Source organism: Neoarius graeffei, chromosome 11 (assembly GCF_027579695.1).
Source record: "Neoarius graeffei isolate fNeoGra1 chromosome 11, fNeoGra1.pri, whole genome shotgun sequence".
Classification (NCBI taxonomy): Eukaryota; Metazoa; Chordata; class Actinopteri; order Siluriformes; family Ariidae; genus Neoarius; species Neoarius graeffei.
Genome location: NC_083579.1, coordinates 81,971,912 through 82,095,112, shown reverse-complemented (window position 1 = coordinate 82,095,112; position 123,201 = coordinate 81,971,912). Strand labels below are relative to the sequence as shown.

General features: G+C 43.4%; 1 protein-coding gene across 4 annotated transcripts; it reads right to left on the bottom strand.

Annotated features, from left to right (window-relative positions):
* Nucleotides 1-11,586: 11,586 nt before the first annotated feature.
* pla2g4f.1 (phospholipase A2, group IVF, tandem duplicate 1) lies at nucleotides 11,587-120,692 on the bottom strand. 4 transcript variants are annotated; one of them, XM_060934806.1, is made up of 20 exons: nucleotides 120,592-120,692; nucleotides 109,776-109,848; nucleotides 108,889-109,025; nucleotides 84,251-84,379; nucleotides 80,899-80,939; nucleotides 68,909-68,951; nucleotides 67,116-67,167; nucleotides 66,908-67,047; nucleotides 54,354-54,446; nucleotides 50,052-50,086; nucleotides 49,823-49,961; nucleotides 49,281-49,417; nucleotides 41,615-41,837; nucleotides 39,259-39,370; nucleotides 38,990-39,127; nucleotides 38,786-38,893; nucleotides 34,203-34,373; nucleotides 17,116-17,285; nucleotides 15,606-15,792; nucleotides 11,587-12,098 (listed from the first exon to the last, which is right to left on the bottom strand). In XM_060934806.1, exons 1-20 carry the CDS (start codon nucleotides 120,595-120,597, stop codon nucleotides 11,869-11,871), a joined length of 2,364 nt encoding a protein of 787 aa, XP_060790789.1. In that variant the 5' UTR covers nucleotides 120,598-120,692; the 3' UTR covers nucleotides 11,587-11,868. The 4 variants fall into 4 exon arrangements, with proteins under 4 accessions (XP_060790789.1, XP_060790790.1, XP_060790791.1 ...); XM_060934807.1 differs by lacking the exon at nucleotides 84,251-84,379; XM_060934808.1 differs by lacking the exons at nucleotides 11,587-12,098; nucleotides 15,606-15,792; nucleotides 17,116-17,285 and adding an exon at nucleotides 32,944-33,922.
* Nucleotides 120,693-123,201: the final 2,509 nt, after the last annotated feature.

Below are 123,201 nucleotides of genomic sequence, written 5' to 3'. Positions count from 1 at the left end.
TTATCCCATCTGTGAAACATGGTGGTGGTAGTATCATGGTTTGGGCCTGTTTTGCTGCATCTGGGCCAGGACGGCTTGCCATCATTGATGGAACAATGAATTCTGAATTATACTGGTGAATTCTAAAGGAAAATGTCAGGACATCTGTCCATGAACTGAATCTCAAGAGAAGGTGGGTCATGCAGCAAGACAATGACCCTAAGCACACAAGTCGTTCTACCAAAGAATGGTTAAAGAAGAGTGAAATTAATGTTTTGGAATGGCCAAGTCAAAGTCCTGACCTTAATCCAATGGAAATGTTGTGGAAGGACCTGAAGCGAGCAGTTCATGTGAGGAAACCCACCAACATCCCAGAGTTGAAGCTGTTCTGTACGGAGGAACGGGCTAAAATTCCTCCAAGCCGGTGTGCAGGACTGATCAACAGTTACCGGAAACGTTTAGTTGCAGTTATTGCTGCACAAGGGGGTCACACCAGATACTGAAAGCAAAGGTTCACATACTTTTGCCACTCACAGATATGTAATATTGGATCATTTTCCTCAATAAATAAATGACCAAGTATAATATTTTTGTCTCATTTGTTTAACTGGGTTCTCTTTATCTACTTTTCTACTAACACCCTACTAGATGTGCCAGGAGATGGCGCAGCTGCGTCCAGACGCCGTCGGGGTCGCTCTGTAGATTTTAACCTTATCTAACCTTATCTTTCTTGTTTTTACCCTTTTTAAGTTTTCACTGACCAGTTTTAAGTATGATCACATACGATCGGTGGATACTTCTAGAAATTAGAAACCAGTGCTTATCTGGCGATATGCCCTTTGATAACATGGCGTTTCCATCTGAGATACTCCGGCACAATGATGGGACTCAAGACGCAAGTAGGCCCAAGCGTCGGACCAAGAAACACAGGGGCAGACGAGCAGGCATCCGAAATCGACTGAGAAGTAAGGCAAACCGTCCACTTCTGCCCAGTATCCTGCTAGCTAATGTCCAGTCATTAGTGAACAAGCTGGACGACTTGAGAGCAAGGATCGCCTTCCAGCGGGACATCAGGGACTGCAATGTTCTGTGTTTTACTGAATCCTGGCTGTCACCTTCAATACCGGATCACTCAATCATGCCTGCCGACCACTTTTCCATCCTTCGCATGGACAGAACCGAGGAGTCCGGGAAATCCAAGGGCGGGGGAGTTTGTTTTATGAGCCGAGGAACATCACTGTTCTCTCCAATGCCTGTAATCCTAATCAGGAACACTTGTCCATCTTATGCAGACCACACTTCCTGCCCCGTGATTTCACAGCAGTTATTTTGACTGCAGTTTATATCCCCCCAAGTGCAAGCACTGACATCGCCATATCTGAGCTACAGGAGGTTATAAACAAACAACAGCATCGTCACCCTGGGGCTGCCTTCATCGTCCTCAGTGACTTTAACAAGGCTAAACTTTCCTGCGGTCTGCCAGAATTCAAGCAACACATCCACTTTCCAACGAGGGGCGATAACATCCTTGATCACTGCTATACTCCATTTTTAGACTGTTACAAAGCCCTTCCAATGCCCGCTTTTGACAAGCCCGACCACGTTGCGGTTTTCCTAGTACCAAAATATAAACATAAGATTTTGCAGGAAGCGCCAGTGACAAAAGCAGTACAACGTTGGACTGACCAATCAGAAATGTTGCTTCAAGACGCTAGAGAACACGGATTGGGAGATTTTCCGGGTATCCTCAAATGACATCAGTGAATATGCGGACGTGGTTGGGAGCTACATTCACTTCCTTATCAATGACATCATACAAACTGTCAAAATAAAAGTTTACCCAAATCAGAAACCCTGGGTAGATAAAACTGTGAGGAAAGCACTTTCAGCTCGAACTGCTTCATACAAGGCTGGCATTTTATCAGGGGACATGACAGGCTATAAACTGTGAGGGCTGCAAAGCTCCACTACAAGGACAGAGTGGAAGCTGACTTCCAGGCTGGTGATCCTGCCAGTGTGTGGAAGGGCCTTTGGGTCATGACAGATTTTAAAAACAAGCCCAGCTCCATGCATAGCTCTGACCCCTCACTTGCTGATGAGCTAAACACATTCTATGCTCACTTTGACCTTGCTAACCCCATGGTAGCTGTGACTGAAAAGTCTAGTGGTAACGGGATGCCTCCTTTCATTATCAGTGAGAGTGATGTGAGGGGAGTGTTCAGAGGCGTAAGTGGGAGGAAAGCAACAGGCCCCGATCAGATCCCTGGCAGGATTCTGAGATCCTGCGCTGATCAGCTAGCCCGTTTATGCTGAGATCTTCAACATGTCACTGGCTGAAGCCGTGGTTCCATCTTGCTTTAAACAATCAATCATTGTTCCTGTGCCTAAGAACAGCAAGCCAGCAGGCCTGAATGACTACCGCCCAGTGGCCCTTACATCAGCGGTAATGAAGTGCTTTGAGAGGCTTGTGGAAAAAACACATATGCCACACCCTGCCCAGTTCTTTCGATCCTCACCAATTTGCCTACAGAGCAAATAGAAGTAGGGACGATGCCATCTCAAGCCTACTGCACACTACATTGGCCCATCTGGATGAGGGGAGGGGAAATTATGTGAGAATGCTGTCCATAGATTACAGTTCAGCATTTAAGACCATAATCCCCCTTCGCCTGGCTGACAAGATGAGGGCGCTGGGATTTAACACCCAGTTGTGCAACTGGGTGATCAGCTTCCTCACAGATCGCCCCCAAGTGGTCAGAATGGGGGGGGTGTCACTTCAGGGAAGTTGACCCTCAACATTGGCTCGCCCCAGGGTTGTGTTTTAAGTCCACTGCTCTATAACATCTACACACACGACTGCACAACCACCAGCAGTTCTACTTCCATCATCAAATTTGCTGATGACACCGTGGTGCTGGGTCTCATCTCACAAAAAAATGAGCAGGCTTACCTGAAGGAGGTGGCTGACCTAGCACTGTGGTGCCAGTCCAATAACTTGGCCCTGAATGTCAGCAAGACAAAGGAAATGGTGGTGGATTTCAGGAAGGTGCAGAGCAGGACATATACACCACTCACCATCAGCAGGGAGCCTGTGGAGAGGGTCCCCAGCTTCAAGTACCTGGGGGTACATCTGACTGAGGACCTTTCCTGGTCACTACAAACACAACACCTCACAGCGAAATCCAGGCAGCAGCTGTACTTTCTCCGCCGACTGAGGAAGTTTAAGGTCTCCCCTTCCATCTTGACCACATTTTACTCCTCAGCGGTGGAGAGTGTCCTAACAGGCTGTATTACGGCCTGGTTTGGGAACTGTACAGAACGCGACCAGAAAGCACTGCAGAGAGTGGTGCGCTCTGCGGAACGGACGATCAGAGCCCCCCTACCGAGTCTGATGGACATATACACAAAGAGGGTGGGAGCTTGGGCCAGGAAAATCATGCGGGATGCCTCACACCCAAACTCTAACCTCTTCACCCTGCTGAATTCAGGCAGACAACTACGAAGTCTCCATGCACGAACAGAGAGACTGAGGAAGAGTTTTTATCCACAGGCAGTTAGACTGCTAAACTCAATATATTTTAAATAATCCCTTTTACTACAGTTTTTATATCAGTGTTAGAGGACTCATTTTCCTCTTTTTAACTGTGCACATTTCATTTTTATCTTGTTGTTATCCCCAGGCTATTTTAACTTACTCATTAGTATTTTAGACTTATTTTTTACGTCATGCTTCAGGAGTCATCTTTTACTTTTCTAGTGCGTTTACTTATTTACATATGTTGTTTTTATTCTTATTTTTTATTTATTTATATATATGCTGAGCTGATGACCCCTTGAACATTTCACTACATATAAAATGTATGTGACAAATAAAAGCACTTGACTTGACTTTTAGGACTTGTGTGAAAATCTGATGTTTTAGGTCATATTTATGCAGAAATATAGACAATTCTAAAGGATTCACAAACTTTCAAGCACCACTGTGCGTCAGCTGGTTTGAAGATACTTGAGTTCCTAGGAAATTACAGACTCTTGCTGCGGTCTCAAAAGTAGCCGGTCACCGGCGGCAAATCGCTGTCTGTGGCTTGTTATGCCGCCGGCTATTGTCAGCCGAGTCACAAAATTTAATATTAAATATTTCTGACGGCAAAAAAAGTTGTGAACGTAAATTACATCCACTATGTCATGTATGTCCGTTGCCGCGTCAACTTTGTTTACATCCTCGACATGAGTGCAGCCATTACTGCCCCTTGTGCCATATGTAAGCCGTACTCTGATTGGCTTAGAGTGTTCCATGACTGTGAATGGTTCATACCATCATGTGACTCAGAAATGGCGACGAAGAGAGTTGCAAGCGGCTCCATGCTGGATGCGTGGCTAAAAAGGTCGAGGGAAAGGCAAGTACATTTTGAACGCAAATTTATTCTGTCATTGTGTTGATATAGAAAAATAAATACGTCTTAGTCCACCGTTTCTCAGCCTTGCTTAAGACATTATAATCGCAGATTGTAAAGTTGACTCTGTGTTTGACAGCTGCTCGAAAAAACAAACTGCGTGCGTAACAACGCTAATCAAGCTTAAGCTAGACGACCCGCCTCAAACACCCTCTCTCTCTCTCTCATTATCTCTAGCCGCTTCATCCTTCCACAGGGTCGCAGGCAAGCTGGAGCCTATCCCAGCTGACTACGGGCGAAAGGCGGGGTTCACCCTGGACAAGTCGCCAGGTCATCACAGGGCTGACACACAGACACAGACAACCATTCACACTCACATTCACACCTACGGTCAATTTAGAGTCACCAGTTAACCTAACCTGCATGTCTTTGGACTGTGGGGGAAACCGGAGCACCCGGAGGAAACCCACGCGGACACGGGGAGAACATGCAAACTCCACACAGAAAGGCCCTCGCCGGCCCCGGGGCTCGAACCCAGGACCTTCTTGCTGTGAGGCGACAGCGCTAACCACTACACCACCATGCCGCCCCCTCAAACACCCGTCCCGGGTAAATGTTATCCCAATTTTAGATGACCTGTTCCAAACCATCCCGCCCCATGAAAAATTCGTACTTGCATCTCTCTCTCTCTCTCTCTCTCTCTCTATATATATATATATATATATATATACACACACACACACACTCATAATATTTGTTGTGCCTAACCTGCACTAAATAACTAGATTTATATAATTTCTATTCAGTAGGCCCCTACATGATTAGGTTGATGAGATTTGGATAAAAGTGATTTTCAATAGAAATGCTGAGACGGTTGATGAGTGCTGCGAGCTGCTGTTTTTTAATAACGATGAAGTCAGCTGATGAAGTACATGTAGCTGCATTTTATGTAACAGTTTATTGACTGCCAAAAAATAAACATTTTGATTATAATTGAAGCTGTTTTGTTCATCTGTATTCAAGATTTCACCATATTCTTCAATAGTATTAGAGAATCTGGAGAAACTTGTCACCTTAGCTTAGTCAAAGTGCACATCAGACTTAAAATTATTATATCATCCATATGTGGATTTCAATCGGACTACTTTTTATGTGTTTGTTTGCAAATATTTCTGAAATTTGATAAAATGACTGAGGTATGGTTTCATATTTCAAGTTTCCAAATAGTATTGATTACCCTTTATTTTCACTGTTAAAAGTTACCAGAGGCCACCATTTCTCAGTGCATTTCATAAAATTTTCCGTGCCCAAAGGGGGGCACCCCCCCCCGCACGCTTTGCGTGCATTATGTCTACTGCTGGCAGATATTTTATCATTTTGCACCCTGCTGTAAATTATTTGTACCCTGCTATTCTCCCAAACTTTGAAGCCCCTGCTCTTGGAAGGCATTGTGATTATTATAATTAGCCTCTGTTGGAAGAGTTTAAAAACCTTCAGATCTTATTCACCAGTGATAAGTCAATTTCGCTCTTTTTTTTTTATGTTTTAGATCAAATTGCCTGCAGAATGTATGAATGTCATTAGCAGAAATATTGTAAATCTTCACAATGGTCTGTGGTTGGAGACCTTTCACTAGACACCAAGAGACTCCCGAAACACACAGGGCCCAAACTAGGAGAAGTGTTTCATGATGCTGCGGCTGTTGCTTTGGCACTGTACAGACCTCTTTCTAATCTTGGCTAATAAAACGCTCTCCTAGTCAAAGCTGATTTGTTGTCTCGGCAGGATCTTCACCTGCTTACTGTCCAAAGTGTAAATATTTATGTGAAAGCTCTTGGAGGAAATTCACATCATGCCTTTTGGAACAAAGGTGATGTCATCACATTCGGCTTGGGACAAATAAGGGAACCTTTTAAGCTAATGAATCGCTAAAGAATTATATTTTGTTTAGACAAAGTTTCTGGTGTTTGGTTTGTGTTAAAGTGTCTATGCCATGTGCACAATAAACTGCGATGCATCTCAGTGTTTCTTGGTCCTGCTCCTGGAGTCATCTTGCTCATATTATTGTTTTCCCTTTATTAGTAAGCAGGACTCTATTCTACAGTAGACTCCATATATTACATGTCTTGCTTATGTAAACGCAACTCACAGCAGATGGAGCACAAACGTGCAGTTTAAATCTGAAATGAAGCACATGCTGAGAAAGTTTGGGCTGAAAAGTCAGTTATTCATTCATGCATGATGGGTTAATATAGACCAGTGTTTAGAGGAGCCCCACATCACTATCAGTCAGTCTAGTACAGACTAGGACATGGTACTGCGTGCAAAAAATACAGTTACAAGTTAAAAAAAAACAAACAGAAAATATTCAGAAACAGTTCGAAAGTTCAGAGAGCAGTTCAATGTTCATTTTCCCCACATACCAAGCTATTAAACAAAAAGTTAATATTTTTTTAAGCAGCTGCCAGTAGAATATTACATTACAGGCATTTAGCAAATGCTCTTATCCAGTGACATACAACATACTTAGAGCAGCCTGGGGAGTCCAGGGACTCAAACCTGCAACCTTTAGGTCCCAAAGCCGCTTCTCTAACCATTAGGCCATGGCATTCCCTGTATAGAATAGTATGCAAAAGACATTATAGATCAGATAGAGTATGTGCATATCATGTGGAGAATGCTAAATTGAGTAGTACAGGTTCTATCACTTTTTTTTTTAGACACAAGGCATTCCATCTATCAGCTGTGCAAGCTGATGAAGGATAATATGCCTCATGAAGCTTTGAGATTAAAGCAGTTGCTATTTAAAAGATGTTTACAGCATAACATGCATATCATTTAAAGACAAGTTTACAAAAGGATTCACAAAGCAATTAAACCTGAATGAAATACAAGGAGATAAAAGAAAAACAAAAATATGGTGTAATATTAAGGATACTACCATAAGGTTGATTATTTACTCAGAACAGCACATCCCAAATAGTTTCACTCCTCTAATACCACAACAACTTGCCAAGATTAATTTCATTATTTATTAAAGAATGATAATGTACAGTTCTGTGCAAAAGTCTTAGACACATGCTGTCGACCAAAAATGGCTTAAAAAATTGAAATGAAATGTTTCAACATTTAAAAAAATACTAAAAATCAGTGAGCCATAATAAATGAAGCAAAAAAATCAGTATTTGGTGTGAGACGACTCTTTGCTTTAAAAAAAAAAAAATCCGTCTGGTCCAGTGAGGTCAGTTTTATGTGGAAATGATCTGTAGGTTTTCCTGAGCATCTTACAGAACCAGCCACAGTTCTTCTGCACACTTTGACTGTCACACTCACTTCTTCATTTTACACCAAAACCCAGCAGCCTTCAGTATGCTTTCTTTTTCATCTGAAAAGTGCTCTCTTATGGAATATGCTGCTCAGATACAAACCTTTTTTTTTTCCCCTGTAACATTTAATTTTGTGCTAACCCCCCCTGAACATTTGGACTCTAAAATGTTTTTCTACTGACTGAATAATGTAGAAGTCCATCCATTATCCATAAGCACTTATCCTGTACAGGCGGCACGGTGGTGTAGTGGTTAGCGCTGTCGCCTCACAGCAAGAAGGTCCGGGTTCGAGCCCCGGGGCCAGTGAGGGCCTTTCTGTGCGGAGTTTGCATGTTCTCTCCGTGTCCGCGTGGGTTTCCTCCGGGTGCTCCGGTTTCCCCCACAGTCCAAAGACATGCAGGTTAGGTTAACTGGTGACTCTAAATTGAGCGTAGGTGTGAATGTGAGTGTGAATGGTTGTCTGTGTCTATGTGTCAGCCCTGTGATGACCTGGCGACTTGTCCAGGGTGAACCCCGCCTTTCGCCCGTAGTCAGCTGGGATAGGATCCAGCTCGCCTGCGACCCTGTAGAACAGGATAAAGCGGCTACAGATAATGAGATGAGACTTATCCTGTACAGGGTTGCAGGCAAGCTGGAGCCTATCCCAGCTGACTATGGGCGAAAGGCGGGGTACACCCTGGACAAGTCGCCAGGTCATCACAGGGCTGACACACAGACACAGACAACCATTCACACTCACATTCACACCTACGCTCAATTTAGAGTCACCAGTTAACCTAACCTGCATGTCTTTGGACTGTGGGGGAAACCGGAGCACCCGGAGGAAACCCACGCGGACACGGGGAGAACATGCAAACTCCGCACAGAAAGACCCCCGTCAGCCACTGGGCTCGAACCCAGAGCCCGCCCTAATAATAATAATAATAATAATAATAATTTATATAGCGCTTTTCTCAATACCCAATGTCGCTTTACAATTATAAGGTGTGGGGGGAGTCCATCAAATAAAGGTCAGGATGTCATTCCAATGGTGTAGCAGCCACAGTACCACCAAAAGGCGCACAAAAACAAGTCCCACACCACCTGCACAGCCACCGTCGGGCAACATCACCTGGAACACCACACCATGGATCCACAAAGCGAGCACAAAAGCACTGCTGCACAGATCGCTGGAAAACCCCAATGTTAAAATGAGCAATGAGCTCACTGCAGTCCATAACGAGGCGCACAGGCCTCACCCACAGCAAAACAAGGCCTGGAGGGAACTGACGCCCAAAACTGGGTCTGGAGCTACACCACAACAGGTGGACAAAACACTCAAACAAAAAAAAAAACAAGAAAAATAAAAGGGAAAATAAAAGGTTCTAATGTAGAAGTCATAAAATATAAATCGATAAAAGTTTGTATGAAAAAAAGGATGCCAAGACTTTTGCACAGTAATATATATATATATATATATATATATATATATATATATATATATATATATATATATATAAACAAACACATGTTGCAGGACTTGAACTTGAGCGCACTGAAGCCTTCTTGCAAAACAAACTTCACCACATTAACTATTACCCACATTTTAAAAAAAAAAAAAAGGTATATTGTGCACCCACCATAAAAATCTTTGTCTTTGACTATATTAAGCAACACCTTCTGACCAATCAGATTCAAGAATTAACCATGGTATACAGCAGATTTTTAAATGCAATCAAATTAAAAAAAACAAAAACAAAACAACAAAAAAAACTCAGTTACAAAATAAAGATGCAAGATTAAACAAACGTGTTAAGATTTTTACCTCCGCTAACTGTTGGAGTCTCTTTTTCTTTCTTTCCCCATGTAACTCAGAAAGTAATGAACAGATTTTGATAAAATTTGGAGGAAAGATGAACCAGTGGCCAAGGAACAGTTGATTGAATTTTAAGGCAAATCTGGATATGTATATAGATCCAGGATCCAGATATGTATACGGATTTAGGATTTTTTTGTCTGTTTCCAACGTAACTCAAAGTAGTAAATGAATTTTGATGAAATTTGGTGTTCAGCTTTAGTATTATCCTCAGTTCAACTGATTTGATTTTGATCAGGATCCAGATTTTGGAACCGGATCAATTTTTCAGATTAGTAAACATCTAGATATTCCAATTTATTATATCAACATTCACTGGATATGAACAATCGCACACTGATTGGCTTCTCTACTACTGGGATATCAGCTCATATACCATGAGTAGAGAAAACGAAAATGGCGGTGTGTTGCTGATCCAACCGAGGACAAAATAAAAACTCTACTTGAAAACAAAACCCCAAAAAATACAACCCCCCCCCCCCCCCCCCCCCACACACACACACAAAATATGGAATGAAAGTATTTGCGGGTAAGAACTTTTTTTATTTTTCAAGAATTATCGCATTTTTCACAAATTGCTCCTGTCATTTCGCTGGTTTGTTTACATTCTAAGTGGAAATGATTTTGTCAGACGTTTTGTACAAAGTTATTTATCGAATTTACAAAAAATAAAAATGCTCTGTTTCTCAAAGTCCAGTGAATGTGGATAAAATAAAACACTTATTCCACTCAATCTCATCGTACATGGCTTAGCCCATGTTTACATTAGACCGTATCAGCGGATCATCAGATTAACTTTTTTAAAACGATTTGCGTGCACACAGCAATACCAATACACGGATACGCTCAGCTCCGCAGGCATCCTGCGCTCCAAATCACTCCACCCTGAACAGCGAGTGCCCTCTGGAGGGTGCGCACTCCGGCCCTGCGCAGCTCACACAGCGCGCGAGTGAAGTGAACAAGCTGTGATTCGGGACTGAGCCGCTGTGTGTGTGATCCCAGCGCATATCACTTACCACTTGCAAGTGGAAGGATGGCAAGCCTAAAGACAATCATAACTACACAATGGGCAGTATTTGCATCAGCATTTGCAGTATTTTCATACTTTTATACTCTTTAATGAAAGGTGATACAAGGCGGAAGTCCGCACCGTTTTTCAGCAGTCGCGTCACATGACCAACGCCAGCGAATCAGGAAGGTGGATGTCACAGTGACGTTGTCCAATGAGATGCCAGCTAGAGCTCAGCACAGCGTATCCGCGTATTCTCAATGTTTACACAGCACCGGACCAGACAAGATCTGGATTGAATACGTGGCCGCTGGCGGATTCCCGTTTCCCGGCGTTTCCAGGCGGTTTAATGTAAACGGACAGTGCATCCGCGAAGAAAACGAGACAGATACGGTGTAATGCAAACGTAGCCTTAGAGACAACTCGGTGCGACGTGCCTTGTTGGCTATCAGCTCATGTACGACTCGATTTCATGGAATAACTTAAATGTGGCTTGGCAGAGGTATGCACTCGACTGAGTGCCCTTCTAGTTGGTAAGAGCTATAGGTCTTTGTAGCTATAGGACTAAAAACCCAATACAGAAACACTTTAGAATGTTTCAAGTTGATTTTGAATGAAGATGGCTGTAGGAAGAAGTGGATATAAATGAGATCTAATTCCTCACACTTTTAGGACTAATTGTATTTATATTGAACTACATTTCCAGATCATTCTTTTTATTCCACATGATGAACTAGGCGGCACGGTGGTGTAGTGGTTAGCGCTGTCACCTCACAGCAAGAAGGTCCGGGTTCGAGCCCCGGGGCCGGCGAGGGCCTTTCTGTGTGGAGTTTGCATGTTCTCCCCGTGTCCGCGTGGGTTTCCTCCGGGTGCTCCGGTTTCCCCCACAGTCCAAAGACATGCAGGTTAGGTTAACTGGTGACTCTAAATTGAGCGTAGGTGTGAATGTGAGTGTGAATGGTTGTCTGTGTCTATGTGTCAGCCCTGTGATGACCTGGCGACTTGTCCAGGGTGTACCCCGCCTTTCGCCCGTAGTCAGCTGGGATAGGCTCCAGCTTGCCTGCGACCCTGTAGAAGGATAAAGCGGCTAGAGATAATGTGTGTGTGATGATGAACTAGAAACTAAGATTTCTAGTTTCTGCTAAAAGTACTTTGTTGTAAAAAGGAACATTTTCATTATGGTTAGTCTATTACATTCGCCCTTGAATTTTATATTTAGAGGTTATAAAATTACTAAACATGTGATGATTAAAAATGTAGCTGATTAGCAAAAATAAAACATGCAATATACTGTGATATACATTTTTACTTTTTTTCATTAGGATCTTTAGTAGCGAGCCCTTTTCTGTTCAGAGCTTTCTCCAGAGCAGACATGATGCACTCCTTGTTGTTGGAGACATTATAGGAAGTGAGATCCACCAATCTCTGGAAGTCCTCGGACTTGTATGTGAGGTTTGATGTGACATATGGAGAGGATCCTGTGCTCACATCAACATCTCCAGCCTTTAGCTCCTCCTTTCCCTGTCTCTTCACTCCTGCAGGTTAAACAGACACATCAGTATCGGCTTCTGTTCTTTTCACTTGGATTAATATTTTACACTGGATTATCCAAGCTCACTTCAAATTATACTCGTATACCATAACGGTACAAATACCATTGATAAATTCATAATTTATTCATAGCAACACGCCATTTTTATCCATTTATAGTTGCATTTAATGTTGTGGAACATCCATGAGACAAGTTAGTTTGCGTTATCACTTGCGTCATAGCAGTTATTCCACAAAATCGAGTCGTACATGAGCTGAGAGCTGATGAGGCGCATAGCACCGAGTTGTCTATAATCCATGTATGATGAGATTGAGTGGAATAACTGTTTTATTCTATCCACATTCACTGGATTTCACTGGGGAACCAACTATATTCTTTTAGCTATTTCTGTTTCTTTTAACTATTTGATAAAGCCGCCATTTTATTTTTCTCTACTCAAGGTATATGAGGGGCGGCACGGTGGTGTAGTGGTTAGCGCTGTCGCCTCACAGCAAGAAGGTCCGGGTTCGAGCCCCGTGGCCGGCGAGGGCCTTTCTGTGTGGAGTTTGCATGTTCTCCCCGTGTCCGCGTGGGTTTCCTCCGGGTGCTCCGGTTTCCCCCACAGTCCAAAGACATGCAGGTTAGGTTAACTGGTGACTCTAAATTGAGCGTAGGTGTGAATGTGAGTGTGAATGGTTGTCTGTGTCTATGTGTCAGCCCTGTGATGACCTGGCGACTTGTCCAGGGTGAACCCCGCCTTTCGCCCGTAGTCAGCTGGGATAGGATCCAGCTTGCCTGCGACCCTGTAGAACAGGATAAAGCGGCTACAGATAATGAGATGAGATGAGAGAAGGTATATGAGCTGATAGTCTAGTAGTAGAGTAGCCAATCAGAGCGCACAATTGCTCATATCCAGTGAATGTGGACAGAATAAAAAAGTAGTTTTTCCTCTCTCTCTCAAAAAAAAAATCCAACAAAAACACAGTTTGTTATAAATGACCTAGAAATTGGAAATCGCGAAGTCTTTCCAATAGTGGAAAACGTTGACTGTTATAAAGCACTGACAGTGGAGACTCCTTCCAGAAATGTGTCTGTGAAGATTCTCAGTCATCCAGGTCATGGTAAACTGTGGGTGGTAAAAAAGAGCAACTGGACTTGCTTGAAAGTCCAGTTGCTCTCTTTTACCACCCACAGTTTTCCAGAAATGTGTCTTTACAGACAAATCTTTACACAAAGCTTCACCATATCAACCGTTATACGGTTTTCTTTGTTAAATAACACATTTTTGAAATGAGTTTATTATTAGGTTTAAATTAAGTGGAGCCATCTGAAGTTGAAGTAGTTTTAATATATTAATGTGTTAGATAAAGTAATGTTTATATGCTAATATATTCATACAGTGGTGCTTGAAAGTTTGTGAACCCTTTAGAATTTTCTATATTTCTGCATAAATATGACCTAAAACATCATAAGATTTTCACACAAGTCCTAAAAGTAGATAAAGAGAACCCAGTTAAACAAATGAGACAAAAATATTATACTTGGTCATTTATTTACTGAGGAAAATGATCCAATATTACATATCTGTGATTGGCAAAAGTATGTGAACCTCTAGGATTAGCAGTTAATTTGAAGGTGAAATTAGAGTCAGGTGTTTTCAATCAATGGGATGACAATCAGGTGTGAGTGGGCACCCTGTTTTATTTAAAGGACAGGGATCTATCAAAGTCTGATCTTCATAACACATGTTTGTGGAAGTGTATCATGGCATGAACAAAGGAGATTTCTGAGGACCTCAGAAAAAGCGTTGTTGATGCTCATCAGGCTGGAAAAGGTTACAAAACCATCTCTAAAGAGTTTGGACTCCACCAATCCACAGTCAGACAGATTGTGTACAAATGGAGGAAATTCAAAACCATTGTTACCCTCCCCAGGAGTGGTCGACCAACAAAGATCACTCCAAGAGCAAGGCGTGTAATAGCCGGCGAGGTCACAAAGGACCCCAGGGTAACTTCTAAGCAACTGAAGGCCTCTCTCACATTGGCTAATGTTAATGTTCATGAGTCCACCATCAGGAGAACACTGAACAACAATGGTGTGCATGGCAGGGTTGCAAGGAGAAAGTCGCTGCTCTTCAAAAAGAACATTGCTGCTCGTCTTCAGTTTGCTAAAGATCACGTGGACAAGCCAGAAGGCTATTGGAAAAATGTTTTGTGGATGGATGAGACCAAAATAGAACTTTTTGGTTTAAATGAGAAGTGTTATGTTTGGAGAAAGGAAAACCCTGCATTCCAGCATAAGAACCTTATCCCATCTGTGAAACATGGTGGTGGTAGTATCATGGTTTGGGTCTGTTTTTCTGCATCTGGGCTAGGACGGCTGGCCATCATTGATGGAACAATGAATTCTGAATTATACCAGTGAATTCTAAAGGAAAATGTCAGGACATCTGTCCATGAACTGAATCTCAAGAGAAGGTGGGTCATGCAGCAAGACAACGACCCTAAGCACACAAGTCATTCTACCAAAGAATAGTTAAAGAAGAATAAAGTTAATGTTTTGGAATGTCCAAGTCAAAGTCCTGACCTTAATCCAATGGAAATGTTGTGGAAGGACCTGAAGCGAGCAGTTCATGTGAGGAAACCCACCAACATCCCAGAGTTGAAGCTGTTCTGTACGGAGGAACGGGCTAAAATTCCTCCAAGCCGGTGTGCAGGACTGATCAACAGTTACCACAAACGTTTAGTTGCAGTTATTGCTGCACAAGGGGGTCACACCAGATACTGAAAGCAAAGGTTCACATACTTTTGCCAATCACAGATATGTAATACTGGATCACTTTCCTCAGTAAATAAATGACCTAGTATAATATTTTTGTCTCATTTGTTTAACTGGGTTCTCTTTATCTACTTTTAGGACTTGTGTGAAAATCTGATGTTGTTTTAGGTCATATTTATGCAGAAATATAGAAAATTCTAAAGGGTTCACAAACTTTCAAGCACCACTGTGTTCTGCTCTTTCCGATGGTTTGCATCAGATGCAGTTAAAAAAATAATCCGGTCAGTTCTGCACACTATTATACGATCTGCGTTCATCCTAATGCGGATACTGCAGCCGTTTATAATTGTGTCCTTTGTTATTTATATTCTATTTTATATTCATCAATTTGTCCTGCATTTGTCACTCTATTGATAGTATACATTTTATATGTGTATGGACTTGTTTGTGCCCAAGTTTCCATATTTAAAAGAACAAAATAGCTGCATTTTATACCTTTTATATTGAGAATTTCTGAATCAGAAGCTCAGAATTTTATTGGTTGTTGTTTGCTTTATTTGTTCATTTGTATAAACTGCACATCAGCTCCGACTGGGAAATGTAATTTATACACATCAATCAAAACACTGAGAACTAAAGCTCAATAAAACTTTTGGCAAAAGTAAAGCATTCCCTATTTATTTCTGTAATGATCTGCCTAAATAATGTAGGTGAGTGAATGGTGTGAGTTTACCAGGCGCTTTATACTCTTTGAATGATATGTTGACCAGCGGGAAGTGGATCACAATGGGAGCATTGGGATTCTCCTCATCCTCAAACACATACACTTCCCTTGGGGTCTCGGCCTCGTACTTGCTGGAGTCTATGTTTGGGAAAGGCAGCTGGTGCTCGGCACAGTAACGCTGAGCCTCCTTAAGGATCTGTCACGTATGAAAGTAAACACAGATATACACCAGAGACACACAACACACACAAATACACATGTTTAATTCAGTCTCAGTTGTTTTAGCTCTCGCTTAAGTGAAGGTACAAGAAGTGGAAAGTCACAGCATGTTCAGTGAAAGCTGTTTTAAAATCTAAACTAAAATAATTCATTCATTCATCTTCAGATTTAAACTGCTTTATCCTAACAGGCAACATACACACTCACTCACTCACTCACTCACACACACTCTCTCTCTCTCTCTCTCTCACCCACCCACCCACACACCAAGGAGTAATTTAGAGCCACCAGTGTTTTTGGAAGGTAGGAGGACACTGGAGAACCTCAAGGACACAAGGAGAATATGCACAGAAAGAACACAGAATCAAACCAGGGAGGCTTGAACTTTAACTTTTCAAACCACAACTTTAACTTCAACTTTTGTCCAAGTGCACTTACTGGCCACTTTATTAGGAACACCCATCCACATGCTGTTTTCTTCAGTTCTCTAATCAGCCGATCCCTCAACAGCAGCACAATGAATAAAATCATACAGATACAAATCAAGAGCTTCAGTTAATGTTCTCAATGTTCAAGCATCAGAACGGGAAACATTGTGATCTCACAGTGTGACTTTCTCTCACTGTGGTCTGGGTGTTGGTTTGATCCAGATGGACTGGTTTGAGTATTTCAGAAGCTGCTGATCTCCTGGGGTTTTCACACACAACAGTCTCTAGAGTTTACACAGAATGGAGCCAAAAGCAAAAAACATCGCGTGAGCGACAGTTCTGTGGGTGGAAACAAATGCCTTGTTGATAAGAGAGGGTCAGAGGGAAATGGACAGATTGGTTTGAGTTTTTTTGCCAGGAAGGATATAGTACCGTAACTCGTATCACTCTTTACAACCGTGGTGAGCAGAAAAGCATCTCAGCATGCAACAGCAGAACACCACCACATTGGGTTCCACTCCTGCAGCCGAGAACAGGGATCTTAGAATCAACAACAAGTTCCTATTAAAGTGGCCAGTGAGTGTATATCCAATGTAGTAATACATTTCTTGTATGTACAAGCAAACTTGGCCAATAAAATCGATTCTGATATTCTGAGAAATCAGTATAATCAGTAATGAAAAAAAAAGAAAAATTGAAGCCATCTTTAGATACAGTGCATATAAATAAATTTGCGAAAGAGAAAAGTTCTCTCATTCTCTTCTCACTTTAAACTAGTCATGCTCACAGTCATTTACAATGTTTTTCTCTGTAATTGAACAAGCACAATGTGTTAAATATGACTGAATGCACAGAATGTTTATTTTTCTCACTTTTAAAGGGTTCTCATCCCAGGAGTAGCTGAGGGACAGAATGACGTCGACGTGTCTGTTTTTCCGCAGCACAGGAGGGAAGGCTGCGTTAATATCAAATCCCGCATCTACCAAGCGAAGGGTGGGGTCCATCGGGGTCAGGCTGTTCGGAAACACATCGGGGTGTGTCTCTGTAGACAGCACACAATCGGAACAGAACTTATAAATCACTTAGTGGGGAAAAGTACATTTGTAGGCAACATACACAGATGTATTATGATGCTTTTTCAGATAGGAAATGCTTCTTGATGTACAGGTGTCTTGCAAAAGTATTCATCCCCCTTGGTGTTTGTCCTGTTTTGTTGCTTTACAAGCTGGAACTAGACTGCATTTCTGCAGAGAAAATACAAAGTGTGCTTGCTGAGCTGTAGCAGAACAGCTCTCATGCTAGCATGCTAAAAGCTAGCATGCCAACAACTAGCATGCTAACATTTAACATACTAACAGTTAGCATACTAACATGCTAAAAGCTAGCATGTTAACATGTTAATGCTAACATGCTAATAGATAACATGCTGGGCGGCACGGTGGTGTAGTGGTTAGCGCTGTCGCCTCACAGCAAGAAGGTCCTGGGTTCGAGCCCCGTGGCCAGCAAGGGCCTTTCTGTGCGGAGTTTGCATGTTCTCCCCGTGTCCGCGTGGGTTTCCTCCGGGCGCTCCGGTTTCCCCCATAGTCCAAAGACATGCAGGTTAGGTTAACTGGTGACTCTAAATTGAGCGTAGGTGTGAATGTGAGTGTGAATGGTTGTCTGTGTCTATGTGTCAGCCCTGTGATGACCTGGTGATTTGTCCAGGGTGAACCCTGCCTTTCACCCGTAGTCAGCTGGGATAGGCTCCAGCTTGCCTGTGACCCTGTAGAACAGGATAAAGCGGCTACAGATAATGAGATGAGATAACATGCTAACATGCTAATGATTAACATGTTATTTGTTAAAATTCTAACACTTTAAGGCTAATATGCTGACAGCTATCATGTTAACAGCTATCATGCTAATGGCTAGTATGTTAACTTTTAGCATGCTAACACGCTAAAGGTGACATGCTAACAGCTAACATGCTAGCAGTTAGCATGCTAACATACTCAGGCGAACTCACTAACAGCAAACATGCGAACTCTGCATGCTACCATGCTAATCCTAACATGTTAACAGCTCTCATAACATGCTAATGGTGAACATGCTAACAACTTGTGAGCTAACAGCAGGCATGATATCATAATGGGTAACATGCTAAGAGCTAGCATGGCAGCACGTGAATGCTTATATGCTAATTGCTATTGTGTGTGTGTGCAAGTATTCCTAATAAAGTGGCCATTGAGTTGAAGTTGATTTGCTGTCAAAGTCTCAGATGAGCAGATCCTTGCCAAATGCATCATCATCTCTGGGGGAAGGGAGGAACGACTCAGTCAAGCTTCCACTGATTAGCGGCAAAATGGAGAAAAACTGGACGGATGAAAGGCGAGAGAAAGGCGAGTGCGGGTCAGAACCGATATCATGTGTGTGATGGTGATTTGGCCTGAGGTGCCGTATGAAGTTTGGTGGATGTGTGGTGAAGTGTTACTGAGCAAAACTCCATTCATTTGAATGGGGCCAAAAATCAATGGAAGCCTATGGAGGTAAAAAGAGATGCGTGAAAACCAAGGAAAAGACAAGTGCAGGTCTGAGATGAGGGGATGGATCTGTGCGTGGACTTGGCCTGAGGCATCAAGTGAAGTTTCTTGAAGTTTGGTCACTTGGTTAAAAAAATGGATGGAGAGTGAAAGTTTCTCTCCTGAAACACCATTCATTTTCAATGGGGCCAAAAATCAATGCAAGCCTACGGAGGAAAAAGGGATGAGCAAAAAGAAAGGAAGAATATGAGCGCGGGTCAGAACCGATTGCATGTATGTGTCGGGGGAGTTGGCCTGAAGTATCACATGAGGTTTTGTGCATCTGCGATGGAGCGTGTCCGAGTAGGACGATTCGATTCATGAGCCCTATTCATTCTCTATGGGAAAAAAAAAGAAAAACGACAAGAACAAGAGAACGGGCGCGTTGATCCAAAAGTTGTATACTGTACAAGCACACTACACCACTTCGGGCCAGACGTCTCAGAGTTGGAATGGTGTCTCTATCTCGAACGCCCTAGGAGGAGGAGTGGATCCAAAAAACATGCTGGAATAAGGCAGAATAAGTAAACTTAAGAAGAACAATAGTCTGCTTGCCTTCGGCTGCTGTGTGCTTGAGCACGCACACTAATTAAAATGGATTTTTTGGGGGGTTAGCACCATCTGATTTACACAACATGCCTACCACTATAAAGGTGAAACCTGTTTTATTGTGACACAAACAATTAAAATAGAAAAAAAAAACAACAACCAGAAATCTGGAGTGTGTATAAGTATTCACCCCTGTTTGTATGAAACCCCTAAATAAGAGCTGGTTCAACCAATTCACTTCATAAAATCACATAATTAGTTGATTAAGAGCCACCTGTGTGAAAAGTGTCACATGATCTGTCACATGATGTCTGTATAAATCAATCAACCTGTTCTGGAAGGACCCTGACTCTGCAACACTACTAAGCAAGCAACATAAAAACCAAGGAGCTTCCAAACAGGTCAGCGACAAAGTTGTGGAGAGGTATAGATCAGGGTTGAGTCATAAAAAATATCCTCAAACTTTGAATATCCCACAGAGCTCCATTAAATCCATTATAGCAAAATGGAAAGAATATGGCACCACTACAAACCTGAGGAGTGCATTTTAGCCCTAGGCAAAGGACTCTCGTTTGTACCCACAACTGCTATGAATGAATTTGACACTATTATAGACTTTCAGAAATACTTTAGATCTTTAAGACTTAAAGAAATGTTCCAACCTGGTGGAGCTGTGGCTACTAATGTTACACTTGAGCCCAGTAAAAACAGAAATGATCTGACGAATTGTGAAATGGACCATGTTTTGTCATCCAACAGTGATAGTATATCCAAGTTTACTAAATGTAAGAAAAAAAAAAAAGTCTACATACATCCCGCCCAAGAATAGGAATGCGTGACTGGAGACATACTGTCGTTTAGTTGAGCAGGATGTGAGGTATATACTTAAGAACAAAAATGAATATAAGACATATAACAACTTATCCAAAAAGGAAAGGGAAGCCCTCTGTTAGGGTTTTGCTGGGATTCGAACCTGGTTCGTTGGTGTGATGATCCAGCAAACCCCCACTAGGCCACCAGGGGGATGACTCAAATGCAGAGGCGTGAGGCGGAAGTAGAAAAAGAATCAAAAGGTTTATTTATACTATATACACTATATACAGGGCAAAACAAAAAACAACAAAGAGTATAATCTAACACTGGGAAGACAAAGGGAAAAATAAAATATCAAAAGTTTAAGGTCCAAAAAGGAAAAGGCAAAAATGCAAAAGCTCAGAAGATCCAAAAACAGTCACTACTAAATCCAAAAGAAAGCAAAGTGCAAAACCAAGAACACAGTACAAAGGAAACTGGAGATAAACATAGCAGCACAAAGACTCCGTGACAAGAGGACTGAACTCAGGGGTATAAATACACAAACTAATTAAGGACACAGGTGAAGATAATCAGGACAAACAGGCAATTAACAAAAACACAAAACACAGGAACAGTGGCGGCCTCTAGAGGCCAAAATAAACATGACATGAAAAGGAAATAACAGCGGCCTCTAGAGGCCAAAACAGTCCTAGTCCTAACAGGACCCCCCCCCCCCCCCCCAGGAGCGTCTCCTGACGTTCCCAGGGTGATCCGGATGGGCCGAATGGAAGTCCCGACATAGTTCTTTATCAAGGACATCCCGAGCAGGAACCCAGCAGCGCTCCTCAGGACCACAGCCCTCCCAGTCCACCAGATATTGCAACCCGCCGCGGACCCGGCGGGAGTCAAGCAGGCAATGCACAGTGAACACAGTCTGCCCCTGGAAGATGCGGGGGGGTGGGGGGTTCCTAGGGGCAGGGGCATACGTAGACGTCAGTACGGGCCGCAACAGGGAAACATGGAAAGTGGGGTTGATCCTCAGAGTCCGGGGCAACTGGAGCCGGTAGGAGACAGGGTTCACCCTGCTCACCACCTTGAAGGGGCCAATGTAGCGAGGAGCAAGCTTGCGGTTCTCCACCCGCAGCGGAAGGTCCTTAGTGGACAGCCAAACCCGCTGCCCAGGGCGGAAAGTGTGCACAGGTCTTCTATGGCGGTTGGCCTGAGTCTGGTTGGTTCTGGAGGTCTGTATGAGGGTCTTCCTGACCTTACTCCAGGTCTTGCGACACCGTCTCACATATTGGTTGACCGAGGGCACCCCCGCGTCCTCCTCCTGGTCCGGGAACAGAGGTGGCTGGAACCCGAATTGGCACTGGAATGGCGACAGCTTGGTGGCCGATGACTGCAGGGTGTTGTGGGCGTACTCTGCCCATGGCAGCCAGGTGCTCCACGATGTCGGGTTATCCATAGCCAGGCCTCGCAGGGTGGTTTCCAGGTCCTGGTTGAGCCTCTCCGTCTGACCATTGGACTGTGGGTGAAACCCAGAGGAGAGGCTGGCAGTGGCTCCGATGACCTTGCAGAACCCGTGCCACACTCGGGAGGAGAACTGGGGCCCTCGGTCTGAGACGATGTCCTGTGGAAGACCAAAGACTCGGAAGACATGATTGAACATAAGTTTAGCTGTTTCAAGAGCAGAGGGGAGTTTGCACTGTGGTATGAAGCGGCAGGCCTTGGAGAATCTGTCAACTATGACCAAAATGACCGTGTTACCTTGTGACTCAGGGAGACCCGTGATGAAGTCGACTGCCACGTGGGACCAGGGACGCTGGGGAATGGTCAGAGGATGCAGGAGACCCTGGGGACGCTGTCATGGGTTCTTGGTTCTGGTGCAAACCTCACAGGACAGGACAAATGACCTTACTTCCTTCTCCATGTTAGGCCACCAGAAGCGTCTTTTCAGGAAGTCCAGGGTCCTTCGAGCTCCCGGGTGGGCGGTGAGAGGGGAAGAGTGACCCCACTGGAGAACCTTGGCCCGGGCTTGATGTGGGACGTACAAGAGGCCCGGTGGCCCCGTCCCAGGACCGGGGTCCTGGCGTTGGGCTCGTCGAACAGCCTCCTCAATACCCCAGCGGACAGGGGCCACAATCCGGGACACCGGGATAATAGGCCCAACTTCCTTCTCCCTATTAGTGGCAGAGAACAGCCTGGACAGTGCGTCAGGTTTGGTGTTCTTGGAGCCGGGGCGGTACGAGAGGGTGAAGTCAAACCGACTGAAAAACAGGGCCCACCTAGCCTGTCGAGGGTTCAGTCTCTTGGCTTGCTGGAGGTACTCCAGGTTCTTGTGGTCAGTCCAAACCAGGAATGGATGTTGCGCTCCCTCCAGCCAGTGCCTCCACTCCTCAAGGGCCAGTTTGACCGCTAGCAGTTCTCGATCCCCCACATCATACCGGGACTCCGCAGGACTCAGGCGGTGGGAGAAGTAAGCGCAGGGGTGCAGCTTTCCTTCTGAACGTTGAGAGAGCACCGCGCCGACACCACTGTCCGAGGCGTCCACCTCCACGATGAATGGTTGGGAGGTGTCCGGGAGGACCAGAATGGGTGCCGTGCAGAAGCGGTCCTTGAGGTCTTTGAACGCCTTTTCCACCTGAGGAGACCAGACATAAGATCCACCTGTCCTTTTGGTGAGGTCTGACATGGGTGCTGCCACAGAACTGAAGTTCCTGATGAACTTGCGGTAGAAGTTAGCGAAACCTAAGAACCGCTGAACTTCCTTAACGGACTTGGGAGTAGGCCAATCCCGGACGGCCAGGGTCTTGGCAGGGTCCATTTGGAGCTGGCCTGTCCGTACAATAAATCCCAGAAAGGAGACCTCGGGAACATGAAATTCGCATTTCTGGGCCTTGGCGAACAGATTGTTCTGTAGCAGCCTCTGGAGAACCTGGCGGACATGGTGGCGGTGCTCCTGCATGGTCTTGGAAAAGATAAGGATGTCGTCGAGGTAGACAAAAACGTACAGGTTAATCATGTCCCTTAAGATGTCGTTGATTAGGGCCTGAAAAACAGCTGGTGCGTTGGTGAGTCCGAAGGGCATCACCTGGTATTCGTAGTGCCCAGACGGGGTGTTAAAGGCAGTCTTCCACTCGTCTCCCTGTCGGATACGGATGAGGTGGTATGCGTTCCATAGGTCCAACTTGGTGAAGACGGTGGAGCCTTGGAGCAGGTCGAAAGCAGTGGACATCAGCGGAAGGGGATATCGGTTGTGCACAGTGATCTTGTTCAGGCCCCTGTAGTCAATGCATGGTCGGAGCCCCCCATCCTTCTTGCCGACAAAGAAGAAGCCGGCTCCAGCAGGTGAGGTGGAGGGTCAAATGAACCCAGAGACCAGAGCATCTTTGAGGTATTCCTCCATGGCCTTGCGTTCCGGCTGAGAGAGCGAAAACAGTCTGCCACGAGGAGGGGTAGTCCCAGGGAGCAAGTCGATGGCACAGTCGTAGGCCCGGTGCGGAGGAAGAACGGCGGCCCTGCTCTTGCTGAATACCTCCTTGAGATCCCAGTACTCTGTGGGAACTTGAGATAACTCTGTGAGATCAGGGGGCTCGGCAGGAGACACAGGAGAGCTAGAGAGCAGACAAGAGGCATGGCATGCAGGACCCCATTCCACAACCTGGCTTGTTACCCAGTCTATGCGAGGGTTGTGGCGAGTAAGCCAAGGAAGGCCTAGAATGACTGGGAACTCAGGTGAAGGAATCAGGTGCAGGGATATTTCTTCCTTGTGACCTTGAGACTGGAGGAAGACTGGAGAAGTAACTTGGGTGACTCTTCCATCACCTAACGCTTGGCCATCGAGGGCAGACACAGACAGTGGGACTTCAAGAGGTGCAGTAGCAATATTGATGCTTTGGGCGAAGTGAATATCCATAAAGTTCCCAGCCGCCCCTGAGTCTAACAAAGCTTGACAAGAGTGGACAGACTCACCCCAGGAGATGGAGACCGGGATGTAGATTCCTTGGCCAGGGAGTCCGGGAGAGAGGGTAGGCCCCATCACAACCCTCCCTCGGCTGGACGGGGCGGTCCTTTTCCCAAGAGTTCGGGACATGATGCTCGGAAATGACCCGGCTTGCCACAGTAGATGCAGCACTTGTCCCTCCTTCTGCGCTCCCTCTCAGATGCGGAGAGGCGAGTACGACCCACTTGCATGGGTTCTGGACAGTCACTGAAGGAGGTAGACGGTCTCCAGGTAGAGGTAGGGAGGCTGGGGGGGCTCAAGGCTTGGTGGCGTTCTCTCATCCTGTTGTCCAGACGAATAGCATGTGAGATGAGGGTTTCGAGGTCACTTGGGCATCCAATAGAGGCCAGACCGTCCTTGATGGGGTCAGACAGACCATGGTGGAAGGCTGACACCAGGGCAGTCTCGTTCCATCCACTTACTGCTGCGAGCGTTCGGAACGAGATGGCGTAATCTGCGACGCTTCCTCCTTGCAGGATGGACATGAGCTTTCGGGCTGCGTCGGTACTGATGTCCGCCTGATCGAAGACCCGAAGCATCTCTTCAGAGAACCGCTGGAAATCAAGGCACTCAGGTCCCTGTCTTTGCCAGATAGCAGTAGCCCAGGCTCACGCCTTACCAGATAATAAGGTGATCACAAAGGCAATCTTGCGGCGATCCGTAGTGTAGGTGGTAGGCTGAAGCTCAAAGGTGAGTTGACACTGGGTAAGGAACTCTCAGCACTCACTGTGCTTGCCGTCGTACCTCTGTGGTGCAGGAAGGCTGGGTTCGCGAGGTGAAGAAGGCAGCATGGCAGGAGGCACAGGAGCAGGAGCGGGAGCTGGGGCTGGATCAGGAGATGCAGGCAGAGATGTCAGCTGTGCCAGGGTTTTCCCGATTTGCTGAAGCAGTTCCTCGTGGTGAGCAAGGGCCTCACATTGGCTGGTGAGCGTCCGTCCATGAGCGTCCATGGTCGCTCCGAAGCGTGTCAAAGCTGCCATAATTCCCTGAAGGTTGGCCGGGTAGACAGTTGAAGTAGCCTCTGCTGAGTCGGTCATGACGGAGTCTTTCTGTTAGGGTTTTGCTGGGATTCGAACCTGGTTCGTTGGTGTGATGATCCAGCAAACCCCCACTAGGCCACCAGGGGGATGACTCAAATGCAGAGGCGGAAGTAGAAAAAGAATCAAAAGGTTAATTTATACTATATACACTATATACAGGGCAAAACAAAAAACAACAAAGAGTATAATCTAACACTGGGAAGACAAAGGGAAAAATAAAATATCAAAAGTTTAAGGTCCAAAAAGGAAAAGGCAAAAATGCAAAAGCTCAGAAGATCCAAAAACAGTCACTACTAAATCCAAAAGAAAGCAAAGTGCAAAACCAAGAACACAGTACAAAGGAAACTGGAGATAAACATAACAGCACAAAGACTCCGTGACAAGAGGACTGAACTCAGGGGTATAAATACACAAACTAATTAAGGACACAGGTGAAGATAATCAGGACAAACAGGCAATTAACAAAAACACAAAACACAGGAACAGTGGCGGCCTCTAGAGGCCAAAATAAACATGACATGAAAAGGAAATAACAGCGGCCTCTAGAGGCCAAAACAGTCCTAGTCCTAACACCCTCACTGCTCTACGCAATGACAGCACCCTAATTGTACGGTCAGCAGATAAGGGTGGCGCTGTTGTTATTCAGAATTTGTCTGACTATGAATCTGAAAATATATACAGTTGAATGACACCAATTTTTACATGAAATTGTCCTCCGACCCTATGAGCCAATTTAAGTTTAATGTTTATGACAGATTGAAAATATGGCTGGAATCAAGTGACATTAAAAAATTTGAATTTGATTTCATGATGAATGATTTCCCCATTATCCCTGTGATTTACACTCTACCTAAGATCCACAAATCACTTGCTATTCCCTTAGTGGGTAGGCCCATTATCAGCAGTATAGGATCTCTGACTTCTAACATTTCCACTTTTGTTGATCAATGTTTAAAACCATGTCATTGCTTTGCCATCGTACACAAGAGATTCCATAGATCTCATTAATAAACTGAAGTCTATTATACTACCTAAATCAGGACTGCCTTCTTGCCATGTTTGATGTTACTAGCCTCTATACAAACATCCCACATAGTGGGGGTTTAGACGCAGTAGCTTTTTTCCTTAATCAAATGCCATCTATGAGCAAACCCAGTACCGAATGTGTTACTGACTTGACTGAATTAGTTCTAACTTTAATTTTTTTTTCTTTTTAAGAATGAGTTCTGCGGCGGCACGGTGGTGTAGTGGTTAGCGCTGTCGCCTCACAGCAAGAAGGTCCGGGTTCGAGCCCCGGGGCCGGCGAGGGCCTTTCTGTGCGGAGTTTGCATGTTCTCCCCGTGTCCGCGTGGGTTTCCTCCGGGTGCTCCGGTTTCCCCCACAGTCCAAAGACATGCAGGTTAGGTTAACTGGTGACTCTAAATTGAGCGTAGGTGTGAATATGAGTGTGAATGGTTGTCTGTGTCTATGTGTCAGCCCTGTGATGACCTGGCGACTTGTCCAGGGTGAACCCCGCCTTTCGCCCATAGTCAGCTGGGATAGGCTCCAGCTTGCCTGCGACCCTGTAGAAGGATAAAGCGGCTAGAGATAATGAGATGAGATGAGAAGAATGAGTTCTATTTACAAACAAAGGGAACGGCGATGGGAAACACCATGGATCCCAACTATGCAAATCTCTATATGGGTCTGTTTGAAAACAAATTTGTCCTGAATCCAGTAATAAACATGTTTTATTCTAATATTCTTCTATATAAATGCTACATTGATGATATCTTTATAATCTGGACAGGGACCACTGACACTCTTGGGCAATTCCATCAGTATCTAAACCAGTGAACATTTGAACTTTACCCTTGAATTTAGTCCAGTAGAAATTAGTTTCCTAGATGTCAGGATTATCAAAACAAGATCTTATTTTACAGACTGATTTATACAGGAAACCTACGGACAGGAATATTATATTACGGGGAGACAGTTTTCACCCTACTCACCTCATTAAGAGTCTTCCTGTAAGTCAGTTTCACCGGATTAGACAAATATGTAGCTCTGATGCGAGTTATGAACATCAAGCTAAGATTTTAAGAGAGAGATTCTTGGATAGGGACTATAAACAAGAATGGATTGACTCTGTGGCGAATAGATTCAGTACTGTTACTCAGGATGAATCTTACAGCCTAACGCTAAAATAAAAAAAAAAAAAAAACGTAATCCCATCTTCTGTGTGACTAAATATTCCCCATTGGGATTTGAGTTCAAAAGGATTACACAGAAACACTGGCATATAGTGAAATCTGATCCAAGACTTATCAATGTTTTTACTGAACCACCTAGACTGGTCTACAGACGCCCACCCAGTATTAGAGACCAGGTAGTGAGAGTCCATATACCGGCTAGCAGACACACAGGAACCATCAACATCCCAGATGGGAACTACAAATGTGGGGGCTGCGCACAGTGTGGCTATACCACAGAATGTAAGACATGCACACATCCACATAGTGGTAAGCATTTAAAGATCTGTGGGGCAATTACCTGTAGCATCACTTTTGTTTATTTAATTAAATGCCCCTGTGGTCTTGGATATGTTGGTAAAACCTGCAGGGCCCTTCGTACACGCGTTAGTGAACATCGTAGTAATATAAGATGTGGGGATGAAAAAAAACCTGCGGCACTACATTTTAGAAAAGCAGGACAGTATTAGTTCTCTGCGCTATGTGGGCATTGAAAAAGTGGAACGGCCACCTAGAGGTGGTAATTATGAACGATTACTCTTACAACATGAAACTTTCCACATATACGCCCTCAATACTACAGCACCATATGGACTAAATGAAGAGTTTGACCTCAAGCCTTTATGAATTAATTCAGTCTGTACTATACTCTATGTCTGACTATCACATTTGTGCTTTTTTATATATGGAATTTTTTTTTTTTTTGAAAAATCCTTTGTTTTTTGTTTTGTAGCACTTGAATAGATTTTGGGGGGAGGGTTTTGATACGCTTTTGATACTGTTTTTACTGTTTTTTTTCTAATAAGTAAGCCAAGATGGTCAATTTGTAGTATTAATATAAGAACAATGTATTGTAAAATTTGTATATTAAAATTTATTGTATGTATGTATTTTTTACACTCAAGTTTATAAATACTACTTACTCCTTGATTGGATAATTGAGAGCAATGCCTATTTTCATGGGTATACAGTGGGGCAAAAAAGTATTTAGTCAGTTACCAATTGTGCAAGTTCTCCCACTTAAAAAGATGAGAGAGGCCTGTAATTTTCATCATAGGTACACTTCAACTATGAGAGACAGAATGGGGGGAAAGAATCCAGGAAATCGCATTGATTTTTAAAGAATTTATTTGCAAATTATGGTGGAAAATAAGTATTTGGTCAATAACAAAAGTTCATCTCAATACTTTGTTATATACCCTTTGTTGGCAATGACAGAGGTCAAACGTTTTCTGTAAGTCTTCACAAGGTTTTCACACACTGTTGCTGGTATTTTGGCCCATTCCTCCATGCAGATCTCCTCTAGAGCAGTGATGTTTTGGGGCTGTCGCTGGGCAACACAGACTTTCAACTCCCTCCAAAGATTTTCTATGGGGTTGAGATCTGGAGACTGGCTAGGCCACTCCAGGACCTTGAAATGCTTCTTACGAAGCCACTCCTTCGTTGCCCGGGCGGTGTGTTTGGGATCATTGTCATGCTGAAAGACCCAGCCACGTTTTATCTTCAATGCCCTTGCTGATGGAAGGAGGTTTTCACTCAAAATCTCACGATACATGGCCCCATTCATTCTTTCCTTTACACGGATCAGTCGTCCTGGTCCCTTTGCAGAAAAACAGCCCCAAAGCATGATTTTTCCACCCCCATGCTTCACAGTAGGTATGGTGTTCTTTGGATGCAACTCAGCATTCTTTCTCCTCCAAACACGACAAGTTGAGTTTTTACCAAAAAGTTCTATTTTGGTTTCATCCGACCATATGACATTCTCCCAATCCTCTTCTGGATCATCCAAATGCTCTCCAATTTTGTTTCTGGTGTCCTTTGGCAGCTCTTTCGTCTTGGCCATAGTGGAGTTTGGAGTGTGACTGTTTGAGGTTGTGGACAGGTGTCTTTTATACTGATAATGAGTTTAAACAGGTGCCATTAATACAGGTAACGAGTGGAGGACAGAGGAGCCTCTTAAAGAAGAAGTTACAGGTCTGTGAGAGCCAGAAATTTTGCTTGTTTGTAGGTGACCAAATACTTATTTTACTGAGGAATTTACCAATTAATTCATTAAAAATCCTACAATGTGATTTCCTGGATTCTTTCCCCCCATTCTGTCTCTCATAGTTGAAGTGTACCTATGATGAAAATTACAGGCCTCTCTCATCTTTTTAAATGGGAGAACTTGCACAATTGGTGGCTGACTAAATACTTTTTTGCCCCACTGTATATCCCCTCCCACCCTTTGTTATTGTTAACACCTGACAAAGACCTACTACGGTCAAAACGTTCTGTATCTATCAATAAAATCACTGAGAGCAGCAGCGACAGCGTGCGGGTATATTTTTTCTTTTTAATTGACGGACTTTTTACCCTGCACCTGTAAAAAGTTGGATGTGCATGCACTCTCTACTACAACCACTACAAACCTGACCAGAGAAGGCCCCATCCACCAAAACTCACAGACCGGGCAAGGAGGGCATTAATCAGAGTGTAGCAGTCATTGGGTCCAAAAACACGATAGAGAGTCTCGACTGATGCATAAGGTTTCCTTTATTTAAGTCTGCCACAACAAGATGACAAACTTTAATCCATATTGTCCTTACAGCACCATGAAAACTGTTTTAAAACAAACATTTCACGAACTTATTTCCACGCCACACCTCTCAAAATAAATACCAAGTTAAATCTCAAAATTACACACTGTTGAAATTTCTACACATAATGGTTCTATAAGTTACAAATCTTAGACAAACATCATACCTCACTGTGCTCTCCAAGGAATGAAAATATGATAGTCCTTTCTTCCATCATTAAATGTGCAAACAGGTACAATGCAATAGTCCTTTCTTCTGTCATTAAAACATGCATCGAAGACAAAGCTCAAAAGTTGTGCAAATGAAGTGCAAAATGCTGATAATAATCCCAGCAGGCCCAAGCAAAGTAGTGTTCACCTGCCAACTACCTTGAAGACTGTGCAAAACTACGGCACTACCGTCAGGACAAATTAACACTACAAGCACATAGTATTTCCAGGTAAATTCACACATACAGATCATATTAAAAGACATACAAAATTCAGAATATTTATGATCTGAAAATAAATTACAGACATATTTTGCTCATAACTCAATCCATGTTCCCCTTTCCTTTTTCAATATCAAACAGCACAAAGACAAAACCTCATTATGGTCCTTTACACTCCCATCAATCATTTCATGATAAATCATTCATGATTTATGTAGTGTTTAAGAGCTTAAAGGCCATTTAACCATTGAATTGTGCAAATAAACATAGGATTGTATTACGTGAAGGGCTAGGTATTCATGTCTGTGTAAACATGTGCATCTTATTATCTGTAGCCGCTTTATCCTGTTCTACAGGGTCATGAGCAAGCTGGAGCCTATCCCAGCTGACTACGGGCGAAAGGCGGGGTTCACCCTGGACAAGTCGCCAGGTCATCACAGGGCTGACACATAGACACAGACAACCATTCACACTCACATTCACACCTACGCTCAATTTAGAGTCACCAGTTAACCTAACCTGCATGTCTTTGGACTGTGGGGGAAACCGGAGCACCCGGAGGAAACCCACGCGGACACGGGGAGAACATGCAAACTCCGCACAGAAAGGCCCTCGCCGGCCACTGGGTTCGAACCCGGACCTTCTTGCTGTGAGGCGACAGCGCTAACCACTACACCACCGTGACGCCCCATTTCAGACATGATATGGCTAAATGTTCTGTTTATTTTTGTTTTGCCAGCAGAAATAGATCTCAAAGAAGCCACACCCACTTGGCTAGCTGGCCAGCTAGCTCACATTGATTTATACTACTGTATATTTTCTTGAAAGGTGCTTCGGGTAAAACTGACACCCCTTCTGTTTCTTCTTCACTGGGCAAGCTTTCATATTTAAAAAAAATAAATTAATTAATTAAAAAATTATATTTTACATATATATAGATATAGGCGGCATGGTGGTGTAGTGGTTAGTGCTGTCGCCTCACAGCAAGAAGGTCCGGGTTCGAGCCCCGTGGCCAGCGAGGGCCTTTCTGTGCGGAGTTTGCATGTTCTCCCCGTGTCTGCGTGGGTTTCCTCCGGGTGCTCCGGTTTCCCCCACAGTCCAAAGACATGCAGGTTAGGTTAACTGGTGACTCTAAATTGAGCGTAGGTGTGAATGTGAGTGTGAATGGTTGTCTGTGTCTATGTGTCAGCCCTGTGATGACCTGGCGACTTGTCCAGGGTGAACCCCGCCTTTCGCCCGTAGTCAGCTGGGATAGGCTCCAGCTCGCCTGCGACCCTGTAGAAGGATAAAGCGGCTACAGATAATGAGATGAGATGAGGATAATGTTTTTTTTTTTAAGTCAACATAATTAAGCCATTATTTCCAAGTCTGTCTGCCATTTCCAAACTTAAGACAAATGAAGCTCATCACATGAAATCTGTCCTAAATCAGAAAATTCAGATGAAATTCACAAAGAGATTATTTCAGAAGCGCAAACTCTGCCCCCAAAATGTAGACAAACGCAGCCGCCTTCTCCACAATGAAACAAGTTAGAATGACAATAATACGCTGAATGTCATGATGTCAAATAACTGTATAGAGCTGTAGTCAAGACCACCTAAACTGAGCCCAAGTCATGACCAAAAATGCAGTGGATTCCGAGATGAGACCAAGAGCTTCAAAAATTGGTCTCAAGACTGGTCTCGAGTGTTAAAGCACTGTGTATTTGTACAAAATGCAATAATGTAAAAGCAACAAATTGATAAGCAAAATTTGATCTTCGCTAGTCTTCTGTCTTCATTTGATAGCAGTGGAAGTGATAGAGTGAAGAAGGAAGGAAGAACTGCCCAGTGTACAGACATGGGAGGGCTAATGCTGTTAAATCGGATGCATTCCCCCTTATTGCTCCTCATCATAAATTCAATTTCCTCTGTTGAGAAACTACTTATGAGCGGATATCCATTCCAAGAAAAAAGGAGCAAATTTCTATACATTGAAACAAAACAAGAAAAGAAACAAAACAAGAAAAGAAACAAAAGAAGTAAAAGAAAGATAACCTGACAATATAATTACAAAAATGAACACAAGTAGCCTATTGGCTTAGTAAAAATGTAAATAAACTAATAATAATTAGTATAAAATATGGAGTTGATTATAGAAAGTCACACATGCTGATTGTTCAAGAAATTTGGATTATTTAACAGTTATTCCATGAAATCGAGTTGTATATGAGCTGATAGGCGGCGAGGCGCGTAGCACCAAGTTGTCTATAATTCATGTACGATGAGATTGAGTAGAATAACTTTTATTCTCTCCACATTCACTGGATTTTGAGAAAGAGCATTTTTATTTAAATTTTTTGCAAATTCAATAAATAAAAACTTTATACAAAACATCTGAAAAAATCATTTCTGCTTAGAATGTAAACAAACCAGTGAAATGACAGGAGCAATTTGTGAAAAATGCGATAATTCTTGAAAAAAAAAGAGAAGTTCAAATCGTCAAATACTTTTATTCCATACTTTGTTGCTTTTTTTTCTATTTTGGGGGTTTTTGTTTCCGAGTAGAGTTTTTATTTCATCCTCGGTTGGTTCAGCAACACACTCCACCATTTAGTTTTTCTCTACTCATGGTATATGAACTGATATCCTAGTAGTCGAGTAGCCAAATCAGAGTGCACGATTGCTCATATCCAGTGAATGTGGATAGAATATTTCTTGATGATCACCTCGAGCGACTCAGCAAAATGGCGTCCAATCGCTTCGTCACCGTAAGTGAGGAAGAATTACAGACGATGAAAGAAAATGCTGTTCCTAAAAGCACTAAAGATGCTCCAAAGTTTGGTCTAAAACTATTCAAAGGGAAGGTGGGATTGTGATTTATTTGATCGATTTCAAAACTAAATATTTAGTGTGACTCGGCATCAATATGTTTTTCCGGTTTCCGGTTGAGTACGTTGTGCGCATTCTGGCTGCCGCTTCTCACCAGAGCTTTATTTTATTTTCTCTGCTTTTTTTATTTTAATTTTTTTTTCTTTTTTCTGTGTTTGATGCTCATTTGAGTGTTTTTGTCTGCCGGTTGTGGTGTAGCTCCGGACCCAGTTTTGCACGTCAGTTCCCTCCAGACCTCGGGTCGCTGTGGGTGATGCCTGTGCTCCCAGCTATGGACTGCAGTGAGCTCGTTGCTCATTTTAACATCGTGGTTGTCCAGCGCTCTGTGCTTTAATGCTTGGCGTGATGTTCTGAGTGATGTTGCTCGGTGGCGTCGCGGCGGCTGTGCAGGTGGTTTGGGACATACCAGCGCTCTGCATGGCGGTGCTTCTGTGCTTGCTTTGTGGATCCATGGCGTGGTGTTCGAGCGATGTTGCTGGTGGCGTCACGGCGGCTGTGCTGGAGATGTGCGACTTGTTTTCGTGCACCCTTTGGTGGGACTGTGGCCGCTACACCACTGGAATGACATCCTGACCTCTATTTGGTGGACTTTTTTTTTTCCCCTGCTTATTATTGTAAAGCGACCTTGGGTTTTGAGAAAGGCACTATATAAATTGAATATATTATTACGTGCCAAGTCTGCACCGCAAAGTTATTACATTTGCGTGTTGCTTTTGAAGATTGAAATAATTTTTCATATGATTTTTTAAAAATAATTTAAATAAATCACTTGTGTATTTATTGTAAAAAAAATTATTTGCCTCAGGTTCAGTGAATATCAGTGAATAATAACCTCCACTTTGTTGCCGTTATTATTCACCGATATTCACTTCACCTTTGGCGAAAAATTGTTAAATGTTCTGACCTTTGGAGAGGTTGAAGGTCGGGCTTTTACTGTACTGGTTGTGCAGGAAGAATCCTCTCAGGAAGTTGAACACACTGCAGATCATGGGACGACCGTGCATAAAGTTGCTGAGCATCGAAGCCTGTGAACTGAGCCGCATGGTATCCAGGGTCGACCGCTTATCATCCGTCTCTACATGCCACAACACACATCACTGAGGATTAGTTACTCTTAGTTCCAAAGATTAGTTCCAAGTGATTTCATCACTTAATGCACTTAAGAACATGCATTGAATTTGCATTGCTTGATACATATGAGACAAACAGTCGTAATGTATTGAAGTATGGGGTCATATTCAACGTCTGTATAATTAACTTTATTCTATTGGCTTAAAGTGCTGATGACACGTTTGACATCTTTGGCGATTGTTTTGTTTTTGACATCTTTGGACAAAAATTAATTCCTGATGATCCATACATTAATTCACGAAGGCGCCTATTTTACAAGTTATGATAAAAAACGCGGCTATTTGGGCAAATTTGACTGGGCTGCAGCACCCAGGAGACGAATGAGGAGGAGGAGCTATATGACGTCAGCGAAAGAACCTTCCTCCTAACTTACCAGTTTGTTGTTGATGCGACAGATGTTCAGTTTATCATTATTAGTATTTTTATTATACATACATATATATATATACACACACACACACACACACACACACACACACACACACACACATACATACACACACAGTGGTGCTTGAAAGTTTGTGAACCCTTTAGAATTTTCTATATTTCTGCATAAATATGACCTAAAACATCATTGGATTTTCACACAAGTCCTAAAAGTAGATAAAGAGAACCCAGTTAAACAAATGAGACAAAAATATTATCGTTGGTCATTTATTTATTGAGGAAAATGATCCAATATTACATATCTGTGAGTGTCAAAAGTATGTGACCCTTTGCTTTCAGTATCTGGTGTGACCCCCTTGTGCAGCAATAACTGCAACTAAACGTTTGCGGTAACTGTTGATCAGTCCTGCACACTGGCTTGGAGGAATTTTAGCCCGTTCCTCTGTACACAACAGCTTCAACTCTGGGATGTTGGTGGGTTTCCTCACATGAACTGCTCGCTTCAGGTCCTTCCACAACATTTCCATTGAATTAAGATCAGGACTTTGACTTGGCCATTCCAAAACATTAACTTTATTCTTCTTTAACCATTCTTTGGTAGAACAACTTGTGTGCTTAGGGTCGTTGTCTTGCTGCATGACCCACCTTCTCTTGAGATTCAGTTCATGGACAGATGTCCTGATATTTTCCTTTAGAATTCGCTGGTATAATTCAGAATTCATTGTTCCATCAATGATGGCAAGCCGTCCTGGCCCAGATGCAGCAAAACAGGCCCAAACCACGATACTACCACCAACATGTTTCAATGATGGGATAAGGTTCTTATGCTGGAATCCAGTGCTTTCCTTTCTCCAAACATAACGCTTCTCATTTAAACCAAAAAGATCTATTTTGGTCTCATCCGTCCACAAAACATTTTTCCAATAGCCTTCTGGCTTGTCCACGTGATCTTTAGCAAACTGCAGATGAGCAGCAATGTTCTTTTTGGAGAGCAGTGGCTTTCTCCTTGCAACCCTGCCATGCACACCATTGTTGTTTAGTGTTCTCCTGATGGTGGACTCCTAAACATGAACATTAGCCAATGTGAGAGAGGCCTTCAGTTGCTTAGAAGTTACCCTGGGGTCCTTTTTGACCTCGCCGACTATTACATGCCTTGCTGTTGGAGTGATCTTTGTTGGTCGACCACTCCTGGGGAGGGTAACAATGGTCTTGAATTTCCTCCATTTGTACACAATCTGTCTGACTGTGGATTGGTGGAGTCCAAACTCTTTAGAGATGGTTTTGTAACCTTTTCCTGCCTGATGAGCATCAACAACGCTTTTTCTGAGGTCCTCAGAAATCTCCTTTGTTCGTGCCATGATACACTTCCACAAACATGTGTTGTGAAGATCAGACTTTGATAGATCCCTGTTCTTTAAATAAAACAGGGTGCCCACTCACACCTGATTGTCATCCCATTGATTGAAAACACCTGATTCTAATTTCACCTTCAAATTAACTGCTAATCGTAGAGGTTCATATACTTTTGCCACTCACAGATATGTAATATTGGATCATTTTCCTCAATAAATAAAAGACCAACTATAATATTTTTGTCTCATTTGTTTAGCTGGGTTCTCTATCTTCTTTTAGGACTTGTGTGAAAATCTGATGATGTTTTAGGTCATATTTATGCAGAAATATAGAAAATTTTAAAGGGTTCACAAACTTTCAAGCACCACTGTATATATTATATATATATATATATATATATATATATATATATATATATATATATAAAGTTATTATGCCTTCGCGTTGTGTTGCCGGCTTTTGCTCCAAAACCCACAAGGATGGGGTAAGTTTATTCAAGTTTCCCAGAGATCCTGAGCTGCATGCGAAGTGGGTGAAGCAAGTCAGGCGCACTCGTGACAAGTGGGAGCCCTCACCAACATCCGTCCTGTGCTCTGAACACTTTGATTTGGATTGTTTTGACACCCTTCCCAGCTTAAAGGAATCTCTTGGGTGTGCAGTTCAGCACAAATGTGTGTTACTACCATCAGCAGTGCCTACAGTATTCCGGAGGGGGTCTACTAGTAGCTATGCCGGATCCAGCAGTCGCCTGGGACAAGCCGACTCCTCCAAAGACAGTCCAACTGTCAGAACATGTGTTGAGAAACGACATAAGATAAAGGTACGTAGAGCTATAGAGTGCTCCGACATGATGCTAAAAATAGTAACCATGCGGTCTGCGCGGCCATCTTGGAAGTGACTCGCTCCAGAGCGCTCAGAGTACACATCATAGAGTACACATTCATGATAATCATAAATGTAATCATAAAGTCGGCGTGATATCAGTCATGTATTTGCTTGTGAAAGCTTGTTTCTCAAAGCAAACACTGAGGGAAAGCTAACTTAGCCAGACAAGTAGGCTACAGATTGTCATTTGCTTAAGCTGATGTAGGTTATCAAATATTTTGCTTCATTCAAGGATAAAACTAAGAAGCCATAAACTAGAAGACGTGCCTGCCAATATTATCCTAAATGTATCACGGATCAGGCATAGTCATAAGCTTATTATGTTAGCCGTTTGCATGCTCCATTAGGAACTATGTATTCAGTGTAGCATACGGCTTACATGATATAAGCAGTGTTTACACATGCAAGACAACAATACACAATATTAAAATATTGATTCCGTAACATTTTGAATAAATACGGGTTGACCTACCAATCCTTGTTATGTTCAATGCTGGGCTGTCTGCCTGTCCATCTCGGGGTCGGAGTCGCTCTCAGATTGCACAGTAACAGGTTCAAACCTGTACGGTTGGATGCACCCGTGTTCGTCATCACTTGATTCTTCCGATCTATCCCACTCACAACACAATTCTAGACTCCCAGAAGAGGAAGAGCTAGAGAGTTCACCGGCGTTTTCATGCGCCATTTCCATTGAGTAGAACCAGAGTAGAACAGCCAGTGAACCGCAGCGTGTTCTTCCGCTGACGTCACAACATGGCCGCGAGCCACGGACCCAGTTTTCTTGCGCTGTGCAATTAAAAGTTGGATATTCGCGTAACAACAGCTTCTTTTCACGTAATTATAACAGAAATCTAACATGTTTGCCATGTTGTATAGTTTATTTAAGAAATTGCATAGAGTCATGTTCATGTCATCAGCACTTTAAATGAGTTCAGTAATCTGAACAAACTGTAAATTACTTACAGATTATGTCTATGATGAGCTGAAAAAAACATGAGATTTGATTTATTCCTTTTTTACTGTTTACAATATTTAGGTTCATTTTAGACTGAACTTCAGCATTATCTCACAGCATCATCTCTTCAAAGGAAACATGCAGTGCTGTATAGACTGAGTGAGAGACATGAGCTTATACAGGAACAATCACTTATACAGGAAGGGACAGAGCAGGCTATACTTCCTGAGGACGCTGCGGTCCTTTAACATCTGCAGGAAACTCCTGTGGATGTTCTATCAGTCTGTGGTCGCCAGTGTCCTGCTTTACACCATGGTGTGCTGGGGGGGGGCAGCACATCCAAGAAGGACACATCCAGGCTGGACAAACTGATCAGACGGGCCGGCTCTGTGGTCGGCATGAAGCTGGACTCTCTGGTGACGGTGGCAGAGAAGAGGACTATGGACAAACTATTGAAGATCATGGACGATGCCAGTCACCCTCTGCACACCGTCATCAGCAACCAGAGGAGCCTGTTCAGTGACAGAATGCTCCTTCCCAAGTGCAGGACGAACAGACTCAAAAACTCCTTTGTCCCTCACGCCATCAGACTGTACAACTCCTCTCTGGGGGGGAGGAGGGGGAACAGGAGGACAGAGGACGGGAAGGAGCAGTAGCCTAGCCTAACAATAAGCAATACCGGACAATGCAATATAATGTGCAATATAAAGGGAAGCCTCCCAAAGGGATCAATAAAGTTTAATCTAATCTAATCTAGCTCAGTTACACAGTCTTACCGATGCTGCACACATCCTCTCCCAACCACGAAGTCCAGGACGGCATCGCTCCAGTGACGTGTGTCCAGACCTGCATGAGGTTAGCAGAGAACACACTGCTCCACATTCCTGTGCACGCAGTTTGTGAGATGAGTATTAGTTACATAATCTGACACATAGTGTGTTTTAATGAGAATTCATGAGGTGTAGTGATGGAACACTGACCCAACAGGAAGGAGACTCGTATCTCTGGTAGTTTCTTAACCAGATGACCAAGGTAGTACTCACTACCAAAATGTTCTGTAGGCACAAAGCCTCCATATTTGGGGAATCCCACTTCAAATGGAGTAAACTCACACCACTCTGTTAAAAAAACAAACAAAAAACCACCTGATTAAATGTGGAAGGTTTATCTCCATGGGACTAAAACTTTACTATACATCAGCTGGCAAAGCTCAGATCACAACAGGTTGGGTTTAATGTGCAGTCTTTACCAGCCACCATGGAGCCACCAGCATCCTTCATGTTGACAGCCGTGTAGATGGGGAGAGGGTTCTGGCCCTCAGAGACTGCCTCCTGCTGGTCAGACAGTGTAGCTGTATGTTTCTGAAGCAAAAATAGTACATATTCAGTGTTAAACATTTTTTATTCAGATAAACTGGAATTTCTAGAAGAACACGACTTGGGTGGAAACAACTTTGGATTGTAGATTGTACAGTATTTCTGAGGCATGACTTGTATTTGACACAACTGTCCAAGACATTTGTTACCAGTTCATTAAAGTTAAAATAAATTCCTCATATCTTTAAAAAAGTGCAAGTTTCTTGGACATACTGTACACCAAGTATACATAATGCTCTCCTTATGTTCTACACTGCAGAGGTCAAAGACTGAATTTTGTGGTTCCATGGTATTGTGTATCTGGTGTATTGTAGATTATTCTATCCATGTTCACTGGATATGAGCAATCGCACACTCTGATTGGCTATTCTACTATGAGGCTTCTTTATCATCCCATATAATCCCCTCGGGGGGGGGGGGGGGGTTGGGTTTCCGTATAGCCACTCTCCATTTCTTTCTGTCTGTCACTCACCCAGGTCAGGTCAATCTGCTGAGCATCCTCTTTGTTGAGATCCCCCCATCTTTTTTTTGGGTGTCCTCTGGGTCTCTTCCCTATCGCCATTCTTTCTGCTAACCGTCTAATTATTTCTGATGGATCTTTCCTCTTTGTGTGTCCATACCACCCAAGTCTGCTCTCTAGTATCTTCTCTCTCAACTATCTAACTTTTGTTCTTTCTCCGATGGTCTTATTTTGTAGCTTATCTTTCCTAGTAACCCCCTCTACAGCTCTGAGGCACCTCATCTCCACCACCTCTAGTCTGTCGAGTTGGTTCTTCACTGGCCATACTTCTGCTCCACAGAGTAGGGTTGGTCTCACTACTGTTTTGTACACTCTGCTTTTCAGTGTCTTGGGCATCCTTTTGTCATAAACCACTCCCCCAACTCTCCTCCATGCATTTCCTGTATTTTGAATCTGTGCATAGATTTCATGTTCCAAATCTCTGTTGTTCTGGATCCAACCACCGAGATACTTAAAGACAGTGGTCTCAGCAGGTTGGTGCTCTTCTACCCTGATGGTGCACTGGAGCTGGGCTTGAGGGTTGTTTAATACTTTCATTACTTCCATTTTGGCTTTGCTCATCTTCATCCCATGTGCTGTCAGTTTATTGTACCAGATGGAGACCATTTCCTGGAGTTCTTCTTTGCTACTGACTCTCAGGGCAACATTGTCTGTGTATACGATTTTAGCCGCTCTCTCAGTTGGAATGCTATGGCTGATGCAATCCATAATTATGATAAATAAGAGAGGACTTAGTGCCAATCCTTAATGTAGGCCCACTCTACTACTAGGATATTAGCTTATATACCCTGAGTAGAGAAAAACAAAATGGCAGAGTGTGTTGCTGAACCAACCGAGGATGAAATAAGAACTCTACTCGAAAACAAAACCCCCCAAAATACCAAAGGAGCAACAAAATATGGAATAAAAGTTTTTGATGGTAAGAATGTATCTTTTTTTTAATCTTTCAAGAATTATTATTATAGCATTTTTCTCAAATTGCTCCTGTCATTTTGCCAGTTTGTTTACATTCTAAGCAGGCACTTCACATTCAGCGCTGGAGCCGGCAGAAGTGGGTGATGTGTTGCGCCATGTGCATTGTGTGCAGCGAGCGCACAGAAGGAATGTCATCATATAGCAAAATTGGATTCGGAAATTCCCCTTAAATATGAAATGGGTTTCCCCTGACCTAGTTTTGAATTATCGCATTTTTCACAAATTGCTCCTGTCATTTTGCCGGTTTGTTTACATTCTAAGCGGAAATGATTTTGTCGGACGTTTTGTATAAAGTTTTTATTTATCAAATTTGCAAAAAAAAAAGCTCTGTTTCTCAAAATCCAGTGAATGTGGAGAGAATAAAACAGTTATTCCACTCAATCTCATCATACATGGATTATAGACAACTTGGTGTTACGCACCTCATCACCCATCAGCTCATGTACGACTCGACTTCGTGGAATAACTTAATTATCTACTCTTCCAGTTAGTCCTCTATACAAGACCAGATCATAACATTATTTGAGTTCAAAGATCAAGATAGAATATCCCCTGTCCAGTTGTAACAAAATATAATCCAGTACAGAGCAAACAGAAGCAGAAATTCACAAATCATTCCATCAGATATTTGATTTCTATTATCTAGACTGAATTAAAACTGGAAAATACAACCCATACAACTTCAACAGCAAAATGGATCACAATTTCATTTTCTTATCAACAGGGAACCAGACCTTTCCATAAATGGCGTTTTCTATCGTGAGCCCCCACATGTCGATCGGAGAGACAAAGTGCCCTTCCTTCTGTTTCTGCCGTATCTCGGAGTAGTAATACCTCAGCCGGCTGGGATCAAACAGACTTTTCATACTCTTCGAGAGCTCATTCTTCACAGACAGTATTGACTCATCCAGGTCTTTCTTTGACCAAAGCGGGTCACTGTAGAGATACGCATTAGCCCTGATGCAGAGAAAGAGAGCAGTTTAGTTCCATACACTTGTTTCTATGTCAGTTTGGAGTGTAGACTCAAGAAACCCAAAGAGAAAATAGCAGAAAAGAAGACAAACAAAAAATAATAATTACACTAAAATGTGTGTGTTCCAGTGTTACACTGATTGTTCGCAATTTATTTGGCAGACATTGAGAATTTGCTTAATTTTTTTCCTGAATACATACAGTATATTTATTTTAGATTGCAACATACACTCTCAGAAAATATTTAACAGTTTTTCTATGAAATTTAGTTTTATTCTATCCACATTCACTGGATTTTGAGAAGACAGAGCATTTTTATTTTTATATTTTGCAAATTCGATGAATAAAAACTTTATACAAAACGTCCAACAAAATCATTTCCACTTAGATGGGCTTCTTAAAAACCTATCAGTGGTGGCACAAATTGACTTTAGTGGGGGTTTTTTTGTAGAAAGTGCCGTCTTGCTGTCGTACCAAGGTATAGAATAGCTTTAGACATTTAATTCTTTCTTGGACATTTCAGTTCTGTAATTTTCAAACTTCTTTGAGCTTTTGAACCAGTCTAAAAAAATTCAACAAATTTTAATGCTTAAAGATGAAGAACGTAAACAAACTGGTGAAATGACAAGAGAAATTTGTGAAAAAGGCAATAATAATTCTTGAAAAAAAAGATATGCTCTTATCAAATACTTTTATTCCATATTTTGTTACTTTTTTTTTTTTTTTTTTGTATTGCATTACTGCCACCAACTAGGCTGGAGTGTGGAACAGGAGAATTTTTTTTTGAAAAAAAAAAATCTATTATTTTAGCTATTTCTGTTTCTTTTAAAATACTTGATAGCAATTTTGGGGGGTTTTGTCTTTGAGTAGAGTTTTTATTTTGTCCTCGGTTGGTTCAGCAACACGCTCTGCCATTTCTTTACTCAGAGTATATGAGCTGATAGCCTAGTAGTAGAGTAGCCAATCAGAGCATGTGATTGCTCATATCCAGTGAATGTGGATAGAATAAAAGTACCTTATTCTACCTTTAGGGGTACAAAGGCTTGTCACTGGGGTAGTACCCTCGAAGACACTTATTTGTACATTTATATACTGCTTGGGAACAATTATGTATCTTTTTGATCCTGAAAGGTACACACATACACTGAGGTACGATAATGAGCCCTAGATCGCACCTTGGGGGACAGAAATGGACTCCTACTGCATACTTGTCAACAGTGTTGGGGAGTAACGAATTACATGTAACGACGTTACGTAATTTAATTACAAAAAAAGTGTAACTGTAATTCGTTACAGTTACAACAGGAAAATATGTAATTCAGTTACAGTTACTTATGGAAATATTGAGAATTACAATTTTAGTTACATTTGAAAAACAAAAACCTTTGCGACATGAGCAAGGATATTTTTATTGCTTTGCGCATAATTTTGCCGTTTCCCGCCACGGCTCCTTGTCTGTCCTGGGTTTTCCTATCATGTTTGCCAGCAGCAGCGCCACTCTGTTTCTGTGATTGAGCACTAGAGCAGCAAGAAGCGCGCGGTTCAGTTCAGCTCAAGCAGCAGCCAGGGCCGTAACTACCATTGAGGACACCGAGCTCATGTCCTCGGCATTTTTTTCCCACGGTTTTTTTTTTTCACTCAGAAATGTGAAATTAATATATGATGAAAATCGTTCTGACTTTGATCGGTGGAAAATTCTAAATTCAGCTTGCATCCCCCTGTTCTCATTTGTTTGTCTAAAAATAAAGTCCACATAATCATTTTTAAACGAAGCTGAAATATCCGACATTGGAAACATTTCATATCCGGCAGCCTCGCGATAGTCAGCTCAGCACCGCGGGATACACAAGAGCTGAGAAGTGTTCTCATCAAGGTCCGACTCCGCAGCCAGCCAGTTTGTCAATTAGTCGTGGAATCTGAAAATTGACATAAGATGAAGAAGTCTACTACACTAAAACAAACCAAACTCAGCTCTGGAAAGTCAACAAGTGAGAGAAAAAGAAAGAGGGAAGAAGGGGAGTTCATTTTGCCGGTCACTGACAGTTATGTGCCAGAATGCTTATGATCATTAACAGTGCAATTTTAATTAGCATTTCAAGCAACAACAGTGGAAGCCACTTAGCGAGATAGGATTTTCGTTTTCCAGGCGGCACAAACTCTTTTATTCTCTCTCTCGATGTGATTTGGTGCGTTTCAGATCAGAAAAGGCTGGACAGTCGTGACCTGTTGTTTATGAAGTTATTGGTGCTGACGAGACTTGAGCTATTTTGCTAACTTACCAGACTATAGGCTAACGTGAACACAAGACACTATTGTTTTGATCATTGGCTGTATTTTCGAATGGAAATGAAAACGGGTAGCAAACTTATTATGTTCACATTTTATTTACAGCATGATGTCCCGCCTCTGACTGCTTTCTGTCAATCATGAGCAGCCCAGCCGCGTTCACAGCTCCTCCTCCAATCAGCAGCTGGAGATGAGCCTCCTCTCGGGAAGTCTTGTCCCGCCCCTCTTATTGACTCCCATCCCCAGTGAGGCTCAGTCTCCCAATGAGGCGTTTTAGTCGGTTTTGTCCAATAACCGTCTAGTATTTTGCTATTGAAAAGGGCAGATATTTTTTAAAAAGCAATTGAAGTCTATTCAGGCTCGGCTAGATTGCGTTGTCACTCTCACCCACTCACACTCACTCACTCTTACACACTCACACTCCATCACTCACTCAAACTCTCACTCACTCACTCACAAACTCCCACTCACTCACACTCCATCACTCACTCAAACTCTCACTCACTCACTCTCACACACTCACACTCCATCACTCACTCAAACTCTCACTCACTCACTCTCACCCACTCACACTCCATCACTCACTCAAACTCTCACTCACTCACTCACAAACTCCCACTCACTCACACTCCATCACTCACTCAAACTCTCACTCACTCACTCTCACACACTCACACTCCATCACTCACTCAAACTCTCACTCACTCACTCACAAACTCCCACTCACTCACACTCCATCACTCACTCAAACTCTCACTCACTCACTCTCACACACTCCATCACTCACTCAAACTCTCACTCACTCACTCACAAACTCCCACTCACTCACACTCCATCACTCACTCAAACTCTCACTCACTCACTCTCACACACTCACACTCCATCACTCACTCAAACTCTCACTCACTCACTCTCACCCACTCACACTCACTCACTCTTACACACTCACACTCCATCACTCACTCAAACTCTCACTCACTCACTCACAAACTCTCACTCACTCACTCTCACACACTCACACTCCATCACTCACTCAAACTCTCACTCACTCACTCACAAACTCTCACTCACTCACACTCCATCACTCACTCAAACTCTCACTCACAAACTCTCACTCACTCACACTCCATCACTCACTCAAACTCTCACTCACTCACTCACAAACTCTCACTCACTCACTCTCACACACTCACACTCCATCACTCACTCAAACTCTCACTCACTCACTCACTCACTCACAAACTCTCACTCATTCACTCACTCTCACACACTCACACTCCATCACTCACTCAAACTCTCACTCACTCACTCACTCTCACACACTCACACTCCATCACTCACTCAAACTCTCACTCACTCACTCACTCACTCACTCTCACACACTCTCTCACTCACTCACCCACACTCACTCACTCACTCACGCACGCACACACATACACACAAAATACTTTTGTGATCGTGCAGTTTTGAAATTGTTAAAATAAACATGTTCACCTATGTACATGTTCATCTTGTTGGGCTTGTGATTTTGACTCGTTTCCAAAATGTATGAAAAGTCACCATATTAGGACATTTTTTTTTGGCAAATAAGATGTATCGCAATGTTTGACCTCGGTATTTGAAAAATCCTGGTTACGGCCCTGGAAGCAGTCATGTCAGACGCCTTCAAGCATTGGAAATTTAAGAAGCATTTCATCTACATCACTGAAAATGGCTCAAATTTAACTGTCCAATGCAAGCAGTGTTTGCCGGCCATCAAGAAGTTGCCCACGTCGAAGCAGTCTATGTCAAACCTAAGGAAACATTTAGAGGTAAGTGCAACTCACTGGTTTATTTCCGATCAGAAGGCATTCATTTTGAGGTTGTAAGCACATTAACAGCAAGGTAGGCTATGCTGACGAAATATGTTGAACTACCAGCTCTAGAACAACTGACACCCACCTACATACCACCGTTGTTATTAATCCCAGTGGGCAACATAATATAATGATGTACGATTGATTCAATGTCATATATCACAACAACGGTTAAGCACACATGTCGTTTCCCTAGTTAGCTACGTGCTAGGCTACTACCATTCACTTGAATGTGTTTATTGTTTATTGTATTTTTTTGTAATCAACATTCCATTGACTCTTACTGTAAATGTTCAATGACTGACTACCCATCGTCAGTCTTAATTCTTGATGGGCTGTATTGTGCCATGTTTCATTTTACAAGCAAAGAGAAAAACAAGAAAAATAAAATGTGATGTAAAAGTCTCACTTTGGTTATTTATTACTAGATTAAAGTAGAACACTTCATTGTCATTGCACATGTATGAAGTAATGAAATGCAGTTTGGCATCTAATCAAGTGCAACACGTGCAGACTGCACATAATGCAGTATTTAGAGACAAAATGCCGTTATTTACAGCTAGTGTAAGTAAAGATGGTTATATGTGCAGAGCATGTATGCGCAGAGTATGTACAATGTAGTTATGGCAGTACAATGCACAGGGCAATGAAAAATAGCATGGTATAAATAAATGTGATGAATACAGATGGAATCATTATACAGGTAATCCTATACCACTGTAGATAGGGCTATACAGATGTGAATTGAAGAGGAACACTATATGGATGGTAAGGTGTGGATAGAGGGGAACGAAAGACTGGTCTTTGGGAAGAGTTCAATAAGGTGACCGCTGTGGGAAAGAAGTGGTTTCTGAACCTGCTTGTGTAGTCTGCAAACTGTGAAAACAGTAGAGCCTAGGGGAGGAACAGAAGAGTATGGCCCCTATGACAGGAGTCTGAGAATCACATGCACGGTGCAAGCATCTCTTATGGACCTCCTGTGATTGCTTGTCAGCAATTCCCTCTCAGCTTAGTACTGCTTTAAGGTTCACACTGTCGGTTTTCAAAAATTAAATGGTGAACATGGGTCAATATTCATTAAAACCTTAAAGTAATTAAAAAGTAATCCAAAAGTAACTAGTTACATTACTTTTTAAAAGTAATTGAAAAAGTTACACTACAATTACATTTTAAACAAGGTAACTTGTAACTGTAACGAATTACATTTTTAAAGTAACTTACCCAACACTGCTTGTCAACCCTCCTGATTCCGGCGGGAGGCTCCCGATTTTAGACTCCGTCTCCCGCCTGCCAATCGTATTTGTTAAAAACTGGATAATCTCCCGGTTTGGGGAAATCCCTACCGCCAAGTTAAAAATACTCCCGATTATGTCCAATCAGAATCGTATGAGAAACACTGCTGACGTCAACTGATTTTTAACCAATCAACGAACAGAACGACAGTCACTTCCGTAATGTAGGATTCACGTAATGTAGGTCCAACATTTTTTACAAGCAGTCATTCATCATGGCCACTAAACCCAATACCACACGGCAAAAATATGAATGCAAATATCAGGTTGCATGGGAGAATGAATTTCCATGGATAAGCAAATGTTCGACCGGCCAGTTACACATTTTAAGGTAAAGATACCTAAAATCAGAATATAATGGACATTTGAGTGTGAAATTAAACTCATCTTCCGTACCGTTTCAGAAACAAACTGTACAACTTCTAAAGTGTTTAGTGAAATTTTGCAGGACAGAGAATGTGTTTGGTGAGTGTATTTGAACAGTGTGGTCGTGTCTTAGTGCTATTTGGAATTCATGTTTGAAAGTTTACGAGTGAATTATGTGGAAAGTGACTGATTTTGATGGAGTTTTGAGGTTTTCAGTGAAAGATTACTAGCGAGTGTATTTTGGTCGGACTAAAATGTTGCATTCGAGTGAATTTCTTTGTGGAGTATATTTTGATAGTACGGTAGGATTTATAGAGCCATTTTTACATTTTGTTTGAAAACTTTCAGTCAAAGTTTGCAAATGAGCAAATTCCTTTGATGCATTCCGAGAGGATTTTGATCGGATTTCTAGTGCTTTTTAAACATTCTGTTGGAAAGTGTTTAGTGAGAGAGACGCATTTTAGTCGTACTAAGACAGTGCAGTATTTATTCAATTGAGTTGTTACTATTTTGGTCAAATCTTAACATTTTTTAAATTTATATGATATTATAGTTCTCTGTATTTTTACATGAGCTTACAGAAGGAAAACACATTTGATGCAATCCAATAATACTTTCATTCACTGTGACTATTTTAAGAAATGATAAACATTCTTCTAAAGCATCACTTGTGTTATTTTCTGTGGGTCTCTGTATATATACAATATTCAGGCAGGAGATTTTTCAGCTAAAAATCTGATTTAAGCAGACTTCCCTTTCATTGTCTCATCTCATCTCATTATCTCTAGCCGCTTTATCCTTCTACAGGGTCGCAGGCAAGCTGGATCCTATCCCAGCTGACTACGGGTGAAAGGCGGGGTACACCCTGGACAAGTCGCCAGGTCATCACAGGGCTGACACATAGACACAGACAACCATTCACACTCACATTCACACCTACGCTCAATTTAGAGTCACCAGTTAACCTAACCTGCATGTCTTTGGACTGTGGGGGAAACCGGAGCACCCGGAGGAAACCCACGTGGACACGGGGAGAACATGCAAACTCCGCACAGAAAGGCCCTTGCCGGCCACGGGGCTTGAACCCAGGACCTTCTTGCTGTGAGGCGACAGCGCTACCCACTACACCACCGTGCCGCCGCCCCCCCCCCCCTTCATTGTTATTATATTAAAATTCAAGACAATAGTGTTATTTCAGATTTTTCACTCTGAGCTCTCTCATGCCTTATGCACGAATCCCATAACCTATAGTAATTGATAGAACAATATCAACAATTCAAAAACTCTAATTGTATAAATTTCAAATGGCTTGCAATTAATTGGGATCCACTGTTTTTATCATTTCAACCGCGCATCAGATCCTCGTCCAATTGAAAATGTCGTTCACACACTTTTCTCCCCATGAGAATTTTGAAAAGTTGGCAAGTATGCTAATGTATTCCTATTTCTGACAGTGTATGTATAGAAAAATCTCTCAGTGAGAACTGATGTGTCTACGATTGTAAGAGAAAGTCTCTCATGCAAATCTACACCTGTATGTTTTTGTGAGCACTCATATTAAAGAGCAAAGTAAATACAGGATAAAATGTGGAACCTGTGTGAGTGATGGTGATGTATTTAGTACTCACCAGGTGGAGCCAGACACAGAGGTGATGTAGCTGATGGCGTCCAGCAAGCCGAGACTCTGCAGTCCCCTCAGAGAGCCATACATACCCGTCATGGCCCTCGAGCCGCCTCCTGAACACACCACAGCCACCGTTGGCACCTAAACATGCACAATAACACACACACGAGAGAGAGAGAGAGAGAGAGAGAGTGTGTGTGTGTGTGTGTGTGTGTGTGTCAGGAAGCAGCCCTGGACATAGAAAATATATTTACCTCTAATGTTCTGTTCACTTCTTAGCAATGTTTGTTCATTGATCCAGGTCATTCTGTTTCTTTTAAAGAAACACACTTGTAAACTTTTTATTTATACTGTAATATGTGTTAGCTGGGAGGCGTAGTGGCTCAGTGGGTAGCGTTCCACCATTTTTGAAGGTCTGGCACCACCTTAACCTGCCATGTCAGTTCAATCTCTATGAACCATCAGCCACAGTGTAAGGTGTTTGTCTGCACTGCTTGTGCTTACTTAATAAAATGCGTTAATATATTTGTGTTGAAAGTGTTCTACCTGACTCAGATCCAGAGGATATTTGAGATTGAGAACTTTCTCCAGTGTGCGAGACACCACCTCTTTCCTCTTCACCAGAAATGCCTTCTCCTCTGGAGGTATGTCAAAATCCAGACGCACCTTCATGTCTTCCTCAAAGCTACACACACTCACACACACACTATTATATGTGATGGTTTATCAGGGTAATAATGAATATGTTAATGTACAGTTTTAAAAGATGTGATACCTCTGTATTGTGTTCACCTGTAAATTGACAGTGTCCTGTGGAGTAAAACAAACAGATTAACCCTTTGTCAAATTTAGTGCTTACAGTGGTGCTTAAAAGTTTGTGAACCCTTTAGAATTTTCTATATTTCTGCATAAATATGACCTAAAACATCATCAGATTTTCACACAAGTCCTAAAAGTAGATAAAGAGAACCCAGTTAAACAAATGAGACAAAAATATTATACTTGGTCATTTATTTATTGAGGAAAATGATCCAATATTACATATCTGTGAGTGGCAAAAGTATGTGAACCTTTGCTTTCAGTATCTGGTGTGACCCCCTTGTGCAGCAATAACTGCAACTAAACGTTTGCGGTAACTGTTGATCAGTCCTGCACACTGGCTTGGAGGAATTTTAGCCCGTTCCTCCGTACAGAACAGCTTCAACTCTGGGATGTTGGTGGGTTTCCTCACATGAACTGCTCGCTTCAGGTCCTTCCACAACATTTCAATTGGATTAAGGTCAGGACTTTGACTTGGACGTTCCAAAACATTCACTTTATTCTTCTTTAACCATTCTTTGGTAGAACGACTTGTGTGCTTAGGATCGTTGTCTTGCTGCATGACCCACCTTCTCTTGAGATTCAGTTCATGGACAGATGTCCTGACATTTTCCTTTAGAATTCACTGGTATAATTCAGAATTAATTGTTCCATCAATGATGGCAAACCGTCCTGGCCCAGATGCAGCAAAACAGGCCCAAACCATGATACTACCACCACCATGTCTCACAGATGGGATAAGGTTCTTATGCTGGAATGCAGTGTTTTCCTTTCTCCAAACATAACACTTCTCATTTAAACCAAAAAGTTCTATTTTGGTCTCAACTGTCCATAAAACATTTTTCCAATAGCCTTCTGGCTTGTCCACGTGCTCTTTAGCAAACTGCAGACAAGCAGCAATGTTCTTTTTGGAGAGCAGTGGCTTTCTCCTTGCAACCCTGCCATGCACACCATTGTTGTTCAGTGTTCTCCTGATGGTGGACCCATAAACATTAACATGAGCCAATGTGAGAGAGGCCTTCAGTTGCTTAGAAGTTACCCTGGGGTCCTTTGTGACTTCGCTGACTATTACACGCCTTGCTCTTGGAGTGATCTTTGTTGGTCGACCACTCCTGGGGAGGGTAACAGTGGTCTTGAATTTCCTCCATTTGTACACGATCTGTCTGACTGTGGATTGGTGGAGTCCAAACTCTTTAGAGATGGTTTTGTAACCTTTTCCAGCCTGATGAGCATCAACAACACTTTTTCTGAGGTCCTCAAAAATCTCCTTTGTTCGTGCCATGATACACTTCCACAAACATGTGTTATGAAGATCAGACTTTGATAGATCCCTGTTCTTTAAATAAAACAGGGTGCCCACTCACACCTGATTGTCATCCCATTGATTGAAAACACCTGACACTAATTTCACCTTCAAATTAACTGCTAATCCTAGAGGTTCACATACTTTTGCCACTGACAGATATGTAATATTGAATTATTTTCCTCAATAAATAAATGACCAAGTATAATATTTTTGTCTCATTTGTTTAACTGGGTTCTCTTTATCTACTTTTAGGACTTGTGTGAAAATCTGATGGTTTTAGGTCATATTTATGCAGAAATATAGAAAATTCTAAAGGGTTCACAAACTTTCAAGCACCATTGTATAAGGAAATCTAATGGGGGAAAATGATATAATTTTGCAGCCATAGGATATGTATTAGGCGGCACGGTGGTATAGTGGTTAGCACTGTTGCCTCACAGCAAGAAGGTCCGGGTTCGAGCCCCGTGGCCGGCGAGGGCCTTTCTGTGCGGAGTTTGCATGTTCTCCCCGTGTCCACGTGGGTTTCCTCCGGGTGCTCCAGTTTCCCCCACAGTCCAAAGACATGCAGGTTAGGTTAACTGGTGACTCTAAATTGAGCGTAGGTGTGAATGAGAGTGTGAATGGTTGTCTGTGTCTATGTGTCAGCCCTGTGATGACCTGGCGACTTGTCCAGGGTGAACCCCGCCTTTCGCCTGTAGTCAGCTGGGATAGGATCCAGCTTGCCTGCGACCCTGTAGAACAGGATAAAGCAGCTACAGATAATGAGATGAGATGAGGATATGTATTATATTACTCGGGGAGCAAAGGTGATAGAATATTTCTCAATGGATTTGATTTTTTCTTCAGTACTCATCAAAACGATGTCGAAATATCTTCTGATTACTGCCACCAACTTTGTTGGAGGAGGTTAGGTTTCCGCCATTGTTTGTTTGTTTGTTCCCAACCTAACTGAAAAAGTAATGAACAGATCTCATCTCATCTCATTATCTGTAGCCGCTTTATCCTGTTCTACAGGGTCACAGGCAAGCTGGAGCCTATCCCAGCTGACTACGGGCGAAAGGCGGGGTTCACCCTGGACAAGTCGCCAGGTCATCGCAGGGCTGTAATGAACAGATTTTGATGAAATTTGGAAGAAAGGTGGGCCAAGGAACAATTGATTAGATTTTGATGAAAACCCAGATATGTATGTGGATCCAGGGTTTTTTTGCCTGTTCCTAACATAACTCAAAAAGTCATGAACAGATTTGGATGAATGTTGGTGTCCAGCTTTAATATTATCCTGGGTTTAAGTGATTTGATTTTGGTGTTATGTGGCTTGGTGGAGGTATCCACTCTTCTGAATGCCCTTCTAGTTTGAACTGTTCTTGAAAAAGTTTAAATTAGTTATTTTATTTTTTAAACTATTCCTCATGACATTTAAATATAATATTAATTGTATATTATTTCAGCTTTCTTCAGCATAATTTGCTGTCATTTTATTAAATTTTTATATGTCTAAAAAAAATAATGCATTACATTAATGGCATTTAGCAGACGCTCTTATCCAGAGCGACATACAACAGACCCAGAGCAGCCTGCGGAGCAGGTGGGGGTTAGGGGCCTTGCTCAAGAGCATTTTGGCCATTCCTTCTGGTCCAGGGACTCAAACTGGTGACCTTTTGGTCCCAAATTTGCTTCTCTAACCATTAGGCCATGACTTCCCCCGATAAATGATCACATGAATTAAAAAATTGTTCATGTCATGTAAAACAAGACGTACAATAATGCAGTAAATCTGTATTCATTAATGAGTTACATGGAATGGATGACTGCAGCATAATCATTATAACAATATAAATATTGCAATATAAAGTGCAATATCTTTCCTGCTCCCCCCCCCACACACTTACCCTAACCTCACTTCCCCCCTTCCTCTCTTCCCCATATCTTATTCTTTTATATTTGTATATGTAAATACTTAAATGTATTTTAATTTATCTAGAAGTTTTCTCTATTTCTTTTCTCTGTTTATCTGTAATGATGCTGCTAGAATCTTAATTTCCCTGAGGGAGCCCGCCCAAAGGGATCATTAAAGTTTTATCTAATCTAATCTAACGAAAACAACTACAGTTGTGTCAAACTTTATACACTGCCTAATACTATAATTCTTTCTTTACACTGCCTAATACTATTGAAATGTGATGTATCGAAAGTAAACAGTGACTATTTACAAACCAAAAACATACTGTAACACATCTACATTAACTCATCTCATCTCATCATCTCTAGCCGCTTTATCCTTCTACAGGGTCGCAGGCAAGCTGGAGCCTATCCCAGCTGACTACGGGCGAAAGGCGGGGTACACCCTGGACAAGTCGCCAGGTCATCCCAGGGCTGACACATAGACACAGACAACCATTCACACTCACATTCACACCTACGCTCAATTTAGAGTCACCAGTTAACCTAACCTGCATGTCTTTGGACTGTGGGGGAAACCGGAGCACCCGGAGGAAACCCACGCGGACACGGGGAGAACATGCAAACTCCACACAGAAAGGCCCTCGCCGGCCCCGGGGCTCGAACCCAGGACCTTCTTGCTGTGAGGCGACAGTGCTAACCACTACACCACCGTGCCGCCCTACATTAACTCATAATGAAATATTGAACATCACATGCTCGTTGCTGATTGGCTGCAGCATGCATCAGTCGGAGAGACCGTGAGTTTGAATCAATAATTACCCTTTTATTTCTGATTACTTCTTTAATCCAGAACATTCATATGATGTTACTGTAGATATGCTATCACCTTTGCATTAATATGAGTATTATATATTCCCGAGCTCATCTAAAGGAAACCAGGTTATTCAGAAGAAATAATTATTTCTTATTAGAATAAGTAAATTCCCTTTAAATTGTTTTGCAAGGTGAATTTGATAATAGATACTGCTATATGTTACTGTTAGTTGTCACCTTTACTTCAGGAAATGAGAATGTGAATGCTGATGTGGATGCAGGCGATAACGTAAATGCAGGAGATGATGCTGGATTTGCTTCCTTCCCATCCTAAGCCAAAAAAAAAACCATGTGATTACATCACACAACCTCAAATGAATTCAATTTTATTTCTGTGCTTTTAACAGTAGACTTTGCCACAAAACAGCTTGACAGAAATCCAGATGCAGCTTTCAATCAAGGAGAAACTCCCTGTGATGATATGAAGAAGAAACCTGCACTGGAACCAGCAACACCAGATATCAATTTTTATTCTCTTCACATTCACTGGATATGAGCAATCACATGCTCTGATTGGCTACTCTACCACTAGGATATTAGTTCATATACCGTGAGTAGAGAAAAACAAAATGCGCATCAAGTCAGATATATCACTTTATCAAGTATTTAAAAGAAACAAATACAGTTAGGTCCATAAATATTTGGACAGAGACATTTTTCTAATTTTGGTTTTGTACATTACCACAATGGATTTTGAACAAAACAATTCAGATGCAGTTGAAGTTCAGACTTTCAGCTTTAATTCAGTGGGTTGAACAAAATGATTGCGCATAAAAATGTGAGGAACTAAAGCATTTTTTAAACACAATCCCTTCATTTCAGGGGCTCAAAAGTAATTGGACAAATTAAATAATTGTAAATAAAATGTTCATTTCTAATACTTGGTTGAAAACCCTTTGTTGGCAATGACTGCCTGAAGTCTTGAACTCATGGACATCACCAGATGCTGTGTTTCCTCCTTTTTAATGCTCTGCCAGGCCTTTACTGCAGTGGTTTTCAGTTGCTGTCTGTTTGTGGGCCTTTCTGTCTGAAGTTTAGTCTTTAACAAGTGAAATGCTGCTCAATTGGGTTGAGATCAGGTGACTGACTTGGCCATTCAAGAATATTCCACTTCTTTGCTTTAATAAACTCCTGGGTTGCTTTGGCTTTATGTTTTGGGTCATTGTCCGTGTTATGAAACGCCGACCAATCAGTTTGGCTGGATTTGAGCACACAGTATGTCTCTGAATACCTCAGAATTCATCCAGCTGCTTCTGTCCTGTGTCACATCATCAGTAAACACTAGTGACCCAGTGCCACTGGCAGCCATGCATACCCAAGCCATCACACTGCCTCCACCGTGTTTTACAGATGATGTGGTATGCTTTGGATCATGAGCTGTACCACGCCTTCGCCATACTTTTTTCTTTCCATCATTCTGGCAGAGGTTGATCTTGGTTTCATCTGTCCAAAGAATAGTCTTCCAGAACTGTGCTGGCTTTTTTAGATGTTTTTTTTTTTCGCAAAGTCCAATCTAGCCTTTTTATTCTTGAGGCTTATGAGTGGTTTGCACTGTGCAGTGAACCCTCTGTATTTACTTTCACGCAGTCTTCTCTTTATGGTAGATTTGGATATTGATATGCCTACCTCCTGGAGCCAACTTGGTTGGCTGTTGTGAAGGGGTTTCTCTTCACCATGGAAATTATTCTGCGATCATCCACCACTGTTGTCTTCTGTGGGCGTCCAGGTCTTTTTGCATTGATGAGTTCACCAGTGCTTTCTTTCTTTCTCAGGATGTACCAAACTGTAGATTTTGCCACTCCTAATATTGTAGCCATTTCTCGGATGGGTTTTTTCTGTTTTCGCAGCTTAAGGATGGCTTGTTTTCACCTGCATGGAGAGCTCCTTTGACCGCATGTTTTCTTCACAGCAAAATCTTCCAAATGCAAGCACCACACCTCAAATCAACTCCAGGCCTTTTATCTGCTTAATTGAGAATGACATAATGAAGGAATTGCCCACACCTGCCCATGAAATAGCCTTTGAGTCAATTGTCCAATTACTTTTGGTCGCTTTAAAAACAGGGTGGCACATGTTAAGGAGCTGAAATTCCTAAACCCTTCATCCAATTTTAATGTGGATTCCCTCAAATGAAAGCTGAAAGTCTGGACTTTATGTCCATGTCCATTATATAACTATAACTTGAATATGTTTCAGTAAACAGGTAAAAAAAAAAATTTGAGTCAGTGTCCAAATATATATGGACCTAACTGTAGCTAAAAGAATATAGCCCCCCCCCATATCTCCTGTTCCACACTCCAGTCCAGTTGGTGGCAGTAACACACCTTTAAGTTGGTTTGCCAACCACCAAAAAACCCTAAAGAAAGTCCAGAAACCCGGTTAGTTCTCTCAGCGAACACTGGACTGTAGAGGCAGCAGTCGGGACTCAGGAGAGGGAGGGTCTGCAATATGCCAAACTTGGTAGGAGATAGTGAGAGTGAAATGGAGGAGGAATCTCAGGGTCCAGGAGGTGGACATGTAGGGGGAAAGAAAGAGAAGGGGAAGTGGTGGTGGCGGCGAAAGCCCAGTTAGTAAAGGTAGAAGAATTGAGGAAGGAGAATTAAAAGTTTTGATGAAATTTAATGCGGATATCTTTAGACATGACATTTCCAACCCAATGCGGCTAACTAAGTTGATTAAAGAAACTCTTGGAGAGGTGGCATCAGTGAGGTATATTAGCAACAACAAGGTCATAGTGTTTTGTAAGTCTAGCGAGCAAAAACAGAAGGCTTTACGATTGCATAAGCTGGAGAAAGAGGATGTGGAATGTATGAAAGGTAGAGGTGAGGGATGGAGTAAGAGGAGTCATTACTGGTGTCCCCACAAATATTTCAGAAGAGGTATTGAAAACTTGTATGGAGGGAGGAACACTCATGAAGGCTACTCGGTTCTACACTAACAAGGGGGGGAGGGGGAAAGGTTCCAAGCATGACCATCTTGCTGCATCTCAGTGAACTGCTGCTTCCTAAATGAGTAATGATTGGATATGTTTGCTATCCAGTCAGGCCATATGTGCCAGCACCTTTGAGGTGCTTTAAGTGCCAGAGGTTGGGGCATGTTGCGGCAGTCTGTAAAGGGGCAAGGAGATATTGTAGATATGGAGGAGATCATGACTATGGGCAGTGTGAGGAGGGAGTGCAGCTCAGATGTTACAATTGTGGTGGGGCACATAGCACAGCATATCAAGGTTGTGTAAAACAGCAGGAGGAAAAGGAGGTGCAAAGACATAGAGCAGTTAACCTGGTGTCATATGCAAAGGCTGGTAAACAGGTCAAAGCAAGAGGGCCTGCAACTAATCAGAGGGTAAATCAGAATGAGGCATCAATGTAGGGTGATGGACAAGGCAGGGATGATTCCACAGTGAGAGGGGATAGGTTTATGTAACGGTTTGTATGGGTGGGTGGAGCACAGAGGACGGCAGGACAGAGATCAGGTTTGGGAATAGGGCTTTTATTGTCACACTTTTCAGTGAACAACTTTAAACAAAACAGACACACACACACAACCGGTGTCTGGTTCGGGAATGAGCTCCCTCTGCTCTCGCTCTCCCTCCTTAAGTAGGGCGCGGTCACTGGGAAGACACACAAACAGGTTAATTGCCCTCAGGTGTAGTGATTCTGCCACTTACCTTCCCTGACTCCACCCTCCTGTCACAGACCGGTGCTTGACCACACCCCCACTGCCACATACCCCCACCGCCTGACTCAGGCGGGGCGGCTGTCCGGCCTGCAGCCGACTCCCCCCCCCGACGGGAGAGGAAGTCCCCCACGACCATCTGCGCCCCCAGCCTGTGGACCACCTTGAAATTAAAGGGCTGGAGTGCCAGATACCAACGGGTGATCCGCGCGTTGGCATCCTTCATGCTGTGGAGCCACTGGAGGGGTGCATGGTCCGAACAGAGGGTGAAAGGGCATCCCCGCAGGTAGTAATGGAGGGCGAGGACCGCCCACTTGATCACCAAGCACTCTTTTTCGATGGTGCTGTAGCACCCCTCATGTACATCAGCAGGAAGCTGTCGGTACAAGACTGGGTGGTCCTCCCCCTCGACCTCCTGGGACAAAACAGCCCCCAGCCCTCTGTCCGATGCATCCGTCTGCAACATAAAGGGGAGAGAGAAGTCAGGGGAGTGTAAAAGTGGCCCCCCACACAGTGCAGCCTTTACCTCAGAGAAAGCCCGCTGGCATTGCTCCGTCCACTGGACCGGATCTGGTGCCCCCTTTTTAGTCAGATCAGTCAGCGGGCTGGTGACGTCCGAATAATTAGGTATAAACCTACGATAATAGCCAGCCAGCCCCAGGAACTGTCTCACCCCCTTTTTGGTCTTGGGCCTCGGGCAGGCCGCAATTGCTGCTGTCTTGTTAATTTGGGGACGCACCTGCCCATTGCCCAAGTGGAAGCCCAGATACTGTAGTCTGGCTAATGCAACTTCAAAGCTCTGTGAGCATTGGTCTGGCAAAGATATTAAGCCCAACCGTTTCTCAAAGCGCGTGGTTGACCCGCCTCCCTGAAATGCCTCAGTTTGCTACTAGTCGAAGCCAGAAAAGGCTGTGACGAAGCTTAAACCAATCACATCACTCTTTCCTCTGACGTATGTGACGCGACGGAAACTGCTTGAGTAACAGGAAGATAAATACCTCCAGGGCTGCTCTTTGCTCCATTTTCAATGAGAACTTCCCATTGAATTCTTTCAATACAGCATCTACCGCTGTGTTAAAGGCTTGCCGCTGCTCCATGTTCGTAATGTTTCTAGTGAAAGAAGCGCTTCCGGCATAAATTCTGTAAACAATCTATGGCTTCCGGTCGCAGTTCTACTACGTCACTGCCTTGAACACGCCTCTAGCCAGGGCCGTTGGAGATGCTCAAAGTTGATTGGCTCCCGATTTTTCGGGAGCTTGGAAGAGCTGGAGATAGCTTGCCTTGCCAGACTAAGTTCGCAACAGGCCCCCGTGTTGCATCACACTTAGGATGGGCGGGCCCAGGCTACAGATACCGTACTTCCACCCACCCAATCGCACACTTCTTTGGGTTGGCTGTGAGACCCGCTCGCCTCAGTGACCTAAGGATGGCCCTCAGATGTTCGAGGTGCCTCGGCCAGTCATTACTATAGACGATAATGTCATCGAGGTAGGCGGCTGCATAGGTGGTGTGGGGGCGGAGGACCCTGTCCATCAGCCGCTGAAACATAGCGGGCGCCCCAAACAGCCCAAAAGGAAGTGTGACGAATTGGTGTAATCCGAACGGTGTGGAAAAGGCCATTTTTTCTCAGGATAGTGGAGTCAAGGGGATCTGCCAATAACCCTTTGTTAAATCCAGTGTCGAATAAAAGCGAGACGTGCCTAGTCGATCGAGCAACTCATCAACACGAGGCATTGGGTATGCGTCAAATTTAGACACCGCGTTGACTTTTCTATAGTCCACACAGAACCGGACCGACCCGTCGGCCTTGGGTACCAAGACCACCGGGCTGCTCCAGTCACTGTGGGACTCCTCGACGATGCCCATTTCAAGCATGGCCTCGAGTTCTTCCCAAACCACCTTTTTTTTGTGTTCGGGCAGCCTGTAAGGGTGGCTATGCACTACCACCCCTGGGGGCGTCTCAATGTGGTGCTCTATGAGGTCGGTGCGACCGGGCAGGGGCGAGAACACGTCCGAAAACTCGGTCTGCAACTGGGCGACCTCCGCGAGTTGGGTCGGGGAGAGGTGGTCTACACAGGGGACCAGAGAGGTACATGACGCCAATGCCCCTTTTTGAACCTCTGGCCCCAGCTCCGCCTTCTCCGGAACCACCGACACGGGGACCTCCTCATTCCAGAGTTTAAGCAGATTGAGGTGGTAAATCTGTAGCGCCCCACCCGTCTGTTCACCTCACCTCGTAGTCGACGTCCCCGACTCGCCGTGTGACCTCAAAGGGTCCTTGCCAATTGGCGATCAATTTGGAGCTCGATGTGGGCAACAGTACGAGTACTTTATCTCCCGGTGCGAACTCCCTAAGGCGTGTACCCTTGTTGTACAGGCAGGCTTGCCGTTCTTGCGCCTGCCGCAAATTCTCCTAGGTTAGGTGGGTGAGTGTAGAGTTTTGCGCGCAGGTCAATAACGTATTGAATTTCGTTTTTACTTTGTGAAGGTCCCGCCTCCCAATTTTCCCGCAGCACATCTAGAATGCCGCGTGGCTTACACCCATATAATAATTCAAATGGGGAGAACCCCGTGGAGGCTTGGGGGACCTCTCACACTGAAAACAACAAGGGCTCGAGCCACTTATCCCAATTACGTGCGTCCTCACTTATGAATTTTTTAATTATATTCTTGAGGGTGTGATTGAACCGTTCAACTAAACCGCCCGTTTGTGGGTGATACACGTTGGTGCGGATCGGCTTAATCCCCAATAACCCATACAGTTCGCGCAGTGTCCGTGACATAAACGTGGTGCCTTGATCAGTCAGAATCTCTTTCGGGATTCCAACTCGGGAGATAATGCGGAAGAGCGCCTCCACAATACTGCATGCTGAGATATTGCGCAGAGGCACTGCTTCCGGGTATCGTGTTGCATAGTCCACCAGGACTAATATAAAGCGGTACCCTCGTACTGACCGACCTAATGGCCCAACGAGATCCATCCCAATTCTTTCGAACGGGGTCTCGATTAATGGTAGAGGGCGCAAAGGTGCTTTTGGAATGGCTGCCGGATTTACTAACTGGCATTCGTGGCACGCCGTACACCACCTACGAACATTGCCATGAATCCCCAGCCAATAGAATCGGGCCATTATTCGGGCTAGTGTCTTATCCTGCCCTAAGTGTCCAGCCATGGGATTAAAGTGAGCCGCCTGGAATACCAATTCCCGGCGGCTCTTTGGAATTAAAAGCTGCGTGATTTGCTCTTTTGTCTGAGTGTCCTGCGTCACTCGGTATAATCTATCCTTCATAATAGAAAAATAGGGGAAGGACGGGGTGACGTTCGGCGGGAGCGTTTGACCATCGATTACTCTCACTTGGTCAAACGCATGCCGCAGAGTCTCGTCTCGCGACTGTTCTAACGGGAAATCCGCAAGGTATTCCCCGAGAGAGAGGGGAGTATGACAAGACCCACTCTTCACTAAACGGCTCATCAACTCCCCGAATCCCAGCCAATCAGTCCCCAAAATTTTCAAGTGGGTGAGGCGAGGATTAACTGCCACCTTTACTATAAATTTTTCCCCTCGGAAAAAAATGTGGACCGACACCAAAGGGTAGCTGTGAACATCCCCGTGCGCGTGCACGCGCACACACACACACACACACACACACACACACACAAAAAAAACACCTTCACACCCTGTGCTCCCCCCAGTGCCTCGTTTTGCACCAGGCTTTGGTGAATTGAGGTTTGATTACAACCGGAATCCACCAACGCCTGATATGTATCCCCTTGAATACTCACCGGTATGCAATACGCTCCAGCCCGATCAAGGGTGGCTCCTGGTGCGTCGGGGATCCGAACCACCGCGCCCACCTCCATTGCCGTGCACTGCTGTTGGAGGTGGCCCGGCTCCCCGCAGTGCCAGCAAACCGGCCTGGGCTTTCTCTCCGCACCGGTGTTCTGGGGCTCACTCACCTGAGGGGGGGGAGAGACAGACACAGAAGGGAGAAACGGGAGGGCACCGCGGGTGCGGCGGGCCGGCTGGGGTGGCGCCGGCCCCCGCAGTGGGGGAATGGGGTGAGGACGGGACACAGGAGGAGAGAGAGAAGAGGAGAGAAGAGGCTGTCTGCTGTGCTGCCGCCGGGACAGCCACCAAATGGTCCTCTGCCAGCTTGATGGCCTGATCCAGCGATGCCGGGTGGTGGCACTGGACCCAGTCCGCGGTTCCTGCTGGCAAGCGTGCAATGAACTGTTCCAGTACCACCAAGTCGTACGTGAATGGCCGGCTGACTTCCTCCAAGCACAAAGCGTGGAAGCACTGATGTTGCTGCTCAGGGGTGCACCCCACATGCTGGAGGACGGCCCGGTGGAGGTCCACGTAGGCCAGCTGGCGGTCGGCAGGGAGCTGTAGCGCGGCCAGCTGCGCCTCTCCCATTAGCAGGGGGAGGAGGCGTGCTGCTCCATTGGCCACCCCGAGGTCTCCGCGACTTGCTCGAAGAGCGTGATAAATGCCTCGGGGTCATCCTGCGGGCCCATCTTGGTTAGGGTGAGGGGGGATGGGCCCGCGGTGGGAGTGCTGGTGGACCCCGCCGACGTGAGGAGGTGCCAGAATGCCTCACGATCTTCTTGCTGGGCCAGCACCAGGGCCTCGAACCGCTGTTCCTTTCAGAGGGTGACTAACGCCTGGTGCTGGCTTTGCTGGGCCGTGGCGAGGGCGTGGACCAGTTTGGCGAACGGGGAGGACTCCATGGGGCTGATCGGTTGCTGCGCTCCAGATCCCGGGTTTCAGCACCACTGTAATGGTTTGTATGGGTGGGTGGAGCACAGAGGACGGCAGGACAGAGATCAGGTTCGGGAATAGGGTTTTTATTGCCACACTTTTCAGTGAACAACTTTAAACAAAACAGACACACACACAACCGGCGTCTGGTTCGGGAATGAGCTCCCTCTGCTCTCGCTCTCCCTCCTTAAGTAGGGCGCGGTCACTGGGAAGACACAAACAGGTTAATTGCCCTCAGGTGTAGTGATTCTGCCACTTACCTTCCCTGACTCCACCCTCCTGTCACAGACCGGCGCTTGACCACGCCCCCGCTGCCACAGCTTACAATGCAGGTGGATAAGATAGATTTTCTAGCTTTTATAATTAAGGTTATTAACTGCTCTGCCCAAGCAACTACGCATACAGATCGCATTAAGATAATACTGCAAGCTGCAAAGGCACATTTGGACATGGCTAGTGTGCCTGTGGAAGAGGTGATAAAAAAAAAAGCTATCAGAAGGACAGGGTGAACCATCACAGTTTGAAGGATGACAGGAATCCCATTGATCATATTGCAGTGGAATGCTAGAAGCCTAGTGGCGAATGGGCAGGAATTTAAGAAATGTGTATGGGCTCCCAATTTTACCTGACATTTTATGTATACAGGAGACATGGTTAGTTCCTCACTTGCAGTTTGTAGTTCCTGGGTACACTTCAGTACGAAAAGATAGGAGGGAAGGGCAAGGGGGTGGATGTTGCACTTTTGTGAAAGATGGTTTATCATACAGGGAATTAATAGTGAGTGAGGATAGTGAGTGTGTGGCTGTGGAAATGTGGTGGACAAGAGGGGATAGCATCATAATAGTTAATTTTTTTAATCCCTGTGATGATTTAACAGTGGAGTATTTGGAAAGAGTGATACAGAGAGAGGGTAAAAAGGTGGTATGGGGATTTTAACGCACATAATTCTCTGTGGGGTAGTGATACCACTAATAGGAATGGGGAAGTTGTAGAGGAGTTCATGGATACTGAATCACTTATATGCTTAAATGATGGGCGAGGCACCAGAGTGAATGTTAGAACTGGAGCACTATCAGCACTTGATTTTACACATGTATCCAGTACATTAGCTGGGTTAAGTGAGTGGGATATATGGGAGCATTCCACTATAGGAAGTGATAATTTCCCTTTAATCTGCAAAATAGCTATAGATGTAAGCAGAGAGGTGGATTGGTCTCCGGGGAGGTGGCATTGGAAAGAAGCAAACTGGGAGTTGTTTAATGAAGTTTGTGAAACCAGAATAAACCAGGTACAGAGCACAGGAGAGGTCAATGATATGGTAAGGAGCCTGGCTGATATGTTTCTAGCTGCAACTGCAGCTGCAGTCCCCAGATCCCAAGGGAAAGGGAGGAGAAAGATAGTGCCATGGTGGACTAAGGAGTGCACTGAGGCAATCCAAGCACGTAATAAGGCATTTAGGGTGCTGCGAATGACACTTACCCCGAGAAAGTGGTGCAATATCAGAGTGCAAGGGCAAAAGCAAGAAAGGTTATTAAAGATGCAAAAAATAAATGTTGGAGGGAGTATTGTAGTCAACTTGGAACGTATGTCCAGATAGAACAGGTGTGGGGTATGGTCAAGAAGATGGGGGTATTTAGAGGAAGAAATATTCCTGTTTTGGTTGAGGGAAATAGTGAGGCAAGCTTAGCAAAGGATAAAGCAGAGCTGTTGAGGACTGCATTTGCCAAAGCTCATAGCTCAAGTAATTTGGGTGAACAGTGGGTGGAGCAGAGACAAATAACCCTGAGAGAGTAGGGCAGTGTGTGTGAAAAACAAACAGACTGCAGCAGTGCTATGGATAGTGATATTACACTATTTGAGCTTAAAAGTGCCCTCATTAACACCTCCAATACTGCACCAGGTCAGGATGAAATGTACTACATAATGTTGAAGCATGTATCAGATGTAGTGCTTAATAAGGTAGTGGAAGCATTCAATAGAATATGGTCAGAAGGAAAGGTGCCAGCTGTGTGGAAGCATTCCCTAGTCATTCCAATAGCCAAGCCAGGGAAAGAGCCTTCAAAGGTAACTAGCTACAGGCCTATTGAACTTGCATCTAATTTGTGTAAACTGATGGAGAGAATACTGGTTAACAGGTTAACATATTTTATGGAAAGCAAGGGGCTGTTTGCAGGATACCAGAGTGGGTTTAGGAAGGGAAGGTCTACTCTGGATGCCATGATCAGACTTGAGACTGACATTAGGAAAGCCTTAGCCATGAAAGAGGTTCTTGTGGCTGTCTTCTTTGACATAGAGAAGGCTTATGACATGCTGTGAAAGGAGGGCCTCCTAATGCAGCTGAAAAAGCTTGGGGTGTGAGGGAAGCTTTTTAACTGGATATTGAGCTTCCTATTTGGGCGTACAATCCAGGTGAAGGTGGGGGCAGATATATCTACTGTGATTGAGGTGGAAAATGGCACACCCCAGGGCAGCGTTATCAGTCCTGTGTTATTTAACATCATGATAAATGATGCATAGAATGTAAGCCCAGACATAGAGGTTTCATTATATGCAGATGATGGGGCCTTGTGGAGGAAGGGAAGGATCATTAACTAGACAAGAAGTTTGCATGTGGTGCCCAGATCAAGAGGAGATGGTGCAACATGTATTGTTTTTATGTCCTAGGTACCAGTGGCACAGGGAGAAATGGAAAGATAAATTGCAAAGAGCTGGATGCTCAGACTTTAGTCTAACTTCAATTCTGGGATATGGAATAAGGCCAAGGGAACTGATCAGGTTCCTTAAGAGTGCAGGGCGATACGTGAGAATTTAAATGCACTTAAATGTAGGGAACTGTAGGTGGCGGTATGCACCTTAAAGTGTAACCCGCCATTAACCGAAAGAAGAAGAACCCTAAAGAAAAAAAAAATGGCAGGGTGTTACTGAACCAACAGAGGACAAAAAAAACTTGACTTGAAAACACCCCCCCCCCCCCCCCCAAAAAAGGCAACAAAATATGGAATAAAAGTATTTGATTGTAAGAACGTATCTTTTTTAAATTTTTCAATAATTTTTATTATAGCATTTTTCACAAATTGCTCCCATCATTTTGCCAGTTTGTTTACATTTTAAGTAGGCACTTCACATTCAGCACTGGAGCAGGCAGAAGTGGGTGACGCATTGCGCCATATGCATTGTGTGCAGCGAGCGCACAGCAGGAATTTTGTCATATAGCAAAATTGGATTTGGAAATTCCCCTTAAATATGAAATGGGTTTCCCCTGACCTCATTTTGAACCAGTGAGAGTGCTAGGGAAGATGTAGGCCTTTTTTCCGGTCCAAAACAAGATGTTGGCCAAAGCCTTGGATGAAAATTTGTCGAAGGTGAGATATTTTTGCATTTCCTGTCGTAATTGTTAGGGTTAACCTCCAAAGCCAAGTTGCTCATAAAACTAAAACATTTTCTGGTTCTAACAGTACCAATTAGGACCATGTAAACCTTTTCTATTTTGTGCTTCAATGTTAGGTGGGGGGTCAGCATGCTATTGATTTTTACTAAAATCACCATATCTCTGCAACCATAAAAGATTTTTTCAAAAATCCAAAAGCTATGTTCTTCTTCTGGTGTCCTTTAACAGAGAGCATATTTTAAAGTGAATTGAACCTGTTTGAAATTTTAAGGTAAAATGCCAATTCTAAGCGGAAATGATTTTGTCAGACATTTTGCATAAAGTTTTTATTTATCGAATTTGCAAAAAATAAAAATGCTCTGTTTCTCAAAATCCAGTGAATGTGGATAGAATAAAACAGTTATTCCACTCATTGTACACGGCTTATAGACAACTTGGTGCTACGTGCCTCATCACCTATCAGCTCATGTACAACTCGATTTCGTGGAATAACTGAAATAAATCATTACAATATTAGTAGAAGTAGTAAAGAACTCATTGTAGCATTCAGCACCCTCTCATGCTTTGTTCTACACCAGGGGTGTCCAAACAGATCCATAAAGGGCTGTGTGGCTGCAGGTTTTCATTCCAGCCATGCAGCAGCACACCTGATTTGGCTTATTCAATCAACTGATACACCCACTCTTTAATCAAGGGTGGGTGTGGCTGCAAGTATTTGACTGTATGAAGACAGTTCAGTTGATTGAATGAGCCAAGTCAGGTGTGCTGCTGCATGGCTGGAATGAAAACCTGCAGCCACACGGCCCTTTATGGATCAGTTTGGACACCCCTGATCTACACTGAAGAAAAAAAAAAAGTCATTGTATTAGTATAAGAACACATGGAAGGATTTTAAAAATATCTACCGCCTGAAGCTCAATCTTGGTCTCCAGGTCTTTGTTGATGTAGTAGTGAAGAGTCTGCATGAGGCTGCTCTTCTTAGAAGCTGAGATGAATTGGTCTTCAATATACGCCCCTCGTAACCTTAACAGCATGTTCTTTTGCACTGAAATACACACGGAGGTCAATGCATCAATGCTACACACCAATGGGGACAGGTTTTAATCTTCTTACCCTCAAGTGGTAGTTTATCTATTGTCACCTCCACAATGGATAGCGGTGCCGCCTAAAATCACAGTAAGAAAAATCTGTTTACACATTTTAGAAATGGTTTCACCTGAATACACCACATCCACTTAAATAAAGGAAACTTGGCAGTGTTAACTGTATATGTTCATCATGTATGACTATAATATCATGATATCTATGAATTCAATGCCATATGACACTTGAGATGTTTGTTTAATATTTAGACTGCAGCAATGTTTCATAAAACATTTCAATGGATTTTCCATCTGAAAAACGGTCCTCCTAGAAATCATACAGGACCGAGTTATTGAAGGATCTCTGTTGTATGTAATGCATGATATGAATCTGTCTAAATGTAGGTTAAAAAAAAGGCAAAAAAGTTTAAAAGCAGGAAGATGCTGTTGAACTACAGTTCTGTACAAAAATCTTAGGCACATGTAAAGAAATGCTGTAGACCAAAAATGGCTTAAAAATAATGAAATTAAACATTTCAACATAAAAAAACCACCACTATAAACAGTAATCAGTGAGCCATAATAAATGAAACAAAATCAGTATTTGGTGAGATACAACCCTTTGCTTTAAAAAAAAAAAAAATCCGTCTCAGGAAATGATCTGTAGGTTTTCCTGAGCATCTTACAGAATCAGCCACAATTCTTCTGGACACTGTCACACTCACTTCTTCATTTTACACCAAAACCCAGCAGCCTTCATTATGTTTTCTTTTTTCATCTGAAAAGTGCTCTCTTATGGAATATGCTGCTCAGACACAAACTTTTTTTTTCTGTAACATTTAATTTCATACTGGAAAATGAACGTTTGGACTAAAATGTTTTTGTACTGACTCAATTATGTAGAAGTCATAAAATAGAAATCTATAACAAATTTTGGATGGGAAAAAAAATATAGGGGGCTAATACTTTTGCACAGTACTGTATATTAAAAGATGAAAAAATATGTACAGTATGCTCTCTACTAATTTGCTGATCTAACCTGAAAAAAAGTCGAAAAGGCTATTTCTTTGGAGCTAGATTTTTCCACTTGGGTCCTCTGCCCACTCCTACAGCTCCATCCAACAGTACAAGAGGTACCAACTGGTGCAAGTTAAGAGTGATGACATCCTTTCTCCAGGATGTGTTATACCAGTCATCATATCTTTTCATGCTGTGTAACAGCATATGCAGAGGAAAATGCTATCTGCCCTCTTCCACATATATGAGCTCACAGATGCCGTGTGATTGGCAGCACATTCAGTTGCTCATATGTCATGTTTAATTAAGACTGTTGTACATTTGTGTGCTATGTTTCTGCAGGAAAATGAACTACCGAGTTGTACAAGCATTACAATACATTACAGGCATTTAGCAGATGCTCTTATTCAGAGTGATGTACAACACACTCAGAGCAGCCTGGGGAGCAGATGCCTTGCTCAAGGGCACTTTATCCATTCCTGCTGGTGCAGGGAATTGAACCAGCAACCTTTTGGGCCCCAAACTGCTTCTCTAATCATTAAGCCATGGCTTCCTCTAGCAGGTGATAAGTGTGTAGTATGGATAGGAGGGTCACCCTAACCTCTATAACCTCTACATTTGTGCAGTTGTATGTTCAGTGTGTGTGTGTGTGTGTGTGTGTGTGTGTTTAAATAATAATAATAATAATAACAACAATCAAGCATGCTGTCTTGCAAGTAGTGCACATGGAACTTGTGGTGGTGTGACGTGCCACAGAAACAATCTTGGGCAATCCTTATTGCATAGCTCAATCAAAATAGCCCTTACCACAAGAACCTCGTTGGAGAGATATTCTCGAGATGCTTCAGGGCTGTAATACAAAAATAAAAAAAGGTTGTTTAGTCATGGGAATGGCACTGTGTTGCATTGGATAGCATTCCCATCTGACAGCTCCAGAGTTTCCAGATTGTTCTTGAGCCTCTGTGGGTTTCCTCTGGTTTCATACCCAGTAGGTAGATTGTGATGTGAAATTGCCCATTGGTGTGAATGTGAAATTTCTGTAAATTCCTGTGTCACGCACAGTGCTCCAGGAATAGGTGTTGGATCCACTGCTATTCTGACCAGGACAAAGCACTTACTGAAAATGAATGAGTCACTGCAGTGCTTCCAGGACTGACTCTATAAAGGTTTCTTACTAACCTCTAGTAAGGTTTCTACTTCTACCTGGGATATAAAGCATGATGGATACTGGAATTCAGATTCATCTCATCTCATTATCTCTAGCCGCTTTATCCTGTTCTACAGGGTTGCAGGCGAGCTGGAGCCTATCCCAGCTGACTACGGGCGAAAGGCGGGGTTCACCCTGGACAAGTCGCCAGGTCATCACAGGGCTGACACATAGACACAGACAACCATTCACACTCACATTCACACCTACGCTCAATTTAGAGTCACCAGTTAACCTAACCTGCATGTCTTTGGACTGTGGGGGAAACCGGAGCACCCGGAGGAAACCCACGCGGACACGGGGAGAACATGCAAACTCCGCACAGAAAGGCCCTCGCCGGCCACAGAGCTCGAACCTGGACCTTCTTGCTGTGAGGCGACAGCGCTAACCACTACACCACCGTGCTGCCCCTTATTATTATTAATTATTATTTATTGCATTAACCACTTTCCTACAATTAAATGAAGTATAGATGACAGTACTCGGCCTCAATTCTGTCCCTTGGAGTTAATTATTTCACTTGGCAATGAAAGACCTTTAAATGGTGTTTTTCATTCAGTCATTATAATCATCCCTTCATGAAGAGACAGGAGGCAAAGTTGGAGGTGGTGGAGTTGAGGATGTTAAAGTTTGCGATGGGAGTGACAAGGTTGGACAGGATAAGGAACGAGCACATCAGAGGGACAGCACATGTAGACAGTTTGGGAATTAAGCTAGGAGAGAGGAGACTGAGATGGTATGGGCACATCCTGAGAAGAGATGCAGAGCATGTGGGAAGGAGAATGTTGAGGATGGAGCTGCCAGGCAAACGAAAACGAGGAAGACCAAAGAGGAGATACATGGATGTGGTGAGAGAGGACATGAAAGTGGCAGGTGTGGTAGAGAAGGATGCGGAAGACAGGGAGCAATGGAGACGAAAGATCCGCTGTGGCGACCCCTAATCGGGAGCAGCCAGAAGGTGATGATTATAATGAAGGGAAAACGTATAATGAAGCAAAATGTCACTTATTTCTGTGAAATAAATATGTGGAATTCAGCCTCAGTCCTGCCTCCTGACCTTGAGATAGGACATTTAATCATATTCCACCTGCCAATTAACATTCTTCTAATGTGTGTTTAATGCAGTTATTGTGAGCGAGTTATTTCTAATTAAGTTAAATACAGTCGAATATTTTGCACCTTGGCACCTTCAGGACATTACGCTTGATGGATTTTATTTTCTTGCCAGTGGAAGTCTTCCAGCTGTGGTTAGTACAACATGATTATAGTTCATGTCTATAATTAAATGGTTTGCAGTCTCAGGGCTGCACTCTGACTTTCAGCACCAGAATAGAGTTTAATAAAATGTGACGTTTATTAATTTTTGTGCCCTCGAACATGAAAAATTAATCAGGCATATTGTTGAATACATTAAAAAACAGGTTAGTGAGTGTCAAGTCATTCATTCATACGTCTTTATTCACAAGATAAAATACATATCTGGTGTTACAAGGTTTAAAAATATATAAATATATATAAAAAAACACATTTACATTAGGAATAATGGAAAACTATGTAATTATGGAGGATACTTAAATATTTAATTTATACACCCAAGTTATATCTATAATTAACTATTAAAAACTGTTCTTAAAAACGTTCCATATTTATTTTATTTTTATAGCAGGATTTATTTCTAAGATTTATTGTGGTCTTTTTATATCTTGGTAGTAATTTATAGAACGGATGATTACAATTACATATTTTCTCAAATAACCGCCTATCACATTTTTCTAATAGAGCCGAAATATCTAACTTGTTCGATGTATATCGTCTTTTATGACAACATTCTAAAAATCATTGAATGACATTTAAGTCAGATTGGCTGGCCCCATAAACGGGTAACCCATAAATAATCTTGGGCATGATGATAGCTTTAAAGAGATGATCGATTTCAGTCTGATTGTATCCATCATTGCACAGACTTCTAATTATATACAGTCCTTTATTCGCTTCATGCAGCTTACTCTTAATATGTTGACTGAATTTACAGTTACTTTGCAGAATTAATCCTAGGATTTTTAGACTATCATGTTGTTTAATATTACTGATCACAGGAAGTACATCATTGCCTCGCTTGTGCAGTACAAGCTCCTTGCATTTACTATAATTACAAACCATATCATTTTTCCTTGTCCAGTACATAAACTGTTCCAAAGCTACAACAGACTTATCCACGGAATCTTTCAATACCGTAACTAAAATAGTTGAATCATCGGCATATTTAGTTAACGATACTTCAGCGTGCTCATTGAATTCTAAATCATTAAGGAATAAGTTGAAAAGGTAGGGGCCACTAACACTGCCCTGCATTGTGCCCTTATTTACTAACTTCCATTCGCATATGATCTTGTGAACGACATGCTGCTTTCTGTCTGATAAAAAGCTAATGTACCAATTAATTATATACGGACTTAGTGAAACATGCTTGAGCTTTTCAACTAAAATGTTATGCTTCACATTATCAAACGCTTTGGAAAAATCCATTGTGAACATTCTCACAGCCGCAGATTCTCTTTTGTCCAAAGACTCAAGAAACGTATGTTGCATTTTTAGCAGCGCATTAACACAACTCCCACAGGATCGATATGCAAATTGTGAGTTATTTAAACTTGCTTGCATGCAATCTTTACTAAAACTTCCATAAACAGTTCTTTCAAAAGTTCTAGCAATCACCGGGGTGACATTTATTCCTCTAAAGTCCTCGTGTATTTCAGGAATGTCCACTTTGGGGAGGGGATTGATATTAGCCTCCTTCCAGCGGCTAGGCCAGTACTGTTGTTTTAACGATCGGTTCCAGATTGACTCAATAACAGGTGTAAATATTGCCGCGTGATCACGCCAGACCCAAAAAGGAATCCCATCCGGTCCTGTAGCAGTTCGTTTGATACGTGACTGTGGCAGCGGGGGCGTGGTCAAGTGCCAGTCTGTGACAGGAGGGCGGAGTCAGGGAAGGTAAGTGGCAGAATCACGACACCTGAGAGCAATTAACCTGTGTTTGTGTGTCTTCCCAGTGACCGCGCCCTATATCAGGAGGGAGAGCGAGAGCAAGAGGAGCTCATCCCTGAACCAGATGCCAGTTGTGTGTGTGTCTGGGCGAGTGACTATTGTTAAACTGAAAAGTGTGGCAATAAAGCCAAATTATAAAACCTGATCTCTGTCCTGCCATCCTCTGTGCTCCAACCACACGTAGGGAGGCTTACAGTGGTGCCGAAACCCGGGACAGTGGCGCACCAAACCAGCAGCCCCATGGAATCCTCCCCGTTCGCCGATCTGGTCCACGCCCTCGCCACGGCTCAGCAAAGCCAGCACCAGGCACTCGTCACGCTCCGAAAGGAGCAGGAGCAGCGCTTCGAAGCCCTGGTGCTGGCCCAGCAGGAAGATCGCGAGGCGTTCCGGCATCTCCTCGCGTCGGCGGGGTCCACCAGCGCTCCGGCCGCGGGCTCGTCTCCCCTCATTGTCACCAAGATGGGCCTGCAGGACGACCCCGAGGCGTTCATCACGTTGTTTGAACAGGTCGCCGAAGCTTCGGGGTGGCCAATGGAGCAGCGCGCGGCGCGCCTCCTCCCCCTGCTCACGGGAGAGGCACAGCTGGCCATGCTACAGCTCCCCGCCGACCGCCGGCTGGCTTACGCGGACCTCTGCCGGGCCGTCCTCCAGAGCGTGGGGCGCACACCGGAGCAACAGCGCCAGCGCTTCCGTGCGCTGCGACTGGAGGAAGTCGGTCGGCCGTTCGCGTTCGGCCAGCAGCTCCGGGACGCCTGCTGGCGGTGGCTGAGGGCCAACAATCGCGACGCCGAGGGAATCGTTGACCAGGTGGTACTGGAACAGTTCATCGCCCGCTTACCAGCCGGAACCGCAGAGTGGGTCCAGTGCCACCGCCTGGCGTCGCTGGATCAGGCAGTCGAGCTGGTGGAGGATCATCTGGCGGCTGTCCCGGCGGCAGGACAGCAGATGGCATCGTCTCTTCTCTCCTCTTCTCTCTCTCTCCCCCTCTCCTCCTGTGTCCCGTCCTCGCCCCATTCCCCCACCGCGGAGGCGGGGTCCGGCACCACCCCAGCCGGCCCGCCGCACCCGCGGTGCCCTCCCGTTTCTCCCTTCTGTGTCTGTCTCTCCCCCACGTCAGGTGAGTGAGCCCCAGATCACCGGTGCAGAGGGAAAGCCCGGGCCGGTTTGCTGGCACTGCGGGGAGCCGGGCCACCTTCATCAGCAGTGCACAGCAATGGAAGTGGGCGCGGTGGTTCGGATCCCCGATGCGCCAGAGGCCGCCCTCGATCGGGCCGGAGCGTATCGCATACCGGTGAGTATCCAAGGGGCTACATATCAGGCATTGGTGGATTCTGGTTGTAATCAGACCTCAATTCGCCAAAGCCTGGTTCAAAATGAGGCATTGGGGGGAGCACAAGGGGTGAAGGTGTTGTGTGTGCACGGGGATGTTCACAGCTACCCTTTGGTGTCGGTCCACATTATTTTCAGAGGGGAAAAATTTATAGTGAAGGCGGCGGTTAATCCTCGCCTTACCCACTCGTTAATTTTGGGGACTGATTGGCCGGGATTTCGGGGTTTAATGACGCGCCTAGTAGAGAGTGGGTCCTGCCATTTGACAGGGGGAGGTCCCGGTGTCGCTTTGGCGGGAGCAGCTGTCACAGAGCCGTCTACGTCATCTCCGCGTCAGAGTGAGGAGCCGCCGGCTCCTCCTCTCTCTATTGGGGAATCCCTCGCGGATTTCTCATTAGAGCAGTCGCGAGACGAGACTCTGCGGCATGCGTTTGACCAAGTGAGAGTAATCGATGGTCAAACGCTCCAGCCGAACGCCACCCCGTCCTTCCCCTACTTCGCGATTATGAAGGATAGATTATACCGAGTGACGCAGGACACTCAAACTAAAGAGCGAGTCACGCAGCTTTTAATTCCGAAAAGCCGCCGGGAATTGGTATTCCAGGCGGCTCACTTTAATCCCATGGCTGGACACTTAGGGCAGGATAAAACACTAGCCCAAATAATGGCCCGATTCTATTGGCCGGGGATTCGCGGCAATGTCCGTAGGTGGTGTACGGCATGCCACGAATGCCAGTTAGTAAACCCAGCGGCCATTCCAAAAGCGCCTTTGCGCCCTCTACCGTTAATCGAGACCCCGTTTGAGAGAATTGGGATGGATCTCGTCGGGCCATTAGATCGGTCAGCATGAGGGTACCGCTTTATATTAGTTCTGGTGGACTATGCAAGGCGATACCCGGAAGCCATGCCTCTGCGCAATATCTCAGCACGCAGTATTGCGGAGGCACTCTTCCGCGTCATCTCCCGAGTTGGAATCCCGAAAGAGATTCTGACTGATCAAGGCACTACGTTTATGTCACGAACACTGCGCGAACTGTATGGGTTATTGGGGATTAAGCCGATCCGCACCAGCGTGTATCACCCACAATCGGACGGTTTAGTAGAAAGATTCAACCGCACCCTCAAAAATATTATTAAGAAATTCGTAAGCAAGGACGCACGTAATTGGGATAAGTGGCTCGAACCCTTGCTGTTCTAAGTGTGAGAGGTCCCCCAAGCCTCCACGGGGTTCTCCCCGTTCGAATTATTGTATGGGCGTAAGCCGCGCGGCATCCTGGACGTGCTGCGGGAAAACTGGGAGGAGGGACCTTCACAAAGTAAGAATGAAATTCAGTACGTTATGGACCTGCGCGCAAAACTCCACACGCTCACCCACCTAACTCAGGAGAATTTGCGGCAGGCCCAGGAACGACAAGCCCGCCTGTACAACAAGGGTACGCGCCTTAGAGAGTTCACTCCGGGAGATAAGGTACTCCTACTGTTGCCCATGTCGAGCTCCAAATTGATCGCCAAGTGGCAAGGACACTTTGAGGTCACACGGCGAGTCGGGGATGTCGACTATGAGGTGAGGCGAACGGACAGGGGTGGGGCGCTACAGATTTACCACCTCAATCTGCTTAAACTCTGGAACGAGGAGGTCCCCGTGGCGTTGGTGTTGGTAGTTCTGGAGAAGGCGGAGCTGGGGCCGGAGGTTCAAAAAGGAACATTGGCATCACGTACCTCTCCGGTCACCTGTGGAGACCACCTCTCCCCGACCCAACTCACGGAGGTCGCCCAGTTGCAGACCGAGTTTTCGGATGTGTTCTCGCCCCTGCCCGGTTGCACTAACCTCATAGAGCACCACATAGAGACGCCCCCGGGGGTGGTAGTGCGTAGCCGCCCTTACAGGCTACCCGAGCACAAAAAAAAGGTGGTTCGGGAAGAACTTCAGACCATGCTCGAAATGGGCATCGTCGAGGAGTCCCACAGTGACTGGAGCAGCCCGGTGGTCTTGGTACCCAAGGCCGACGGGTCGGTCCGGTTCTGTGTGGACTATAGGAAAGTCAACGCGGTGTCTAAATTCGACGCGTACCCAATGCCTCGTATTGATGAGTTGCTCGATCGACTCGGCACTGCTCGCTTTTATTCGACACTGGATTTGACGAAGGGATATTGGCAGATCCCCTTGACTCCACTATCCCGAGAAAAAATGGCCTTTTCCACACCGTTTGGTTTACACCAATTCGTCACCCTTCCGTTTGGGCTGTTTGGGGCGCCCGCGACGTTTCAGCGGCTGATGGACAGAGTCCTCTGCCCTCACGCCACGTATGCGGCAGCGTATTTAGATGACATCATCATCTATAGCAATGACTGGCAGTGGCACCTCGAACATCTGAGGGCCGTCCTTAGGTCGCTGAGGCGAGCGGGGCTCACAGCCAACCCAAAGAAGTGTGCGATTGGGCGGGTGGAAGTACGGTACCTGGGCTTCCACTTGGGCAACGGGCAGGTGCGTCCCCAAATTAATAAGATGGCAGCAATTGCGGCCTGCCCGAGGCCCAAGACCAAAAAGGGGGTGAGACAGTTCCTGGGGCTGGCTGGCTATTATCGTAGGTTTATACCTAATTATTCGGACGTCACCAGCCCGCTGACTGATCTCACTAAAAAGGGGGCACCAGATCCGGTCCAGTGGACGGAGCAGTGCCAGCGGGCTTTCTCAGAGGTAAAGGCTGCACTGTGTGGGGGGCCACTTCTACAGTCCCCTGACTTTTCTCTCCCCTTTATGTTGCAGACCGATGCGTCGGACAGAGGGCTGGGGGCGGTTTTGTCCCAGGAGGTGGAGGGGGAGGACCGCCCTGTCCTGTATATCAGCAGGAAGCTGTCGGTGCGTGAGGGGCGCTACAGCACCATAGAGAAAGAGTGTCTGGCCATCAAGTGGGGGGTTCTCGCCCTCCGGTACTACCTGCTGGGGCACCCTTTCACCCTCTGTTCGGACCACGCGCCCCTCCAGTGGCTCCACCGCATGAAAGATGCCAACGCGCGGATCACCCGTTGGTATCTGGCACTCCAACCCTTTAATTTCAAGGTGGTCCACAGGCCGGGGGCGCAGATGGTCGTGGCGGACTTCCTCTCCCGTCAAGGGGGGGGGGGGGGGGGGGGGGTGTCGGCTGCAGGCCGGACGGCCGCCCGGCCTGAGTCGGGCGGTGGGGGTATGTGGCAGCGGGGGCGTGGTCAAGCGCCGGTCTGTGACAGAAGGGCGGAGTCAGGGAAGGTAAGTGGCAGAATCATGACACCTGAGAGCAATTAACCTGTGTTTGTGTGTCTTCCCAGTGACCGCGCCCTATATCAGGAGGGAGAGCGAGAGGAGCTCATCCCTGAACCAGACGCCGGTTGTGTGTGTGTCTGGGTAAGTGACTATTGTTAAACTGAAAAGTGTGGCAATAAAGCCAAATTATAAAACCTGATCTCTGTCCTGCCGTCCTCTGTGCTCCACCCACACGTAGGGAGGCTTACAGTGACAAAGCATGAAATACTTGACAAGTGGTCAGTTGAGGCGCCGGCTCGCTGTCTGCGATCTTTACTTGAGTTGGTCTGATGTAGTCTCGATCACAGCACAGAACTCCAAAGAAGTCATTCAATCCATTTACAAACTCTTGATTTGAAATAAATCTACCTTTATCGTTCCTGAGAGAAAGCTGATCAACTTTTCTCCACCATGCACGCGATCAAAGCTTCCCTGAAGCAAGAGCTTGCCGATTCTCTACAACATATATGTCAACCTATACGGAATGTCCGTATTTTATACCAGATTTGATTCAATAAACGTAGTATATGGACGTACAAATAAAGTTATACAGATTCTTTAAAAAAACTTCAATATTTATTTAGAGCTATAATCAATTCCCACGATGATAAAAGAGCGCATAACATTTACAAACGTACTGTACACCACAGACAGCCAGTAAAGAGTCTTATGAAATCGCGTGTTATCTTGTGGTAGCGAGCCTTCGTTCCACTTTTGATCATGTTCACACCGCATTGCGAGAATCCCGCCAACCCGGAAGTAACATTTTGTTTGAAAAGCGTATTTCCACCTGAGCGACTTTCAATAGCAACTGAAAAGATTCTGAATGGGCACTCCGGCAAGATCAACACAGACACTTGCTGTGACATGCAGCCTCGTGAGGTATTGGTGCAGACTGCTAAAAAAAAAAAAAGCTGTCATGGAGTACAATTCAGAACATTAGAGTGACACTGTGTTTTTGTCGAACATTGGAGCTTTGTATTCATTCTGAAGGTTTAATTGTTATTAATATTGAATAAAAAGTAACTTGGATATATCATTGTTAATTATCATTCAAATTTTAGGTAAATTATTTTAATTTGCATCTTATACGGATTTTATAAGGGAAATACGGATTTTGGAGGTTGGTTATACAGGTTTGATTGACCAAAGGTTGACATGTATGCTACGATGATCTTTCCAATTTTCTCAGACAGCTCGTTTAGATTTCTCCCACCTGTCCTCTGTGATCTTGCTTTTCGCTTAAGAATTGATTTTAGCAGCGGGCTCATCCAAGGAGGGTCTTTTGAAGACATCTTCACTGTCTTGGTTGGGAAACATTCGTCCATTAGTTTGTTTATTATCGAGTGGACAAATTCAACCGTCTCTTCCAAATTAGTGTTGTCGGTGATAGAATTCCAATCATACTCATTGAGCTTTTGATGGAATGCAATTTTTCTGTGCTCCCTGTAATCACGTATTATACGTTTTAGTCTCAAGGATTTTAATTTGACGTCCGCAGGTAGAATGATGCCCTTGTGGTCAGTTTTCATTTGAGCCACAATGGGATAGCACTTAGAAAAAAAAAAAAAAAAAAGAGATGCATTATTTGTAAGACAATTGTCTAAGATTGAATCGTCTCGCGTAGGAAAATTAACCAAGATTAAGTCCAGACAGAGTTGATACTTTTTCCAAATCAAGCCGGTTCAAATCACCACCACACACAACAAGCCCGCTTGGGTGCTGTTCAAGGAAGCTATCCATACTGTCGATGATGTAATCTGTGAGATCATCCTCTGGATACCTTGGCTTAGGAGGGTTGTAAATTCCGCAAACTAACATGCGGTGTCCTGAAGGCAGTTCTATTTCCAGATTAACAGTCTCATACAGCTCAGATCTTAACACACATTTCACGTTGATATTGTTCCTTGCGTATATAGCCACACCACCCTTTTCTCTCCTGTCGTTGTCAAACCAATTTCAATCTCTCCTATAGATGGCATAATTTGAAATTGCAACCACCGAATCCGGTATGTTCTTTTTTTAAGTGAGTTTCAGAAACAACACAGATGTCAATATCATTTGCAAGCAGGTCGACCTCTAACACGACGTTTGCTCGTATGCACTTTCGAGTTTTAGAAAGGCTGCAAATGTTCAAAAACACACTTTGGGACGGCAAACTTGTCTATAGTGTGACCTGTGGTTGGATGGATAATGCGAGTAGGCTTGATAACTATGAGATTGTTACTGTTTGTTCCACATTGCACCAAAGATTTCTTGCAAACTAGGTTCTGCGATACCACTGTTGAAATAGCTTGACCCAGTTTATGAACTCCCCCATGTTTTCCTTGTTTTCGAAAGAGACCAGAGCGTTTCAAGTCCTCGAAGATATAGGATCTAGCAGTAGACTTGTAATAGGGCCAAAGGTTGAATAGTTCACTCCTAGTATAATGGTATTTCTTGTCGGTTCTTAAACAAGATGGCGGTGTTTCACTCACTGTCTACGTGTAACTCTTTTCGTCACTGGAGATATCTGGTCCAGGATTCATAGAAATATCCATATATACAGTAATGTCGATTAGTGGCTCAAAGTCAGGTGGCGATAGGCAGCTACATCCATGTTTCATCCAAGTGACCAGCTCGCGGCGTAGCCAAATGGTGGTAATGGACTGTCTTCAAAATAAACATCTGCGCCTGATGATGGAGACTTCCAAGAACGTATTAAAATCTGCAGTAACCAACTCAGTAAAGCTGTTTTGACCTTTTTTGTTGCTTGGGCCATAATATAAAAAATTTAGATAAAATAGTGCTAAAAATATAGAGCACTAAAATACATATGGCTGCCATTTTGGTACCTGCGCAGGATAAGCCAAGTCATGTCAAGTTTATTTGTATAGCACTTAACAACAGACACTGTCACAAAGCAGCTTTACAGAAAATTATAGACTTTAAACATGAACTACCCTGACTGTATCTGCTCCATCATGACAAAGCTAATTAACATAAGATGAAAAATAAAATCCTTTATCCTTGAAAGTGTCAACTCTAAAGCTTGGAAATATAAATCAAACTTTCCTCCATTTTTCTCACCTAAGAAATTGTCGGTCAAGTTATATTATTTATAAAATCTCTAAAAATGATCTCTCAGTGTAACAAATAAAGGTTTCTATCTCTCGGTCTCTTTACACTCGGTGTAAACTTTATATCCTCTTCTTCACAAAGCATAAAATGGTTCTTGTAAGTGTTACAGTTTTATCTCAGATACAGACACACAAGAGGAAAGAGATTGTGATTAGCGTTTTAAACATGGTGTGAATTAGATATACAGTACCAGTCAGAAGTTTGTACACCCCTACTCTACTCATTCGTAGGTTATTTTGTATTTTCTACACTGTAGAACAAAACTGAAGACATCAAAACTATGATATAACATCTGTAACATACATGGAATCATGTGGTAAACAAAAATATATTTCATATTTTAGATTCTTCAGCGTTTCCCTTGATGATGCTTTACACACTATTGGCATTATCTTAACCAGCTTCATGAGGGAGCCACCTGGAATGATTTTCAATTAACAGCTGTATTTCGTCAAAAGGTAATTAGTGGATAAGTTTCTTACCTTCTTAATGTGTTTGAGATCAAACAGTAAATAATAAAAATACAGTAAATATCCCTATTCCACAACTGTAGTAATCCATATTGTCAAGAACCAAACAACTAAGTAAAGAGAAACATCCATCATTACTTTAAGACATGAAATGACTTAATTAATAAAAAGAAAAACATTGAATTAGAAGGTGTACAAACTTTTGACTGGTACTGTACAATCTGAGTAGCAAAGGAATCACATGTTTACACCTTACCTTTAGTTTCCTTTTACCCTTCATTTGATCAGTATTTCTCATTAAAATAACATTGAAAGTACTTCAGGTGATTTTTCTGTCACTTACCACTCTGTGATCTCAAAATCCACCCACAGCTTATCCTCCATCTGCAAACAAGCAGAAGAGCAGCCTGTAAACAGCTGATCACTGCAAAACATCATTATTAGTTAAAAAGGATAATAGTTAATGTGGTGTGATGTCACCACCTTTATGGTTTGGCGAGATCAAAATATTAAAACATTTTAAATACTAGAAGAGCTTGCTTGGCTTTAATGGCACCAAGCCACATATTTGGATTTATCAAAATCTGATCAACTGTTCCTTGGCCCATGGCCTACTTTTCCTCAAACTTTCATCCGTTCACTACTTTTTGAATTATGTTGGGAACAGACCAACAAACAAATGGAGGTGAAAACATAAGTAGAAACCTTTGTCAGTCACATGCACACTTCAATCACAGTGAGATTCATCCTCTGCATTTAATCCATCTGAAGCAGTGAAAACACACACACACACAGCAGTGGGCAGCCACACTACCGTGCCTCGGGAACAGTCAGGGGTTAAGTACCTTACTCAAGGGCACTTCAGGCCAAGGCCACCCCACATTAACCTAACTTCATGTCACTGTACTGTGGGGGAACCCAGAGCACCTGGAGGAAACCCACAGACACGGGGAGAAAATGCAAACTCCACACAGAAAGGCCCCCGTCAGCCAATGGGCTCGAACCCAGAACCTTCTTGCTGTGAGGTGACCGTGCTAACCACTACACCACCGTGCTGCCCACTAACAAAGTTGGCAGAGGTAATTAAAACGTGATATTAACTCCTAGTTTTTTTACTAACATTTATATGTTTAATGTAACACTGCAGTTTTGGCAGCATTAGACAGAAGTAGATAAGAATTATTATATCTTTTATCAAAAAAAAAATCCTGTGCAGGGATTGGCCAAGGATGGTTCAGGTGACATAAAATAATTCCACCATTGATTAAGTAATATATCTTGTGATATATATAAAAAAAATGGATATGGTGCGAGTCAGTCATGGAATATCCTGGATGTACCATGAACTGACATCACTATTTTAAGCTGTACGACCGACTCGAGTCACAGCTGTGGCTCTGTGAGCATTTGTGTGTGTAGATAAACGTATCATGATCATACCTAGTGAGGCAGCGATAGCATGGTATGCTGCACATGCTCAGGTTGAAGGTCACGTCGATATAAACAACAAACATGGCTGCCTCCAGTGAGTTTATACTGAGATTTAATCTTAACAGTTTTAGTTTGGAATTTTTTGATGAGGGATATAAATCCAATATACCGTGCATTGAGAGACTGGGAATTATGGGTTGTCTTTGGTGACTGGCGTAGTACTGCACCCCTCAGAAAATAGTCCTATACCAGTCACCTCAGAGAATCCATCATTTCAACCACAGCCGCTCAGTGCATGGGATATTTGATTATTTCATGCAACGTGTACAGTTATTGTATCATGTAACACAATGTGATTAGAGCTTCAAAATGTATTAGAAGAACTCTAAATGCTAAAACATTCATTACACGTAACACAAATTTGGAACTCTTTCTCTTTTTAGACATCTCACTAGGCAATGACAGGTTGTTAATTCCAACTTTATTCCACAGTGCTGCTGAATTCTCAGTTCTGATTGGGCAGAAGGTGTTGATTAGTTTTCTCCAACAGTAGTTCTGACTGCAAGGCAAATCACATTTTTATTTTAATGCACTTATGTGCACCAACTTTGTTAGAGGGGGTTATGTTTTCACCTCCGTTTATTTGTTTGTTCACTGCAAAAAATCATACCTTAAGTGAAAATATCTTATAGTTGAAATGATTTAGCATTTCCTATTAGAAGAATAAAAGACACCAATTCTGAGATTATTAAACCTAGTTCTAGATTGCAGCCAGCTTATTCTAAGATGTCTTATCAAGTAAAAATATCCGTCCATGCAGAAAGAATTTCACCAGTATTAAGTAATTCTCCTCAAATTCAGTTTTCAATTTTTTGCAATGTTCAAAAAATAGTGAATGAATTTTCATGAAATTTTGAGGAAAGGTGGGCCATGGGCTGAGGAATAAACTATTAGATTTTGATGCAAATCCAGATATATGGCTTGGTGGATGTATGCACTCTACCAAGGACCCTTCTAGTTTTAATATGTTATGGTTTCAATAACCAGAACGTCAAAGGCGTAGTATCTCATCTGGCCTTCCATCAAAACAACCGTGACGACCAAAACATCAAACAGAACCGAAATGTGACAATGTAAGAGAGAGAGAGGACCAACCTCCACTACAAACTGTTTACAACAGGAACATCAGCAAAAGACTCAATTTTGTTTCCTGAGTGAAGATCAACCCAAAACATCCATCAGAACTGAATTCACATGATAAAATGAGAGAGGAGATACAATTCTAGTCAGAAGAAAATGTGTTAAGTTGACCTAATTACTAATTTGTTAGCAAAAATTTACCAATACAATGACCAAATGTTGTATAGAAGGTCGAGTTCTTTCATATAAAACAATCATAACTGAAATCCACTGAGAACTGAGGGAGGAGATATGATTTAACTGAAGATAAACAAAGTTGCAAAATCAAACAAACAACCAGTTTAGTTTCTCAAGTAAAGATCGACCCAAAACATCAATCAGAACTGAAATCAGATGAGAAATGAGAGAGGAAATACAATTCTCGTGAGAGGCCTGGAAAATTTGTTAATTTGGCCTCATTAGTAACTCGTTACCAAAAAAAAAAGACAAAAACAATGACCAAGTTTTGTGCAGAGTGAGGAGTTCTTTCAAACAAAACAACTGGAACGGAAATCCATGAAGAACTGACGGAGGAGATACGATTTAACTGAATTGGGGACGACGGACACCATGCCACGGCAACAACACATCGGCCTTATGGACAGAGGAGCTAATAAAATCTTATACAGGGACATTAAAAAATAATTTAACATCTTTCAAAGAAGGCTCCAGTTTCTGGTTTTTTTTTTTCTCCCAACACACAAATCTAAAGTGAGAGGGTTTTAATTTCTCAAAAATGTGACAAGCTGCATTTTTTGACTTATCTTCATGAGAAAGAAAAATAAAGACTAACAAGGGAATGATTACTTATATCTGCTGTATTAAAAGTGACAACAGGAAGTAGTTTGTTTTATGGACATTCCACAACATTAAATGTAACTAAATGATTAAAAGCTATGAGGTGTTATTCTTTAAATGAAAAATTACATCGTTGGCAAGTTGTTGCTGTATAAGTGGAATAAAGCACTTTGGGAGATGCTGTTATAAGAAAATAATCAGATAACTCCATCATTGATTATTTTTCTACATCAGCATGGCTGTTGTATTTTATGAAGGTGCATACAGTAGAGTCTCACTGTACTGACGTTTTTATCAATGATGAAGACCTTGGTCTCCTTCTTGCCCAGTGTGAGGGTGCTGATGTCGAAGAAGAGCCAGGTGCAGAGGTCATCTTGCCGAAAATCTTCATCATAAACTTTTAGCTCCAGAATATTCTAGAGTAAGAGAACCCCAAAAGGATTATGATTTGATTTTTAAGGAATGATAAAGTTTTATAAATGCAGTTAGAAGTATAACTATGTACAGTGAGAGTAAAAAGTATTTGATCCCTTGCTGATTTTGTTGGTTTGCCCACTAATAAAGACATGATCATGCTATACTTTTAATGGTAAATATATTCTAACATGGAGAGACAAAATATCAAAAAGAAAATCCAGAAAATAACTTTAAAGAATATATATTAATTGATTTGTATTTCATTGAGGGAAATAAGTATTTGATCCCCTAGTATGCATTAGGAGTTCTGGCTTTCACAGGCCAGTTAGACACTCCCAATCAGCTTGTTACCTGAATTGAAGACACCTGTTCTAACTAATCACCTGTATGAAAGACACCTGTTCACAGAATCAGACAATCAGACAGATTCCAAACTCTCCAACATGGGTAAGACCAAAGAACTCTCTCAGGACCTCAGAGACAGGATTGTTGACCTGCACAAATCTGGAATGGGCTACAAAAACATTAGCAAGATGCTGGGTATTAAAGTAACAACCATTGGTGCAATTGTGAGAAAATTTAAGAAGTATAACATGACCATCAATAGACCTCGGTCTGGTGCTCCACAGAAGATTTCACCTCGTGGGGTGGCTATGATCATGAGAACTGTGAGAAATCGGCCTGCAACCACACAGCGGGAGTTAGTGAATGACCTCAAGGGAGCTGGGACCACAGTCACCAGGAAAACAATTGACAACACTTTGCGCCGCAATGGATTAAAATCCTGCCGTGCCCGAAAGGTACCCCTGCTTAAGAAGGCACATGTGGAGGCCCGCCTAAAGTATGCCAATGATCACCTCAAAGATGTACAAAGTGATTGGGAGAAGGTTCTGTGGTCAGACGAGACCAAAATTGAACTATTTGGCCTAAACTCTACTCATCATGTGTGGAGGAAGAAAAATGCTGCCTATGACCCCAGGAACACTGTGCCCACCGTCAAGCATGGAGGTGGAAGCATTATGTTTTGGGGGTGTTTCTCTGCCAAGGGCACAGGGCTACTTCGCCGCATCAGTGGGAAGGTGGATGGAGCCATGTACCGTGCAGTCCTGAAGGACAACCTCCTCCCCTCTGCCAGGAAGTTGAAAATGGGCCATGGTTGGGTCTTCCAACATGACAACGACCCGAAGCATACAGCAAAGGCAACAAAGGAGTGGCTCAAGAAGAACCACATTAAGGTCATGGAGTGGCCCAGCCAGTCTCCGGACCTCAATCCAATCGAAAATCTATGGAGGGAGCTGAAGGTCCGAGTTGCCAAGCGACAGCCCACCAACCTTAATGATTTAGAGAGGATCTGCAAAGAGTGGGCCAAAATTCCCCCTGATGTGTGTGCTAACCTTGTGGTTAACTACAACAAACGTCTGTCCGCTGTGCTTGCAAACAAAGGCTTTGCCACCAAGTATTAAGTGCTGTTGGCTAGAGGGATCAAATTCTTATTTCCCTCAATGAAATACAAATCAATTAAAATATATTCTTTCAAGTTATTTTCTGGATTTTCGTTTTGATATTCTGTCTCTCCATGTTAGAATATATTTACCATTAAAAGTATAGAATGATCATGTCTATTAGTGGGCAAACCAACAAAATCAGCAAGGGATCAAATACTTTTTACTCTCACTGTATCTGTGATATAGTTTTGTTTATACATGTCAGAATGCAGGCACTTACAGATGCATGTGCAGAAAAGAGCGGGATGCAAACCGTAAACAAAGCCAAGACGAGAGACTGAAATTGAGGTCGGTAAACTAGCGTGGGTCGGGCGATCGACAAACAACGTAATAGAGGAAAGACAACGAGCAAAACCTTGAGAGGATAAGTAAAAATCAGAAATACAAAAGGCAATCAAAGATATAAGGCTTGGGATGAACTGAGGGCGCAGAACAATACTTTGCACTGGAGTAGTGTGAGTGGCTGAAATAGGGAGAGAGGTGATTAGGAAGATACATGACAGTAATTGGGAGACAGAGGGCACTGTCAGTCTTGGGGATTGTAGTTCAGGGTGTCCATGTTTGTAGTCAAAGGAGCTCTTTCTGGGACGCCCCCTACCTTCGGGTGCTGGTTTGTTGGGATATAGGGCATGGAACTCCTGCTTGAGGAGTGGGTCTAGAATGTCCTTAGCAGAAACCCAGCTTTGTTCCTTGGGTCCATCACCTTCCCAATCTACCAGGTACTCAACTTGCCCTCTTCTTGAGTTGAGGATCTTATTTACCAAGTAAAATATGGGTTAAATGCAGAGGATGAATTTCACTGTGCTTGAAGTGTGCATGTGATGAATAAAGATGGGTTCACCCTCTATGTCGAGATCTGGGTGCTCCTGGACAGGTGCGTTCTCAGCAAGGGGGCCTGGAATGGCAGGTTTCAGGTTAGAGACATGGAATGTAGGGGATAACCTGCTGTGAGCAGGGTTCCCAGGGGGTCTAAAAAAGTCTAAAATTCAGAAAGTTAAATTTTAGGCCTTAAAATGTCTAAAAAAAAAACCCCACACATTTTCATCCCAGGTCTAAAATTTAATTTATCCAAGTCTAAAATTCTTACATCCGCTCAGTCCGTTTCTAGAAGTGCCTGCAAAACATTAATAAAAAAAATGTGCCGGTTGCGTTGTTGTCTGCCTGCTAAAAAACTTCAATCACCGATGATCGCGGCAAGTATGCAACAGTCCAGTTTGTCCACTACGCCTACCGTAGTTCTACCTTCTAAGTTCCCGCTGAGTTTATGCAGTCTGTGGCAGTCAGAGAAGGTTAGCGGTTGTGTTGTCAGTGCGATGAAGAGTGTGGATAGCACGTCGAATAATAGTGAGTAAAATGGGAAAGTGTCAGTTTAATGAAGCTTGGCTTGAACGTGAAGAATTTCAAAACAGGTTAGAAGGTGATAGGTATGCGGCTCGCTGCAAAGTCTGCAGGAAAATAATTCAGTTGGGGACTTTAGGCGTGAAGGCCCTGGAGTCCCACGCTAAAGCTGGAAAACATCAGATTGCTGTGAAGAGCTCGCAATGTCGCCAGCCGATCTCAAGCTTTTTGTCAGTATCCCAGCCAACATCGCTGCCTGGTCCAGCTGTTCAACATTCGCCAAATAACAGTCAGGTGACTTTAGGGTCCAGGGAGACGTCAAAAGCTGAGGTACTTTGGATTCTACACACAGTGACCTCTCATCTATCATACAACAGCAGCAGCAACATTAACGGCCTTTTCCAGGCAATGTTTCCTGATTCTACAATTGCCAAAAAGTTCGCCTGCGGACCTAACAAGATCACCTATATTGCAAGATTCGGCCTGGCAGACTTTATAAAAAGAGAGCTGGTGAAGTCAATTAGCGGCCAGTATGTGCTAATGTTTGACGAGAGCTTCAACACATCGACCAAATCCAAACAGCTGGACCTCCACATTCGTTTCTGGAGCAATGGAGAGGTGCAGTCGTGTTACATGGACTCTCAATTCATGGGTCATGGAACCGCACAGGACCTTCTGACGCACATACAAGTGAGATGTATAAACAAGTGTTTTTTTACTTCGAAAAGGTGGGACTTAAGTTTGCCCATGTAAGCTGTGTTCTGCTCACACTCTCTTGATAACTTGCTACCTCCACGGGGAAAATGTCCATTAGTAATATGTTGTGTGTAATGTAATGTGTTAAGTGCTAATCTTTTTCATCAGTGAATTGGAGAATGTGTAAATATGTGAATGAATTGATTTCTATGTGTAGATTTCTTTGTTTAATGGCGTCTAGTGTGCTGAGTTGTTGCAGTTTTGCTCATTTTCCACCTTTCAACTCAACTTTTAAGAAGCAAGGCTCCTCTCATAAAAACAAGTTTATTCAGTGTTAAAGCACTGGGCAGTTGACATACAGTATGTCACCCTGTATTGATTTTGTGTTGGGTATCATTTCCCACAGTTGTTCAGTGGTCATTCAGCACCATCTGCTGATCACTAGGTGGTATATATCACTAGAAATTTTCTTCTACTTGATTGTCAGTTTGACATTTACAGACGCAATACAAAATTACATTGTTTTTGAGAATTGAACTGATTTTTTGGTCGTTTTTTTGGGGGGGGGCTGTAATCCTTCAGGTTGGTCAATCCGAGGAACTTGGATATTGTATAGATTGTATGCATCACTATTGTCTTGTACTTTTGTTGCTATGTGACAATGTTGTACTAATGTTGCCATATGACATAAATAAGCACACAATCAGTTTGTATCCCTGATAGTCAGTTTACCAATACAAATGACTTTGTTTTGAGAATTGAACTCGATTGTCTTTTTTTGGGAAGGGCGGGGGTAGGGCAGGTTGTAATGCTTCGTGTTGGTCTAAAAATTTTCATAATGGTCTTAAAAAGTCTAAAATTTAACTTACTGAATCCTGCAAGAACCCTGTGTGAGGGGGGAGTTCTACAAGGTATGAGACTTCGCTGATGCTATGAAGTACCTTGAATGGTCCGATATATCGTGGCTGAAGTTTTTTTTTTTTTAAACAGGTGTTGGGTTCTCTTAGGTTTCTCATAGCTATCCATATTCTGTCGCCCAGGGAAAAGTCTAGATTGTTTGCTCTATGTTTGTCAGCATATTCTTTATACTTGGCATTGATAGTTTCGAGCTGTTGATGTACCTCCTCCCATATTGTCTGGCTGCGTGAAAACCATTCATCTACAGCTTGTACTTGGCTTGGCGTGTCGTCCCAAGGGAACAGGGGTGGTTGGTAGCCAAGTATGCACTGAAATGATGTTAGTTGAGTTGCAGAGTGTCTGAGAGAGTTCTGTGCATACTTGGCCCATGGAAGGAAGCATGCCCAGTCCCCCTGGTTACACATGCAGAAGCTTCTTAAGAAACAGCTGATTTCTTGATTAGCCCTCTCTACTTGGCCATTTGACTGGGGATGGTATCTGGACCTGAGGCTCACAGATACCCACAATCTTTCCATGAAGCATGTCCAGAAGCGTGAGACACTGAGAGCCCTGGCCGCTGACTATGTCCTCAGGGAGACCATATCTGCATACCTGCTGGAATAGTAGTTCAGCTGTTTGGGATGCTGTGGGGATACCAGGTAATGGAATAAGCGTAAGAGCTTTGGAGAAGTGGTCGACGGTTACCATTATGGTGATATTGCCTTGTGAGGAAGGGAGGTCAGTAATGAAATTGATAGCTATGTGGGACCAGGGTCTTTGAGGCACAGGGAGAGGGCAAAGCTTACCAGCTGGAGGGGTTCTAGGAACCTTAGCTTGGGTGCAGACAGAGCATGAGGCAATGTACCGATTAATTTCAGTAAGCATGTTTTCCCACCAGTACTTGTTTCTCAACATGAGATGAGTTCGCTGACTGCCAGGGTGTCCTGTGGCAGGGGAAGCATGAGCCCAAGTGATGAGTCTGCCTCTAAAATGTTTTGGCACATATAGTAGACCAGGTAGGAGATTGTTGGGGAGAGTCTGAGGTTGGGAGTTCCTTATTTCTTTGTCTAGGTCCCAGGTGATAGACTGTAGGAAGCATTGGGGTGGGAGAATGGGATGGGTGACAGAATCTTGGTGTGATGGAGCAAAGACTTGAGATAGGGCATCAGCTTTGGTGTTCTTGGAGCCTGGATGGAATGAAATGGTGAAGTCGAAGCATGTGAAGAAGAGAGCCCACCTGGCCTGGCAAGGGTTTAACCTCTTAGCTTTGCGGAGATATTCCAAGTTCTTGTGGTCTGTGAGGATGACGAAAGGGTGCGTGGCTCCCTCTAACCAACATCGCCACTCCTCAAGGGCTAGCTTTATGGCAAGCAGTTCTCCGTTACCCACGTCATAGTTTCTTTCAGCAGAAGAGAGTTTCCTTGAAAAGAAGGCTACTGGATGGAGTTTGTTTCTCCCCAAAACATTGTGACAGTAATGCCCCTACTCCCATATCAGAAGGCATCTACCTCTAGGGTGAAAGGTTTTGACAGGTCAGGATGCTGTAATACTGGAGCGGAGGTGAAGGCTTGTTTCAGATGGTTGAAGGCTTCTTCTGCTGTGGGGTTCCACTTGAGGTGCTTGGGTCCCTTCTTTAATAGAGCTGTCAAGGGAGCGGCAATCATGCTGAACCCCTAATAAAACAGCGATAGAAGTTTGCAAAGCCCAAGAAACATTGAAGGTCCTTTATGGATATGGGTGTGGGCCAAGAAATGACCGCAAAGACCTTGGATGAGTGCATGCTAACCCCTTCAGCACTGATAATGTATCCTAAGAAGGAGATGCATTTCTGATGGAACTCACTTCTCTGCTTTGACAGAGGTGGTTCTGAAGCAGGCATCGGAAAACCACTCTTACGTGATCCTTGTGACTTCCTTCATCTGGGAAGTAGATGAGAATGTCATCTATGTAGGTGATGGCATACTTGCCTAGCATGTCCCGTAGCACGTCATTAATCAGACACTGGAACACACTAGGTGCCAAAGAAAGGCCATACGGCATTACCTGGTACTCAAAATGGCCGGCGGTATTGCTGAAGGCGGGTTTCCATTCATCACCCCTTTTAATCCTGATTAAGTTGTAGGCACTGCGTAAGTCGAGTTTCGGGAAGATTTTAGCCAATCTGAATTGCTCCAGGGCTGCAGGAACAAGAGGAAGCGGATATGGGTACTTGACTGACACCTGATTAAGTCCCCTAAAATCAATACATGGTCTGAGACCACCACCTTGTTTCTCCATGAAGAAGCCCACAGAGGCTGGAGATTTGGAAGGACAGATATAACCCTGCTTGAGGGCTTCCTGAATGTATTCTTCCATAGCCACGTGCTCCTTTTGGGAGAGTGGGTATATACGACCCCGTGGTGGTGGCATGCCCAGCAGTAAATCTATTGCAGTCATAGGGCCGATGAGGTGGTAGCCCACAAGCCTTTCCCTTGCTGAATACCTCCTTGAGGTCCAAATAACACTCAGGGACATTATCTAGAGAGTCTGGCTGTGGGCTGTCCACAGAGGTGGACGAGATGTTGACTTGTGGACGAGAGATGCAACTTTGAAAGCAGGCAGGTGACCATTGGAGAATTTCCTTGTTCTGCCATGAAATCAAGGGATAATAAAAAGTTGGAGCCATGGATAGCCAAGAATGATGTCGTGACTTACAGTAGTGGTGACGTGAAGGGAGATGAACTCCGAGTGCAGTGTGCCCACTTGAATGTGAATGGGGGTTGTACGCATGGTGACAAAACCCTCTCCTATGGGCCCTCCGTCAATGGTTCGAATGCTGAGTGCACTTTGAAGAAGGGTTGTTGGAAGGTCGAACCTCTGAGTGACTGAGCTGCTGATAAAGTTGCCTTCTGCCCTCAAATTGATAAAAGCAGAAACGTTGTGTGTGGAATTTGCCAACTTTAACAACACTGGAACCCTGAATAATTTGGAACTGAATTTTCTTACTGGACTGATAGTGCATGGTGGACCTTCTGCGGGAGCTGCATGGGATGGACAGATGGGACAATGATTGAGCTAGTGTTCGGAACTCCCGCAGTAAAAATACAAACCCTCCTTCTTCCTCCTTAGACATTCAGTGCATGTTAACCGGGTGCATGACACTTCCATGGATGCACTGTCTTCAGAAGTTAGGACTGGTTTACCACTCTTGAATGGAGGGTTGGCGAGCCAACAGATAATCTAGACAAATGGCTAGGTCTATGAGAGAGTCCAGAGTGCATTGTTCATCTCCGTCAGCGAGCTCGCTTAGAATCTCGGCTCAGACCTTGGCGAAAAACTGCCTTAAAAAGCCAGGTCATTCCACCCACTGGCTGCCGCTAGTGTTCTGAAATCTAGGGCGTACTCAGCCACACTTCTGGAGCCTTGTGAAATGGTGAGTAAACTTTCACCTACTTCAATTCCTTCTGGTTCATGATCAAACAAACACTCTTGAACTGAGAGAGGAAAGGCTCATAGGACTCAGTTTGTTCACCACCCTGGTTCCAAACTGCGCTGGCCCATCGGAGTGCTTTACCAGTGAGGAAAGAAAGGAACTTAGCAATCTTGTGCTCTTCAGACAGGTTAGCCATAGTAGTGAAATACATGGAACATTGAAGTAAGAAACCTTTGCAAGCGAGCACGTCTCCAGTGAACCTTCTGGAACAGGAAGTTGCAGTGCTGGGCTTGTGGAAGACTCAGGACACATTAGGAGGGCCTGAGACATCACAGTAGCTAGTTGTGCCATATGAATGTTGCGGTCTGCTAGCATCTGCTTTTATTCTCCCAGTAGTTGTCCCTGGGCGTTTAGAGCCATCTGCTTTGCCTCTTCTGCTACATCCATAGTGGTGACATTTCCTGTCAGAATGCAGGCACTTACAGATGTATGTGCAGAAGAGAGCGGGATGCAAACAGTAAATAGAGCCAAGACGAGAGACTGAAATTGAGGTCGGTAAACTAGCGTGGGTCGGGCGATCGGCAAACAATGTAATAGAGGAAAGACAAAGAGCAAAAACGTGAAAGGATAAGAAAAAGTCAGAAATACGAAAGACAATCAGAAAGATATAAGGCTTGTTATGAACTGAGGGAGTAGAATGATACTTCACACTGGAGTACTTCTTCTGTCGATTTATCGGTGGTTAACAATCGATGTGTATTACCGCCACCTACCGGGCTGAGGTGTGAGCTCAAGGGATATTAATCGTTGCAAATGCCTGCATGAGGATAAATCAAAACTGAGCCTGTAGTCAGACCTTGAGCAGGTCACTTCTTAATTATAATCACTGTTCTAATGAATGTTCAGGTGTGTGAGTGAAACCTTGGCGATGGTATGCGATAAGATATTTTTATGATAATGATAATGTGCAGACAGATATCAAAGGCCATTCCTTAGGTCAGAGATAGCAAAGGGCAAGATGTTCCTGATATAATGATATCTTTTTGAACATTCTGTCTCGAGCAATGTGTCATCACAACAGTACAACTGCCACTGAGGCTCGCCCACGGGAGCACCACTCCCCTCTGTGTCACGTGTCGAACAGGTTTGCTCTCCTTAGTGATGCACCCACTGAGAAACCTGAAAGAGCTCTGGTTATAGGGGACTATCATATGGCATGTGAAATTAGTTCAGCCTTTAGGGGCACCAGCAGCTTTAGTTAGGTGTATACCGGGAGCCAGGGTGCCGGACATAGCAGGTAATCTTAGGGTCCTAGGCAAGCACAGGTTCTCAAAGATAGTTATCCATGCAGGAGCTAATGATATATGCCTTCGTCAGTCTGAGGTTACTAAGAGTAACTTTGTAAAGGTGTTTAAATTAGCGAAGGCAATGTCCAATGCTGTAGTATGCTCTGGCCCCATCCCAATGCGGCGTGGTGATGTAGCTTACAGCAGGTTATGGTCGCTAAACTGCTGGCTGTCCAGGTGGTGCTCTGAAAACAGTGTGGGCTTTATAGATAATTGGGCTAATTTTGAGGGCTCTGCTGGCCTGTTAGGGCGGGACGGTATCCACCCCACTCGGGAAGGTGCTGCTCTCATTTCCTGCAGCATAGGTCATAGTCTCAGAACAGGCCTAGTTAATTCCTTACAATCCAGAGCCAAGGCCAGGGAGCAGACGAACAGGCTAAACCGACTGTCTGCTAGCTGCACAGAGTCATCACTCAGGGTCCACTACATCGAGACTGTGTCTGTTCCCCAAGCTCAACAAAAAGGTAGAAATTTTCAGAGAGTTTGTTCCAGTAACCTAATCAATATAAAATTAGATCATACTGACTGTACAGCTGCTGCCAGCACTTTTGATCTAAAGGTGGGGCTATTAAATATTACATCTCTTACATCTAAAGCGCTAATGGTTAATGAACTCATTACTGATCAGGAGTTTAATGTACTGTGTTTAACTGAAACATGGATTAAGCCAAATGAATATATAGCATTAAATGAAGCAAGTCCTCCTGGATACAGTTATATACACCAGCCTCGTCTAACTGCCAGAGGAGGAGGCGTTGCGGTTATTTATAACGATTATCTAGGTGTAACACAAAAACCTGGTTATAAATTTAATACATTTGAAGTTCTTCATACTCATATAATGTATGTAGCCTCGAAAAATAAGTCTACCCAGTTAATTCCATTGCTTATTATTTACAGGCCCCCAGGGCCATATTCTGAGTTTCTTTCTGAATTTGCAGATTTTCTCAGATCTGGTTATTTCCTTAGACAAAGCTTTAGTTGTCGGAGATTTTAATATTCACTTCGATAATCCAGAAGACCCTTTAAAAACAGCGTTTGTGTCCATTTTAGATTCAGTAGGGATTAATCAGAATGTCATAGGACCGACCCATAATGGTGGTCACACCCTTGATCTAATACTAACATTCAGATTAAACGTAGACAATATAGTCATACTTCCACAGTCTGAAGTTATCTCAGATCATTATCTCATCTCATTCAAACTATGTCTGAGTAATAATATGCACCTCACCACGCTACTGTATTAAACGTACTTTCACGTCAACTACTGCACAGAGCTTTATAAATGTTCTCCCAGAGTTGTCAACTTTGATTGGGTCACTGTCAGCCCCTGCAGAACTTGATCAGGCAACTGAATGCTTGGAGTCAACATTCAGCCATACTTTAGATAATGTAGCCCCTCTAAAAAGGAAAATGGTCAGAGTCAAAAAATTAACACCCTGGTATAATGATGACACTCGCACATTAAAACAGACCACTCGAAAATTGGAACGTAAATGGCGTCAAACAAAATTGGTAATGTTCAAATTAGAGTGGAAGGAGAGCTTCCTGAAGTATAGAAAAGCTCTTAGTGCTGCAAGATCAACATATTTCTCCTCCCTAATAGAAGATAACAAAAATAATCCTAGATTCCTATTTAATACTGTAGCAAAATTAACCAGGAATAAGTCCACTATTGACACATGCACACCTGCAGTATGTAGTAGCAACGACTTCATGAATTTTTTTTAATGACAAAATTGAGAATATCCGACAAAAAATTCAAACTACTAATTTAAGGTCAGACAATGATGGTGACCTTGTAGTTAACTATATAACTGTATCAGATCATCAGTTAGAATGTTTTACTCCCCTTAAAGAAACTGAATTACTTTCATTAATCTCTACATCAAAAGCCTCAACTTGTGTACTAGATCCCTTACCTACACGTCTATTCAAACAGATAATACCTGAAGTAATTGAACCGCTTCTAAAAATAATAAATTCTTCTCTTACGATGGGCTATGTACCCAAATCCTTTAAACTAGCAGTTATCAAACCCCTGATTAAAAAAAACCTGACCTTGATCCCTGTCAGCTGTCCAATTATCAGCCAATATCAAACCTCCCCTTTATCTCCAAGATCCTTGAAAAAGCTGTGGCACAGCAGTTATGCTCATATTTACATAGGAATAACATCCATGAAATGTATCAGTCAGGATTTAGACCTCATCATAGCACAGAGACAGCTCTGGTTAAAGTAGTAAACGACCTACTGTTGGCGTCTGATCAGGGCTGTGTCTCGCTGCTTGAGTTGCTTGACCTTAGTGCAGCATTTGATACCATTGATCATTCCATTCTTCTGGATAGACTAGAAAATGTTGTGGGAGTTAAGGGAACGGCCCTCTCCTGGCTCAGCTCTTATCTAACTGATCGTTATCAGTATGTTGATATAAATGGTGATATTTCTAGACGTACTGAGGTAAAGTTTGGTGTTCCACAAGGTTCTATCTTGGGTCCACTGCTTTTTTCTCTATATATGTTACCTCTGGGTGATATTATTCGTAAACATAGTATTAGTTTCCACTGTTATGCTGATGACGCACAGTTGTATGTCTCTGCAAAACCTGATGAGAGACACCAGCTTAATAGAATTGAGGAATGTGTTAAGGACATTAGACACTGGAGGCTTATTAATTTCCTTCTGCTTAACTCTGACAAGACTGAAGTACTTGTGCTAGAACCACATACAGCTAGAAGTAAGTTTTCTGATTACACTGACTCTGGATGGCCTTTCGGTTTCTTCACGTACCACAGTAAAAGACCTCGGAGTGATTATTGACCCCAGTCTTTCATTCGAAACTCACATTGATAACATCACCTGGATAGGTTTCTTTCATCTCAGAAATATTGCAAAGATAAGAAATTTAATGTCATTGCATGACGCGGAAAAACTAGTCCATGCTTTCGTTACCTCCAGGTTGGATTATTGTAATGCCTTACTGTCTGGCTGTTCCAATAAGTGCATAAATAAGCTCCAGTTAGTTCAAAATGCAGCAGCAAGAGTCCTTACTAGAACTAGAAAATATGACCACATCACCCCTGTCTTATCCACACTGCATTGGCTCCCAATCAAATTTCGTATTGATTATAAAATACTACTGTTGACCTTTAAAAGCACTAAATGGTCTCGCACCACAGTACCTGAGTGAACTTCTGCTCCTCTATGACCCGCCACGCCTACTTGGATCAAAAGGTGCAGGCTATCTGCTGGTACCTTGTATAGTGAAGGCTACATCAGGGGGCAGAGCCTTTTCTTACAAAGCCCCACAGTTATGGAACAGCCTTCCAAGTAATGTTCGAGAATCAGACACAGTCTCAGTGTTTAAGTCTCGGCTGAAAACAGATCTGTTTAGTCAAGCCTTGTGTTAATGGTGTTTATATGAGGTAAAGGTGTAGATCTGGAGGGTCCTCAGACAAAGTGTTTTGGTAAACTGGGATGTATGGATGCTGTCAGTCCCCACTCGCTTGCTCACTCGAGTTTGTTGACGGTGTAGTGGCTGCTGCTTTATGTCCCAGGGCTCCCTCATGCCTGTGTTACCTTCTGGCTCTCCCCTTTTAGTTATGCTGTCATAGTTAGTTGCTGGAGTCCCTGCTTGTACTCGGTGCAATATGTATAATATTCCTACTTATTCAGGTGACATTGGGCATACCTAACAACCTGCGTTTTCTTTCCCTCCCCTCCAAAATCTGTCCCTCTGAGTTACATGGAGTCAACAGGAAATCTTTTGGTGGAGAGGGTGGAGACCTTGACTGGCTATCGTAGCCTGCAGGGAATCGGCCATCGGACGTTCTGTCGCATGTCCCAGACCTGGTGAAATGTAGCTGAATTGTCTTGGCCAGCCCTAAGGGTCCCATCTGCATCTCATCATTGCTGAGGAGTGTGCTCCCATCACCCAATCAAGCATCCAGCCAGAGCAGGTCATGAGATATATATATATATATTTTTTTTTTTTTTAAACTATATTAACATGCCATTGTTGTGTGTTATGCCTGATGTCAAGACTCTTGTCTCGGCAAGCCTACCACACAGATATAGTACGTCATTTTTAGGGCATACCTAACGTGTTTTCTTTCTTTCTTTCTCTCTCTCTCTCTCCCCCCCAATCTGTCCCTGAGTTACATGTTGGTCCTGGGATTGAGATGCTGGCCTCTTCTGCTCCTTGGACCTGCTTGATCCATCCTGGTGCCCTGTGTCTGGTCGGAGTTTTATTGCATCGCTCCTGTGAAGGACGGCCCCATGAGGACAGTTGAGGGTTATACCTGGAGGATGCTCTGGACTCTTACAGTAATGCTTTTATGGCTGAGGACTACAGTTGACTTGCTAACTTTAGGACTGCAGTTGTCATGAACAGTTTTGCACTCAAGTTTCCATCAGTGAAGAGTTTATAACATCAATGAAACTGATGTCATGTTAAAACTGTTAATGTTATAGTCATGCTGTCTGTTGTTGCCCAAATGAGGATGGGTTCCCTTTTGAGTCTGGTTCCTCTCGAGGTTTTTTCCTCATGTCGTCTGAGGGAGTTTTTCCTTGCCACCGTCGCCACAGGCTTGCTCATTGGGGATAGATTAGGGATAAAATTAGCTCATGTTTTAAGTCGTTCAAATTCTGTAAAGCTGCTTTGCGACAATGTTTATTGTTAAAAGCACTGTACAAATAAACTTGACTACAGTACACAGTGAGACCCAAGGTCACAGAAGAATTCTAGCCTTCTAGCTGAAATAGTAAAATAGAATGGAGTAGAATATTAACAATATTAAGAGATGTATGCTTGAGTTAATCCTTGCTCTTCTTGACGTGTATTGGTGCTCAGAGGGCAGGCATGCCCTATCAGCCCTCGTCCCACCTCACCAGAGCTTAGAGAAACTCCAGCCAAATTGTCTAGAATTTGTGTAGAATGCTAAACCACAGCGATTCATCCAATCCCGTGGGTTTTCTTCAGGGTCTGGGTACCTTAACACAATTTCCCCTCCCATTGGTGACATGAAAGGACAGTCTCGAGATTAATTATTCTGTGTTAACTCATACAGACGTGCACGCACTAATTCTTCCCGTGGTATTCTCCACGAGGATAAACCAATTCTTCCCGTGATGACCAGTCATGAGGATAAACAAATCGTCCCAAGAAACCATTCATGAGGATAAACAAATCTTCCCATGAGGATAAACAAATCTTCCCATGAGGATAAACACATCTTCCCGTGAAACCCTTCATGAGGATAAACAAATAAACAAGTCATTGCAGACTGATTATAACAAAAAAAAACTAAATTCTATTTGCTAGTTGAGTGTCCTTTAAATACTGTGTTAGAGCTGTTACTGCTGATTGTGTGAATGGCTGACTTAATAAGTTAACTATAGTTACAGATTTTCTTAATGTTCTCCCCATCTTCTCTCTTTCACTGGAATACTGTGTACAGTGTATAAGGACATGCTGAACCTTTTCTACTTCTCCACAGTGTGCACAGGCCCCAGAATGATGTTTCCCTATTGTATACAACCCACTATTTAGACTTGTGTGTCCTATCAGCCTCGTCAACCAAACCTCCTCCTGTCGTTTCAGTTCACCACTCCTTCTAAACACCACCTCCTTTTGTAAATTATATAGATGCCTTCCTTTCTCCTCTGTATTCCATCTCTCCTGCCACATTTTGTTGATGTCTTTAATTATTACTTTAATTTCTGCCTTGCTTAATGGGACTTCTAACTCAACCTCATTTGCCTTGATGGCCTCTTTGGCCATTTTATCCACTTTCTCATTACCCTCAACCCCCTTATGAGCTGGAACCCATGTGAACTGAATAAAAGTTTTATGCTGATTTATCTTAAATACGAGATGGTTAATTTCATCTAAGAGATCTTGTCGGCATGTAGATTTTCCACTCTGGATACTATTTAAGGAAGACATAGAATCTGAGCAAATAACTGCTTTACTAGGCTTCACCTCCTCCACCCACTGCAGGGCCAGTATAATAGCCATCATTTCTGCTGAAAAAATTGACAAGTGATCTGACATCCTTTTCCCAATACTTTTATTGTAGCTGGGGATGAATACTGCTGCTCCTGTCTTACCAGTTTCGTCTTTAGAAGCATCTGTATATATCTGTGTCGTGTCATCATACATTACCTCTAAATACTGCTGTACATTCTGGTAAAAACCTCTGGATTTTGCAATCTCCACACTGGAGTACTTCTTCTTCTTCTTCTTTTAATTGGCGGTTGGCAAACAACTTTTTGGAAGCATTACCGCCACCTACCGAAATGGAGTGTGAGTCTGGGTGTAAACTATCTCTACTATAAACAAAATAATAATTAAATAAAAATATATATTATTATTATAATAATAAAGAAAATTTAAAAAAAAGTAAAGAAAGAGTGAAAGAAATGAAAGAGAGAATCCATTATATTCTTCTAATCAGTCCAGTGACTTCCATAAAGTGAAATAAATGCTTAAAGCACTTCTCGCTTGAGTTCCTCTGCAAAATTGCTTTTACATTAAAAGGCACACTTTCTGACTGTAATCCAAGGATGAGGTGCTGCCTCTCCTGCTCAAACTTGACACAATGTTCAATTGCATGCTCCACAGTCTCAATAGAACCACATACACCACACTTTCCATCCACATGCTTTTTAAAGAGAAATAGAGTACTGTTCAGACCAGAATGCCCAAACCTCATTCTAGATATAATATCCTCCTCTTTGGTGGATCTTGCTGTTGGCCTTGCATGACCTACCACCCTTTGAATTGCATAATATTTCCTCCCAGTAGCTGCACCATTCCACTCACTCTGCCATAACTCTCTGGACTTTGACTTAATTAGTGACTTTACCTCAGTCTTACTATAGGCAATTTCTAAGGTGACCTCAGGGGTCACACATGCTTTTTTGGCGTTCATGTCTGCCAACTCATTCCCTCTTATCCCAATATGTGCTGGGATCCATAAGAAAGTTACATCTGTACCTGAGTTTATAATTCCACTAACCAATTGTGCAATTTCCAACACTAAGTCTTGTCTGGACTCTGACATAGTATTCTGAATACTCATCAGCGCAGAAGCAGAATCTGAAGCAATAAGCACTCCACCCTTAGGACTATATCCCTCTATCCAGGATAATGCAGTGAGGATGGCTACTAGTTCTGCTGTGTATACTGCAAGATCATTGGTTAACCTTTCTGTTTTGCAAATTTTGAGCTCTGGAACTACAAATGCAATGCCAACTTTACCGCCTGCAGACTTTGATGCATCAGTATAGACCCTAAGTTTGTCCTTGTACTGTACACTAATATGGCACTCGACCATATCTTTGCTGAAGTCTTCGCTCTTCTTCAACTCCAGAAGTACTAAATCTATTACTGGCTTCTTTAACAACCATGGCGGCACAACTGGATGTGAAACAGCTGGGCACAGAGCTAGCGCCTGCAAGCCCAACGCCTCTACTTTTTGTGGAACCACCCACCCAAAGCTTTTACCTGGTTTATCTCTCTCCTGGCAATGTATTAACGTAGACTTACTAATATGATCATTTCTTTGCCCTCTGAGGCTAGCCCAATAGACCAAGACCAGCTGGTCCCTCCTTATATATAGTGGCATTTCCCCCATCTCTACCTGTATAGCATTAACAGGAGTAGATTTCATGGCCCCACAACATAATCTTAATGCCTTATGCTGGATGACATCTAGTTTCCTCAACAGCATCTTAGATGCAGATCTGTATGCCACACACCCGTAGTCAAATACGGATCTTATAAGGCTGACATATATAGTCCTCAAAGCTGACCTTTTGGCTCCCCAATCCACTCCACGCAGGCAGCGCATTACATTTAGTACCTTTTTACACTTGTCTAGCATGCTCTGTATATGCGCAGACCAGGTTAACCTCTTATCAAACCATAGGCCCAAGTATTTAAAACACTCAACTCTTTCTAACTCACATCCAAATAAGTTCAACTTCAACTCCATAGGAATATTTCTTCTGGTAAAAAAAAACAGTTTTAGTTTTATCTATAGAAATTCTAAATCCCCACTGCAGAGCCCAGTTTTGGACCTTATCAATTGACTGCTGCATTTTGTGGACAATGAAATCAACATTTCTCCCCCTTTTCCACATAGCACCATCATCTGCAAACAAAGCAACATTAACTGATCCCTGCACTTCCTTAAAAACATCATTAATCATGATCAGGAACAATATCGGACTGATGATGCTTCCTTGAGGTGTGCCATTTTCCACTGTATGTTCACTGCTTAGCTCTTCATTAATTTTGACCATGATTCTTCTACCTGTTAGGAAGTCTCTAACCCACTGAAACATTCTACCCATTATGCCCATCTGTCTCAGTTTAATTAGAAGTCCCTCTCTCCAGACCATATCATATGCTTTTTCTACGTCAAAAAACACTGCCAGCACTGTTTCCTTGTTAACCTGAGCTTTTCTTATAGAATCTTCTAGGGCCACCATAGGATCCATAGTACCCCTTCCCTGCCTAAATCCACTCTGGTAGCTGTGCAGAATATTTTGCGTTTCTAACCAGTAGACCATTCTGTCATTCACCATTCTCTCCATTATTTTACCCAACTGCGATGTCAGCGCTATGGGTCTATAGTTTGTTGGAATCTTTGGATCTTTCCCAGGCTTCCTTATTGGGATTATTACTGCCTGTTTCCATTCAGTTGGAATGACTCCTTCCACCCATACCTTATTAATTAAACCCAGCACCACCTCACACTGGAGTAGTGTGAGTGAGTGGCTTAAATAGGGAGAGAGGTGATTAGGAAGATACGTGACAGCTGTGATTAGTAATCAGGAGACAGAGGGCGCTGTGAGTCTTGGGGATTGTAGTTCAGGGTGTCCATGTTTGTAGTCAAAGCGTTCTCAGCAGGTTTACTGACAGAACAAAATGAAGCGCAGGATTCCATACAATAAATCACGAAAATAAACTAAAATTTCTCGATAAAGGAAATAAGGAAGTGTGTATTGCAACAATACATCCTCGCTAAAGAGAAAGCAGTAAGTATACAACTTTGTGTACAACTTAAAGGATTTGGAAAACATCTAATTTTTTTGCAGTTAATGAAATACTTATTGATTATCCTGCAAATTACCCAATTAAGACAATTTAGCAGCTGCTCGTAAACTCTGACTGGAGTTTGGAAAACCCTGGGATTGGGATTGATGTGTGTGTATGCTGGAGGACATGATAAACTAACACACTTAACCCGGTGAAACAGAAGTACCATACACTCACTGGCCATTATATTAGGAACATCCATCCACCTGCTGTTCACTGTAGTTCTCCAATCAGCCGATCCCTCGCCAGCAGCACAATGCATCAAATCACACAGATACAACTCAAGAGCTTCAGTTAATGTTCACTTCAAACATCCGAACGGGAAAAATTGTGATCTCAAAATGTGACTTTCTTTCACTGTGGTATGGGTGTTGGTTTAATCCAGATGGACTGGTTTGAGTATTTCAGAAGCTGCTGATCTCCTGGGGTTTTCACACACAACAGTCTCTAGAGTTTACACAGAATGGTGCAGAAAACAAAAAACACTGAGTGAGTGAGTGACAGTTCTGTGGGTGGAAACAAACGCCTTGTTGATAAGAGAGGGTCAGAGGGGAATGGGCAGATTGGTTTGAGCTTTTTTGCCAGGAAGGATATAGCAACTCATATAATCACTCTTTACAGCCGTGGTGAGCAGAAAAGCATCTCAGCATGCAACAGCAGAACAACACATTGGGTTCCACTCCTGCAGCCAAGAACAGGGATCTTAGAATCAACAAGAAGTTCCTATTAAATTGGCCGGGAGTGTATATGGGTCTGTCTCAGAAACTGGTCTCTCATTTGGGACATTATGGTTCAAAAATACATTTTCTAATTTTACTATTTTTTTTGCATTTACCTAACACTCAATATTTATTTTGTCATGTTTAATAAGAATAAAGATAGTATCTTGCTTTATCTGGCCCCTACTGTGGAAATTTTTTTTTTATTACAATTCAAATGCTTTTGTAAAATTGATTTATATATAAAATAACTACATCATGAAGAATTAAAGCCCCTCCTTCACAGATGAGTGAAAATATTGAATAAATTTCCTCTTTTTGATTGCTTGGGTTAAAAATGCCAAGTTATGATGACTGAATTGATTATTCACTTAAATATGAATAATATGATACAGTTTGGGTATTTGATATGGCGAAATAGGACACAATGGAAAAATCAAGAACACACCGGAAAGATGAGAATAACGGCGGTGGTAAAAGAACAGCGACTGTACCGGCTGAAGGTCGCGCGGGTCTCTGCTGCGGCGCGCGAGCAATGGGACATCACTACTGCACTGGACGGAGCGCAAGGCGGGGGCGGGGCAAAATGACTGGCCGTAGATTCTATCAAAAGTTCAATCTAAATTGACCATGGTTGCAAAATATTGGCCAAAAATACGCAAACACTATGAAATATGAAAGTAAGATGAAAAAGAAACATTCTGTTGCCTTATACTGCAAGACTAAAACAAAATAAAACCGTCAAAACTCACCTTTTCAGTGATAACGTCCCAACAGATCACTCGCGTAACAGAAAGACCGCAAATGGAAGCACGATCAACTTCCAACTGCTGAAGTGGAAAATTCCATTCTACACATGCAAATTGTTAATGTGTGTCCTTCCCCGCACACAAATAACACGCTACGGTAAAAAATAGACAACTCATTTTATACCTCAGAAATTCATACAAGACCAGCTACCATCGTAACATATTCTGTCAGAAACATATTCTATACCTAACTTTCAGCTTTCGTTTTAAAAAACAAAATCGCAGATTTATAACTAAATTTTTATATGGCGTAGTGATTTTAAGTTACTACTTTTGGTGACAACAGACTGTTACCTTGTCGTGGTGTAGCAGCTTGAGTGTCTCTAGGACCCTAAGGGCGCATGCTGGTGGGGGCCTCAACCCCTGGCAGGTTTAACCATGCCGGATCCGGTCTTAGGCGAGAGTCCAGACGAAAAACAGTCCACAGCATGCCAACGCCTGGCATGCATGGAGGTACCATAACGCCCGAGGGGAAGAGCCACCATGCAGGAGGCCAACCGTCAGTTATGGAACAAGGTACTGGGCAACAATCTTAGGGGCGTAGAGACCAGTCTATAACACCTGGATACCGGTCGAAACGGCCAAGGGCGTAGAGACTACCGCCCACTCGGGCAACAGTCGGAACGGCCAGTTTGCCTGGGTCAGCTCAAGCCGAGGTCAGCCCACTGACCCAACTAATTGACCGCTTCTCCAGCTATACACACTATACGCTATATTTGCGTCTCTTATGAGTCCACTCTATGTGTCCACTGGCAGAAGGACGCAGGCACGGAATTGGGCAGCCTGCTTGCTAGCCGCAGCGAGGCCAGCACCCCCGCTGCAGCGAAACCACATACCCGCTACAGACCCTTCACTAAGAACCTTACACAACCAGTGTCGGTTCGACGGGCAGCATTTTCGCAAGGATGACGGATCAAGGGTAAAGCCTTTGGGACCCCCTGACCCTGAACAGCCCAGACGCCACCGCAGCAAATATATCTCCAAGATTAAGGTTGCATCGTGGAACGTTCGAACCATGTCAGATACATCATTACTGAAGCACCAAGCACCTGAGCGCCACTCCGCCCTAGTAGCCTCCGAGCTGGGGAGACTCAACATTGACATTGCCTGCCTCAGTGAGTGCCGGATCCCTGGTGAAGGAGAATTCTCTGATGGAAATTACATCTTCCTACACTCTGGGAGGGATAGCGATAAGCCAAGACAGGAAGGTGTTGGAATTGCCATGAAATCACACCTCCGGCCTCTCGTGGAAAAGTGGAAGGGCATAAATTCCCGCATCATGACCATGTGCTTACAGCTCAACAAGAACTGCCATGCCACCTTCATCAGCATCTATGCTCCCACGTTTAAAAGACCCATGGAAGAAAAGGTGCTCTTCTATAACCAACTCACAGCAGTCCTCGCAGAGGTTCCACCTAGTGACAGGCTCTTTCTCCTTGGTGACTTTAATGCCAGAGTTGGAACCAACACAGAAGCCTGGCCCAATGTCATCGGACCAAATGGCTTGGGAGATGAAAACGCACAAGGGGTGACTCTCCAAGAACTTTGCACAAGGTTCGGCCCCCTCATATCTAACACCATATTCACACACCGTGATATACACAAGGGGACCTGGAAACACCCACGCTCCCAGAAATGGCACATGATTGATTACATCATTATCAAACAACACTACAGGAGTGATCTTGCAGATTCTAGAGTACGCCGTTGCGTGGATTGCTGGACCGATCACAAGTTGGTCTGCACAAGGCTTAACCTGCGTTTTCATATTTCCACCCAGCGCAGACGCAGAGATATACCTCCCCGCCTTAATACCGCGCGCCTCGATGTACCTGTGATCAAACAACAACTGCAAGAAGCCATTGCCTCACGCCTCCCAAATATTGACTCAGTGGGCCTAGAACAACGCTGGCAAGATCTGAAATACACTCTGTATGACACCTCGAAGGAGATTCTTGGATTGCAGAAACGTAACCACCGCAACTGGTTTAACGAAAATGATCCCACCATCAAGGATTTGCTCAAGAAGAAACAACACTGTTTTGAAGCCCTCCTTCAAAATGAAACACCTGAGAACCGCAGACGGTACCGCTCAGCCCGTAACCTCTGCCAGCGTGAGCTCCGAAGGATGAAGAATCAGTGGTGGCTTGATAGAGCTGCAGAGATTGAGTCACACGCACAATGCCACAACTCCAGAAGCTTCTTTGAAGCACTTCGACTTGTCTCCCAGTGAAAGCCAGGTGGCATCAACCCAGTCGACAACTCCGAAGGAACACGCCTCACTGAGAGAGAGGACATCTTAGCAAGATGGAGAGAGCATTTCTGTACACTTCTCAACCAACCAGGCACACCAGACATGTCTGTCCTGGATGATATCCCCCAGGAAGCTGTTATGCACGAGCTTGAACAAGACCCAACTATCGAGGAGGTAAATAAAGCTCTTAAACAACTTAAACAAGGCAAAGCACCCGGCCCTGATGGCATACCTGGAGAAGTCCTAAAGCCAGGTGGCCCTGCACTAGTTGCAGAACTCCACAAACTACTAATGAACATCTGGATCGAGGAAAGAGTACCTAAGGACTTCAAGAATGGCACAATCATCAAACTTTTCAAAAAGAACTGCCGTTACTCCTGTGGAAACTACAGCGGCATTACTCTGTTGGCTATAGTTGGGAAACTGTATGCCCGTGTCATCCTCAACAGAGTATGGCCTTCCATTGCGCCATTCATCCCAGAAGCCCAGTGTAGTTTTCAGCCAGGCCGCTCCACTACGGACATGATGTTTGCCCTAAGACAACTACTGGAGAAGTGCCGCGAACAGCACCAAGAAGTCCACCTTGTCTTCATGGACCTAGTCAAAGCCTTTGACACTGTAAACAGAGAGGTTTTGTGGGAGCTGTTGCTGTGCATTGGAATACCACCTAAAGTTGTCAACATAATTCGTAGCTTCCATCAGGACATGCAAGCCCAGGTCCTCGTGGACGGTGAGATGACTAAACCTTTCGAGGTCTCATCGGGCCTGAGGCAGGGCTGTATTCTGGCACCAACGCTCTTCATACTGTTCTTCTCTTTCATGTTGCGCCACGCACACAAATCCATGGGAAACTTTGGAATTGACATCAGGTACAAGTTGGATGGCAAACTTTTCAACCTTAGACGCCTGAAGACTAAGGCTGCCAAGGAATCAAGACTGGATGACTTCCTGTATGCGGATGACGCAGCACACTGCACAGCAATGGCACAGTCACTGCAAAGCGCAGTTAACGCCCTCAACGGAGCGTGCAACGACTGGGGACTTACAATCAGCAAGCCCAAGACTGAAGTCATGCACTTCGGATGCGAAGATCCTCCACCAATTACTATTGAGAACCACCAACTCACCAATTCCAACCACTTCATCTATTTGGGCGGTGAACTATCCGTTGACGCCTCACTTGATGTCGAGATTAAGAGGAGAATTGCTAGAGGAGCAGCCGCATTCCACTCACTCTCGAGCAGGTGCTGGGACCGTAAAGGTCTCACCATAACCACCAAGGTTACAGTCTACAAAGCCATCGTCCTCCCATGCCTGCTATATGGCAGCGAGACCTGGAGCACTCTTGCTTCCCACATCCACCTTCTCGAGATGTTTCATCAAAGATCACTGAGACAGATTTTGAACGTAAAATGGTGGCACCATGTAACTAACACTGAGGTCCTTAGGCGAGCTAAATCAACAACAATAGAGACCATGATTCGGAGCAGCTGCCTCCGTTGGCTAGGCCATGTATGCTGGATGCCAGATCATAGGATACCAAAACAACTGCTCTTTAGTGAGCTCGCCAAAGGCAAAAGATCCCGCGGCCACCCAAAGAAAAGGTGGAAAGATTGTATCAAAGAGGATCTATCCATATTTGGTTTTGATGATAAATGGTATGAAGCCACAGCGGAACGACCTAAATGGAGAAACCTCATTTCCGATGGCAAAATACTGTCGGAGTTGAGACTGCAAAAACGAGCTGAAGAGCGTAGAGAACGATGACATAGAAGGGTCCCCCATTCTCACACGTGAGAGGGACCATAAGTAAGTAAGTAAGTACAGTACTTTTGGTGAGGTAGTGATCTTGACCCTGAGGCTTTCCGTTTAGATCAAAACACACGATCGTATTGGTTTTGGGTATGCGGAAAATGGAGTTACGACGGTGATCAAATATTTTGCATGATGTTTTATTACGGTTATGATTATTCTGTGAGCGCACCAATCCTTAGGTGTATAAAGTTACAAGTTAAAATACAATTAGTGATAACTGTAGACTTTTCAGTGGACTACAACCTTTTTAAGGGAATGCGATGTAGTCAACCATTTATCATGTCCCAGATCAAGCCGCCATTTTTCCACAAATTTGCAGAATTTTTGCCAAATTCTGAATAGAGTATTCACATCAAAGATTTAGTTTTATCTGTATTATTTCTTTCATCATTTTATTTCAAATTAAAACCAACATCACCATTCAAAACCGTATAGTTTATTGACTGTAAGTATATTTAGCGGGGTACCCCCACAGTACCCAGTTTCTGAGACAGACCCATATATGAATACTGGTGTTAGTTTTATTAGATAAGGTTTGTAAGTAAAGTAAAAGGCAGAAGAACCTCTCACAGATGAGCACAAGTTGTCAGGACATGGGGTCTTACCTTGACGTGGCTGTTCACACAGAAGTGGAAGGTCTCGTTCCACTCGGGTGCATTGGAGTTAGGAATGCTCTTAGTCCTCCTAGTATGGACCGAAGCCGTGGGCATACTCAGGATCACATAAAGGTCAGACTGAGAAACTGCAGTGAGTCGAAAAACAACATGAACTCTTGCATTGTTTGCATCACAATATTTATACAGCGAGCTTTAAATCACCTTAGACCACCAAATCCTGATGTTAGACCTGCGAGTCACATAAACTGAAATGATCATGGATCATAATGATGCCACTTTCCTGGAGGTCAAAGTTAAAACCCTTGATACATTTCTTATTTCTCTAAACACCGTAAAGTTCATGTTGGACAGAAATGAAGGACTCTACAGTTGCACCATGTGAATGTAAAGCCATTAAAACAGAAATACTACTCACTGACCATCACTTAGCAAGAGGCAGCTGAAGCTTGAGTGAATACAGCTCCTTCTAAAAGGGTTCCCTCCAAATCTACACACCCTTGGGTTATAACACTAGTGAATAGCGGCACCTTCTTGTGACAGTGGGTTGGATGTTGGTGCCGAGTCCAGTTACTTCTCTGAGCAAATATTCTTAAATTTACTGGAATCTTGACAATACATAATCAGATATTACAAAAAAGCAAAGCATATTGGATCTGTCTACAGTTTTTCTTCATTAACAGTGTTATGAAAAACCCTCACATGCTGCCTCATGATAGGGTAGGATAGTTTTTTCAACTTTCACAGCCTCTCTAATGAACTTCAGTGATAACCATTGTATTCTATGAGGTTAAGCTTAATTGAATAGATGTCAAGTGTGTGTGTGTGTGTGTGTGTGTGTGTGTGTGTGTGTGTTGTGCACTGAATGAGACTCATACAGTAGTCTTGCGAATGGCTGAACTTGGCTCGCAGCACGGTGACTGAGAGGTCCCAACATGGTGCCACTTCCCTCTGGGGAGTAAAGGTGAAAACAAAGAGAAATGAAATGCATCAGATAAACAAAACTTTAAACATTTCTATAAAACATGTTGAGCGCCTTTGTCTGTCTATCTTTGGCTACTGAAGCTATGTACAGACAGACACGATAGAGAAGACTGTCTGTCTGTTTGTCTGTCTGTTGAACCCATATGAGAAAGACAAGATGGATGGATTAGATGTCTGTCTATCTATGGCAGCTGACGCCATTTCGAAAAAGAGAAGGACAGGATTAGACAGACGAATAGATATCTAGTCTCTCTATATGCCTCTATGGATGGAGAGATGGATGGATGGGTGGATATATGGATGTTGGTCTGTTTGTCTATGGCTGCTGAAGCTACCTGGAAACAAGCATCCCATCAAAAATTACAGCTTAGATAGATAGAACTTCACTCAGATTCATATTTTTCCTTCGTATTTATTCATCACTTCTCCAGAAATCACTTCCTAGTACTTCAAGTACAGTTCCCAACGTGAATAACTGGCAATTTACCTGAACTTTGACAGTTTATAAGTGTGATCTGTTTTTGCATTGCTTTGTTGTCCATTTCACCAATGGCCATATATGAGCAACTAATACCACTGTGCCAAACAAAACAAACAAACAAAAACAAACAAACAAACAAACAGCAAAGGCTCTATTTCCCTTGCCTTGCCTTTGTCCCGTAACCCTACCCGGGGTCATGGGGACTCTGCTTGAGTGAGTGCTCCATCAGCCTTCTCCACTGCATATGGTCTTGGGCAATTCTTTGTGTTTCTGCAAAGGTCTTCTTGGTCCATTCACTGGTGTTGTCTGCCCACTTGTTTCTCTGTCTGCCCCACCTCCTTGCTCCATTGACCTTGAAGGATTGTCTTTGACAACCCATGTGATCTTCATTCTCCCCAAGAAATAGTGAATGTCAATTCCCTACATAACAACTTGTCTTTTTCTGTGTAAAAGGAAATGGTCATATCAACAGTTGCTTACAATGTCCTGTTCTGAGGGTTTTACTTCTGTTACATTATTGTTTATCCTATCCGCATTCACTGAATATGAGCAATCGCACACTTTGATTGGCTACTCTACTACAAGGATATCAACTCATATACCGTGAGTAGAGAAAAACAAAATGGTGGAGCGTGTTGCTGAACCAAGCGAGGACGAAATAAAAACTCTACTCAAAAACAAAACCATAAAAATTATCAAGTATTTAAAAGAAACAGAAATAGCTAAAGGAATATAGCCCCAGCCCCCGCCACCAATATCTCCTGTTCCACACTCCAGCCCAGTTGGTGGCAGTAAAGCACCTTTAAGCTGGTTTGCCAACCACAAAAAAAAAACCTGAAGAAGAAGAAGAAAGCACCAAAACAATACAAAATAAGCAACAAAATATGGAATAAAAGTATTTGATGGTCATACTTTGCGTTATGGTGGCTAGTGAGGGAAAACTAGTAAAAGTAATAGCACCAACTGCATTTTGTATATCGTTATGATGATGTTTCCCAAAGATGGGGTGTGGACATAGAGCAGAATGTTATAACAAGCAAACTTCACAGTGGCCCTAAGAGCTTAACACACTGCAACTTTACAAAACAGATAAATAGACAGAACACAAGCAAAAGAAGAAAACATCACCAACTCAACAACACAGCAATTTCAATTGCAGCATTTCTGTATTTGGTAGTTTTCACTACTACTTGCAAACTGCAACATTTTTTTCTAAATGCTGTGCATGTTTTGTCAAATTTAGTGAAGATGCTTCATACAGTTGCATGCAAAAGTTTGCATCCCCTTACTTTGAAAAGAAAAAAATAGTAAAACAAAGAAATTTATTTTCATCAACTCAGTAGTTACAAAACAGATAAATAGACAAAACACAGACAAAGTGTACAGTTTCAATGCAATATCTTCTGAATATGTGTGACTTAGTGTAGCAGATTTAATATGAGCTTTAAAATGCATGTTATCCCCTCGGGGACTTTCCATAGGACTGCCAATGTATTAATGCTCTCGCGAGATCTGTGTGTGTGAGTTGGAATGGTGGGAAAAGTGTTCTAATAAACGGATGTAGATCTGTGTCTCCCTCCGAACGTGTGTCTCCTCAGTTATTACAAAACTCTGTTTATAAGATAAGTACCAACGCTCGGTTACATTGGTGGCAGCGGTGTAGGTTGAATTTGTTTTACGAACGGTTATTTTGTAATAGTCGTTTCTTTTACCAGTTTTTGTATACCGCTGTTAACTATCCGTGCCTAGCTTTGCATGTACGGCTTCCTCTGCTAATTCAGACCTAAGCGTGGAGTAGTTAGTGGACAATTCGAAATGTATTTCAAAGAGGAAGAGAATTTGGATGCATTTCCCTTTCGTCAGGGGAAGGATTATCACGTTGCTCGAGTGAAGATTGACCTCCCGCCTCCGTTTTGTGGTGAAGACGACAAACAAAGTTTTCTCTGCTGGGCACGTCAATTTGAGGTAGCAGTGCGCGCTCTCACCGAGCGGGGCAATGAAAGAGACTATCAATACGAACTTGTAAGGATTCTGCCAACCCGTTTGAGCAAAGCTGCATTCCTGTTGTGGGATAATCTGCCCGCGACAGTGCAGAGCGATTACAGTGCAGTGAAAGAGAGACTCAAAGAAGCCTTTGGTCGTAAGCAGTTTTTGAACCGTTTCAGGACCGACCTGTCGGCTCGCCCACGCGCTCCTCACGAGAGCCTCGTTGTTTATGCTGCTGAGATCAGCCGTCTCGTTTCGGAGGCTTTCCCAGACTATGGCGAGAATGCGACTAGAGAGGAGAAATTCCGCCGTTTCCTTGGCGGTCTCGATTCTGAACTTAAACTCAAGTGTCGTGAACAAGGTGCCACAGACATGGAGGAGGCGTTGGTGATTGCTGAGCGTTGTGAGAACGCCAGAGAGGCAGTCAAGCAAGACTTTGCCTCCAAAGTCACAGCAGCTGGCAGCGCAGTAGGGCATATCGCCTCTGTTCATTCTGTGACTGATTATGGAGGGCTTCACAGGGCGGTACACAGCCTGACGGAGGAGCTTAGGGAGATGAGAGTCGACATGAAAAGGATGGCAGAGGAGAACCAACGGCTGCGGACGAGGACGAGTCCAGGGGGATGGCGTGGCTCTTCTTCACCAGGGAGGATGTCATGCCGTTGCACCTGTGGAGGCTATGGATGCCAGTCGCAGGTGTCACATGAGCCTCAATATAGCCGTTCGCCTGACAGAAGATTCCCGTCACCTGGCAGAGACCGGGGCCAGTTCACACCATCCCGCAGTCGGAGCCCTGGTGCTACCTGGTCACCAAGAGGACGCAGCCCCAGCCCGGGTCGACGCATGCAATATGAGGACGACGCTCACAGGAGACGGGGTGTGCGCTTCATCTCCCCACACAGCGACCACCAGTCCAGCCATCAGGGAAACGGGGTGTAGCTGATGTTGCGGGCCGAACGCCAGCTGCCCTTTCCTTGGGCCCTTCAACCACTACCTGTGGCAGCACCCCTGTAATGTATGACTCTGTGAACAGCACTGAAGGTGAGATCCCTGTATCCTATGTTAATGGTGTGATTGAAGGCACAGTAGTCCCTGTGTTGTTAGACTCTGGGTCTAGTGTGTCTCTTATTAGTGCTGACTTCCGCACGTCTGTACCTGCACTTCGTAACCGTCCCCTGAAGAAAGACTATGTCAGTGCCCGTGCAGTGAATGGACAAATGTTGGACACTTTGGGTACTATATCTGTTGTTTTGTGGTTGGGGACAGCATCATGGCAGCACACTTTTCATGTAATTAGGGGAACTACACAAGCTGTGCTTTTAGGTTGGGATTTCATGCTGAAAACCAATGCTCTTTTGGACCTCCCGTACGGCAGGGTTCAACTGCAGGGCTCTACCATCCCCTTACTTACGAGAAACGACCTAACCCCTGTATGCTGTAATGTCACCATAGCCAACACTATGACTTTCCCCCCACTTAGTGAAATTATTGTGCCTGTTAATGTCCTTCCACCTACATCATCCGAGGCCTATTCGTGTAATTTTGTCGGCTATTTAGAGCCCAATATCCCTGATAGCTCTAGCCTAGTGGTAGCACACACAGTTACATCAGTGAAAAATGGGATGACTTGTGCTCGGGTCTTGAACCCCACTAAAGGTGATGTTGTTTTACAACAAGGCACTCATCTAGGGGAGATCTACTCTGTCGACGAGGCAGACATATATGCACTACCACACGTTGTGGCCACGGTGGCTGCTAATGACCCCTCTTTTTCTGATTTGACCCCCCCTGTGTCGCTAGCCGATTCGCCTGTCTCACCATCACAGAAAGCGGCTCTGTCTGCATTGCTCCTACGGTATAGGGATGTTTTTTCTTCCAATGATAGGAACGTCGGCAAGTGTACGCTTGTGCAACACCGTATCCATACAGGGAATCACCCACCAATTAAACAACGGGCCTACCGCACCACTCCTGAAAAAAGGGCCGAGATTGAGAAACAAGTGGCTGACCTGCTAGCTGATGGTGTAATTGAGGAGAGCTGCAGCCCCTGGGCCTCTCCGGTCGTTTTAGTCAAAAAGAAAAATGGTCAGTGGAGATTCTGTGTTGATTACAGGCGTCTTAACAGTGTGACTGTGAAAGATTGCCACCCTCTGCCGCGGGTGGACGACACACTGGATGCACTAGCTGGCGCCGTGTGGTTCAGCACGTTGGACTTTTCAAACGGGTTCTGGCAGGTCGAGGTCGCTGAGCAGGACCGTGAAAAAACGGCATTCACTACAGGTAGGGGTCTTTACCAATGGCGTTCTATGCCAATGGGTTTATCTAACTCACCTGCCACGTACCAAAGGATGATGGAGTTAGTTCTGAGGGGTTTGCCTTGGAATATTTGCATGGTTTACCTAGATGATGTCCTTCTGTATAGTAACACATTCGAACAGCACCTCTCCAGCTTAAGGGAAGTACTTGCTAGGATTGAGGCCGCTGGTCTTAAGTTAAATCCGTCCAAGTGTCACCTTGCCAGAAATCATGTAATTTTCCTAGGCCATGTAATTTCCCAGCAGGGTCTCCAGCCCGATCCAAAAAACACAGATAAGGTCAAGAATTGGCCTGCCCCTCAGTCCACGTCAGAAGTCCGGGCATTTGTGGGTTTATGCTCATACTATAGGCGCTTTGTACGCAATTTTGCCAAACACGCTGCTCCCCTGAATCACTTAATGGGTAAAAACGTGCCTTTTCAATGGACTGTGGACTGTGAAGCGTCGTTTCGTTACCTTAAAGACGTGCTATCCTCTGCTCCCATCGTGACCCTCCCAGACTTCAGTATGCCCTTCAGGGTGTTCACTGACGCCTCTAGGGAGGCTGTAGGTGCTGTTCTGGCTCAGATAAAGGAAGGGGTGGAGCATGTGGTGGCTTACGCCAGCCAGACTCTGAGCCAAACACAGCGAAGATGGTCAACATTTGACCGCGAGCTGTGGGCAGTTGTATGGGCTGTTCGCGAATTCCGGCATTACATTGGGCTTAGGCCTTTTACCATTGTCACTGACCATCGTCCTCTGTTGGGCCTGCGACGCATGGCGCTTGGTGATGACCCAACTGGCCGACGGGGTAGATGGATTTTGGAGCTAGACCCCCTTAACTGGGACATAGTGTATAAGGATGGTCAACGTCACATGAATGCTGACGCTCTCTCCCGACGCCCGGAGAGAGAAAGCCGAGCTGATTGTGAAATACACCCACCTGACACCACAGGAGGGGTTAATGCCGTTCACCAGCTAATAGACAGTACCACACCCTCCCCTGAGCAGCCTCAGACAGTAGCCTGCGGGTCATTAGGAGCATCTACTGGTGACCCAAGGCCTATTCAGCCACTGTTTTTCGCCTTGGACCATGACCTGGCGGATGTTAAAGCTCATCAGGAGGCAGATGCGGATATTCAGATTGTTTGCAGCTGGCTAAAATCATCACGAAAGCCATCTAGGGCGCAGTTGAGGGGGGCCTCTATTAATGTGAGGAAACTGTGGGCAGAGTTTGATCGCCTGCTCATGCGAGATGGACTGTTGTGTCGGTCTGTTGTCTCCCCCTGCAGTGGTGAGAGGCTCCATCAGATTGTGGTCCCCTCTTCACTGGTACCTGACCTCCTGAAGCAGCTGCATGGAAGCCCCGCATCAGCCCACTTTGCGGTGGAGCGTGTGTGGGAACGAGCACGTCAGACTTGCTATTGGCCATCCATGTTCAGAGACATAAAGAAATGGTGTGAGCAGTGCAAGGCATGCCAGACGCGTCGGTCCCCAGTGCCATCTCATTGTGCTCCACTGGGAGGCTCTGGTGCGACTCGTCCTTTTGAGAGAGTGGCGGCCGACATTGTTGAGTTGCCAGTGACTAGCAGAGGAAATAGGTATGTACTGGTAGTCGAGGACTATTTTACGAAGTTTGTTAATCTCTATCCCCTACCTAATCAGACAGCACAAACAGTGGCACGGTGCCTCTTTGAAGATTATGTACTGGTACACGGTGTACCTGAGCGCTTGCACAGCGATCAGGGACGGCAGTTTGAGGCGGACGTTGTGCAGGGTCTTTGTCGTCTGTTAAAGATAACAAAAACGCGCACTACTCCCTACCATCCGCAATCGGATGGGATGGTTGAGCGCTTTAACAGAACTTTGATTGATCAACTGGCTAAAACATTACTGGACTGTGGGGGTGACTGGGACGATTATGTGAAACAGGTGGCCTTTGCGTACAATACCTCAGTTCATGCTAGTACACATTACACTCCTTACTTTCTTACCCATGGGCGCGAAGCCAGAGTCCCAGTAGACGTACTGATACCTACCCATGTTATTGAGTCGCAGAGTCCTGAGTCTCACACAGAGTTTGCCTCCTCTTTACAAACAAAACTGGACGTTGCTTTCAGTAGAGCCAGAATGCGTAGTGCTGAAGCTCATGAGCGCCAGAAGCTTTACCATGATGAGAGGGCAAGGCACAAACCCTATGGAGTAGGTGCTATGGTGTGGCTTGACAACCCGGTTGAAAGTCGCATGAAACTAGCCCCTCACTGGAAAGGGCCTTATCAGGTCTTGCAGGTGATGGACTCAGGTGAGGTTCCCGGCCTCACTTACCGCATCTCCAACCCCTTCAATAGTGATGAGCGGCAACAGGTCGTGCATTATAACAGACTGAGACCTTATACATTACCAGTTCAATTGCCCCCTCAGCCATTGACATTAGACTCTTCCTTGTCCCCCATCCCTGGTTCTCCTGTGTTACCAGATGCTGGCCTGGATGACCTGCCGACTTCTGCTGAGTTGCCTTGTTCTGCAGAGGCCACTGTGTCGCCTGGACCGGTCAGTAGCAGGGCAGGTAGGGTGCTTAGAGCGCCTGGTCATTTGAGTGATTTTGTTGTTTACTGATTGTGCATTTGTGACAAGTTGTTCCGTGATCTTGTCGGGAAAAAAAATGTTGACACAAAAACAAACAAAAAAAAACAGGATGTGCAATGTTGCTATATTGTATTCCCTATGCAGTGGGTCTAGGCTGGTGTTTAGCCGGCATTGTCCCTGTTTAGTGTGGTTTTTTTTCATATCTCATGCTGTGTTTTTTTCATTTCATGCATTCCCTCCTTGTTTTGTGTCTTGTTTTGTTATAAACGGGACGTTTATTCTCGTTGGGGGGGACGTATGTAGCAGATTTAATATGAGCTTTAAAATGCATGTTATCCCCTCGGGGACTTTCCATAGGACTGCCAATGTATTAATGCTCTCGCGAGATCTGTGTGTGTGAGTTGGAATGGTGGGAAAAGTGTTCTAATAAACGGATGTAGATCTGTGTCTCCCTCCGAACGTGTGTCTCCTCAGTTATTACAAAACTCTGTTTATAAGATAAGTACCAACGCTCGGTTACATTAGTATTGATCTTTTATTTATCTTTTATATTATTTGCACCAGCAAAGGACAGCAAATTAATTTCATTGTACTGTACTTGTGCATTACAATAACAATAAAGGTCTCTTTATCTATCTATTTGATGCACAGTTAGTGCAAATGTTACTTCATCATATAAGGATCAGTCTAGAATTTGAGGTACATTTTGCGTCTCTGAGATAAACCATTTGCTATTTTCCATAAAAGAAATCTTTCTTGAATCAGTTTTGAACAGTAATGCAAATTATGACAAACTTTGACCAATAGCGATGCTTGATGTACATTTTAGACCCAATTTATCCATAAAACATTAACTAAATGGCTCACACCCTTCCCCCACATTATTGGCTGTCTTCAACTCCTGATTCATCCATTCAACTCCAATAAACAGGAAGTGATTCAATCTAACACTGTTTTTTGGAGCTTATTCTATTAACTGCTATAAAATCAATTGCACAGAAAGTCTATTTTCTGTATTATGTGAAATTTCAGTTATAAAAAATATTTTTTTATCTGCCCCATGTTCTTGTTAACTCTGTTATAAAATCGCATAAAATCCACAAAGACTTTTAATAATACGCATGACACCTGCACTGAGTGATGTCACTTCCTCTGGCAGGAAACTTCAGAAAGGCAGTGAGGTGTGTTCTGTTTCTTCTCTCATTAATTTGATCAAAATGTTTAGGATTTTACACCAACAGTAGATTAATTATTCGTCAACTCTGTTATTGTGATATTGGAGTGAATCTCTCACTCATTTTTTAAAAACAATAATAGGATTAAAATCCATAAAATCCTGTTTTTAGACATGCCATGTGTGAGCTAGTTTGAGGTTAGCATGTGGAGTTAAGACACAAAATAGTGGGAAATGTCAACTCTGTTATCATCAGTTCTGTTAATGGATTGTCCAGTTTGATGATAACAGAGCTGATGATGACTAACAGAGTCAACACTTGAAATGTACCTGCAGTTATAGAACGGGCCATAAAGTAACAAAAATTGCCAAAGAGTGTATAAAAAAAATGAAGTTATGGTGAAGTAATGAAAATTGCTACACTGATATTTTCATTATTTCACTTTTCTTACTTTTGATGATAAAGGAACAGTTGAATCAGATCTTGATCACAAAATCATCAGATATTGTGTTGAAGAAAGTAAATTTCTTTGTTTTATTACATTTCAATAATTTCAAAGTAAAAGGATGCAAACCTATGAACCCAACTTTTGTTAGGACTGGGAATGTTTTGGCCTCTAGAGGCCACTGTTATTTCCTTTTCGTGTCATGTTTGTTTTGGCCTCTAGAGGTCGCCACTGTTCCTGTGTTTTGTGTTTGTGTTGATTGCCTGTTTAGTCCTGATTATTTTCACCTGTGTTCAATTTAGTTTGTGTATTTATACCCCCTGAGTTCAGTCCTCTTGTCACGGAGTCTTTGTGCTGTTATGTTTATCTCCAGTTTCCTCTGTACCGTGTTCTTTGTTTTGCACTTTGCTTTTCTTTTGGCCCTAGTAGTGACTGTGTTTTTGGTTTTTCTGAGCTTTGGTATTTTTGCCTCTTTTCTGGTTTTTTGGCTTTTGTTTTGTACTTTTGAATTTTTTAATTTTTCCCTTATCTTCTGAGCGTTTTTGGATTATTACTTTTTGGATTTTTGTGTATATATTGTAAATAAACCTTTTTATACTTTTTCTACTTCTGCCTCTGCATTTGAGTCATCCCCCTGGTGGCCTAGTGGGGGTTTGCTGGATTATCACACCAACCAACCAGGTTTGAATCCCAGCAAAACCCTAACAACTTTTCTATTTGTCTGTTTTGTAAAGTTACAGTACTACTTTTGAGCTCTTACATGTTGTGTAATTGTTTTCTAAGACCTAAAAGAAGATGCACTGAGTTTCTTGCAAATTGATTCCACTTTAAAATTATACTCTTGAAAATGTCACTGGACAATTTTAGCTGAGATGGACTCAAGTTTAAATGTTTTCTTCAAATGTTAAAATGTTCTTTAAAAAGGTTCTGAGAAAAGGGATCAGCCAGATGCCAAGTGTCTAATTTTAAAAATATTAACACCTTTACTCAGACTAATCCCCTTGTTAAGAATTTTAAGAGAGTATTTTTGTCTGTACTGATGTAGGTGCAGAGTTTTCTATCACAGCACCACACTGTACTGTATTATGGAAAATATAATGAAGGTGCTGCTGTTTAAGTGTTTTGTAGTAACCTTATTTTAAGACAATTTTATTCTGTTAAAAAAACTACATTGTAAAATAATTAGATAATGCATTTTAATACTAACACTAATAATGCATATTAGAGTAGTGGTGTTAAAATGAGATGAAATATTGTGTAAATATTACTTGACTTTCTCAAATAAAAATACAGAAAAGCAAGCTTAAAAAAACACACATGAAAATCCATGCATTTTAGCAGAGATTTGTAATTAGATGAAAAAGTAGTTCAAGTAAAAATTAGTGAGTAAAATTTAGTGACAAAGACAGAATTCAATGTAAAGGTTACTTGAGTATTTTGATAGCAGCAATTCATAACTGCTAGTAGAGTTTACTTGAGAATATCCCAAGTAAAATGTATTAAGGATTTCTGTGTGGAAATTGTTACCTAGGTTTTTCTAAGTAATTGTCACTCCAATTTTTTTTTCAGTGTATTGAAAGATGCTACAAAAACTGAACCTTCAAATTTAACTTGGCTAGATATTCGAGATTCAAGAGAGCTATTAAGGCATCTTCATGTTTTTACAGCTGTAGATTTATTTACAGTATTTTACATTGTACCACAACATTCTCATTACTCACTCAGACTTAAAATAAGCAGTACCTGCATTGGTAACAGCAAACTATTCCTCAGCCAAGGAGAAACACCCTATGGAGCTGGTAATGACCAAAACCTAAGAAAAATCTGACTCTGAGGTCTATTTATATATAAAACCTCTCTTGAAGTGACGATCACAACATGTCAGGGCAGGTATTTGATTAAGAACCACCCATTTACTGTATATGCTACAGATGCTCAGGAATGTCTGTAAGGTATTTTGAAATAAGATGATAAAACTTTCAACAGTCCACAAGATTGTGCAAGAGAGTGCACCTTGAAGACACATTGTTAAGGGATTGTTATGCATTTTGTAGTTTTACAAGCTTTAAAATATGTAATAAGGGCAATGAGCATGAATAAAAATGGACACATCTGTTGTTCCTGGGCAAATGCAAACATAGTCCATGAAATAATGCTGACACTTATTTGTGTGTGTTTTAAATAAGTCAGTGGATTTCAAATCTCTAACCAGCAGGATGTTCATTACTCCAGTCATGTGAAACATGAAAGGACGGATGGAGATGGATGGACAGATAGATGGATGAATGGATAGATAAGTGGATGGATGGATGTTTGGATGGATAGATTAGATGGATGGATGTTTGGATGGATAGATTAGATGGATGGACGGACAGATAGATGGATGTGTGGATAAATGTATGTGTGGACGGATGGATGTATGGATGGATGTTGGTATAGATGGATGATCAGATTTCTTACTTTTTTGAGGAAATGGAGCTCTTGCCCTACATTTTTGGTGCTTGATTTTACTGAAGTTCGCTCTCATTTCAAACAAAAATATATTACTCTTTATGCACTTTTTCAAAACACTCATCATTGGAAGAAAATAAGCAACATTTTTATTTATATTTAATTTTTTTAAATTAAACTTAAAGCTGGGCGGCACGGTGGTGTAGTGGTTAGCGCGCTCGCCTCACAGCAAGAAGGTCCTGGGTTCGAGCCCCGGGGCCGGCGAGGGCCTTTCTGTGTGGAGTTTGCATGTTCTCCGTGTCCGCGTGGGTGTCCTCCGGGTGCTCCGGTTTCCCCCACAGTCCAAAGACATGCAGGTTAGGTTAACTGGTGACTCTAAATTGACCGTAGGTGTGAATGTGAGTGTGAATGGTTGTCTGTGTGTCAGCCCTGTGATGACCTGGCGACTTGTCCAGGGTGAACCCCGCCTTTCGCCCGTAGTCAGCTGGGATAGGATCCAGCTTGCCTGCGACCCTGTAGAAGGATAAAGCGGCTAGAGATAATGAGATGAATGAAATTTAAAGCCAGCTTTCTGAATATTGTGCTCCAATCATTCAAAGAAGCAACTGTGTTAATTATGAGCAGGTATGTAGCCTAAACCATTTAGGGATTTAAAAAGTGTTTCTATTTCCCTTACTTTGAGTTTGATTTAAGAGCTACAAGTGCTTATTTATTTTGGTATAAGAACGCTTCTGTGGAAATTATCCCCACATTCACTGTAAAACTAGCTCTTCAGAATGTAAGATCACTTAATAAGCCTTTTTTAATTAATGACTTCATCGGTACACACAAACTGGATTGTATGCTTCTTACTGAAACTTGGCTTGAACAATCAAGCAGCTCTATTACTCTTATTGAAGCAACTCCCCCACTCTTTGATTTCATGAGTGTTGGAAGAGCCAATAAACGGGGAGGAGGAATAGCAAATATATACAAGGCATGTTTTCAGTACAAACAGACAACTCTTGATTTTACATCTTTTGAATACCTAAGTGCAATCCTAAAATGTTCTTCTAACATAGTGTTGACTATTTACAGACCACCAAGACTTTCTGCACCACTGTTCCTAGAGGAGTTTGGGGAACTGTTGTCAAATATTTGTTTAGAGTTTGACAATCTTATTTCTGGTGATTTTAATTTCCATGTTGATAATCCAGATAACACGTATGCAAATGAATTTCTTGCACTGATTGATGCCTTCAACCTAACACATGTACAAGGGCCAACACACTCCCATGGCCACACCCTCGACCTTGTCATCACTAAGGGTCTTAATGTATCTACTAGTGTCATGGACCTGGGTATATCTGATCATTTCTGTGTTTCCTTTGATGTTTCCATTTCCTCTCACTTTCAAAACAAGTCTGTGACTGTAAAAAAGAGGGTAATTACCAATGGCACAGCAGCTCTTTTTGAGCAGGCACTCTCAGAACTCCCATGTCAATCTTCAGATTGTGCAGATGATCTAATGGAAATTTTTAATTCAAGAATGAATCATATTATGGATGCTATTGCTCCTTTTAAAACCAAAAGAGTCATAGACAAAGGAAAAGCACCCTGGAAACTAAATCCAACAGTTAAAATGTTAAAGAGGGAATGTAGAAAGTCTGAAAGAAAATGGAGTAAATCTAAACTCCAGATTCATTATCAACTCTACAAAGGGATGTTATGTAAATACAACTTAGAAATTTCTAAAGCAAGACAGTCTTTTTTTGCTGACATTAATAGGAATATCAACAATGCCCGTGTGCTATTTTCTACAGTTGAAAAGCTAACAAACCCATCAAAACAAATGCCTTCTGAATTTCTCTCAGTTAACACATGCAACGACTTTGCATCTTTTTTCAAAGGAAAGATTGATAA

What these genes read in the sequence shown, in the direction of transcription:
- pla2g4f.1 (XM_060934806.1), bottom strand. An exon ending in CAGCCATTCGCAAGACTACT is followed by an intron (nt 109,026 to 109,775) that starts GTATGAGTCTCA and finishes GACTCACTGCAG; the next exon opens with TTTCTCAGTCTGACCTTTAT. An exon ending in GACCTTCAACCTCTCCAAAG is followed by an intron (nt 17,286 to 34,202) that starts GTCAGAACATTT and finishes TGCTGTCTACAG; the next exon opens with AGACACACCCCGATGTGTTT.